This window comes from Lytechinus variegatus, chromosome 2 (assembly GCF_018143015.1).
Source record: "Lytechinus variegatus isolate NC3 chromosome 2, Lvar_3.0, whole genome shotgun sequence".
In the NCBI taxonomy this organism is placed as follows: Eukaryota; Metazoa; Echinodermata; class Echinoidea; order Temnopleuroida; family Toxopneustidae; genus Lytechinus; species Lytechinus variegatus.
Window position 1 is genome coordinate 37933921 of NC_054741.1, and position 104223 is coordinate 38038143.

The window sequence follows — 104223 nt, forward strand, 5'->3', positions numbered from 1 at the left end:
AAGCAAGCGCTTGGCGCTCGCATTAGATGACTATTGTCAGATATGTATGCTCTTCATAAAATCCTTAAAAAATAGTCTTAAAATGTTGTTGTTTAAGGTCAATACATAAATTACTAAAATCTCAGCTAATATGATTCGACTACTTCAATATTTTCTTTCAATTTCAATTTATTATTTTCATTTTCAACAGAAGAACACAGTAATGTGATCAAAATAGTTACAATGAAGCATGTACAGTGATGTTTATCTATAAGAAGAAGCCAACAAAACAGATTATATATATAAGCAAATGTCATAACCATTATAAAATACATGTGATGAACAAGTCGGTGACTCGGTGTGCTTCTCGTGCAAAATTCTGTACTATAATTTGGCGTGCATGCAGAACGCGCCAAAAATTTCGTATATTTTGTATATATATATATATATATATATATATATATATATATTTATTTATAATATGTTTTTATTGTCTTCTCTCGAATCAAATATCAAATATATATAAGCTTCATAAGCAAATTATACAACAACTGGGGTATTATCACAGAATTATACATCTGTATACAAACGATCATCGATCGAGCGCCCGGAAGGAAATATTAATACCTTGGTCACATTTGATCTACGGCGGCCGTACGGCGAGTCGAAAACAGTCGTTTTTACATTTTTTGTACCAACTACATATAGGTGGTTTGAATCGAAATTAATAAAACGGCTTTTTTCGACCCGCCGTAGAGCAAAATGTGACCAAGGTATTAATAATATAGGATTATGAAGAACATATAACTTGTCTCTAATACAGATGAAAATTCACAAGAATCTGAAATGATATGAGAGAAAAGCAAGATAAAAAATAAAACAGGTGGAGTGTGTCCATTTCACATCCCCTCGAGGCCTCAATCGATCTCCGTTTCAGCATGGATCCTACTCAACTAGTAGGATCCATGGTTTCAGGAAGGGGGAGAGCTAGACGGAGAGGCGGGGAGTGCATGGCCTTGCTTGTGTTCCTAGCTGTGTTAATTATCATCACGGTATGGTGCATGCTCAGTGCTGTGCAAATCCTTCACTCGAGTTAAGGGTCTGAATTTGCAGCTTATTAATGCCTTGTGTACTGAAAGCCCTCTCAGCAAGTTTTTTTATGTGCTAGTCTTTGCGTGGAGACACAATTGCTGATCAAATTTTCAATCAGGGTCTGTGCCTGCAGACTAAACCCATTGCCGAGGTCGAGGCCGGGGCCGAATAATAAACCGGCGCGGGCCGGCCGCGCCGGCTCCACGAACGGCCGGCCATTAAACCTTTGCTGATGCGAAAACACGAACTATACCAGTATGGATTGGTGGAATGAAGTCAAAATTTTCAATATTTTGTGGGTATGCTGTATCCTATCAATAAGACAATGTCAGTACGTGGATGCTTCATTCACTGGTGTTACTCAGAAGATTTTTGGAGGACCACTAGAAGGACTGATCGGAGTATTTGGAGATTTCAATATGGATAAGAAGACTGGGGCCCGTTTCTCAACACATGGACAAGTTAGTCATATCTTTATCCACCAACCACGGAGTTAGTTCCAATCTTACTAAACCTGTTTCTCGAAAGGCTTCCTAACTAGAATACCTTGATATCGATACTATCGGTAAAAAGAGCAGACGAGACGTAGCCTTAGTCACAAAATAGCATGATTTTCAAAAATATAAATTATGACAAAATTGCAAATATTATGATGAATTGGGAAATACATCTTTTCAAAATAATAGCACGGGTAAATTATGCATCATACATATTTAGGCCATGAAGACTGGAGCAATCAATTGCTGAGAAAATGAAATTATGAATAATTCATTTCATGACTAAGAAATCACATATGGACGTTGAGATGGGTACCCCCGGGATATTCAATTTTAATAGTTTACGAAAGTAAACCATAACGGTTTTCTTTGTAAAATTATGATAATTATACGGTATTTTATGATTCCAAACATCATCAAAATATAGTTTAACATAAACTTTTTAAATATTTGATACCGAAACATACGATTTGACGAATTCTATGCATAAATTAGAGATATAATTTATCCAAATGGTAATAGGGGTCTGAAAACGACGAATACGAGCGCAGTTATGGATGGCCTGACGTGGTAGAATCTTTATCGAATAAATTATTTTACTATTTCAAAATGAATGCATGGTTTTGTGGTGTTTTACCAACAGTTTTTATAGTTTCTTTGCATTACAATTATCATTGAATGCATTATCCCACTTGTTTTGTGATGTAATTTCAACCTCTATGATTGATTACGTAAGATTAAAATTTTTGAATTTCTAGGCACTTTTGCACGTCATAGACTACCCATGTGATGCCACTACGTCACAAAGAAAGAAGTTGTGACAGGTTCGGAGTTGTCATAAATATTTAGTGAGGTTGTTGTACCCGAACTTGGCAAAGAGGGCTTCGTGAAACGGTTAGCGGACAAGTAGCTCACTATCTCCGATTTAGTCAAGAAGTTAGACTTATGACGGTGTTGAGAAACGGGCCCCTGATGTTTTTGTCATCACGGATAATGGTACGGTACCGTAATGCTCAGTGAATCTAGCCCGAGAGATGCGGCGAGCTGCCGTCTGAATATTCGCTGCTCTACCTGGCCTCTGTAACGAGCTTTCTTTTTGCCAATCTTACTAATTAGTGTTTGGGATGCGTAAAACTTGTTATACTACATGTACTAGCAAATTTGCAATGATTAAAGTTAATGAAATCATTTGATTGGCTGGTAGGGAATTCGAACTTGTCAGTTGTCTTATTCTTAAGTTAATTTCAATGTTACACAAGTCCACTAGTTTCGCTTCCCATTTTCATTTGTATTATTAGATCTTGATCTCTAGTCCTACTCATAAATATTCATGAATTGAGCTGCGATTTCTGTGCATGCGCAATTGTATTTGCAATGTTTTGGAATCAGCAGTGATACGTATGAAAATCACCAATTTTGAGACTGATAGTTTAGAAATGTGGATTCCTATTCATGCTGTCAATTAGAGTTGCCCTCAATCCTGTGATGTTTGATCAGGGAAACAGTGATATTCTGAATGTGATTCTGTCCAATAAGATTTGGCTATCGACATTAGACATGGCCAAGGAAAAGTATGCATTCATAAAAATGAGGATATAATTTAGTATGCTTTCCTTGATCATAATGACTCTAAACACTGACCTGGTTATACTGGGATTCCTTTGTCCAAGAAATTTGATTAGCCAATTTATAGGCTACATGTATGTTCATGAATAGACGGTTGAAATTGTTGCTTCTGACTTACTACCATTCACTGAACATGACATATTATTGAAAAACATGGGGAAAGTGGAATATATAGCATTTGACTTATTTATTCATTCACACGTGGTGTCAGTACACTCAGTATCGATTTTAGGAGTTGCTCCTTTCTATTCTGGTGGTACAATGAGATAGTATGATTTTTGATAATCTCTTGGGTCCACTAAAATTGGAATTACACTTTGATCCAGTATTCAGGAATGAATGAATTGTCTTTTCTTATAATAATGAATGCCTTGATTCTTGGAAATGGTCCAAAGTTGCACAGACAACTTTGACACGACTCTATTTAATGTCATGATAATTTCATCATTGTATCATAAGTCATGTGAAATTATACAAGTTTGTCCTTGCAATTGACATTAATTTACTTTGCAATTACAATTTACTTTGTGATTACTTTCCTCCTCTTTCTTCTTCCAATTTCTCTTTAGAACCCCACCTTCTCTTTCTCCTCCTCCCTTCTCTCTTCCTCATTCTTCTTCTTTGAATTAGTTTTCTCATGCTTTTTCTCCTGTCCTTCCTCTTTACATTTCCTCTTTTCAGTATTTAATTTCCAGTTGTCCTCTGTGTTTATTTGCTTTTATTGACATCCTTTTCTATTTTGATAATTTTTCCTTCTCTTATTTTTTTTCTTTTTCCCTTAGGACATAAAATTGAGTTATATATGAAAGATGGTAATAGTTCTCATCTCCTACATATTCAACCATCTGCAACCATAGAAAGGTAGGTGGTTGAATTCTTAAAATTTAATTCATTCATTCAGAATGTACCATTCATTAAGATTCATTATGTACCTTATTCAAGGAAGAAATATTACATGGCAGACATGAACATATTGTGCGTTGTTTGACCCAGCGCTGTTTTTTTAGACAGCACAATCCAAATATCAATCGCAGATGTGGTTTACGGTACACCATGTGGAGTGTTATAGAAACAGTGAATAGAAGAAGAAAAGAAATGGATAGGCGAAAAAGTGGAAATTTGAGAGTAGAGTAATCTTTCTTGAATGTAGTCCTGAAAAGGACTGTAAACCAGAAGAGATTGATGGAGACCTGAAGACGGACAGGCAACCTGCCCAAAAACGTTGAGTCTCTCTACTGCTTCTACTCATCATCTCTACTCGCCGACTCTAGCCAGCATCTCATCCATCCTACTATTCAAGCTGTTTTCAACTCATCAATCTCTTCTGGTTTACAGTCCTTTTCAGGATTACATTCAAGAAAGATTACTCTCAAATTTCCACTTTCTTGCCTTTCCATTTCTTTTCTTCTATCCACTGTGTCTATAACACTCCACATGGTGTACCGTAAACTACATCTGCGATTGTTCATGCCACCATGCAAACCTTCAAACAAAATCCAAATATCATTGAAAAAATAAATACTTCAGAAGTTTAATATTCACCTGAATAGATTAAATGGAAGATTTCACATTTTCTAGTCATATTTAGATTTTAAAGTGAGCAAATGGTTCCTTTACAAGTCTACTGCCTAGTCTCTTCTCTTCTGAAGTGTGTTTCCTTTACTTGTTTAGATTTGTTGAAATGTTTGAGTATGGCATTTCTCAGTAACAATTGAAGCTGATATTTTCATATAAAGATTAGCTTATTTTGAGCCAAGATCTCTGGCGCAACTGCTGCAAATTAAACATACATGATTTTTCAGAAGATTGTATTGTTCTGTGAATGCTCATACTGTAAAAAAAAATTGTTATTTTGATTCAAAGAGAAAGTGGGGATAACATTTGGGCGATTATCTCTCGATTTCAACTAATCTTGGTACACAAGCAGAACATTTTGAAAATAAATTTTCGCTTGTATCAGCCTGCTTTAGATTAAAAGGTAAAGTGATCTTGAGCCATTCTTGAAATGATGCTCAATTGGTCATGATATAGAACTTATCTCTAATCCCTTAACATTTAGGTTAGATGATACAATCACTAGTATGGCTTCAGGAGACTTTGATGGAGATTTTCAGATAGATGTTCTTATTACTACCAAGCCAAACTCTGAACCACTCAATGTGAATGTATCTACCAAGGCATTTGTTTATTGGGGGAATATAACAGCTATGAAGTATGGTAAGTACCGTCATTTGTCAAGTTTCCCATTCCTTTAAATAAATATAATTGACACAAACAACTTGGTGTGCAGATATTTAAAGTCAAAGTTATTTCATTTTACTTTGTAGAAAATGAATTATTTTGAATAATTTTTTTTCAAGAAGTAAAAAATTTTCAATATCCCTTATTTTAGCAGTCTGTTGTCCCATTGTTCTCTGAATTTTGTGAATGTTTCCCGTAATTCATTAAAAAAAATTCTTTCGGTTATGATTGAGATTGCATATGACTGTACTGGAAATTGCACAACCTAACTGGTTTTTGTCTCGCCTGCATAGCAGAGCGAGACTATAGGCGCCGCTTTTCCGACGGCGGCGGCATCAACATCAAATCTTAACCTAAGGTCAAGTTTTTGAAATGACATCATAACTTAGAAAGTATATGGACCTTGTTCATGAAACTTGGGCATAAGGTTAATCAAGTATTAGTAAACATCCTGCCTGAGTTTCAGGTCACAAGACCAAGGTCAAAGGTAATTTAGGGTCAATGAACTTTGGCCAAGTTGGGGGGATTTTGGGAATTACCATCATAACTTTGAAAGTTTATGGATCTAGTTCATAAAACTTGGCCATAAGAGTAATCAGGTATCACTGAACATCCTGTACGAGTTTCAGGTCACATGACCATGGTCAAAGGTCATTTAAGGTCAATGAACTTTGGCCGTTTTGGGGGTATTTGTTGAATTACCATCCTAACTCTGAAAGGTTATGGATCTAGTTCATAAAACTTCGGATATAAGAGTAATCAAGTATCACTGAACATCCCCTGTGAGTTTCAGGTCACAAAACCAAGGTCAAAGGTCAGTTAAGGTCAATAAATTTTTGAATTGCCAACATAACTTTGACAGTTTTTGGATAGAGTGAATGAAATGTGGACATGGGTGTAGTTGACAAGTCTTAAGTCACCGTTCAAATGTCATTTATGGTCAATGAACGTGGTATTATGTCATTATATTAATGGTGTTTTTGTGAATGATTGTTTTATAGTAGTTTTCAAAGTTAGCACTGCTGCTATATTAAATTGCGTAATGCAGGCAAGACTGCCAGAGGTGTTCCACTTGTTACACATTTGTTCACTAGTGTAATAATTCAGATGCCATGTCTTTGTTATTATAAATCATTATTGTATTTGATGATAGAATTTCTATGATGTTCTTGTTAACTACAATATTTTTCAGGTCCTCCTACATTGATAACAGACCAGTTATCGGATCAGCCCTTAGTCATGGAGTGAGTATTGCAAATAAGTCACGTTTCATTTCATCAAGTAAACATAACTTTCTTGCCACGATTATTGGATTCTTTGATGAAAATCTGTCTTGTGAACTAGTTCGCAACCGAACTTGTGAAGGAGGAATGAAGTAAATAAACGGATTATCAAACAATACATTGTCATTATAATGTTGTTAGCTTGTTATGGGCTATTCCACGGTTACTCACGTTACATTTGGAGACACCTTGACTCATACTTGGAGCTGTAACTCCATTATTATTGATAGGAACTAAACATCTCCTTATCACAACAAAGTACACAGTCTGACTATCCATTGTATAAAAACAAAACTTAGGAAATTTTATTATGCTCCTGGCAAATCTTTGAAATGTGTCAGTTACTTACGTTACATGATTTGGACATGCATAAAATGAAAAGTCAACATAAGTGAAAAGTCTCCTCATACGAGGCTCTTATGAAGGTTGATTATATCCATTTCAAAGAAGTATAATAGGGGAACAAACTTGGTATATAATTAAAAAATAAAGAACACATGTTTTTTACTTGGGGTGCAGATAATATGGTTACTCACGTTACATTTTGTCCATGTATGGTTAACAACACACATGTCATTAAAAATTCAATAATGTGTGTAAAATTCATTGCTAGGAACATCAAAAAGAGATTTTGTAAAAAAAAATTTGAACAATTGGAGCTTTGTTAGGGAGTAGGAGGGAAAAGTATGATTTCGCTTACTAATAATGCATAAATTAGCATAATCGCTTAATACCAATTTACATGAAATAAATTACTGTATAGTATTGTAGATTATGTCCAAGACAACCTGCGCACAAATTTTCGGCGTGATCGTGCGGCCAATGGCCGAGATCTCAAGGGGGACCTGGGAGGCCCCCCCCCCCCGCGGGCCATATCAACTCCCAAAATACCCCCGCCTAGATAGGGTTACAGGTATAAAGGGCATTCAATGTGTTGTTCGAACATTCTTTAAAGTTTGGTTAATCGAAACCAAGTCTTACTAGTGCACTCTGGCATTGTAAATACTTCTACTAATATTCAATTTTTTTGTGTGATTGTATGACCACTGATATTTTGATGAACAAAGAGTCACATCAAAGAGATGTACCCTCATTTTGCTTTTAATTAATCAAAAATAACTTCACAACTTACCATGAGACTTAAAACTTGACATCCCACAGAAAATGTTACCTAACTGAATAATTTTTATTGGTTACTCACATTACATGATGGTTACTCACGTTACAGTTTTTGTTCATCATTTTTTTTTAAATTGTACTTTTTAATGATTTTGATAGTCATCACTGTGTCAAAGATTGTTTGAAGGAAGAGAATTTAAAATCCCACCAATTAACTGTGAAAAAATTGTCTCTCAGAAAACAAAGTCAGTTTTTTCGGTTACTCACGTTACATCACCTGAGCAGGTTGCAATATTCATTTTTGAATGAGTACTACAAATTTACTTGAAAAGCTGTTGTGTATTTTAAGTAATTTGACTCTTCTAAACTTCAGAAATATATAAAGTTGTATGTTGTTGCAATAACAAAATGGTAATAAGGCATATTTCATTTTTCACTATTTTTCTTGTATTTTGGTACAAAACGGAAGACACAACTTTTGACCATTTTTTTCCAAAGTATACATATGAAAATAAACTTTTTATTTCTTGTTCCTGAAATCATAATGTATGAAGGACTTAAAGTATTAAAAAATTCAAGAAAATATTGAATTTGAATTTTTAAGCTCATGTCCACCAACCTGTGGAATTGCCCTTATGACAGATAAAAAATGTTTTGATTGAAAGTTTCTTATGATCTGCCCAAGGTAAACCTGACATTGCAGTAAGTGTACAAAGTAATTTTACACAAAAAACATTTAATGTAACTGAGTCAGGTACCAAAATGTTGCATCATAGGAACAGAGAAAATGAGATAAATCTAATAGACAGGATAATATTTATGCTTAGGAAACATAATAAATCACCATGTAATACAATGCAATGTTTATTCTGAATTCCTAAAATTCTTTCTCTTGAATCTCTCTTGAGAATTGGTCATTTGAGAAGTGTCATTATCATGAATTTTCCTGTACAGTTGTAATGGAGACATGATTCCGGATGTCTTTGGAGCAGACATGACGGGGAAAAAGATGTTTTGGAAGACGATGTAAGTAGCTCGCTCTGCTCTTAATATTTAGTCTTTTCATTCCAAAGGGACCCAAATCCTTGTTTTTATTTTCTTGCAAACAAGGCTACTTGATATATAAGTAGGTGCTAAAAAGTTATGACTGTGTAAGTTTGAGGTCTGTCATGTTTGAGAAAGTGGGAAGTCACGTGATAAGATATGTAATGTTGTTTTCTACATTCAACACTCGAGCATGGGTTTGCTTTTGAGTACAACTGTATTGATATTGAATTTTTTCATGATTTCACTAGTTTGTAATCATTTCTTGCAATCTTATAATTCATGTGCTTAATAAGTGAATGATACTGGAACATACTTAAATGAAAACATGTCTTTTTGTTTATAGTAAGAACCATAATATTTCAACTTTATATTTGATCACTTTGGCGCCCACATGTAAACTGAAATACTGATTGGAAGGATTGCCTGTTTTGAGAACCATGTATATTTTCTCATACATGTAGTGATGTTCAGTTGCAATTTCATTGGATTGAATCTATACTCAATAGGGTGAATGAGACCAGGAAGTTTGTTGAGGAGCCCCTCTCTGGTCGTGAAGATCATCCCTTGATGGTTCCAAACTCCAATGCTTTCTTGGACTTGACCGGTAACTTTGCTGCTGACCTCTTCATGGTGACCAATGGGTCATCTGGAGTGACCTTTGAGGTCTGGTCCTACCTAGCTGATACAGAGGATGAAGAAAGTACATACACATGGCAGTTCAACAAAGAATACTCCCCTCCCACCAAACAGCCGATTGCACACCTCGGAGTGTCAACCTTTGCGGACATGAGTAAGTACCATCTGATGAAATTTAACAGGATGGAATGCATCTATATTTATTTTATAGAATCTGAATAACTTAGTGATTAGAAGCTATTTAAAGCAATTACCGTAGAGAAATCATGCTTAGTTCAAGAATAGGTACAGAGTGGTGTGAAGTGGATATGAAGAAGTAGTAAACATTTTTTTTTTCTGCCTTTTATCAGACTGTATATGATGATGGTTGGTAATCATACACATGTTCATAATGCTTGACTCAAATCTACACTCACTATCATTGAACTTGTATTACTATGACTTCAAAAGCCCCTTCCTACCTTTCACTCTTGGTGAAGTTGATTGTTTCTGTATCGGATAGATTACTAACAAAATCTATCATGTTATATTTTGAATGCTATAGGATACAGGAGTTTATGAGATATGTGGTGAAAATAAAACATATTTGTAATCTTGAATTATTTTTGTTTTCTCTCTGTTGCATGTAGATGCAGACTCCTTCTTGGATCACATTCTACCAGTATGCTTCAATGATATCTGTACCAAAGGAGCTATCTTTGTTAAATTCTTAGGACCTGTAAGTACATGTAGTGACATTAAAGCTCCAAAGTCGTTCTGGTGTATAGCTTTTTCAGTGTCTGTAGATTTTAATATTGATTATTGAAATTCTCATATATTCTTACCAAGGGCAAATTCAAAAGAGGTACCATGGTTTCTTTAGCATATTTATGTTGCCTTGATGATGAAACAATTCCAATGGCATTTTGTGATAATCTGTCTGTTAAAACAATTTCTTTGAAGTGGTTGAGTAGCCTATAAATTATATAAGTACTCTCTGTAGAGTTCTAGCACTCCAAAGGAAATAGGCTTTATCAAATATCATCTTGCATTTGGCTGGATGAACTCACTGTAAAAATACATTTCTATCAGGTAGAGGTCTACCTAACGAGGTGAAGAGGAGCTAAAGAGAGTAATGGCTTGGCTTGTTGGCACATTATTAATAGAACTGTTTAAAAATGTTTTGTCTCCATTTTGTGCTTCATATGAATAAAAGGACGTGTTCCCAAAGTTCATAAAATGAAGTAATAATGGAGAAAAGTAGAGGTCGGGCAGACAAAAAAGGATGACTATTTTATGGCATTGCCCACAAGACATTGTAATACCACTGATTTCGCATAAGGAGGAAGAATTGATTAAGTACATGTATTAGATTTCATGATTGGCTGTGATGCTATGGGTTTATGTGTGATACGAGAGATATCGATGCAACTTTTCTTTTTCTTTTTGATCAGATGGAGACAGAATGGACGACCATGTTCAATCTTAGCCAGGCGACATTTGACAAGAAATCCTGGGGTTTTGTCCCGCCATCAGAACACCTGACAGACTTCACTGTACTACCCCTGGTTGCAAGGACTGGTGATTACAACCTTGATACCCTCAATGATGTCCTTGTTCTAGTTCAGTCTGGAGATCCAGGGTAAGTATGGTTGAACTGCATTCTTCACAATATTTCACTGAAACATATCAGATCTTTTCAGGTCTAACTCTAGTCTTACCTTTTCTAACATCAGCTCTTGGCACTATGACACTCTTCCAAACTCTCTTTTATTCTTTCTCTTTTTCTTTGATGCCTCATAATTTAATATTTTGAGGGAGATGACACTACATCTGCCTGTTATTGCCTGTTAATGCCTGTAAATAGTACATATAGTAGTAGTCGAGAGTATATCATGTACTAACATGTCCAAACTTAACCCTCATAAGACTAGGGTTATTCCGGAGGCTTGATAGACTACTTGGAGGTGTTCACTTGCTACCTTCCAAACAACTATATTAGTATTTTCTGCTGGCCTTTCATTATCCATATTCATTTCAGTAAGAAGAGTTCAATAGAATTTCGCATTAGTATATATAATTCAATGAGGTAAATGAATTCAGTACATTGTTCTTGTCCACTTAGTTCTGTTGAGAGACGTATCATGCTGCTTCAGAACATGGGTGAAAGACTTGAGCCAGCTTGGGCTACTGACCCAGCTAATGATATTGTATCTCCAGTTCTTGCCACTTTCATTGATATACAACGTACAGTAAGTATTCTTGATGATCTGATTCCTCATATGGTTTTAGTTGAATATATAATCTTCTAATTAAAACAAAAATGAAAACCTTTTCCCTAAAAATATTTTTTCTACACATGCTTATCAATGAAAAAAAAAAACGACCATGTATTTTTCTCGTACAAGATAAGATTTTTCATGATCAAAATAATGCATTGCTTTCTCCGCAGATGTCACCAAAGATGGTTTTATCAGGAGAACTGTCAAGTAATGTGTTTTGTGTTCTTAATGGAAATACTGATCAATCTTCATGAATATTGTATCATATTTTTTCAGGGCCAACTTGATATTATAATTGTGAATAAAACCGCAGGAGAAAGCCAACATGATATATACCTGATGGATAATACACTAGCCATTGATGCATACTTTGTGCAAACAGAAGGTAAGGATACAACTCACCGCATTTAGGTATTTGAGGTATAAATCTGTGTTTCATTCTTGTGTAGTCAGTCCATGAACAGATCATATGCAGGAGTTGTGAATTTATGAAATTATGCAGGTTGAATTATGTGGGGATACATATGTATTATTATAGCTTAGGGGGAAAAAACAACATTTTATGACAGAATGCCATGCTTATTTGGCATTTTTTAAAAGATCATTGGAATGAAGATCTACTATACATACGAACACTTGGGTGGACATTTGTTGAATTTTGTTATTCCACAATTGGAATTTGAAGATTAAAAGGAAACATGAATAATGTAATCATATTTGTTATATCTATTTTTGTTTTCAGTTTTGAGTGGACTATGCAAGTCAGACTGTCCCATGTCAAGATCAAACATTGTGAGTGAACAAGACATTTTGACATTATTTTATATCAATATAAAATGCACATTTTGTATTTATATATAAACTTTACACTCTGATATAAGACTAGGTTCCTGTGAGAGGAAAAATCAAAGATATTGATGGAATAGCCTTTAACTTTTTAGAAGACAGAATGTGCTATATACAGATTCCACAGTTTTGATGATGCATTTAAAACTGGAATATTAAATGGTGCAATGCACTATTAGTTCCCTGTAAAATTTGAAAATGCACAAACTTCAGAAGTATTTTGATAGATATTTTTATAATGTGTTTCTCATGAAAGAATTTAAAAACAAATAAAAACTTGAAACTCTTAATGATCTACTATCTGAATGAGAAAGCTTCCATGTTGAACATCACAATATTCTATTCAGCTGCATGATGCTGCTTATATTTGGGTATTAAGTATGTGCTTGCTGTTAAACCTTGCTTAGTCTGTATATATTACCCCCCCCCCCCCCCCCATCAATAAAGGTCAAATATTTTTCATATTCCATGTTTTCTGCCACTTACCTAGCAATAACCTACAGGCAATATTCACAGAAGGGTAAAAGTAGTTTAATGTTGAACTATTATGACCCTTTTCTCTGGAACCTGATGATAACTATTATGGTTGTCTTTGTTTTTAGCCCATTTATTTGAGAAAGTAATGTGTGGAACATAAAAAATTATTTTTGTATATGGGAAGTGATGAATATTCTTCTCCATATATTCTATTCATTTAAGTTTCAATTTCATTTTTCTATACTTTTATTGCTGTATCATGCAGTCCTCAACGTCTATTCTTCAAAGATTAAGATATAGTGATATCATGTTTATTTTATGTAGCCATATGGAGTAGCCCAGCCAGGTCCCATGGTCAGATATGATACTACTAGCTCCATAGGACAACCTCAGATGACTGGGGGTAAGTATGCTTGCTCGTATGTTTATCTTAGAAGTCCTTCCAGGAGGATTTGATTAATTCAGAGGCACCTTGTCTATCCTAACTCAATTAATGATTAAGTTGTCTGTGATGACACCTGTCATGAGGCAGTGTCCCTGGCCATATGTAGAATTTGCATGCAACTAAGAAATCGAATGCAAGTCCCATCGCATGTTTTTTATTTGTTTAAAATCAAGGTTATTTAATATTTGGAGTTCACTCTTTCTGAACTTGCCCAAGATCTGTCTTTTCCCCCTCTTGTGCGTTTCATGAAAAAAAAATTGATATTACAAAGTTTGCTTTATCTAGCCCAACAGTTTCAGCTGTTATTTGATCTATACTTACTGTGAGGGTACTTGAAGAGCAGTCCTTTGCAGCAAACCATTTTTTTTTCTTCAGAATATTCTGTAACATAGGGGCATGGGTGTATCAGTAAACAGGATCTGGGAACACTTTTATACCTTCAGAGTAAATGTGCAAACTTAATCTGTCAAAAACCCAAATGGTGTCATGCTTCCCCTCTCCTCAATGAACTTCACTGGCCACCTGTATCTGAAAGAATACGTTATCGGATACTTGTTCAAACTCTGTCAACCAAACCTTCTTTCATTTCTTACTATTTCAGCAACAAAGGTCAACATACTTTTGTCACTTCCACATCTGCTCCATCCCATGTCATTTCTAAATCCAGAAAACGGCTTGCTTTAATTCTTTCCAATCTCTTGCTCCTGTCTTTGGAACAAACTCCCAACATCTCTCTGAAACATCTCTTCTCTTGACCTCTTCAAAAAACATTTTAAAATACAACTGTATAACTATTAACCTTAACTTGTGTCATGCCATGAACATCACTTTGTATCCTCTGGAAAAAAAGCACGATGTAAATCCAATGATTATTATCATAAAAAATGGATAACTCACAATGATTATTTCAATCTTTCCCTAATAACACTTTCATTTATCTTCAAAATTCCTTTCAGGTTCTCAGCTTTCCCAGTCAGCATACTTCTCCTTGCAGCTCCCATACGTCCTACTAGGTCTGGGTCAGAATCCTAACTTTGTAGATACTCTCATGGTTGGTGTTCCTGGACCGACAGATGGAGAAACTAAGGTTAGATTCCACCACCCTCCTTCTCCAATTTCAAAACATTTTTTCTTATGATACCTTCTCATTTTTTTATCAGATTTATTAAAAATCAAGTCCTTTGTATTAACTTTGAATTTTCATTGTAGCTTATTCAATTAGAATTATGCAAAATATAGCAGGTAGTGTATGATGCATTGATTTTACAAACTGTAATTTATCCTTGTTTATTTTTCATATAGCTCTGAGTTAAAGCTACAGTTTCATTAGTTTTGTTTTCTTCATTGGTGTTGCAAAATGAGTAGATATTCTTGTTTTAGAACAATGTGAAAAGTATGTAAAGGTCTGATCAGTCCAAATTCACGGAAAGAACGTTTCATTTGGCTCTGGAATACACAGGGCATTCATGAAGAGTATCATCATTGTATTTTAAGAAAATATGCTCTCATTACAATACAGTTATTCATGAATGTTTGTGAATGTGTTTCTGGTGAGCTGAGAAATGTTTTTCTTTTCTAATTCTCAGAACCCGAGGGTACACCAGTGGACTTCTGTTATACCCAACTCACAGCTGATTGTAATCCCTTATCCATTAGACAAACCTAATGAGTAAGTCAATGTTCAAGGATAAAACCCCAAGGGTATCCATTGCTACACAGACAATGTTAACAGGAATGCTTGTTTTCTAATGCTTTTATACAAATTGATGCTTTGATTATTTTAATGTTCACAACTCTACTCAGTTAAGTACGGTGGGTGGTATCACACACTGGTTTAACAACAGACTAAATAAGAATTTTAGCCCATACTTTGATGGAATGCTAGGTTAATCTATCTATCTTCAATATTCTTGACAAATATAATGTGCCAAATTAAACATTGAAAGTTATCATTTTATCTTACTCTACACATGATAACAAACCAGTTTTCAAAACAACTTTTCATCACAGGATTTATGCTTAATTAAACTCCATAGCTCAAACTTTTTGGTGATATCGTTTTGTTAATTTCTTGAGAGTGCCATGACAAATGTGGGTGCCAGTATTATTGCACTCGAAATCATGAAAGTTATGATAAATTATGGAATTATATACAATAATGCAGAAGAAGCATCCCAGATTACACATGAAACTGTTCTCCATTTCACGCCAGTAAAGTCCAGATGATCAGATTTATTTCTATTTTGCAATTTGTATTTCTTCCTGGATGAATCATAACATACAATTACTTATATATCAGTTTAATTGTCAGCTTTTTATCTGCTTATTGTGTTAAGACATACATATCATATTGAATGAACACTGACTGCCTTGTAGAAGTGGGGCAATTTTATTCCTTATCTTTGAATTATGTACAATATGTGGAAAATGTTAAAACAGACTATCATGTTTTTATGTAATTTTTCTTTGTCATAGTTGGATAACAAAGATTCTAATCATTCCTGGTCAGTCTGTCCTGTTGACTGGTGTCGTCCTCATCAGTACTTGTGTTGTCTTAGCATTAACAGCAGCATTTCTTCATCTCAAAGAAAGGGTATGTACCACTCTTACTTTTCATTGGATGTCTAAAGCCCGGCACACACTAAACAATCCGACGACGACACGGTTTTTTAACAAATCGCACTTTGTATTAAATTTGAATTTTCCAAGAACTAAAATCGTTTTGCTTTAAATTCAACATAATGCCAGAAATACTAAAATCAGATTTCTGCTTTACTACTAGCCTTGTAGGAGTAAAGTCAAAATTCAGCTTCAAGTTTCATCTGATGATGATGTCTTTACAATTTGGAATGGAATTTGCTTTTATTCCTACAGGGAGGCTCAAAATAGACTGGAATTTTGATTTTGCTATTCATCCCACTATTCGGAACTTTGATCGTTCAGATTTACGGATTGAAGTGTTTATATCAAATGCTGTTGTTATTTCTTTGAAAATCAGATCAGAGCGGATCTTGTGGTGTGCACTGGGCTTTAGAGTTTGTTGCAAGAAACCTGCAATAAGTCCAGGACCTGTTTTATAAAGAGTTACAACTATGGCAACTTGACCAACTTTTATAGAAACCTTGATTGTGATTGGCTCAGATTGTGATTGGCTGCAGAGCCCAGTTACCATGGAGGTTACCATAATGGCAAAATTACAACAGACGGCAAGTTTAGATTTAAAAAAAATCTATTTCAAGTTTTCCAACTGAGTTTGCTTCTTGAAACATCAAATATTGTTTTTGCTATAGATGAAAATTCAAGTCTCAATTGTGCAATTTTTTTATCTATACTTAAAATAATTGAAAATAAGTTTCTTGGAATACACCCTAAGGGAAGCAAATAGACAATATAGTGTTTTTTAAAAATGAAGGAAACCAGAGGAAAAATTAACACTGCAGAGTGAATATGAATGTCTTATAAGTTGCATTATTATTATTATTATTGTTAACTGGGGACAATGTACTTTTAGATATGAATAGAGATTGGAAATTTATGAACCTATCAGGAACAAGATTAGATATGTACACTAAATTTGCTCAGTGGATTCTTTTATAAATCATGATCCTGTTTCAAGACTAATCCTAACCTTATGTATTTATATATATATTATAAATCTATGTTCTTTTGATATTTTCTTCTGTTTGTTATCAAGTTTCTCTTGCGTTATGCTTACCTTGGTGGTGACACTTTTTCTTTTCTTAGGTGTTGATTTTTCCCCCTCCTCCCCACATTATTTTTCATTGGTATCTGTATACATTTGGGAGGGATAATTACCACAGTTGAGATTACATTTATATTCATGATTCTCACATCCATAAAGTACATTGATTCATTGTTTCATAAATATAACCTAAATTATTTTTTTCAATTCAATTGCAGAAAGACGATGAAAAGGAAAAGAGACAAGAAGCACATCGATTCCATTTTGATGCCATGTGATCTTAGATCGTTTCATAGCTTACACTTATTTATTATATTACAGTAAAAGTTATTATTTGATAACCACTTCTTATTCTAATGAACTCTAACCTGACAGTCTTAGATTAGAAAATGGAATTTATTGATTTGATTATAACAGAATTGAAATTAAGTTAACATGGTGCTTTACATCATAATTAAATCAGCTTTGTGGCCCAGTGGATAAGTCTCCGGACTTTAAAACAGAGAGTTGTGGGTTCAAATCCCAAGTATCCAGCAAGTATTTCATCCACATTGTGCTGCACTCAACCCAGGTGGGATGAATGGGTACCTGGCAGGAATATATTCCTTGAAATGCATGTGCGCTGTAATCTTAGTAATTACGGCTGCCGAGCTACAGCTGGGGTAATAATATCCAAGTCCTTTGGAAGCGCATAGAGACATTATTCATAATGTGATATGTGCTATACAAGAACTGTATATTATTATTATCATTATTATCTTGTATTTCATGCTGTTCATCTGAAATGAATGTAAAATGTAACTTAAGGCGACCACATACCTTTCGATTGGCCTGCGACCCGATTTCAGAATAAAATGTAGAATTTGATGCAAATATTGAAACATGGAATATCTTTCTGTGTCATGTTCGAAATCATAGTACAAATACCTATGTTCAAATCTGTGACTATGCTATCATCCTTAGCACAAAAGCAAAATTAATATCTAGTCGTAATGAGGTCATAGCAGTCGTACGATTGGCTACGATTTGAAACTGATTTGACCTTTACTCCAAAACCAAGGCTTGCAATCTTTCAATTAATCTTAACCTCAATCAAAATGATATGTTCCATTCACATTTTCAGAAAATCAGCAAAATGCAATTTGTTCCAAAATCGGATCGCGAACAGTTGTAAGGTGTGCGGTCGCCTTTACAGACCATGATTAGATGTGGTAAAACTTGGTTTCCTACAGACTTTGATTGACACAAGTTTTAGATTTTTTCAAAGACCAACAATGATTTTATCTTGCCATTGTTTTACATTTTAAATAATCCATCTTAGTATCCAAGGATCATTCAATTCTCTTAGATAAAATCATAAATTGGAGACCATATTTGACACATCCTTCATTTTGTATTCATTTGTTTGATACTAAAGTTATCATCATAGTTGTAAGCTGTCCTCTTTTAGTTCCATTTGATTATTCTATGCTATTAAAAGTTGTGATTGAATTGGAACAATTGCAGCCCATTTCTCTCATAATACTTCACTAACTTATTCTGTGTAGGAAATATAAGGTTTATGGATTATTATTCTTGAGGTTTATCTCCATTGGTCAAAATGCTCTGTATTCATACAGAACCTTTGAAAATCTGATCAGATAGTTACTCGAATTATAGGATATGAATTCATTGTTGCAAATAAATACTAGGAACATGCTCTTGTGCAATATGTAGTGCACTTTAAAAAGAAAAAAAAGTATTCTTACTGATAATTGTAGGTTTCTACTGAACTTCAAGGTAGAAATAGCTCTAGAAAAACATTAGGAAATAGATTTAGTTGAGAGAAACTGATGTCTTCCATATGTGCACAAGCTATTGTATTTAAGGAAATTCATGGAGCATGATTATGTTATTCTATTTTGATACAAGACACTTCTTTCTGTCAATGTCTACATTTACAGATGCACTTGGAAATTTCATATAGGTACTGGGTAATATATTCTAATACAACTGTCTTAGAAATGTTGGTACAGTGATACTGTATGTCTTTGATGGTTTGTGTATGTCTTGTGTATGTTTTTTTTTATATGATACATACCACATTTATATTACTTATAGATTATAAAGAAAGTGCAATGTTTAAATTTATGGAATGCATTCCTTTATTCATGTATGTTGTCAAATGAGTGTAAATGTTTACCTGGTATGCCTAATGTGATTTTATATATGCTATTAGAACTAAAGTTTTGTATGTATGTTAAACTGAATATCTAGTATTAAAGCATGGTTCGAATAATTTATTGTTTAGGTAATATGTTTTGTGTTCTGTATTGTGAACTAATTAACAATGGGAAGAGATACATTTACTTATTAATATATTGGTTCCCTAGTCTTGGGGCAAGTAAATAGTGTTATCATACAAGCATAATGCGAAATATGCAAAATAAACAACTACCCATTTTGAGTCAATGGGGGGGGGGGTTAGTCCATTGTCTATCATCTGTTGTAATGATACCCACATGAAAAAGTTGATTTCTCTGGTTAAAATGTCTTTCTGTGAATATCAAAGCGAATACATTTCTAAATGTTATGATTGAGTAAGTTTCAAGTATGTGATAATGGCCTTGGTGTTATAGTTTTTCCTGTAAAAAGGGGCTAGAGGGTGGGGTAATTGAAGTTCAAAGGATGTATGTTGAATTGTAAACATATTTGACACACTTCTTTGTACAATGAAGTAGGCATTTTGGCTCTGTCAATTATATGAAGTTTTGTTCCTAATATTTGTTCATACCACATGTTAAATAATGATCACATTGATGCATAAGAAATAAAACAAAATTAATGACCAGCTATTGTAAAGCAGCTGCATTTGTGACCGTCCAATCATTTCTTGATATATCTAGGTATAAGAAAGCCTGTGAGACCATCAAAATTAATTCATTACGGAACCTTGTTCACGTATATCCCTCGTCTTGGGATCGATGCAGTGAGAGTGTACTCGTGGAGTCAAAGTATTGTGTTTACGAGGAAAAACATTGCCTATGAAATAGTTCATTTTACTTGCTGATGTAAAGCATAGTCCAAGTGAGCTATACATTTTATGCCCCCGCATACGAAGTCAGGAGGGGGCATTAAGCATTGCCCCTGTCCGTCCCCCCCATTTGTTTCCACGCAATACCTCTAAAAATACTTAATGGATTTTAATATATAAAATACAGGCTCAGTTCGAATTTTGAGTCTGCAGGTCAAAGGTCACAGCTCATTAAATATGCGAGTTGGTTTCCGCATAACTTATGAAATATTCAACCAATTAAAAAAGATTTTGGTGTGTAGGTAGACGACACCATAATACAGTCCAAGTTCAAATTCAGATTCCGCAGGTCAAAGGTCACAGCTCATTAAATATGCGAGTTGGTTTCCGCATGATAACTCATTATCAAGACACTGCGCCTGGCAGCTCTAGCCATTAGGTGAGCCTTGCCTTGGCTGCCTTGCTGAGCTCAGCCAGCGGAAATTTGAAATGTTATAATAAATTTTTCATAGGTTGAAATGAACTTCCTTTTCTTCAACATTTATGAATTTTGATGTCACAAGGAATGATACAGGTGGAAGAGCTACATATGCAATGACTCATTCTCAGAACAAGCTAAAACTGTTCACTCTTGGGAACATCTATAGCACCGTTCTCCCTCAGGGTGTTGGCACTTTGGAGAAGGGTACTACTGATCTTCCTTCGATGTGAATAATTTTAAGCCAGATCCTCGAGAGTCATTCTATATTAATATATGACCTACATAGATACTAAAATGTAGAGATACAACCCATTCCTTTAAATGAAGGATAGTACACATATATACACAGATTAAAGAGGGACTGGTTAAACGATGGCAAAAGATCTCTTATTATTTCCATGGTTTAACATGTCCTTCCCATGACCATATATATTTACATGTAGTTTTTATCTGTAATCTTTGGTAAGAGTAGAAGCTGAACACCATACACCTGAAATTAATCATCTTGGAAGTTCATGCTGCAGGCTACACGTCTATGCCATGCTAATACATTGTATGCCAGTGATTGCGGCACCTCACCGTGCACACCTTTGTTAACATGTCAGACAGTACTTGTATAAAATTTCTCATGAAAAAATCATAGGTCTTGCAATTTCAGTTTTTCAGCTCTTGTCAGTACAAACAGTATGAAGACTTCTCATAAAATGTGTTAAACTCCACAGAAAGCATAAACTATGCATCTGTAAAAAGGCTTTCCAAATATCTTATTTTGTTTGTGTACTACATCTAAAGACCACCTGTTTGCAAATATGGGACAGATTCAGACATCTAATTCCTCTCCATCCATCCACAGAGAAAAAAAAAACACCAAACACAAAATCCGACTAAAAAAATGAATAAACCACTACTCCATCATGATATGCTGTTGTTATTCACAATAGGTTTTAATTTTGTACAATATTAGATATATCATTTACACATATAATAATAAATCATTGCTTTTCATCATTTTTGCCTTCAATATATGTAATGATGTCTAAATATTTTTTTTCAATACGGTACATAAATAGTCCTTATTTAGCATCTGTCTATGACAATTTAAGAAACCCCCAAACTGATGATTTTATATACTTCTGAATAAGATTCAATTACAAATTTATACCATAATCCCTTTCTAAAGGCTATAGATATTCCATATTTTAAAAAAAGTATTAAATTTGGGTACAAGTAATGAAAGCTTATAAAGTGTTGTAGTTTACTCCTTCATATACTACTCTTATTGCAGAGAATAATCATTCGATTAAGTATTATTTCATATAAGCAATTCCTTAGAGTTGTTCAAGAGCCAAACCTATGCCATACCTTCTTATGTATACATCGAATCTTCACAAGAAGTGTGATAAATGTTCTGATGAAATAAAACCATTCATAATTTGGTTTAATGTTAATACAATATAACTAAATATGCTGAATGCAGATTTTTATTCAAAGAATGACTGACATAAGTTTCTATAAGCACAAACAATACAGTTTTTAGCTAGTGTTAACACATTAGAATAAATTTTGCAAGTAAATAAAATCATCAGTTCAGTGCTTCAATAGTTGATATACATACAGCTTCAAATACAAGCGCATGAATGTAGAAAGAACATTTAATAATATATAAACTCATGATTGATTAGATATAATATATTTCTTTGCTTTGCAACATGCACAATATGTACTGAAATACTTGGTCACAAGCCCAGGTACTGAAGGATTGAAAGAAACAATTTTCATTCCTTAAAACAGAACATTACCAAAAATTAACAAACCAAATGAATCAAAATGCTCATAGATTTGGTTCAATTATGGATGTTATCAAAACCACAAAATTGACTAACATGTGAAAAATAATGAAGTCTGACAATTCACTTTATAAATGAAAATATGTTTACATCTCTACTTCCAGAATTATTTGCACATTTATTCATCCAATTTAATCTAATAAGATATAAGCTTTTCAAAGTGACATATTACAAAGACAGCCCAAAACATAAAAATTACCTTATTCTAAGTAATCTGTTAAATGTTTTTAAAAATACAGTATTCATTACCTCACATCGCATTAACAAAAAGGAAGTTCACCTGCCTTCCAAAAATTGCTTTTTAATTGTATGTTTATCGTTTTGCTGTATGGCATTATATCTGACAGTGATCATTATAATGTTAGTCCAATCAAGTCCTTTACAATAGATCGTATCAATATATATCTAACACAGACTGGAATCTTGATGCTAATAACTGTACTATGCCTGGTTATCCTAAATCTCATGAGATTCAATGGCTTGCATGCCAGACAGATGATCATCACATAAGAGTATAATTTCAACATAATTCTTCATATTCAGGACCATATTATTATTCAATCCGGTCAAGGAACTTTGCTAGTCAAGTATTCATTACAGATACCCAATGTGTCTTGATGTATTTGATTTGTTTATTAGCTAAAGCTCCCCAACTCACAAGCTTGAATGACCAATATGCCTTCCTTATTCAGTATGTGCATTAATAACTGACATTATAGAAAGGCATTTATTCATACTTAAAGTTGGGACAAGGATAGGTTTAACATTAAATTCTTCTTAAGGTAGGGCAAACCAAATGGCATACCGAGACCCGCATATCGGTGATTGGCAGTATCTATTCCCTTTTTAGTTCTAAAACCAGTAGTATTAGCTGAAGAGGATATATGAAAATAGTCCACAAAACTTCATTAACACAAAACAAAATATTTACGGACAATCCTTTGGTGTGTGCTTAAAACATGCACAATTTGCACATGTTTTGTCTTTAAGTGGTTGATTCAAATCCATCAAAATCTAAAAAGGTTAAATTAATTAGACAATTGAAAACAAAACCGGAGGTTATGAAGAAACTTCTATTATCAAACACGATTGAAATATGAAAACCTGTTATCAAACACTATTGAAATGTGAAAACAGCAAGCACCTGTTTAACAATAAAACAATTTACCAAAACGCATTTGATAACAAGATGCAAGTAAAAAATAATATCCACTGGCACCACTATTCAAATGTTGAGGCAAACCACAAGCCCATACATATCCATATATGTATGGAATAGGATGTATTGTCCAACCTTTAGAAGGGCTACTTGAATGCTGTGTATTTCAAAATCGCCATGAATCCTAACAAAAAGTGAAGTTTTATCTATTTAGAAATCTTGTATTTTTCATATTTCAATGATATATTAATTTTTGTAGCTTTTTGAGACTGATTACATTGCAGCATCATTCTTTTGTGAAATGCAATCTTTTGAGAAATGACATTAAATACTGCATCATACCATTACAGCCAAGAATTGCACATCAGCATTATATGGGAAAGATTATCATTGCTATGGCACCATTGAATAATCTGAGAAACATTTCAATGATGAACTTTCGCAGATGTGGTTTTACGGCACACCATGCGTCAAATCATGGATGGATGGAGATAAAAGTGGATAGAGGTAGAAGTAAAATGGAAAGGTGAGAAAGTGGAGGTTGGGAGGTAGAGAATACTTTTCAGAATGAGTGTAGTCCTTAAAAGGAATGTAAACCTGATTAGTAGGCAGGGTGAGAGGCTGAGTAGAAGGCTGGTTGGGTTGGAGAGCTGAGAGAGGCTTGAGGAGGTTGGCTTGAGTTGGCAAATGGAGCTGTAAACCTGTAAACCACTTCCATAATTGTTCATACCATCATGCCAACCTTCAAACATCGGGTGGGTGTTTCATAAAGCTGTTCGTAAGATAAGAGCGACTTTAAGAACGACAAATGATCCTTTCTCTTGGTTAATGGTATGCACCACTGACGATGGTTTAGCATGTAAGAAAGGATCACCAGTCGTTCATAAAGTCGCTCTTAACTTACAAACAGCTTTATGAAACACCCACCGGGTGTGAACTTTACATGCATACAGAGATTTGAAAGATTTGGCTTAGATATGTTACATTTTTTACATCATCAAAACTGACACAAGACCAAAAATTATTAACACTTCAAATAAATGAATATGTTTCTGTGTAATGTACCCCCAAGTCATCTAATCCATTTGAATAGACGTGAAATGTCATAGCCTAGTACAGCATAACATGCAAAATGATCAAAGTATAAGCGATACATAAGGACAGACAAGATGAGCATGAAGAAACATAAGGCTAATGTAGACTTAGTAGACAAACACAGACAGCAGTGTATTGAAAAGTAGATCAAATACCAATAAAATACTGACAAACAATGAAATCAAGATTATTACGTGTATCTGACTGTTTGGACTACATGATCGATTTCTGGCTCTACAGCCTGAACACATATATTCATACTGGGTAAAGAATAAATTATCAGCTCATAGTAACAGGTCCGATTTATAGTAAACAAAAAGCTCATTCAACTCTTGTCCAGAAATCTAAGATTATTAGAAAAATAAGATTATTGTAAACCACAAGTGTTTCACCAACCACATTTACATGTATGTTCTACCTAAAACTGGGTTATTGTTGCCTCAGACATCACCAGGTAACCAATGAAATCTGGGTAAAGAAGGCAGATGAGGGTTAACAGCTGGTCAAAGGACATTAAAGATGCCTGGCTGGCATCAAAACTTAATTGCTGGTCAGGTGAATCAACTACTATATCAAACCACAGTCATAGAGCCAACAAATCCCTATAGGCCAGATGTTCCTCCGATTGAACAGTGGAAGTAAGATGCAGTTTAGCCCAGCATAAAGGCAAAACAGTCAATCTAAAAAAAATAATAATAGCATGGATGCTTCCAAATCAATGAGTAAGCATGCTGAGATTTCCTGTTGCAGGATAAGACTTTCCGTCTTAGTTAGGTCTGAATGGTAATATCAGATACCTTGATATGTTAAGCTTGGTGTGTTGATGCAACAGTGAGTAAAGCATGCTCAGAACTTCTGTTACAAGATGAGTTCTGTTGCAAGATGAAACTCTTTGCTGTAACAAAATTTGAACTGTCAGCTGATTCGGTAATTGTTGGTTTAGCTAGGAAGCATGCTGAGTGTCTCTCGCAGGATGAGACTCGTTGTCTAAGACGAGTCTATGTGGATAGCATATACCTTGATAGGGTTTTGTTTTGTGTGTTGATGCACAGTAAGCTTGGTAAGAGCTTCTGTTACAAGGTGGGACTCTTTGTCTTAACAAAGTTTCAACAATAGCCAATACCCTGATGGGTCTGAGCTAGGTGTTGTTGATATAACAATGAGTAAGCATGCTGACAGTTCCTGTTGCAAGATGAATTCTGTTGCAAGGTGAGTCTCTTTGTCTTAGCCAAGTCCGGACCAACAGCCAGTAACTTGATGGGATTAGATAGGTGTTGTTGATGCAACAGTAAGTAAAGCATGCTGACAGATTCTGCTGCAAGAGGAGACTCATTGCCTTAACCAGGTCTGAAAGGATAGCTGATAGCTTGATGGGTCTAGCTAGATGTTGATGAAGTAACAGTGAGTAAGCATGGTGAGAGTTTCTGTTGCAGAATGAGACTCTTTGTCTTCGCCAGGTCTGAAGTAATGGCTGATACCCTGATACTGCTTAGATCATAAACCCCTGGTTGAGTGCAGCATGAGAGAAGACCCATCTGACATTCCTGCCTGGAGTCTAGGGTAAGATGACGACTAGCTTGACTCACCCAGCTGAAACCATTGCTAGTAGGAGGTGACGTGATACGAGATCCACTCTGCTCCGTTGTACTGTAATTACAGATACGAAGAAATAAAAAATAAAATTCCTTCCAGATTCCAGAAGCCTTCATCACTTATCAAATATCATGCAATAATATATGACCTCTTTAAAATCTGAAGAACATACATCTGAATGAACATATTGTAATAATGTATACATATTTTTACCACACATTGTAAAGAAAATTTAAAAAACAGTTTAATGTACATATTTTCTATTTAAGATCAATTTATTCAACTTATGGAGTGTTACAAGAAATTTGCAATTGATTGCAAGTCAATTGCAATCAATTGCAAATTTCTTGTAACACTCCATAAGTTGAATAAATTGATCTTAAATAGAAGTCAATTTAGGTCCCCAAATCAATCATAAACCTAGCATTTACTTGCAAATTTTCAATCCATTGATTGCCTGCTTCTTTATCAACAAGTTAAAATGATCTTCTTTAGTTAAAATTGATCTATCACTTGAAAATTTTCAACTGAAATTTGCAATCGATTGCGAATAGTTTTTAACAACACCCCATCAGACAGTAACTCATTCTCACCTCTCATTCTCTATGGCTGATGTGGTCTCTATCAATACATTTAATGATGAGTCAGTGCAGTTACATAGCAATAATTTTATTGACAGTGTACATATCCTGTAAAGACAAATCAGAAGAAACAGCACACAGGTCAAGTCAAATCAAATGTTTTGATGAAATTACAAACTTGACAAGAAATAATTGAAACTGGTTGCATTCATTCACTAATCTTTACAATTATTGGCAGGCATGATTATTGGTTATTGATTCATTCAGTAAACAACCATTTAACAGTCAAAATACTATACTTTTCTCATTTCACATGTTAAATCATTCATAAGTAATTATCTTATTGCTAATATAAAACTCAATGCATATGAATATTATAGGAAGGTAAAAATGCATTGGATATATTTTTTTCTTTTACAATTATTGTCAATAAGATTTAAAATAATTGGGAAAATGGATCAGAATAGAAACAGATGTGGCTTCTTCACTGGCAATGTTCGCTCTGCCCTCATGTGCATTTCATTTCAAATTCATTACCATAACGAATTACACGCTATTCCCATATCAATCAACCGATAGTGTTCAGTCCCATGTGCTGATAATTGAAGAAGTATTCTCACCTATTTTTGTTGAAGTCATTCTGTACAGCTTCTGTGTATTGTAAGCTGTATTTGAGCAATGATGACATGACCTCATGGCCTGGAAGGACTGGTTCTAGACTCACTGGTTCTTTGATAAACTTAACCTGCTTCTGCTCTATGGGAAGCTGTATTACATACACACAAAAGGGGTATTAAGTATTATATGGAGTTGCCCTAAATCAGAATTCATCATGCCCATCTAAACCAGTCAGTACTTTTCCTATTTCAAAGGCTGAAAAACATTTAATTCTTTTTTATATATTTATCTATTTCAATTAGATTAATCCTCCTCCTCCTTATTTGGGAAGTTTCCTTGACTGCTTTTCAATTTTTCTCCAAATTTGCAATAATATGAAATAAATGAAAGCAAGGAGGAAGATGCATTATTACCAAATGAAAACAACCAATGAGTACAGCAGTTTTCATCATTTAAGAATGTTCAAATAAATATAAAAAATAATTTTTTCAACATTTTTGAATAATAATTAACAAATGTTCATGATATAAAGAAGGACCTATCAAATCAAACAATCAAATGCATGATGGTATTCCATTGATGCAAAATGGTATTTATGTAACTCATCAACAGAACCTACGTCAAATACATTGTAGTATTTTACAGCCCCCTATAATGAGCCAAATGCCTAACTGATCTGTCAAATCCAAAGTGTTCATTGTTGGAAATAGTAATAATAGTCATACCTTTCTTACTGGATGTGATAGTGTATCTGTGCTGATCTGATCAATTGTAAGATGACTCTGACCATATAATACATGGTCATCACCATCTTCATCAACAACAAAGGCCTGAAATAAAACAAAAACAAAATACACTCATCAGGTGTTCTACAGTAAAGATATTGTAAGATCATGATGAAACAAAAAGATAAAATGCTAAAACATTTTGGGGCTGATCCATTATTTCAATATGTATCCATCATTACACATTTCATTCTATACTTGATGTGTTCTTTTGTTATTTGGGAAAAAGAGCAGTACATAAATAATAATAATAACAATAATAATAATAATTATAATAATAATGATCATGATAATAATAACAATAATAATGATAATAATAATAACAATTTATTACAATAGATATGAAAACAAGATTTCTTTTTTCATTTAGGTAGGTAAGTCTCAACAGATTAATAACAATAGTAATAGCAGGGCCTGCTGGGAGAACATTTTTGGAAACTGAAGTGGCTATCCTGGTTTAATATACCATTATTATTATCATCACTGTCATTAATTCCATAATTCTTACCTTCCATAAGACAAGTAATGCTGTATCAGCCAAACTACACTCCACTAACATATTGTCTACCGGTGCTGTCTGCCTGGTAGTCAACCAACTCTCTGTACTACTGCTTCCTATACTCCCTGGAGTGGTAGCCGGTGAGAAGGGACTATCACCTATCAAACCAGTCTCACTTTTCCTATCCTTCAGTTTGGAGCGGAGATAGAAATCTGCACATGGCATGGAGTTACTCGGTGCCTGGATAGTAATGACATAATAATAACAATGGATATATAAAGCACTTTTTGCCAGAGGACACAAAGCGCTGCTATTATTACCGTCTTTAGCTCGAGCTACCGTCACCGGCACTCAGTGCATGCAAGGAATTACACCTGCCAGATATCTATTCATCTCACCTGGGTCGAGTGCAGCACAGTGGGGAGAAATTTCTTGCTGAAGGAAAACATGCCATGGCTAGGATTCCAACCCACGACCCTCTGTTTCAAAGGCGACAGCCAGAACCACTAGACCATGAAGCACCCACATATGGTGGGGGGGGGGGAAGTTTTAACAATCATGTTGCGATGCATATGATAATGCTAGAGGTCATAATTTCTATAAGGCAAGGCTGAATGTATCGATAAACAGGGGAGCTATTCCAATATTTCAACATTTCCAACACACATCTAGATGTATTGTAAATGGCACAAATGCATTTGAAAAAAGGGATAGATTTTATCATATACGAAAAAGCCAGTTGGGGTAACATAAGCAAAAATCAGTTGAATAGATTTAAATAAAATGCCCAACCAAATGTTTGTGTACTGGTATGTAAGTATAAACAGGGGTGTGAGTGGTCACAAATAAAAAGATCTGAAAAAAGCTGAAGAGTATTGAAAAAGTCTGAAATAGACAGAGCTCCCATACTTTTGTACTGAGGAAAGCTAAAATAAGCTGAAATTAAGCTAAAATCGAAACAAAAAAATCTGAAATCAGCTAAAAATCTGAACTTTCACACCCCTGTATAAATGAAAATATGTGCCCCAATATTCTGGTAAAAAATGCTGAATTGCTGAGAAATAGACAAAATTAGCATGGCTGTCCAGCATGTGCAAAGCTATGTTGTTAATCTTAAGTATGATAAAAAATTTTTTAGATCTCATGAATTTACAGAGTCAGGTTTATGTGCATAAAAATAAACCAGATCTAGATAGGTGATGACATTGAGCTACGATTCTAAAGACTTTCTCATAAAACTGCAACTACAGATACTTGGCTTTAACTGATTTTTCATGACATTTAGTATAAACCATAATCAATACCAGTATGCAGCAATCTTACAAAACACCAACAGATACTTCAATAGACATTGCGATATATAAGATAAAAGAATTAGCATTAACAATTGAATACCATTTTGTTTTCTTACCTTATCTTTGCCAAAGAGCACACTTGAGAATGTAACAGCAGATCTATGTGGCTCTTCTATAAAACAGATATAAATAATGAAATATTGTGAGATTTCATTACCTTCAACATACGAATAGTGAATAGGTGGGAATCTGTTCGTAGCAATGCAGTGAACTTGAGATGCTTTAGCACAAAATTGTGAATACCAGGGATGTCTGCATTACTTATATAACACAAACTTAAACGAGTGCATAACCTTCTTCATAAGATAAGTTATCAATAACTCAACATATTTCCATGGATTACACAGAACAAGGAGACTAACTTTCTGCTATGGCATCAAAAAAGAAGCCTTTTTTTATACTATGCACACCTCAGTGCAGTGAGCGAGCTAAATCTACGATAGCTTTCTCTTTTTTCGTAGCCCCGTATTCTGAAGTCAGGTTTAACTTAGACCATGGTCTAACTCTGTGCTAAAGTTTATGGGAAGCCAAAAGTCAGGTTTAACTTAGACCATGGTCTAACTCTGTGCTAAAGTTTATGGGAAGCCAAAAGTCAGGTTTAACTTAGACCATGGTCTAACTCTGTGCTAAAGTTTATGGGAAGCCAAAAGTGTCAAAATTTTTATTAAGTTGTACATGTCTTTTTTTTCACTGTGCTCTTTCCTAATTCATCCATGGTGAAGACAATAATCTTTTCATACTTCCTAGACAATTAAGAATGATTTGAGAGCCAAATGAGCTAAAAAAAATATGATATCTCTAATGTTAGTGATTTATGTAACAATTGGCTATCTATACTTAAACCACAACTTTAAACCTGATTTTAAGTTAAACCAGACTTCAGAATACGGGCCATGGTGTCTAATTTTAAGATGCTAGCAGCGCAAAATCATGGCAGAGTGTTACATATACAACTTGCTGCCCATTTGCTATACGCTACAGCCTTAAACCCGTTTTCACAATACAAAAACTACAAACAACACAACCGTTTCCTTCATATCATGAGTGACAGAGCATACATGTATATACAGAATTGGCGCCCAAGAAATGTAATTGATATTAACTTTCCTGAATTATCCATACATGTTATCAACACAGGCAAGCTTAAAAACATTTCTCACAACATATACAAAAAAATGCATCTGATGATCTAGTAAAATAATGTTCTTTTAATTTGATGATTTAGTAAAATGTGAATAACAACATTACAACAACAATTAATTCTAATCCCTGGACATACCTAATTGTTTCGCCTTGAAGCACAGCTTTTGAGATTCGCCACTTCCAATCCTTAGATCTGAAACAATATAAACATTATTCTTCAAACAAAACTCTTTATAAAACGGGTTCAAGGATGTAGCCAATGGTGAGTGCGTATTTAAGTCACGTGTTCATGCTTTAATTATGCGCAACCTTCCAGTCGTGCATTTTTCGTGCAGCACTGTGCATTTTTTGTGCAACACCGTGCAATTTTTGTGCAGCATTAGTTCCAGTAGCGCGTAAAAACTGATACGCGTTCAGTAAAAGAGGCTGGCTAGGATTTTGATGCGCTTACTTAGGCGCACATAGTAGATATGCCTGTGATGTCATAATTGACAGTCTTGTGATCTCTTCGTCTGTGCGATCGTACACAAGTTGGAGGGATTTGAACAAGGTTTCCATGAAAAAATCATTTTGCCGACCCGTTTTATAAAACAATTAATGCACATTTTAAGATTCGTGATGTAAGTGACGATGCGAGCAACTCTCGGGCATTCACAATATTATGCAAAAGCACTCGGCGCAAGCGCCTCTTGCTTTCGCATAATTGTAAATACCCTCGAGTGTGCTGCATCGTCATAACACACTCATAAATGTGCATTAATTGTATAATATGACACATTATAACAAAAGAAAACATATTGTATATGTATGATATACTTCATATCTACTGCTTACAATGTAAGCTTCTCATTTAGACATCTCCTGAACACTGTCACACCGCCAGCTAATATGTAAATGTGACATTGCAATTCATTTATGTTTTGAATTGTACATAATGTTGTAAGAATCAAATGACTTACCTTAATTACATTGATCTAGAACTCCCACTTGATAAATAAGTAAATTCATCTCCAATGAATTGAACAAGAGGTTGATATGATCTCAAACAACCATAAGCATTCATGACAGATATCCAATGAAAGTTTCTCCCATCAAAAACTTGCATATTAAAGCGAAGTAAAAGATAAACCCTATCCCCTAATTCTCAGATTTCTTTTCCTTATTGTCTCATCATTCTTGAATCAAAACCTTATCATAACCCTAATCCCTAACCACAACACAAAGTAATCATAAATTCTTTTCGTACGATCATTGCAAAGCTTTGTATTGAGGGACCCTGGTGGGTGTTTCCTAAAGCTGGTAGAAAAGTTACAAAAGACTTTATGCCTGACTGTTACATGTTACCCTTCCTTGTGATAAATGATATATCCCAATGTAGCGTACCTAACACTTAAAGAGCATAAAACAATCGTTTGTAAAGTCCCTAATGAACAGCTTTAAGAAACATTATACGACACCTAGATAGATCCATGTGATTTGATTGGTTGTTTGATATCGTTCATTCATTCCATTTAGCAATGACGTCATCAACCGTGCAATTTTGGATCCATTCATCGTGCAATTTTGGATCCATACGATTTTGTCCATTGCACTCACGCACCGAGATCGAGACTGCATGCAGCTCATGCACCAGCAGTGCGCATGTTGTAATGACGTAACAATCAACAGACCGAACTCGCACTGCATGAACATGTTTTGCATCGAAATTCATGAATTTCATATGAAAAAAACCCACATTTTTCAGGTGTCATAAAACCAAATAATGAATTTATTTTTCATTCGTGCAATGGACAGAATACTTCATTCGGTGAAAGATGAAATAATGATCCATTCAACTTAGCTACGCCTCATTGAATGGATCATTTCATCTTTCACCTCATGAAGTATTCTGTCCATTGCACTTGTACACATTCATTACTTGTATACCATCCCTGTCACCTGCATGACATGTTATTCTCGATGTGAACTGACCTGCATCTGGCGTGACTAAAGGAGAAAGATACCATCTGTGGCTGACCCCTGTCACATGTTGTAAGCTGATCTCTGTAATGCTGGAATCATGCACCTGCACAAACAATAAAAGCATTCAAGTTTCATTACCAGAATCATGGGACTTTTGTAAAACAGAATTTGCATCATAGCAATCAGGAAACGGAATATTGACGGGAAAAATAAGGGGAGACAGTAGCATGGACCACACGGGTCGTGTGGTCCAGTGGTTAGAGCATTGGACCCATAATCGCAAGGTTGTGAGTTCGAATCCCAACTCTGCCATTGTCTCCACTTTGATAAAAAAAGGCTCGATAGTGATATCTGTCGTCTACAACGTCAGCCATTATGACTGATTAACCTAGACGTAAAATGTTTCATAGGTAATTGGTTATATACCAGCTTGGCGTTTACAAGGAAAATGCTGTCCTGCCGAGTTCCTACGGGAGTTACCAAAAACAGAAACAGAAACTAATTTATCACATACAAGGATGGATTCTTTTGGCTTGTGACAGCAAATGAAGGTGGAAAGTCTTGTTCACCTATGTCTGAAAGAGAAAAGGCGCTTAGCGAGGAAGTCCAGTTCCACAGCCATATACCCCAATACCAAACTTGAGCATTGATATCACTATTCTTGTATAGTTTTATGCACTGATTTGCACTAAACCTTTACATCTCTTCAACTTTTACTTTTTTTTCTTCAAATTTTCCTCTGCATATTTATATTTGAAATACTCTATACTGGTAATAGCCCAAATCACATTTTATATATATATTCTGTAAATATAAATACCAAATAATTTTCTTATATCTTACTTGGTTCATGTTTTCTATTGTGAGTGAGACGATGAGGTTGAGACTATTGGTATCCTCCTCTCTCCTACTATCAACAGACTGAGCTCTATCTGCTCTAGCTGATAGTGATACTGAGTTACTCGTCTGTATAGTGGTTGTGTGCTGTAATGTTCTATGCCTGGAGAGAACGAGACAAAATCAAAAGGAAGTATTTGGGATAAAATATCACCTCAAAGGTACTATTAAACACATCTTGGTGGTTATATAGAAAAACCATTTTTGTAAACCCTACATCCTGTTTCTTGGATCTTCTTTTTATGTAGGCATGCTGATCTATCACATGTCTGGCTTTTTACAAGGCATGAAGTTAGTTGAAAAGTCAACTGCAAAATGGTAAAATTTATCAAATTTATTATGTATTTAAACGACAAGTCCACCCCAACAAAAAGTTAATTTGAATAAAAAGAGAAAAATCCAACAAGCACAACACCGAAAATTTTATTAAAATGGGGTATAAAATAAGAAAAGTTATGACATTTTAAAATTTCGCTTAATTTCACAAAACAGTTATATGCACATCCTGGTCCCAATATAAAATGAGGAGACTGATGATGTCATCCACTCACTATTTCTTTTGTATTTTGTTATATGGAATATGAAATATCCAAAATATTTCTCCTTATTGTCAAGTGAAACAACGATTGAATTCTCCCTGAACATGTGGAAAAAATTGTTTAATACTATAAAGTTCAGTCAAGTTGGTCTCTATTGTCAAATTTCTGAAAAATGAAATATTGTATAATTCAAACAATTAAAAACAAAAGAAATAGTGAGTGAGGGACATCACTGACTGTCTCATTTGCATGTCACTGAGTTGTACATATCACTGTTTTGTGAAAAATAAGCAAAACTTTAAATTTTCATAACTTTCTTATTTTACATCCGCTTTTGATGACATTTTCAGCATTATGCTAATTTGACTTTTCTCTGTTTATTCAAATCAACATTTTTCTATGGTGGACTTGACCTTTAAACATAAGTTGTGTTTTTCATGTAAAGTAAAATTCACATCTATTCCGTTAGTCAACATCATCAACCCTAAAAGGACCGGGCTAACATGGAGGTATTGAAGACTGTGAAGTGTTTTGTGAAATGTTCACTCACCTAATCTTAGTATTTTCCTCAGTGGTTTCATAGTAGAACAACATCCTAACATCATGAAGACCACTTTCATCTGGACCCCTGATCCACAATGGCACTGATAACGAGGCATCCGGAACGAGCCTCCCCTCTGGCAAGACAATTTCAGTCACATTATTCACATTGCACTGGCCCGCTTCAATCTCATGAATCACACACTCCCCCGAATCTAACAATGGAACAGTCCGGCCTCCTGATTGGCTGAGGCTACTAGAGTTACTACTGCTGCTGGTCAGTGATTGGCTGGAAGAAGAGTTTGAAGGGAATCCATGGGAGTGTCCTCCGAATGAGAAGATTTCGGGTCTGTCCGAGATGGTATGTAGTTTGTGAAGTGGGCATGTTCCCTTGTTAGAGATCTCTACATTGATCTGACTGATCTCTCCACACATTAGGTTTGTTGGCATTGAAGAAAATGTAACCTTGAAATACAAACAGAAAGATGAAGTACTATCACTTGACACTGAATAACATCATTTCACTTTTCAAATACACACAACTTTAAATATATACAAAGCAAAAAGATCCGATTGTTTATCAACAAGCACCCATGCCTTTTAGCAGTCAGATGACATAACCACTACTACATTTTCAGAACTAATAAGCTGAGGAACAGTGATATAGAATGTCTCCATTCAAGCAAATATGTCAAAAAAATGTTCACACATGGCAATGTATAGACATGATTGTATTTGGGAACAATGGGAAAACATGTCAACCTGAAGCCCTTGTATTGAAATCATCACAAGGAAATGAGTTTATTGCCATCCCATAAAATCATCATTTCTTTAAACAAATGTACCAGAATGGCTTGTGAAACAGGTCCCTCATGCAGATATGGGAAGTGTTTCATGTAAAACACTGATTTTCACTGAAAAATAGCTTAGTCTATCAGATGCAAGGATTTAAATGGATTACAACAATGGTCACTGAAAATCACTGACTAATTTTTTTCATGAAATGCCCCCAAGATATAAACACCGTATTTATCAAATATAGAATCCTAAATCCTGAAACTTGTCTGAATTTTGCTCATGTACATCATAAGAACAATGTCTGCATTCTTTGCTATTTGAAATGTTGAATCTACCCATAACATCACTAAGTTAGGTAATTAACCAAATAAATGAGTAGAAGTCAGTGTGAATACCTCTAGCAGTGGCATGGGAGGAGCTATAACTGGATCTAGTCTCCTATCAGGTCCATACACCACACCACATCTCTCAGCTTTGGTCACATTCAACCTCGGTCCTTGGATGTCAAGATCCTGCATGCCTTGGACCTGTGCCACACTTGACCCTAACGAGACTGGTCTCTTGACCCCTGACCTGCCATCAATGACCTCTTGATTGGTTGACGGTTCTGTGATCTGATTGGTGGAAGGTTGGGCTGATAGGCTGTATGCTACACCTGTTATATGAAGCTCTCCTGTCTGGAGTGGTGTCAGGCCTAAGTAAAGCTGTAGTAATAGAAAATATCAAGCAGACGGACATGTAACTACAGTTCCAGGACATTTGCTCTGGCAACAATTGCTCCGATGAAAAATTGCATGTTAAGCCAAACATAAAACCTAACCTGCAAAACTAAATAAATGGTCCCAATATTTACATTATTGCAACCCAAAACTCTATTACAATCCTAACTCTAAGACTTGAGCAAATGCCACAGGAACATATTTTGAGTAACTGTAACTATATGTGTGTGTGTTTGTCTACAGATGGTCGACATTTGTATAGCGTATATGCCATAAGTTACAAAGTGCTCGGTCAGCATAGATTAAATATATACAAATTACCCAGCAGTGACAGTATTGGTCTACATCAAATGCACAGGTGATCAGTAGATAAATAGTATTACAAATTAAGATGAAATATAAGGATTTTATTCATAATGATTTGAAGATTTTTAAGAGTCAATAAGCTAATCTAAGTCTGAAATCATATAATTCCATCTTAATATATATTTGAATTGAAACAAAGCCTTGTTCAATGTCACATTATCTCAACTATCAGTGTTTTTATTTATTCATTTTTTTCCCTTCTACTTTCTTTGTGCTTTGTTTCACTTTGATCATTTGCATCCCTTCCTCTGATGAAGGCAAACTGTGCATCTTTACTGTCCGGTATTCAAACCAATAATATTTCAGTATAAGATCCATTCCATTTAAATCCAACTAGAGTTTTGATATTATGTAAAATTGCTGATTTTATTTTTTTTAAGACATCCTCTCAGACCAATAATTTAATTTACCTCTTTAACAAAATTTATATGATTATCAACATCTTAGTTCAAACTTGATATCACTTCAAGTCCTACTAAAATCATTGATATCAATGATAATAATAAAGTATAGAAATTCAGAAATAAATAAGACTCACCAGCTTGTAGTCATTTGCTGCTAAAACAACTTCTGGAATGCTTTCAACCTTTACTACATTTTCTACACTTCCAACCTAAAGAAAAATATGAGAAATTTATGTCAAATTCATTACTCAGAATGTCTCAACTTTCTTTCACATTCAAATATATCTCCTATGGCAGCACCTAAGGATGTTAAATGATACATGATATACGAATGATATATTATCATTATTAATAAAGTTCATTTATATCTGTCAAGTTTATCTGCTTGAACTATACACAAAGGTCTATAAGAGCATAAGGCATGTTTTAACAATATTACATGCATGACAGGTGGAGGATACATACTTGGCAAGTTTAGACCATACTTCAGCATGAACTATGGTGATTGCATAATGTTTATTTTACTAATCAATCAACTATTAAGGCAATTCCAAAAATTTGAAAGAGAAGAAACTTACTCCATCATCTCTTACGTCAGCTTCATTTGACAAAACTGACGATTGCTGCTCTGGATTCTCTTGATTACCGCCCTCGTAGTTCACAGGTAGAAATTTCCAGAGTAGGGTGATGTTGGTGAGGATGATAGGTACCTTGAGTGGGTTCTCTAAGACTAGTTCAATTGTCATCGGTTCTGAAGAAAGACCAGATAGGATGAAGCAGTGTGGAGGGGTTATAGGTAAGACATATCTCATTCAAGCCTTCTAGAGTCCCAGAATTTTACCAAAGCACAATATCTTAGAATGCATAAATACCATGATGTCGATTTACCATTCATATAGGCAGGTAAGGATCAAGAAATATTTTGCTCTTTATTTTAATGTGTAATCTGCTCTTAAGAAATGTTAACCTTTCTGTAATCTGCATTACTAGAATACGTAGGCTGCTTGTCAATGTCGTCCCACATTAGACCTCGCCTCTAAATGTAATGCTTATCTGTACAGTGGTACATTAAAGGGAATGCTCTTTTGTAGAAGAAAACAATACTTCATAATTGAAAGGGATTTTAGGGGTCAAATACAGCTGAGCTTGCTCTATCTATAACATATATTTTCTCATCGAGCATGTACTGTAAAAGGAAACGTTAGAGACAACCACCCAAGACCTCATTCTTGTATCCCTTTAGCAGTCGTTAGTTACTGTTATAAGCTCAGAAGATCCTGTCATTTCATTGGTTAAGAGCATGATTTGTAATCGATTTCGAAGTGTCATGAAACCGGACCCTGTACTGTGCTTTGTATAAACTGTATCCTTACCTCCTACTATACCCAGAGGGCTTGTTGAGTTGTCTGTACCGCTATGAAGCAACTGAGGGTGGTACTGAAACCAAGACGGAAGAGACTTCTGTTTATTCGCTACCGTGGCAACTGCCTCCTCCATATTGCACCAGTCCTCCATCTCAGCTCGGTCAAAGATACGACCAAAGGTCACCGATGTTGCTGCTAGTCTTGAATCTTATTGTACAACAAAATAAGATTTATATTCTTTAATATTGATTGAAGAAAAGCATATCAAATTGTTACATATAACAAAATTCAATAATCCCATAGGGCTGAATGAGTAAATCTAATGTTTTATAATTTCATACAGGATTGATGGAAAGGGGGGGGGGGTATTATGGTACAAAGTCTGAAATAAATTAAAGAAGAACATACTCAATTATTAGTCATTCATTTATTATATTTCAATAAAAGAGAGAGGGAAAGAAGGGATAATACAGAGGGGAAAGCCCAAAAGAGAGTGGGAAAGAAGGGGCTAACACAGAGGGGAAAGCCAACTAGAAAACAAATAGAAATTTAGGTTAAATGAACTGGCAATATATGAAACTGATTCTTCCATGTGTGCAATGAACACCTGAAACACACAAGGATAAAGCCTAACCTTTATCTATAGCAGTTCTGTGTCTTTTAACTTCTTTCCAATCCAACTTAGTAATTGTTACAACCTCTGGACCTTCAAATACAAAATTGTTAGCAACTTTGTGAATAATACTTGAAATATTGAAGGAATCGACACCTTTGAATGTTTCTTATTAAGATAAATAGCATGATAAAAATGCTGTTGGGTGTTTCATAAAGCTGTTCGAAATTTAAGAATGACTTTAAGAACAAATGGTAAACCTTTCTTACATGCTAAATAATCACCAATGAACATTTAATGGTGAATATAATTTACAAGAAAGAATCACCACTCGTTCACAAAGTCACTCTTAACTAACAAACAGCTTTAGGAAACGGCCCCCGGTTCATCATCAAATGGAATCTATGTGAGATGCACAAACACAATTAAAATTTAGAACACCTGAAGAAGAAGAGGATTCCCTTCCCACTTCAGAAATGGAAAACTGGGGCTAAGCTCACCTGTGTACTGAGGTCTTTTAGGAGAGGCAAGAAGAATCCTTGTGGCTGATTTCTTAATGAATGGAAGAGGAAGCTGAGGTAATGGCATCACACACTGACCATCCTGGGATTGCATTGTTAACAGTTGCTGTTATGGAAGAACATAACATTGATTACATAACCCTAAAATTATCAAAACTAACAAAACCCAAAAGTCTGATTCATACAAGAAATCAGTCAGGGGTCTAACACCTCTTCTGGTTTCCTTTCTCAAATATTCACTCACAATCAAACAGAATGAACTGGTTTTTTCAGCCGATTGCTAAAAAAGCAAGAGAGTAGAGACAAAATCAAATTTATATCCATTACTTTCTCCAATTAAAAAAAGATATGGATAGCTTTGGTCCATAACATCAATATATATTTTTGCAAATTATCAAGATAAATATGAAATTAAACTGAAATACTACCATGTAAAATCATTCAATGCCACAGAATTGATTTTAAATGTATTATTTCATTTGTCTCAATATCATATAATTGACAACAATATCCAAGATTACTGAAAAATATTACTAGCAATAATAATGCTAAAAGTATGATATAATGGGGCTTTCACCAACACAGATTTTGTACGGAAGGGTAATCTTCAAATGGGTACGCTCAATTATCAGCAGTCAGAGAAGATTGTGGAAAGTAGGAGTTCTATGCTAAGGTCCTGAGTGGGTTACTAGATGAGAAACAAACAGTTCGATTTGCTACAGAGGAACTAGGTGGGGGTGCATTTAATTCCAGTTACACAAATGGCATTTCTATAGGTGACATATACAAAGGAGAATATAAGAATAATCCAATCCAATCCAAATTTTATTGTTCAAAATAGACATAAAATGAAATACTCCGAAAATTTGCTTTGCCCAACTGATCGTGGACCCGCCAGCTGCTGTGCAGTGCCAGATGGACGAGGCTCTATCCCTTTAATCATTGAACACCAAACAGGGTAGCAGCAACTCCCATCTTTTAACGTCTTTAGGTCTGATGCGGCCGCGATTTGAACCCCCGACCTCCCGGTTGTGAGATGGACGCTCTACCAACTGAGCAAACACACCATCCTAATATTAAAGCATCTTACCTTGTAGATACACAGATATTCTTTGAGGAAAGCAACCTGTTGAACAGCAGGTTGTCTGCTATCCTTGGTTAATAGATGTTTGAATGCTGCAGTAGCATTCTCCAGCTGCTTAAGATTGAAGGATTGACGTCCAACAGTCAGGTTGATATGGTCCTGTTAATAAACAAATAGATTTTAGAAAATCAATTAATGCTTAGAGTGGAGAAGAAACATAACAAATCTGCTCCATTTTCTAGATAACAAACCCAGATAGATTTTCACAATTTGTTTTCAGAAATAGAATGGCTGCACAGATCCCATCAACCAGTCAAATATTCTTCCATCATGAGAGTCTTTAACTAATTTAATTCAAAGAGCATAAACTAGATATTGTACCACATTATTGTCAGTTAAAGACAATGTGGCTTTGATGTTTATCTTTTATTAACTTGCATAATCATCACAAGAAACATGATATACTTCAGTAACAATCGGGTGAAAGGTAGAAGTCTTTCATTGCCTAACCTCAACCCAAACTTTCTGCCATAATTCAATTACAAATCATAATAGCTAACCCTACTGACGCTACATTAGACTACAACACCTATGTCACTTTGGCTTTGGTATGGGTTTTTTCATGAATTTTGGAGTGGACAGAACATATCTAGGATTTAGTTTGTGGGGTTTTTTTAATCTTCTTTTCAAGAATTGTCATTATCATTTTAGATAACTGTATCTTTATTTAAACACATTTACACAGGGGTTTATTTCCAGAAAAAAATCGTATGTGATAGTAAACTCACCTCAGCTAATGCCCAACCCTTGCCTTTGTAGACTTGCAGAGCTTGGCAGTATGACCTCAGAGCATGCTTCCTCTGTAGACAAGATAACATTAAAGAATGTTTAAAAAAGGTTAATATAAACAATCATCTTCCATAACAAAATATATATATTTTTCACAAGGACTATGGGGTTTGAAAACATAGACAAGACAAAGTCTAGCAGCTAGCAGATGAAACGTCGCTCTCCCACAACGTTTGATCCATCGTGAGACAACCGATTACTATTCTTCTACTCAATCCATTGCCAAGATGAACCTCTTCCACATCAAAGACATAACACACAGCTAAAATAACAAAACCAATAAAATACAGTATAAAACCTTGTTCAGGTATTGTAACTGCATAGCTCACAAACAAAACTCAATGCCTTCTATCACGGTTGTCCAATCAGGTGTTTAAGATGAAAATAAACTTGTCAAGATTTGCGTAGGTTTGGTGGAAAAACTCTTGATGTCAAAATGAACACGTAAGATGTCATGCAACATGGCTTAAATTTTTCCAAGCAACTTTAGACAAATTTGGGACCGGAAGTGTGTAATGTAAATTGATTAGCACATTTGAGGTGATTTGCCTCATCATATCTGAATATGAAAAAATTGCTGAGTTTTGTCTCAGCATACCTGAACAACAATTGGATACTCACCTGGCCTGCTTTACTGTATCTGTGTCCAGCTAAGATCATGTGAAATGCATACTTGCGAACCATAGGACGAGATGAGTTGATGAAACAATGAGCAGCTTGCTCTAGGAATAGAGCACTTCTCAAATCAGAATCCTAATAAAATAAGGAAAGAAGTGAAAATATTTTGACGAGCAAACTTTCCATACTCTTAAAAAAAGTATCTGTGTTCTGGTAAAGCAGATACTGCAGTACATTTCTGTTTGATCAGGGTACATGTCTATACATGTATAAGAGTGATTTACATTTATCAAATTTCAATTTACCTTTCTTCGATTTAAGGTTGGATTCCTGTGGTTATTGGAATTTGTAATAAAGTGATGTGATGCAGGAATGCACAATTTTAAAGTAAGTTTTACATCTAATGTTATCAATTCAAATCTTATCAATGATTATCACAGACCAAAAAAATAGTTCTAAGCTTCTTTTAGGGCCATCTAAGGGCCTTGATCTTGGATGCCCCGTTGAGTGGACTCAATGCTCTGTTTCTCATGGATATTTTTTGTGCCACTTTTATTAACCCATGTGTGTAGTAATATAGAGCAGCCCTCACTAGAAAAGTGGCCTTGCCTTTAAAATATCGAATTCCAAGGCCCGGATTCCATTTCATAAAGACCAGTTTTGATAACAAATACACAATTTCTATAACAATGATTTCAGTAGCTTTTAACTGTAATTGCAAATTTGTTACTATAACAATTTATATGAAATGGGCCACTGTTATTCATTTAAATTGCTGAACTTACCTCTCCTGTGAGTCGGATGAATTCAAGAGCTGCCTCAGAAAACATTCGCCTTGCTTTCTGGATCTCGGTTCCCATTAACACAGCTCTCGTTGCTAATTGGGGTTGCCTAAAATAACAAAAGAAGACAAGCATAGGAAGAAAAGGTGAATCATTTATTTTCTGAACAAAACATGAAGATATGGCAAGGAATACAGAATGATGAAGTTCAAACGAAATGTTGATGGACGGAATGGCATTAGACTAAATGAAAATAGACGATGTGGTGAGTGGACGAGTTGGTAGTAGACAAATTGGCAATAACTTACTTGCATGATGTGAGATAAGTAGTGACTGCATTCTCCATGTAATGACTGGGATAAGACTTCTGTATGTGGCCCAACATGAAAGCAGATATAGCTGCAAACTCCTGTTAAATTCAAGAGACACACCAATCATATGAAAATTCCTTGTTTGTGTGATCTAGCATTTACATCAGTCAAAATGGTTATGGTTCTGCTGAGAATTGGTTGAAACCAATACTTGTGATGATGATGTAGTATTTTATATTTGTTTGACAAGTGGAAAAGTGGTTTCAAAAAGACAAATCTTCAAAGAATAACATGATCTTAGACAGTGCTATAGAAATATCTACACTAGAAATGTATATAAGAGCACTATTTTAATGTTCATTTTTGTCATTAATTTTCTCTGAAATGTCTTCAGGGTTTAATTAAGATGGAATGTTTGCTATATAAATCATGTGTAGTACTACTATCACTATTATTATTATTGATGTTATTAACATTATAATTCTAGTTTTTTTCATCATCATCATCATTACCACGATCATCATCAACATCATCATCAACAACATCCTTATCATCACCACCATTATCACCATCATCACCATCATCATCACCATCATCTTCATCACCATCATCATCATCATTTTCACCATCATCATCATCATCATCGTTGTTATCGTCACCATCATCATCATCATCATTGTTCATATCTTACCAATGATCCTGCATAATGCATCCAAGCTTGATCATTACCAAAATCCCCTTTAGCTGTATGGTAGGAGGTATAAGCCATCTCATACATCTGAACCATGAAAGCCAGGTCTGCTCGTCGTCTCATCTGAATCTCTGGTGATTCCCTTAGATACCTTAAACAGACAATAACAACATCTCATGAATACAAAGGGTGCTATAATCATATGTATCAAATGGGAAAAATGAAATGGAAATTGACATCTACTCAACCTCATCTATATATGTTTGTGTTTATTCATGTCAATCTCATTTCCAGGAAAATTTAACAATGTATAATGACATAACAAATTTCTTAATGACTTCATAGCTAATGATAATCAAAATACACTGAAATGAAAACATACAATGGTACTATGAATGTGTCTATAAAAACTAAAAAGACAACAGGTTCAGGGATCATTTTTGTTTCCACCCTGATTTATACAACTGGTTTCCTATAAATTGTCAATTCTTTAATACAAATATGAAAACATGTAATTGAGCAACTTGCAAGATCAATCAAAATAACTTGCAAAATTGCATTTAGAACAATTTCCTTATACTGCATTATGATAAATTACACTACCTCTTTCCATTCTCATATACATAATTACTTCAACTTTCCAGTGTGACTTGTGAATTTTATTTTGAGAAAAATCAATGAATACATTGCTTTGAGACTGAAATGACAAATATGCTTACTTTGGTGAGGAGTCTGTAACAGGTGCTGATAGGACCTTCTCATTTTGCTTGTTACCCATGAATAGCTTCTTGGTTACATTGAATAATGATCGTTGGATACCTTTCCTCGATGCAAGCTATGGAAAGAAACAGAGGAATTCAATAATTGATACAAATATGTAGCTCATTATTTAAATGTGATTCTGGAAGGTATTAAACGTATTGCACCAGAAATACTACATAAATGCTACTAAACAACACTAAAGTGTAATGAATAAATAATCCCATAAACACAATACATATACACATATTAAAATATTATCTGCAGGAGACTAATATCTGCAGGAGACTAAAAAAAACACACATAAAACCAACAAAGCAAAAAACAAAAATGTTACACAAATTACTACTACAGTTGGAATAAAACAATATAATATTGACAGGTTCTGCAAAGAAAACAAAGAATATCTTGCCTGCGACAGGCCCATATCTTCGAGTTGTTTGATGACAACAATATGGTTCTTTTCAGGACAACCTTTATATGTTTTGAGAAAGCTTACATCATTGTCATTACCTACAGCTGCATGCCTTGTATAATCAAGCATAATAACATACACATCGGATAACCTGTCAGTCTTGCTGTTTTCAGGCTATCAGACATTTATGACATACTGGCTAATCATTTCTGAAGTAAAATACTTTCCACGCTGTTCAACAGATCTTACCTGTTCTGTAAGTGTACGAATCATCCTTTCTATGTAGGGTAGCAGGCCCCTCACCACAAATTCATGGATGAATATCCTCAATCTATCGTGATCACTCAACGTTAGGTGAGCCCCATGGGTGGTAGAGGAGCCCCCTCCGGTGACCTTCACAGCATTGGCTACCTGACTTGCAGTCTTGGACGGGATAGAGTTACTCCCATTAGCGTTGCTGGTGATGATAGGATCTGTCCTGATGTCTGTGAGGGGGTCTGACTGGGTTGGTGTCAATGGGTCTGTCTGGGTGGTTGTCAGGGTGTCTGATGGGGCTTTGACATCTGCTAAAGGATGGGAGATTACCTCATTTGAAGGCGAGGTATCAACTTGGACCATGACAATGTCCTCTGGGGATGGGTCATTAGGACCATCTAAGAAAAAAAGGAAGGATAAAAACTTCATCACAGCTCCATGCGACATGGAGAAAACAAAGAAAACAGTTATTCTGATTATCTAATAAGATTTCATACACAAGTAATGATTTTTTCACAATTACTATTCATGCAATCTTTGTATCTGAACTTATAACATCTTTTAACTAGCAGTTAATTGAAGATGTACAAACTAACCTTCTGAACTATTTGGTGTGAGTACCATATTGACATTGTCATTAGCAGTACCCTCTGAGACCTGATCTGGAAACATGGCTGGATCACTGGCCGGTACCGCATCTACTTCAACAGGTTCCTGAGAGATAACAAAACAATTACTCAGTCAACTGTAACATAGCTTCCAAAATCACAAAATTCTCTTCGATGGTTGGATAGCCCACCTTCTCCAGCTCTGATTATATTAGCCACATTTATGAACATGTTGTTCATGAGGTTTTGTGATTGTTACCAGTCTTGAGTTAGAAATACAGGGTTCCATTTAGGAACAGTGGTCATTCATTGACAATTAACAAAGAATAATGCATCTCAGTCAGATGGAAATTTCATATGATTTCCCAATACAAAAAAAATGAAATATTTTCCCGTTGGAAAAAATAATTGCTAATACCATTCCCAAAAATAATTCATGGATACCTTTCTGGCTTCATTTGAATTTCACAAGATGAATATTCGAAAGCTTTCTGAGATGCCTTCATGCATTACAATCTTTCAACACATATCACTTTAAATGATAGGAATATTTTTTGAAATTGAAATGAAAATGGTTTATTCAGAAAACTTCATCGCAGCAAAAGGCTGAATTGCCAAATTCTGTACAAGGTAAAATACAAAATATACAATAACAGTTGCTATAACAAAATGACATGTAAAAGTAATAAAATAAATGTTCTATGTTGAAAATTAAGAAAGGAGAAGAGAACAATAATTTTATACATGGGATAACAATAATCTTAGGTAGTTGTAACCACAGTATGATTCTGTGGGGATAAAGTCAGTAATTTATAAGCTTGCATGAATAAAAAATATTTATATATATATATATATTGAAGTTAGACTAACTACTCATAGCATTAAAAAATGCTATAATTGTAGTATTCAATGTTAACTTCATGGAATGTTTGCCTTTGATTGGCTGTTAAGCCTTGTATGGCAATTACCATTGGATAGCAGAATTAGTGACTTTTATGCTAAGGGGCCCGGAACAGTTTTGACTAACCTGTTGGTTGACTTTATTTAGATACTGACTCCACGGATCAGGCATTGAGTTCTGTTCAGCAGTCACTGATGGATCTACAGTAGTCATTGCTCTAGAATTGATCCTTAGAAGATGGCATGCATGACTGCCGTAGGTAGACTTCATGCTCTGATAGATTGCATCAGCTCTAATCAAACAGGGAATATGAACAAAAATGAAATGAAGATATCTATTAAACCACTTCAACAGGATAAGGTTATTTTTTCAAGTGTAGAAATTACCTTTCAAGATTGAATTTTCAAATATGTTCTGACTTATGTACAATGCATGTGTGTAAATTGATATTCAATATACAGTGTACCACTTACATTAGCATAGCAAATCCATACTGCCTAAATTATAATCGAACTCGTAATTAATGAACCCCACCCCCCCCTTGGGAATTGTGCAGATGCACTGTGGATTCTTTTCTGGGAATTGGTTGAAATACCATAGTTTTTATTTACAGTATAAATCATAAAATATTCAGACTCTCTGTTTCTACTGCAGCAGTAATCTCTCCCCAAAAACAAACTTATCAAAACTAAACAACGCTAAACAAAGTGAAAAAAATATAAACAAGAATAAACAATAAACCCCACACCCTACACTCTTCGCGGTTCTAGTAACTCTACGTGAGACTCACTTCTCCTCTTCTCCTTCTGAGTTATCATGAAGCAGGACATAGTATTTGAATATATTAGGACAGAGCCACTTAGGATGTGGAGCTGATGATGTGTGTTGAAGATGATGCTGCTCTTGAGATAACTTGACAAACTGATCCATAGGATCTGCATGACCAGTTGATACTACAAGCATACCTGCGGTTTCTCCATTAAGGAAATTATCTACCAATGATTAAAAAGAACATGATATGATTGATTCATTCTTTTTTCTTACATAGAATAGATCAATCCCAAGAGATGCTGAAGAAAATGTGTTATTCATAGTTGACAACATGTAATGCACTCAAATGCACTTTTAATCCCTTTATCCTCAGTAGTGCTTGTTTTCCTTTGATCATTATACTTAGTTGGCCCAATCCCAAGAATATCCTCTCTAAAAAGCAACGTGTTAAAAGTAATAAACAAAAGGCAAAAGAGCATCTTGTTCAGGTGGTAACGGAGAAACCCCCTCAACAAGTCACATTCATGACTGAGAAAGGATACAAGCCACAAAATGTCTGATGAATTCATGGTCACAAGTTGCCATGTTCTGCAAAACACTTTCTCTATAAGCTTCATACCATGGAGTGGAGGCTATGGAAAAGAACAAAAACAATTCAAGAAAAGTATGAAACATATGGAGGAAAAGGATATACTCTAACCTTAGTTTGTATCAATTAATAAATCACATCTCTTACATAGCACACAAAGTTGTTTAAATCTACATGCATTCAAACACAACATAGGCCTATAAGTCATATTAAAAATATATATACAGATTGTATTAAATAATAAAGGAAACCTAACTTTCATGATTGTTGGTAAGAAAATTATAATTATCAATAATCATAATTGAGAGTATGACATATAAACCTTCCAAAGATATGTAAATTAAAATTTATGACCAAGCTTCATTGAATATCATTGTTCTATAAAAGGGATGCGAAATAACAGGTCTTTCACTTGCAGTTCCACTGTACATTGGAGGGGAACTGAATGAGTATAAGCCTTTGGAATGAAGAAGGGAATTATGCATTTGCTACGTCAAAACTACATGTACAAAAAAAGCTTTATAATTGAATTCACTCAATATGTTCTAGACTGAATGTTTTTAAACAAAAAACAGATGAAGAGACATGAAAAAATTATTAGATTTTTAATGTGACAATCCTTTTATTTTTTTATTGTTAATTGGGTCCACGGTCATTTTTTTTTTTTGGGGGGTATAATGTTATGCTTTATTGGTCCTTTCATTTCAAAATAAACAAACATTTACAATATATACAAAGGACATCCACATATAAAAACCATGTCTAACATTAAATTGAAATAAATAGAATTGAAAGTGAAACACATGGAACACAGCATTGGAGCCACTATACCAAGCATGCAAGTGAACCAAGTTCATTTTGGCACAGCATTTTTAAAACAATGTTCAGAGATGCATGGGTCTTGAAACATTATCAAAGTACCATTTGGTTGCTAGGAAGATGGACTTTAAAAAAAAAAGAAACAAGAAATGGTATGATTTTCTGTCTTCACTGATTTACCATCTCTCAAGAGAGAATATATCTTAAGCCTGGCTCACACTGTGCTATTCATTGCAATCCAAATTTCCAAGAAATTGTGATAACATTTGATATGGGAATTCCAACTAGTAAAATCTTACGGATCAGAGTTTAGAATAGTAATAGAACTACTGAAATCCAAATTCAGTCCAGTTTGAGCCTCCCTGAATGAATAAAAACAAATTCAATTCCAAATCGCAATGATGTCATCATCTGATGCGACTTGAAGCCGATTTGGACTTTACTCTGACCACAGGGTTTGCCACAAAGTAAATGATTTTAGTATTCTTAACATCATGCCAAACTGTAAATAAAATGATTTTATTTACTGGAACTTTTATATTTAATGCAAAATGTGATTTCTTGAAAAATAACGTTGCATCAAATCGCATAGCATGAGCTAGGGTTACTATACATGCAGTAGATAACTTAAAGGTAAATGCTAGTTTTGGTAACGATATCAAAATGAGTTCGTACAGAATCCAATGAAATGACCACCAAAGTGTCTGTTTGTATAAATAAAACGCATGTGCCAAAGAATTCTGGAAGAAATTGTGTACATGTAACTGCTGAGAAATCAGCAAATAAGCACAGGAATCGGGTAGGGCGTCGGGCCCGACGCCCTAAGCAATAATTATACATTGTCCCACGTGCGCTTATCTGTGTTGGGGATCTTCGGTGTGAACATTTTTCAGCGTAGATTTCAAGATTTCACAAAGTTCAGTTAATGTAACTGTACCAGATCTAGATCCTCGATGATATACTGACAATTAAGCCTTGTTTTACAGACTTTCTCATGAAATCAGTGTTTACTGCAACTACTGGAATTTCTCTTTAAGTCCAGAAAGATCATGAACCTTTATACTCGACTTAACATTGATATTGAATGAATAAACTCACCACTAATTTGCAGGTCATAGGAACCTACTGTCAAGACGTTTGCTCTCCCTTCGGTAGTGGGGACTTGTGAATTCTGCACAGCATCATGACAGAGTTTACGATGAATACCAGCTGATGGAGGCTGTGTGTTCATCTCATTGACAATCAATCTTAGGTTATGAATAGAGTGAGGTTGACCAGCTGGGTCTCTAATGTGAGCTGTGAAAGAGAAGCAGAAAAGGGAATTATGGTTTCATGATAATGCAGCTTTGCCCTATCTCTAGACATAAAATCCATTGTATGGATAAATAAAATCAATATTTTATTACTATTATGTACGAAATTGAATTCAAAACTGTATTTCTGTGGATTTACATTGGTCTTTATATAAAAGGGCTCCAGACTTGAGGCAAATGAAGGAAGAGGAACAAAATATGTTAAGAGACCCACGACTTACTTGTCTAGGTAAGGAATATTCTTTTTCTTAAATGGGCCACGTATATCATCAGCCTGCCCATCTCCAACTAAAGACAAGATGGGGTGCCCATGTCTGAGAATCTAGAACAAAAAAAAAAAATCACCCTTCCCAATGGCACATTCTGGCCAAATTTGTTACTATGCCCAAAAACCATTATAACTGCCAGACCAAGTGAATATTTATTGTTGCAATGCACTACTTTCAGCTAGGTCTGATTTGAACAGAATAAACACTACTGTTATCAATTTTACAACTGAAAAATTACTATTAGTATTGGGAATCAAGGGTGGGATTTGAAACCATGCCATTTCAACAGTGCAGCTTTAGAGATCTGACCCCAAAACCTTAAACCACAAGCAAATCATGGCAGGTTGGAGTTTTCAAAAGGTTTTATACCGAACCACACTATATAATTCAATACCTCAACATCTAGTCTATTTTAGGTGGATTCTTGCCAATTTGAGGATTGCTGGGAATATTCGCTAAATATTGCCCACATACTCCATAAAAAAGTAACCCCCTCCTCCACTTGGCAAGAGACAAGTGTGCATTTGCATCACTGTCCGAATGAAGCAGTATTCCACAACCAGCTCATTTATTTTTAAATGACATTTCATTGATTTTTAGAATTTTAGTTTTACCAACTTTTTAGATCTAGATCTGTATGAGACTAGATCAAGAGTCTATATCTTCATTATGGGAAAGCTGTTTGCATACTCACTTAGCCAAGGGCCTAACCTTTAAGGCCTAACTTCATGAACTTACAACTCTGTCATGTCACAAATCAAAACATTCTAACTTAAATCGGTTAATAACTTTTGCAATCATTGATGGATTTTCCTCAAACCTTCACAAATCTATATTTTTTATAATAATTTTTCTGTTATTTTCACAATAAACCTTTTGTCAGGGACAGGGTGACCTTCACAACGTTGATCATTGATTGACATTGTTAAATTATTGCTAATTTCATTTCACTTTTCATTTTGTTTGCCCCCTTTTCAATCCAACACATTGGCATTGCGGTTCTGATTAGCGATAAACCTTATTAATACCTTCTGAAGTTAGTCTGCAAAATGGCCTGACCATTTCCACAAAAGATAAATTGTTCTTTTGTGCAAGAACTTCTGCATCATGACTGCATGCAACTGCCACAGTTGGTCCAAAAGTGTTTTGAATAAACTCCCTGGCACTTTGCGAGCACTGCGCCATTCTCGTTCAATCCGGCGTCTGATCCCGAGTCGAGACAAGCACAAAACTCAAGACAAGTCAAACTCAAACACTGCACAGCTCAGCTTCTTTTTGTCCTCCTGGACCTTGTTTTGAAAGTCAGCATATAAATTATGATAATCACCACATGTTATCACATATCCGTCTGATATCATCAATCCTAGCAATCTCAAATCTCCCAGAGCTAGTATTTTCCTCTTTCCTTTTTTTTTTGCACAAGTTCAGGCTCAGCTGCGATCATCCGATGAAACAGGCAGTCGCCATTATTTTTGCACTAGCATACGCCACACTTCGCTACACCAACGGGTGAAGATAGGAAACACCACACAAAAGAATGTAAAATAGGGAACCAGCGAAAAAAAGTTAAAAACGATCGAGATGGCGCTAATGAGATTTGTTTCAAGTTTTGTTACAATCACTGAGATTTTAAATGCCACTGAGATTACCTAATTAAAATTAGACAGATATTCATTCCCATATTATAAGATGATCTGTTGATTCCCTAAATACATGTATGTTTATGACGATGTCTGGGGTCAAATTTTGAAGAAAACATGGACCAATGGGCCCGAGCCAATGGGAACCAATTATAGATCATACGAGATCATCGCTCCAAGGGGGGGGGGGGGGGGCGGGGCAGATTTGTCCACTTTTTTCGGCTGCTCAAAGATCCCAAACCCTGGTTGGGGTATCTCGATCAAACTTCCTAAAGACTTGAACTTGATAATAATGTTTTCTCTATTTCATCCTCCCTTATGCTTGTTTTCGGCCCCTGTCCGTTGCGGTGATAAGGGTTGCAATATACTAGGATTAGGAGTATTAATCCAGCTACAGGGTTGAAGTTTGTCATCATCCATAGTGTTTGTAATTTACAGCGAAGCCGGAGCAAATGTCATATAGGATTATGGAACCCCAATGCGATCCGATGCGACGCGATTTTTTTTTTAATAAATCGAATTTTGCATTAAAATGTGACATTTCCAAGAAGCAAAATTATTTCATTTGAAATTCGGCATAATGCTAGGAATAATCAAATCATAATTTTGCTTTGCGGCAAGCCCTGTGTTCGGAGTAAAGTCGAACTTCGGCTTCAAGTCGCAGGCGATGACGACGTCATTGCGATTTGGCATTGATTTTGCTTTATATCTACAGGGAAGCTCGATATCGAACCAGTGTTGCCAAGGTCTGAGCTGAAGAAAATCCCCAAATGGCACTCGAAAAATCCCCAAATTAGACCCTAAATCCCCAAAGTTTTAAAATCACAATATTTTTGAAAAAGTGAGGATATTCATCATGGTTATTGCCCAAAATATATGTGTTCATTTGTTTATACCATACATAGCAGATTCTTTTTTTACGGTTTTTTAGGTTTCGATGCAAAGTAGATTGGCAACCCCACCATTTACCGTCAACCAATGAATGTTCAATGTAATGAATTCATCGGTTGAATTGCAGATGATCTACATAAGAGAGTGATATATCTCTGTATTTTAGCATCATATTACTGAAAAAATAACGAATCTTGGTGCTTTTCATCAAAACCTTCAAAAATCCCCAAATTTATTTTAATCCCCAAATAATTTTTCCATCCCCAAAGGCTTCTCAAAATCCCCAAATTTTCAAAATTTGGGGATGGAGATCCCCAGATGGCAACACTGTATCGAACTTGACGGAATTCCGATTTACTGTGACAATTCTGAATTCTAATTGCAATAATTTTATTGGTTGGCATGTTCATATCAAGACTGTTATTACAATTTCTTTGAAATTCGGATCGCAACGAATCGCATAGTGTGCATATGCGCCGGGCTCAGGCATGGTCGGGCTTTATTCATCCTTAAATTGCAAATATTATTATTAAATCATTTCACGTTGTCCCCCCCCCCTCTCTCTCTCTCTCTCCCACTCTTGATTCCGCCTATTTATATCATATCATGTTCAAGGGCATATTTTCTTATTTTCTTTACCTTTTCTTTCCAATGTTCCTTCACTTCAGTCCTACTTTATTCCCCCATTATTTATGTAATTCCGGTTTCTTGCCACCTCACCCCTCTTTTTTTCCAGCAGCCCCCCCCCCAGTTTTTTTTTTCTCTCTCGATCTCTCCCTCTCTTTGATTAGATCTACTGTTTTCCCCTTTTTACCCGTCATAGTCTGCTCGAATAGGCATACTTTTAATTTTCTCCTCTAATTTCCCTTTAACTGGTGAATCAAATTGAAATCTTTGTAGAGTAAAGACAAATCATTGCAGTTTTACTAAATGGAAAATATACACAACAAAAAAAAGTAAGTCCCCCCTTAAACAAACATCAATAATTTCCGAACCAATGCGAGTTTTTAGTATATTTTTACATGAGCGTGTAGGTAATTTTATAAGCTACGCTCTGAGAAAATGTTGTGGACTTATTTTGCGTCATGCTTCAGTGAGCACCGTCAGAAGGCAAAAATGTCACTTTTCAAAAGTCACAAGCCAAATATCATGACTTTGATTCCATTTTACTGGAACTAATTCCACATTCTTATCATGAAAAATAGTCAGAAGGCTTGTAAAAGGTACTTTCTAAAGTACGATACAACTTTTTTGGCTAAATTTCACGGTTGAATAAACACAAGTCCAAATTTGCAATAATTGGATTTTTTTCAGTACGAATGAAAGAATATGATGACAGTTATTTTGGGGAAGAGTATCTTCAAAAATATTCATCGTTTCACGGTTCAATGAACATTTATTAAAAACAAAAAAATACGATTTTCAAATATCATAGGCAAGTATTTTTCATTTTGGTAACTGAAAATGATCTTTTCTCAACTTTTTCGTTATGTTCACGACCATTTAACATGCTTCAATGATTCAAAGGCGTTTAATTAAACATTCACGCTTGAATAAACATGTGGAATGTGATGCTCTTTTTTACGTTATTGGAAAAAATGCAATTCGTAACTATGGATATCTGTTAAAAACTTCCTTGCATAGTTCATTTGATTTGATTTTTATGAAAATCCCGATGTTTAATGCATCAGTGAGCACACAATATTCGAAAATTATGCAAATGAGAAGAAAGTTCAAAGCCTTGGCCCCACTCTGTGCCGTGTTGAATGGTTATTTTGGTGTGTGCGCCTTTTGGATAGTGTATAACTCTGAAGCCATGTGCGAGGTTTCATGAAATAACTGTTGGCAGAAGTAGCAAAAACCGTCCATGAAACAAACCCTCATTTCATATTTGTGAAAATTTTAACTTCTTCTCTCATAGACTTGTGTACATTATGGGTGAATTAATTAAAGTGAATATTGAGGGCAAATTCGGTTTCAAATGTTTTTTCTTTTATCATCCATCACTTCTATCACCACACACTTTCCGAACTTAACACATTTTCATGGTTGAGCGAGCACATTCGAAAACTTAGGAATGAATACTCTTTATACGGCATAAATGTATTTTTTTCGTAACAATTTCTCATGATCAGTTTAATTTATGGGCAAATTAGTGGTGGACCCAGAATTTTAAAATGGGGGAGGGGCCTATAATCGGGGGAGCCACCAACATTTTCAAATTTTAACATGATCTAACAAGTTGTAAAGGATACTACCATAACCCCCAATGATGATACGTCACAATACAGGGGCCGCGGAACTGTTTTTAAAGTGGAGGGGGGGGGCTGAGCCAAAAGTGGGAGGGTGGGGGCTGACCATGCAAAAAATCACAATCGTATGGTCATTTTTACATTTTTGTACATGCTTTTTGAAAAAAGTGGGGGCTGAACCCCCTCCCCCCGCTTCCGCGGCCCCTGCAATACAATGTGCTCACTCAACCATGAACATACGATATCAAAATTGTGTGTGGAGTGGCTAAATGATAGATAGTAAACCAGTATTACACCATAAAATTCACATAAAAAACAAATTTTGTCCAACATTGTATTTGCACAATCTGAAACACGACTCTTGTGACTTTCAAAAATGGTCATTTTTAATTCAATCTTTGATTAATCATGCATGACTCAACCGATCAATTTCATATTTCTCCAGGAGTTGCCTAATGAGTGTAGAAAATAACCTATACGAAATATCATATCTCAAAATAATTCCGTTCAAAAGTTTCAATAATTTGATTTAGGGGGGACTTACTTTTTTTGTTGTGTATAGTACACAAATTTTGAACTCGCACCAAATATGATTTAGTGCAGACAAAAAAGCGCGCTCATTAAGTGACTCAAAATATATTTGCTGGTACCCCCCCCCCATGCCGTGACCCACGTTACGCCACTAATTAACCATTTGATGATTTTAAAAAGATTCTCTTGAAAAGTGGGGGATGATTGTACATGCCCCGCCCCCCCCCCCCGCTCCGGAAAGTGTTGGGGCCGGCCGGGATATATATTTTCCCCACCCCCGGGATTTACGCGATTGCAGAATTACTGAAAAAATGTAAGTAATCCACCAAATTTCCCGGTTTGATGTCTTAAGTATAACGTTTCCTAACCATATTTTGATTTTCCCAATATATTAAGCATTTTTATCCAAGTGATCCATTGAGAAGCCAATGTAGGCCTATATACGAATAAAAATTAAAGATCGACAGAAAAGCTTAAAGGCCACCGCACATATGATATTTTATAACACATGACATAAAAGGACCCCGACGAAAAACAACTTTTGTTGATAGGGTGTTCCATCCCACCAGTGGTGAATAAATTAATTTTAATAAATCAATTATTTCAAATGGCTTATTTCGAAAGGGTGGGTGCTGTCGCGTTAGGGTGCGTCAACGCGAACGCGAAGATTCGTCCAAAGCCCCCCCCCCCCACCCGGTTTGGCCGAAAGGGTGCGTTGGGAGCGACACGTCGCGTTGCGTTCACTGGAACGCGCCCTTTCGTCCAAAGCCCCCCCGGTTTGGACGAAAGGGTTTGTTTAATAATAATGAATAAATAAATACAAATATTTATAAGAAAGCTGGACAAACAAAAAAGACGAGTGATATGTGAAATTTGCATATGAACATAAATCATCATATGGCACAAACATTCTTTTTAAGGTAAAAAAAACAATGACGGCATGCTGCATGAGGATTTTTCGGTGGAAATGTTTTATGGTGTAATATTGATACATGTAAAAATTATGACTGATTTCAAGGTTCTTTCAATTATAAAAAAGTAACTTACCTTCAATTTTATACTTTGCAGGTGTTTATTCATTACAAAGGAAAACATTCGTATACCTGGAGATATTTGGTGTCCCCCAAATTATAAAACTTACGGCAGATGTGATGTCCTGGAAGGGCAAGGCCAAAATGATGTCGGGTCAGCATTCACAACGTTTAACTCTTCAGACCTTTCCTTACTATATTTTACACTTGAGACCCTGCCTCAGTATATTTTGTGAGATGTATCGGTTGTGTATGTTTGCGTGTTGTGTGTATAATAATAATAATATGTGCGTGTTGTTTGTATAAAAATAATGCTTATAATAACAAAAATAATAACAATAATAATAATAATACTTATAATAATGATAATAATAATAATTTTCACCCAAAAGAGTGAATTTATGGAAATGAATTTGGAGTGAAAAATTGGCGCCAAGTGGCTTATTACAAGGGTGGGTATCTGATTTTATTATCTTTATTATTATTATTATTATTATCATTATTATTCTTAGTTGAACTTTTCTTTCTTTTCCTCAAATTGTCAATGCTTTAAATGATTGAAAATCCACTATTTTACGTGCAAATTGGCAATGTTTGACAAAATGCCTCATATTCAGCTTTCTTATAAATATTTGTATTTATTTATTCATTATTATTAAACACACCCTTTCGTCCGAACCGGGGGGGGGGGGGGGCTTTGGACGAAAGGGCGCGTTCCAGTGAACGCGACGCGACGTGGCGCTCCCAACGCACCCTTTCGGCCAAACCGGGGGGGGGGGGCTTTGGACGAATCTTCGCGTTCGCGTTGACGCACCCTAACGCGACAGCACCCACCCTTTCGACATAAGCAGGGTGGCAAGATAAACGGGGAAAACCCCATGGGCGTAAATCCCAGAGGGATAGATCTTGAAAAAGTACAAATAACTTTTCTCAGATTTACCCCTCCCTACATCCAAGTGCATGATGTTTGTCCCATTTAATCTACAACCCTTTTGAATATCACTTCATTTTTGTTATGTAAAATAAGAAAATCGCCAGGCATCGCTGTCATAAAAAAGTTATTGTAACCAAGGAGATATCACCTCTGATATCTCCTTGTTGTAACCAAATTCCAATGCGCGAAATTAACAAACTACCAAGAATTTCTCTTTGCACATAATTATACAAAACGCGCTGGTCATAAAACATGTAAAAGCTCTTGAGTAAATTATCCTGATTATATCGCGGATATATCTGAGGCTTAAAATGGATGCAAAGCGCCAAAAGTTTGTAATTTGTGCTAGTCTTAAAGGGATGGTCCGGGCTGAAAGTATTTCAAGCTTAATAAATAGAGTAGGATTCACTGAGGAAAATGCCGAAAATTTCATCAAAATCGGATAACAAATAACAAAGTTATTGACTTTTAAAGTATAGTAATATTTTGTGAAAACAGTCGTCATGAATATTCATTACGTGGGTTGATGATGTCACATCTCCACTTGTTCTTTTGTATTTTTATTACATGAAATTAGGTTTATTCAATTTTTTTCCTCCAAGAACTAGACCATTGGATTGACAACAGATTTAATGCATTAGATATTTATTGCTGCAACTTATTCATTATAAGGGAGACATATTATTCACACAAGTATGAAATAATGAACAAATAATGATTTTATGTAATGACATAAAGAAAATAGAAAGTGGAGATGTGGTCAACATCATCAGCCCACCTAATGAATGCTCATGACGACTGTTTTCACAAAATATTGCTTAAATTTAAACTTCAATAACTTTATTATTTGTTATCCAATTTTGATGAAATTTTCGGCGTTTTGCTCAGTGAATTCTACTCTATGTATTAAGATATAAATATTTTCAGCCCGGACCATCCCTTTAATTTGTCCGAATCTGCATTTTATCATCATGCATTAGGAAAAAAGATATTGCCAGTCGGGTTAGATTTAAGAGAGAAGTTGTATACATCATGCTCAATAAACAGATCACTTTGTACATGGTCCAGACAATTTTTGTCATTTTTTCTTTCGTATGAGTTTAGAATAGGCTTACTTGTAACACAAATTTAATTTAAAAAAATATATATAAGTGACTTATATATTTTTTTTTGAAAATTTAATTTGTACTAATAGTACAGTACACTGCAACAATGAAGGAATTACCAAGAACACGATGCATATCAACCACTCCCTAACTTGTGATTTTGGTGGGGGTAATGTTAAAAGATCCCCCATCCACAATTTTGTGTCAATCATCCCCCCCCCCCCGCCAACCAAGAATACCGATCGACACCCATGATGCATTCCTAATAACTAAATTGGATCTTTTCAGAATGGAATATCGACAAGCTTAAGAATAATAGGAAGATAGTCTATGATGATAAAATGTCCTTAGAATGTCCTGGTCCTTTGTTAAAAATAAAAGGCAAAAATATCAGCTCGCGCTTTATACCCTCGCATCATTCATTGAGTGTGATCACAATTTTCCTACACAGTACTTGAAATAGTGTTTAAATTGACCTTTTTCAAATCGTAGTATAAATTTTTTTCAGCTCGCTTGCATTATTTATTTTCATGATTAGTAAAATGTATTCAGAATGCCCAAATTATTACGTCTAAATCTAGAACATGCGAACGCACGATTATTGAGATAGCCTGTATGTTCTTTATCTAAAATAATTATGCTTACATTATCCAGTTTCAGATATCAATGATTGTTTGCTCGCGCTTTACGCTCGCGTTATTAATAATACCCATGCAATTAACCATATATTCATGATTTACAAAATATGAATAGAAATGTCTTGTTTTTAGGTCTAAAATCTCAACTTTCTCCGCTCACGCTTCGCGCTTGCATCAATTGCTTAGTTATACCTATCCAATTTATGATTACAAAAACTGCTTAGAATGTCAATTTTTTTTAGGTCGGAATGTGAAAAATTAAGTTTTAGCTCGAGCTTCTTTCTCCCGTTATTGAAATATATGTACCGTATTCGTTGGTAGCTGTCACAGTCCTTTACAGGTCACCTTTCGATCATGTTTATTAAAAATTTCTGCTCGCGTTTGGCATTCGCAGTCATTGGCGACGGAAGCCAAAAAATTTAGGAGGTGTCCACCTGAAATTTTGGGATGGACACATGTAAAAAAATTTTGACAAGCAAAAAAAAAAAGTATATACGCATCTTCTTCAGGATCACAAACATATTGCCTAGAATTTCAAATTTTCAGGACAAAATACATGAAAGAAAAAAATCACTCGCGCTTCGCGCTTAATTGCACTTTTTTTATATATAGGGCTTATAAGATTATTTCATATTTATGTTGTTTTATTTGAATAAAACTAAGAAGTGCCCGTTCGGGGAAAATATAGGTGAACTTTTTAAGGCCCCACTCCCATTGGCGAAATTCGGATCCACCCTTGTGACACATAGAGAAAAAAATGTTGTCCCCCCAGGACCCCCCAGTGCCCCCAGGAAAAAAAATCCTAGCTGCGCCACTGCTCTGGAGTAGAATTTAAATTCGTGATTGTGATTAGTGTTCGTGATTTTAGTTTGGTTTCACACGTGCTAAAAACTCGTCTATATATAGCCTTATAGCCTATATATATTTTCTGGCCCTTCACACGGTAAAAAAATTGTAACTTTGATGATTCCGGTGAAAAATAAGGCTATGACGAATATAGCACGTGTGAAACCAAACTCTAGAACATGATTAGAATTAACGAACGTTAATCACAGTCACGATTACAATCAGGGGCGTAGATAGCGGGGGGGGGGATGGGGGGATGCATCCCCCCCAGAATTTTAGGTTGGGGGATGGTGTGTACAATCATCCCCCCCCCCCGGGTTTCTGTGGGGGAAGAAGCAAAACTATACAGTAATAAAGCAATGAATGCTAGTTAAAATCAATCAATAATAATAGCAGTAATAATCATAACGTACAGCAATGACAAACATGATCAAAATTGGACTTTTATTCAGAGTCAATCATCTTATATGCATTTACAACTTGCAAGTTTTAAGTAATAACAACTGTCTTGCGTCGTCATATACATTTAAAGCCTGTGTATAGCTTTGGTAAAGGGTCAATAATGTGATTGATAATCGAATATCATCTAATATGACAGTCTTACTGAAGCGTAGAGACCGTTAGATATTTTTCCAACTGCACTTCTCTGAGAAAATTTCAAATATTCAAATCTTGGATATATAGCGCCCTCTCTCGGCGATGCTTGTTTTAAATTAAAAAAATGGGCATTCAAGCACTTATCTTATAAATTTAGTGATTAGATATCCAAAAGTTACAAAGAACATATCTTGAAAGTTTCAGCCCATTCCATGATTTGGAATAGGATTTAATTGAAAGACAAAAACACACAGATATCTTAATTTGATCGGGTGACCCGATCAAGTTAAATTTCCATGTAAAATCGCAAAATTTATCCTGTAAAACACATTTTCATTTCATATCCTCCACATCATAACTGTTATAGGGCATATCCATTCATATTAGCTAGCAATGAATTGGAATAGTGATAGGTGCATTTTGGTGGATTTACCAAAACTATACACAAGCTTTAAAGGGGAAGTTCACCCTGAAGAAAACTTTGTTGTAAAAATAGCAGAAAAAATAGTAAAAAATATTGGTGAAGGTTTGAGGAAAATCTTTTAAATAGTAAGAAAGTTATTAGAGTTCAAAATTTTGGATTTGTGACGTCATAAACGAGCAGCTGCCCCATGTGTTATGTAATATAAAATTATGAATTTCTAAATTTTGTATGGTTCCTGATGACTTAATTTTGTTTTCTTTTCATGATCGGGTGTGAAATGATTTGTCTATTGATATACAAAAGTTGCAGTGAAAACCATTTTCAATTTTCTGAGAAAATGACATTTCATTGATTTTTTACCATTCGCTATGTAGGAATGCTGCTCGCATATGACGTCACAAATCAAATAATTGAAATTCTAATAACTTTTTAGTTATTTGATGAATTTTTCTCAAACCTTCGGCAATTTTTTTATTATTTTTTCTGCTATTTTTACAATAAACTTTTTGTCAGGGTGAACTTCCCCTTTAAGGATCGTTATTCAGAGTTTCACCAAGTACATTTCCTTATAATTATGTATTTGCAAAGGAGATAAGTTCAAAATATTTCATTACAGATTTAAGAAAGTGTCGCTTAATCACTCCCTTTCAGAGCAATTGCTTTCATAACACATTAACACTGTTCAAACGAATTAATAAGAAATTACCTATACACATACACCATGTACACTGACCCTTTTCCCTGCTGGCCATGTCCTCAACCCCTACTTTGCAAAGGAAAGGTGAAAATTTTCAGTCTCTAAGGAGCGAATTAGTAAATGAATGATTTTGGAATGAAAGTGCAAATTTTGGATGGCCTCAGTGATATCCGAGGTTTTTTTCACTCAATATTCACTCTTTCATAGTCACTCCTTAAAGAGTGAACTATTTCACTAATTTTTTCAGAGTACTTTGCGCTTTTCAAAGAAGGTAGAATCATCCAATATATAGACATGCCTTAATTCACGAAGGCAGATTGAATCAATCCATGGATAAGATTAATTTATGGTCTAAGATCACAGAACAAGCCTAACTCGACCCTCAGCGTGTTCATTGTCGGACCTTTGACAAAAAACATACTCATCTCGCGCATTTACGCGATAAAAATTTGACTAATTTCTAGACAAGATTCAATTCAACCTTGTGAATTTCGGTCAATGTAATGACGTGAAATTGTCCAAGCATGTCGCAAGCAAAGCGTTTGAAAACGTCTTTATATATATATATATATATATATATATATATATATATATATATATATAAAGTATGACCCAGCTAGGGATCATCCCCCCAGGTCTAAGGACCTGTCTACGCCACTGATTACAATAGCAATCATCATTACAATGATGATTAAGATTCACGTATGAAAAGGCCCATTATTCTGGAATCATCATTCAAATTACTTTTTTCCCGTGTGAAACGAAGGGCGGTACTATAAATTTGCTTTTATTCTAATATTAGGATGATAACATATAGTCACGGATTTGAACATTCGTAGGCCTACTGCATGAATTCCCCGGCATATTCCATGTCTTAATTGATATTAGCATCAATTAAATTCTAATTATTCCAAGATCGACAGGATAATATAGGGTGTGCCGAGGGTGTGCGGCATGCGGTGTCCTTTTAGCGGGACCCCGGACATTCAAGGTTCTTCAAAATAATAGATTCTGTAACAGCGGTAACGTATAGTTACAAACCTAAAACGAATCAGGTACCACATCAGCAGAGGCGTCGATTATGGGGGGGGGGGGGGGCAGGGGGGGGGGCGATCGCCCCACCAATGAAAATATTGGGGGGCAAACATATCATTTTGCCCCCCCAATAATTCCGCATGTGCTAAAAGTAAAATAAGATTGTAATGTTACACAGAAATCAGCAAGCGAGATTGAGATACACAACTCGTTCTTCGTCTAAAATCGTGCTCAAAATGTCCACTTTTCAGATTGGAATATCAAAAAATTTCAGCTCGCGCTTCGCGCTCGCATCATTTTTGTAACAAAAACCCATACTTTCCATGATTAAATAGGTGAATATGGTCCCGTTTTCAGATCTAAACCTAAAAAGAACTCCCACTTCGATTTGCAATAATCTTTTGTTGGATATATATGTATCTTGTTCTTTATTAAAAACGTCCATTAAACTCAATTTTTTATTCCAGATCGAAATATCAAAATTTTCAGCTCGCGCTTCGCGCTCGCATTAATCTGCTGGTGAGATATATATGTATATATATATATGTCTGTGTGTGTGTATATATATACATATATATATATGTACACACATATATATAGGCATATGTGTGTGGGTGTGATCGAGCGCCTTTGGAAAATTGATTCATGATTTTGCCCCCCCCCCCCAATCTGAAAAATGGATCGACGCCCCTGCAAATCAGGTTTAGTTCAGGGCCATGAAGGATTATCTATCGGGGAGGGGGGGGGGGTACTGTGGCAATGCTCAGCACTGACGGAATAATCCTCCATGGACATCTAGGGCCCGGTTCAGAGCAAAGAAATCGATTGATGCATATACGGCTGGTCCCCGGGCTGATCACCTGTCAAACCGACTTTAACAAGGTAATGATATTTCATACCAGTGAAAACGTAATTAATGGTAACGTACAGGGGCGCGGATCCAGGATTTTCCAAATCGAAGGGCACATTCACCGAAGAAAAAGTTTGACAACCCCCAAAACAGTAGGTCTTCATTCTCTAAAGAGGGGGGGGGGGGGGGCAAAGCCGGCCCATGCCACATGCCCCCCCCCCCTTAGAGAATGAAGACCGCCCTGGATCCACCAGTGGTATCATAGGTTACATAATTATGTTTGGAGCCTTTCACTGAAATATTTGTTTGCTTCAATTAACATTTTTCCCCTTTTCATGCATGTAATCATATAACATAATCTCCTTGTGCTAAACTGTCTTGAATCAATAAATGTCTAAGGTCAGCCATTATTTACGGCAGAGGATAAAATTTATTTCTACAAATGATTATCGGCAAAGATTTGGATTACATAAAAAGATCAAAAATGCTATAGGCTATTATGAGCATTTGTGTAGTCTAGCGAGCTGTGTATGTCGGTGTACTTGTGTGTACTGGACTGGCGCGCGCGCGCTTGCCGCGCACTTCCGGTATTCCATAATAATACCGTGTTTATACCGAGTCGGAGACAACAAAGGCAAAGCAAGATTGTAAGTTCAAAATTCAGGTTATTTAAATGATTGTGATTATTTTATGAACGATTATAACCTTATTGAGTTCTATATTACATACGCTGAATGTATTTTACGGGCAAGATTTACATTGAGTGATAAGAATAGCCTGATTGATTAAGGTGAAGCCTGACTGTCCTCCCGGACTGGCCTGAGCTGGGCTCGAGCTTGAAGTTGAGGGTCAGCTCGGCGATCCGCTCCGCCTGAGTTCTGGCGATGACATACTTGGCAGCTTCGCAACGATGCAGGGGCCGGGGGATGGGGATGGCATCCGGATTAGTTTAAGTATTGTACCGTATACAATTTTTTTTGTGTGCAATACAAAAACAAAAAAGGTTTCAAAATTTTAAAGTGTCCAGAGTCCGGACATACACCAACCCCATCGATCCGGATTAGCCTGGGGCGTTTTGGGAGTGAAAGTTATATACGGTACTGTACGTATGGTCACTCCCCACTAACGCCTGGGAGCTCTACCTATATTTCCACACATACGGGTACAAGACCAGAAACTTTCGCCCCCGAGAATTCTACTTTCCCTCTAAAAGATCTAGCCCTAAAACATGTACATGGCCATGGTTCCAACTTCATTTCCAACATTTCTGCGATATTGATTTCATTTTTAAAGAAGAATTCATTAAAAAAACAAGAGATTTGTTTTGAAAAGATGGAAAGAGCTTACTTCCGTGTTTACGTTGCCATCTTGATTTCTTTGTCTTCCGCTTGGCGACAGCACGCAAATCCCGTGGGTTCGCCAATACCGTGTTATTGCCGAGATTTTTATATTCTGTATCGGGTGATTACTGGCTTTATATATTTAGTGCCATGATTAATTGTAAATTGATTTGTTCTGTAACTGGGAACAAGCATCTCCAGGTAGTGTTATTTTAAGTAGGACTTTAATTTTTGTAATAATTTTGGTATAGTGAGTGCCGGGACGTCACTCAATTAAGTAGGGGAGTATGTAACAGGTCAAAATGAACTGTTTATTGAAAATTCATATATTTTCATTTACTCTTAATAATTCGTCTGTAAGTAATAGATGCCTTTAGAGGAAGTGCACAAGAAGAAGTAAAAAAATAGAAATGTTAAACAATCTTCATGCTTTTTAGGAAGTATGATTCACACTCTTTCTGGGTAAGAGTGATGCTGAATGGTCTTTGGGTCAAAACATCACATTCCAGAGCTATGAGCTTGTATGATGTAGATCATTATGGTCAAGGCTTAGCATCTGTGAATGGAGAGTGATGACTGCATAAAAGGGAGAGAGGAGTTTGCTCCAATTCACTCCTGCACTGCACCCCATTCATAGGGCAGGCAGAGAGGCTTCTTCATTTTCGGGTCAGAATTATAGGTAAGATATTATTTTGTCAATTCTGTTAGTTTTGAACAATAGTGTATAAAGTTGGTTAACAATGTATTTTCTATTGTTCGGAATAAGAGGTTAGGTTATATTAAAGTGCTATCTATGCTAGCATAGCATACATGTCTTATTCTAAGGGGTTTTGTGAATTTAATAATTAATTAGTTGTGCATCTGTCTTTGTCACTTCAGATGATTTTTGTGATATTTTATATTAATTACTTGTAATTGTATACTTGATTGAAGTATGTTGTTATAAACATAAAATGTGTTCGATTCTAATCTAGTGAGACAATTTAGAAAAATGATCTTTAGAGTAAAGGTTTTGGTTAAATTGATTTTGGTTATTGAATTGTAAATTCAATGTTTCAGTTTTGTGTTTTCAGAGTAAAGGGTCACAACGATTGCTTACTATGTGTAATAATTGTTACTTTCCTTTTAAAGGTATTTGACATGACATTCGTGTAGCGGGTGAGGCTATCACGAGAGGAAATAATATGGTCCTCTAGGCCAGATTGCCAGGGTGAGTGGTTATCATTTATAAACCACTGTATTTCAATGCTAATTTGTTGGCATATTTTAATTGTTGGTTGGTAAATTTCACTTAATGGATGTATTTCATTTATTTGTTGGAAGAGTTATCCATAACGATGGAGGAACTGAATTTGTGATTAGATGAGTTGAATTCAGGCAATATTGAATAAGTTTTAATGAATGGATATAGACAACATGTTTATCATTTATTATTACGAGTCTACTTGACGTCATATTGATGAATGTTTTATCTTAGAGTCACAAGCAAATATGTGTATATTTCTATTTTGTGCGTTTTTCAAACATATATCATCATTCTAGTTAATTGTTTATTCTCATTAGTTTTTGCAGGTTTTTTTTTTTATTTCTTTATCTTTCGTCCTGTACTTGGAAATTGTGGAATTTTGTATATAACGACTCATCGATATTAAACGAACCGAAACACAAGGAATGGTGTCGTGTGTCATCTTTCTGCATCAGTTTCCGCGTGTTACAAGTGGCGTTGTCAGCAGGATCGATGTTCGTCGTTGGATACAACCAAGTTCAAACCCTGACAATCTGAGGAGCTCATCCGTTGACATCTTGATTTGTAAATATGAACGTAGCTTTAACACTGTTTAAGATGTATTTGTGTGTGTGCATAGTGTGAATGCTGTAGCCAAAATGTAGTTTGGTTTAAAATAATGTGGGGCTACAAGTGTATTTAATAGGGACTAATACTAGTGGGAAGGTATTTTAAGAGATACCCTGTAAGAGTTTTCAGACCAAATGGCTTTGGTCAAGGGAATACTGAGTACTGTTGAAGATTAGTTTTGTGTTGTCATGGTAATGCTAAGGTTTGGAACAGTCCATGCCCCCTTTCTTATGTAATTTTGGCTGGTTGGATGGGAACCACACATTGGGGTGTAGGAAGCCAGAGACACCAGTATTTTATATGTTGATAGGAGGGAGTACAGTATGTGCAGAGAAGCTCTGGGTTTGGCAAACATGATTAACTATGAATAGTTGAGGCGTTTCTTTGTCTGATACTTGAAGTTTGTTAACTTTTTAATTTTTGTTTTGGATCTTGATTAATATTCGGTTTAATTAAGCTATGGCGTGAATTAATGTTAATTAATTGCTTGATCCAGAATGTGTATTTGATAGTTTTAGGGGCTACTTTGGAAAAAGTAGGGGAGCCCACGTGTTGATGAAAGTGTTTTACTTTCATGTGTCTGTGTGTTATAATGGTTATCATATTGTAATATGCTGATCTTTCTGATTTGTAACTGGGATTTGGCTAGGAGTACTGCTAGGTTTAGTCAGGATAAAGTATCAATGTTAATTTCGAGAACCTCAATCTGAGACCGGGATTGCATTAGAGGGATACTGGAGTGACTATTGGGGCAGTAAGGTTTTTCTCTTTACCTTTGTTTATCTGTTAACCTTCGAGGCCGGAAAGGACGCAGTGGTAGTTGAGAGAATTAGTCATAAGTTATGAGATTTTTCAGTGTGTTATATTGGTATACCATTGTTCCATTTGAAATTTGCTAAGATTTGGGGAAACATCTAGTAATTGTTATTTGTTTATTGTCTTGTAATTCTTTAACAGTTTGAATCGGCTTAAAGTATAAGTAGGTATATTTTTGGAGGTTTAAGGATGACATTGTAGTGATTGATTTTACTGGCTATAATTTTATAATGGTCTGTTATTCGTTGAGATACATGGATTGTGAAGGTTTATGTTGATAACTAAACAATTGGTTGGTATAAACTCTGGAGCTGTTAGGATCAGTTAGGAAGCACTTGGAATGTTCAATGCTAGGAACCTCAACATGAGACTAGTATTACATAATATGGAGTGTACTTGAAAACTGAAACAGTTGAGTTTTTGCACTAGATATGTTTTCTGTGTTTATTCTCGTCACGAGACCAGGAAGTTCGTATTAGTGGTGCGGGTTCGCCAATACCGTGTTATTGCCGAGATTTTTATATTCTGTATCGGGTGATTACTGGCTTTATATATTTAGTGCCATGATTAATTGTAAATTGATTTGTTCTGTAACTGGGAACAAGCATCTCCAGGTAGTGTTATTTTAAGTAGGACTTTAATTTTTGTAATAATTTTGGTATAGTGAGTGCCGGGACGTCACTCAATTAAGTAGGGGAGTATGTAACAGGTCAAAATGAACTGTTTATTGAAAATTCATATATTTTCATTACTCTTAATAATTCGTCTGTAAGTAATAGATGCCTTTAGAGGAAGTGCACAAGAAGTAGTAAAAAAATAGAAATGTTAAACAATCTTCATGCTTTTTAGGAAGTATGATTCACACTCTTTCTGGGTAAGAGTGATGCTGAATGGTCTTTGGGTCAAAACATCACATTCCAGAGCTATGAGCTTGTATTATGGTCAAGGCTTATGGAGAGTGATGACTGCATAAAAGGGAGAGAGGAGTTTGCTCCAATTCACTCCTGCACTGCACCCCATTCATGGGGCAGGCAGAGAGGCTTCTTCATTTTCGGGTCAGAATTCTAGGTAAGATATTATTTTGTCAATTCTGTTAGTTTTGAACAATAGTTTATAAAGTTGGTTAACAATGTATTTTCTATTGTTCGGAATAAGAGGTTAGGTTATATTAAAGTGCTATCTATGCTAGCATAGCATACATGTATTTGTCTTATTCTAAGGGGTTTTGTGAATTGAATAATTAATTAGTTGTGCATCTGTCTTTGTCACTTCAGATGATTTTTGTGATATTTTATATTAATTACTTGTAATTGTATACTTGATTGTAGTATGTAGTAATAAACATAAAATGTGTTCGGTTCTAATCGTAAAGTAAAACGGTTTAGTAAAATGATCTTTAGAGTTGAAGATTTTGGTTATTGAATTGTAAATTCAATGTTTCAGTTTTGTGTTTTCAGAGTAAAGGGTCACAACGATTGCTTACTATGTGTAATAATTGTTACTTTCCTTTTAAAGGTATTTGACATGACATTCGTGTAGCGGGTGAGGCTATCACGAGAGGAAATAATATGGTCCTCTAGGCCAGATTGCCAGGGTGAGTGGTTATCATTTATAAACCACTGTATTTCAATGCTAATTTGTTGGCCTATTTTAATTGATGGTTGGTAAATTTATTTCATTTATGTATTTCATTTATTTGTTGGAAGAGTTATCCATAACGATGGAGGAACTGAATTTGTGATTAGATGAGTTGAATTCAGGCAATATTGAATAAGTTTTAATGAATGGATATAGACAACATGTTTATCATTTATTATTACGAGTCTACTTGACGTCATATTGATGAATGTTTTATCTTAGAGTCACAAGCAAATATGTGTATATTTCTATTTTGTGCGTTTTTCAAACATATATCATCATTCTAGTTAATTGTTTTATTCTCATTGGTTTTTGCAGGTTTTTTTTAATTTCTTTATCTTTTGTTCCTGTACTTGGAAATTGTGGAATTTTGTATATAACGACTCATCGATATTAAACGAACCGAAACACAAGGAATGGTGTCGTGTGTCATCTTTCTGCATCAGTTTCCGCGTGTTACATCAGTTTTACAGTCTCTTTGTAAAATATTATTATGCTTATGCAACACTTCCATTTCATTCAAGTACTACTATTACATGTATTTGAGCTTATTTTAAAAAGTGTTTCTTTCCCTGTCCAAAAAGTGAGCATAGCACTCAGATATTGTCGGCCTTATGCCAAAAGGGCCTTAACTGCTTTTGGCCATTCCAAGATAATGGCGTTTATAAAGGTTTTGGCCTCTCTAATAATCAAAAGTTTGTGGTAGTTTTTTTGCTTTTGAAGCCAATTTTGATAAACGTGTTAAGTTATTAAGTTTTACATGAAATGTGTTAAATTTATTATAAAATAGTCAGAACCCATAAAATCGGGTTAAGGCCCTTTTGGCATAAGGCCGACGAATTAAAAAATGTTTGTAAAATGTTGAACAGTGAGGAAAGGAACATGACAAAGCGATGGAGAAAGGGAGAATATAAAGGGGAAAGAAGGAGGAGAAAAAGAGTGGTGTTGAGAAATAGTTTTAGTTGGTTTGAAGAAAATAATACACCACTTTAGAAATAAAAGTATAAAAAACATCTAAAATCACATCCATGCAAATTTATAACACACAAGCCTACATGTATGTTGTGTTAAAAAAGAAAAAATTGTAAAAAAAAAAAGCATGGTGTTTTTAAAATGCGTTGTAAACTAAAGCATGTTTTATAAAAATTAAAACATGCTTCAATAGTTTACAACACGTTTTAAAACACCCGGGTTTTTTAAATAAAAAAAACATGATTTTAAACACTGCATAGACTTGTGTTTAAAACACACCATTTTAAACCTGCCAACCCTGATCTTGGGTCACATGACCATGGTCAAAGGTCATGTTGGGGCAATGGACATAGTATTTTATTATCATATTCATGTTTTCTTTTACATGGTTAATTATTCAATACATGTAGCTGTTTTCAAAGTCAGTATTGCTGCTATATTGAATCGCATACATGTAATGCAGGTGAAACTGCCAGAATGAATTCTTGTTTAAAAATGAAATCAGGCCTCGAAATAATCGACGGCCATGGCCGTCGACGCCCCCATTACTGGCCGTCATGCCCTTCTTCTTTTTGCTAAAAGTTACCCACTAAAAATGTGCCCTTTTTTATATGGCCTGGTGCCCTTTTTCTCATAAATGTGCCCTTTTTCTGATATATAATGTGCCCCTTTTGAAAGTCTGCACCTTTTTTCTGAGCGAGGAAAACTTCTCCGATCTCAAAAAGTATTCAATACCTTAGCTTTACCAGCGACGTCCAGTGCATGTATGCAGTCTAGTCCGAAGCCGCGCCGAACGATGAGCTAGCTATACACAGCTGGCCGGCCGGCCGCTAGCGCGCTTTACATATGCTATGTAAGCTGCAGCATAAGAATGGACGAGCGCGAGCTCCGTACATGTATGTGTACTACACAAATGTCGCGCGCGCTGTACTGTCCTGGCGAGCGCGCGCGATGCGTAAGTACAGTACTTTGAATGGGAGTGATTCATAAAGCTGTTCGTCAGTTACGAACAACTTACGAACGACCGGTGATACTTTCTTGGGTGCTAATCAGATTCACATGTAATTACATGTAGCTCAAGAAGGTATCACCAGTCGTGCGTAAAGTCGTTCGTAACTTACGAACAGCTTTATGAAACACCATACAGTGAGTGTTGTCAGACTATTAAAGTTCATTTTTTCTTAAGTAAATAATGTGGTTTGGTAATGAATCTGATGTATAACATCGACTATGGAAAGCCCCCCCCACGCCACGAAACTGTAACACCTACAAATAATTTATTACATGCCCCTTAAAAAGTGGCCTTGGTGCCCCTCTGTATGGCCTTGGTGCTGGCCTCAGTGAAAAAGTGCCCCTCAAAAAAGTGGCCTTGCCCCCCCAAAATCCTATTTCGAGGCCTGTGAAATCAATATCGTGTAAATGTTGTAAATGAAGTTGTATCCCATTTACAGGAAGAAATGTAGAAATCTTGGGGGCGAAAATGTAATTTTTTTTTGCGTTACACACTCATGAACAGGCTCCGTTGAGAGTAAGCATACATGTATATGTTAGTGAATGATTTTTACTCTCTATTACTTTCCATGGAGCCAGGGATTATGCATATATATCATGTGTGCACAGGACCGGCGAAATTCAAATTCTCGCCATGCCAAATTCTACTTTCCCTGTAAAATTGTTTAGCCCTGGCATAATCATGTATGCAATCAAATTAAACTTTTGTAAGTGTGATACAGTTATTGGATATCATGTTTCCAAGTCAAGACCAATGGTTATTTGAGGCAATTATTGACATTCCCTCATGTTTGTGCACTTCTACATGTATCTGCACATATATGGGTATTTTACGCCATGCGCGTTGACGTCATAAGTGAACATTTTTCTAGTAATCTGCACTGTAACAGCAAATCTTGATGTGTTATTTAATGATAAGCTATTTATTAGCTGAAAATAATCCATGGACCAACTTTTTAAATGCCTCTGAGCTTCAAAATACTTTACTCTGGTAAGCGATTTTCTACAAAATTAATGTAGATGTGTAACATGGGTCTTCATCAGACATTGAGGCCAGTCAACAGGGCATCCTCAATATACATGTACTAATCATGACCTTGGATTATTACATTCACAATCATTTCATTGTCTCAAATTCAACACACACTTTTCATAATGCAAGCAACATTTGACCGCTAGAGATGTTCCACTTGCTAGATCTTTTGTTTTTGTTCATCTTTCATGCTGTGATATTTTTTCTCTTTGTCCCTCCCCCCTCATGATCGTAACCCACCTATATGCTTTTCACATTGCATTTCCTTAACCCCATACTATCCTTAACCCCGGACTATCCTTAACCCCATACTATCTGCTCAACCGTGGTTAATGCCTTAACCCCGGACTGTCCCTCAGCTCATGAATATTGATGGTTTTACCAAACAGAGCGTGATAAACGTGCAATTCGACTTCAGTGATTGGCTAATGCTTAGCCCCACTTTCCTTAGCCCTGTTTCGTTTTCACACTGCATCTCTTAGCACCGCAATTGTGGTGCTAGCACCACAATAAGCCGGCTAACCCTGCTTTTTTGCAGGGCCAGATAGTACCGTACTATTTACCGTGCTAGCCCACTTTGCTAAAACGTACAATGTAGTGTGAAAACGAAGTGGGCTAAGCTTAACCCCGGGAAATTGGTGGGGCTAAGACCCCCCCCTTAGCCCCACCAATTTAGGGCAAAAAGTGCAGTGTGAAAAGCATAATACAGTACTGTCATGTATTCATCCCCCCCCCCCCCCATTCTCCCTATTTTCACCTTTGACACACTGCATGCCTCTGGTCTGTGTCATACTCAACTGCTCCTCTTCTCTTTGACTGACTTTATAACAGGAAACAAGTGACGAATCAAGGAGACTCTTGGATTTAGTTGGATTACGAGTATACCTCATTCAACAATTGGCAAGAGAGAGTGAAGCAAAGTTTTCTGTCTGGATTGGCATACAGATTTTATATTTACTAGGATTTACTAGTAACCTTCCATTATGGAATATTATTTTTACATGTGAGTATTGTAGTTTGCTCCTACTCAGTTTGAAAAAATGATGAAGTATTTGTGATTTTAGTCTATTAACAGTTTTCATCTCTTTGTGCGTGTGTATCCTGTATACTGTAGGCCTACATGTATGTATATCGTGAATGAAAATATGCATGATCTGTTGTCAGGTTGTGAACTTAACATTGTAAATGAAATTTCTTACAACCTGTGTCACATTTTTTCAATTCACATATACAATAATTTGAAACAAATTGAAACTGAATGAAAATTAGATAATGAACTGTTAGTTGACTTTCAAGTATGCAATATTAGCATCTTTTATTCAAGGATAAATACCATTTGTGGTAACGATCTCTAAATGAGTTACATGTAGAACAGAATCCAACAAAATAACGACCCAAATGTTTGTATGTAGATCCCTATTTGAATGAAAAATACGTGCCAATTGGAAAAAAATATGTAATTGCTGAGAGATGAGCAAAATATGCACGGAATTCCATAAAATGTCAGGTATTTTTCCGAGCAATATTAATAGTTAAAAGCACTGTCCCACATATGCCTTTTTGTGTTAGTTATCATCACAATTATTTGTTTTCAGCCAAGATTTCATGATTTCACAAAGATATTTGATTTCAATGTACCAGATCAGATCCATGATAATGTTAATTAATCTTTGATTTTAAAAGTTTTCTCACGATATGATTGTTTGCTTCTTTTACCTTTTAATGTATGATATTTGAATACCTCATTGCTGTACAGATGAACAGTCTATTACTCAGATACAGTACTCCTGATATGGATTTTATGTTAAATTCTATGATGTAATGTACATGTACTTGTCAAATTAAAAGTACATACATGTAATGTTTGTGTCTAGATGATAGATAATCATGTCTGGATAGTGGTGTCTGGATATGGTCAACAAGGATATGATTAAATTTCCTCTTCATGAAATACAACCTGTTCATGGGATATTTGAACCCCCTATTCTAAGTAGGACTTCTACTCTGTTATTGAAAAAAAAACTAACTTTACATGCATACATGTACATTGTACCTAGGAAGATACTCATGTGGACTTTATCACTCTCTGGTGTGTTCAATGTTGATTTTCAAATACAGCAACTCAGTGAGCAACTTGAAAATGCACTTACATGTAAAACACAGGACACAAACACGATCAGCGGTGCACTGTTAATGTAAAGAAATTGAAGCTGGTTATACGTTGATCGTCTTTGAATTTCCCAATCTCAAAAACTAGTATCTGAAAATTTAATCAAAATCATATCTCTTTATTTACATATCGACCAAGATGTGAATATTAACTCTTAAATTGGGAAACTCAGCAAAACTTTGAAATGCATTATGTCTGATTTACATGAGTTTTCAGTGTTGTGCTGGGGTGGACTCTTCTTTTAAAGATATCTTGTTTTTGTGATAACTGAAGAACTGTTCGAGAGTTCAATTTCAATCTTAGCCGAGTTCACTATTTAATGTATGCATACAATGTATGTGAGTGACAATGATTTGATAAAAGTTTTGTGTCACAACTCTCAAGGTCAAATGTCACAAAGGTCGATGAATAGTGATTTAGCAAAATGAGGTGTGAATCAATTACATATGTAGTAGAACCTCTGTAAAACCAACCCCCTGCTGAAAACATGAATTTGCCCCTTTTACAAGAAATTTTGTTTGTAGAATCATACATGTTTTGTTGTGCAAAGTATTTCTATTACCTTTATACTTCATTTTCCTTTCTCTTAACTGCTTAGAGGCAATTTTGCGGTATATAAAATTGTTATTATTATTATTGTTATGTAATAACCTGTACATGATTTGACATTTAAAGGTCAAGTCCACCTCAGAAAAATCTCGATTTGAATGAATAGAGAAAAATCAGACAAGCACAATGCTGAAAATTTCATCAAAATTGGATATAAAATAAGAAAATTATGACATTTCAAAGTTTCGCTTTTTTTCAACAAAATAGTTATATGAATGAGCCAGTTACATCCAAATGAAAGACTCGATGATGTCACTCACTCACTATTTCTTTTGTTTTTTTATTGTTTGAATTATACAATATTTCAATTTTTACGAATTTGACGAAATAAGACCTCCTTGCCTGAAGCACAAAATGTTGAAATAATTGAATTCCAGGTGTTCAGGGAGGAATGAAACTTCATTTCACATGACAATGACGAGAAAATACAAATATTTCATATTTCATATAATAAAATACAAAAGAAATAGTGAGTGAGTGATGTCATCAACTCTCTCATTTGGATGTAACTGGCTCGTTCATATAACCATTTTGTTGAAAATAAGCAAAACTTTAAAATGCCATAACTTTCTTATTTTAGATCCGATTTTGATGAAATTTTCAGTGTTATTCTTGTTGAATTTTTCTCTTTTTTTTAAATCAAGTTTTTGTTGGGGTGGACTTGTCCTTTAAGGTAAAAAATATTTGATATCTCTTCATAGATTGGTTGTAGTAGCCCTGTTCCTAAAGCTTGGGCTTTATTTCTGCTGGTATCACATGCGACGTCGTGCTGCTCTAGCCAGGGAGGTTCACATCGTAATGCCAGATGGGACGACAAGACGAGCAGTGGTAACAGGTCGCTCATCGCGAGGTAGAAATAGACAGGAAGATAGACAGGTGAGTCATTGATATTAATTTTTTTTTTTTAAGAATTGTGTTACAAAATTGTTGTTCCTTGCATGTACATGTAGATATGATGTTAGAAGTCTTAGTTGATTAAAAAAAAACAATATTTCTTGTCTTGTTTTAACTTATTCCCTTATGGAAGTGGTTTGGAAAATTGTAGAAAACTTGCTTATGGACTGTTTTGGCACTACAAGTTCTAATATAGTTTATAGTTTGTTCAGAATTTATAGAAAAATTATTCCCATTGAAATGACTTTGTTTGCTGAAGAGGAGGTGATCGCTGGGAAATTTCGCATCCCAAAGACACTTCTTATTGCTCGAAGAGAACATACATACATGTATAGGGCCATGATATCTGATAAGATATGGAGAGGGGTAATCTTTTTGCCTCCCATTGGGCACTCTGGAGTGAGATGTCAGACACCTTTTAGCCATAAAGTGAATGTTCAAGTTTAAAGCTATGTCTTGTTTGTAGTGCTCCTTCAGGAGTGAAAACAAAGAGATAAAATGAATAAAAAAAGGAAATATTTCACAATATGAATATTTAGAAAAATACATGTAGATAATAGGGATATTTTAGGCATTGCCCTGCCCCTGTTCCTCTGCCCCTACAGAAAGATAATGTTGTTAATTGCTTAATAAAATGGGGAAAAAAGAAGAGGGGCCTTTATCAGAAGTTATATCAAATGGGGTAAAAGAAGCATGCTGCATTAAGAGGAATTTCACTATGGAAAAAGGGGAAACAAACACATTCATGTCCATTCTATATACAGTCCTGCTACGTAATGCTCTGCCTGTATTATCAGATCAAACTGCAGAATAATTTGCTGATCATGGTGAATCACTTGGAATAATGTTGCTCCATCCTATTTACAAAATAGGATCAGCGAATTACAGAGTAATCTGTTTTATTATCAACTTTCCATGAACCAACTGCCAAATAAAGTCCAATTTTATCAGTTAGACACAATCTAATAATACATGACACAAATTCACCAGTCCTCTGTACCGAATGTTGGTACATGTACATGAGCATAAATCTATATCAATCTTTAGGAGGAAGGTTCATTGAATATTTCCTGTTGAAAGAGGCCCCCACCCTTACATGTACTTTAAACTAAATTGGAATAGAAATACTGTCACATGTTCCTGTTTGTAATGAGGGGAGGGGGCAGTAATTTATTCCAAATAAGATGAATTGATTAATTTTTTAACAGAATAGGCTTTCAGTTATATCTGAACTTTATGCACGATACATGCTAAGTTTAATTCCTTTTATGTTTAATGTCCTTTCTTTCAATTTAAAGCCAATTAGCGTTAAGATTAGGCGCATATGTCCAGCATCAGATCCTACAAAGCATTTCATGGGCCCAATCTTGATGCTTGTGCAAGGGCCCATACACGTACGTTTCTTTGTCATAGTTGATGCTGGATACGCAAGTGGAGATGGTTGAAAATAGTCAATAAAATCCAATATTATTTTCCCATTGCGTTTGGCTATTTGAAGTTATCATTAATGTAATTGATACATTTCCCTTTCACAAGATGCGATGAAAAGCTTTAACAGCAAAAGTCTCACGCTTATGTAATAGAGCCAGTATACCAAAGCCCCGGGAGGGGGGCCACTTACATTGACGAGTGGATACCATGCTCGATAAAAATACACATAAAAGAATGTCTTTTTCATGTTACGTATGTAACGTGATAAGGGTGTCAAAAATAATTAAAGGACAAGTCCACCCCAACAAAAAGATGATTTGATTAGAAAGAGAAAAATCAAACAAGAATAACACTGAAAATTTCATCAAAGTCTGATCTGAAATAAGAAAGTTATGACATTTTAAAGTTTAGTTTTGCTAAATTTCACCAAATAGTTATATGCACATCCAGGTCAGTATGCAAATGAGGGGACCAATGACATCACCCACTCACTATTTCTTTTGCATTTTATTGTATGAAATATTGGAATTTTCTCAATGTCATGTGAGCAAAGTTTCATTCCTCCCTTAACATGTGGGATTTGACTGTTTTAACATTTTGTGGTTCAAACAAGATGGTCATAATTGTCGTATCCGTAAAAAAAATGAAATATTGTTTAATTCAAACAATAAGAAACAAAAGAAATAGTGAGTGAGTGACATCATAAACTCTCTTATTTGCATATCACTGAGGTAAGCATAGAATTGTTTGGGGAAAAATAAGCGACACTTTAAAATGCCATAACTTTCTTATTTTTACGTCCAATTTTGATGAGGTTTTCGGCATTATGTTCGTTTGTTTTTTCTCTGTTTATTCTAATTAACATTTTTCTGGGGTGGACTTGATAATGAGAAAAGGGTAAATATTTCGCTAGGAAAGCTATATGTGTACGTGTTTAAGGTCAAAATTTGCAAGGGTAAAAAGAATAATATGTTATATGGGATGTAATTTTTGCAGTCATCACTATGTCTTTATAGTCCGATTTGCGCGAGGTGTGGGAGGTGGGGCCTAATGATGTCATGTCATGTAAAGGTAAAACTGATGTCCGTGACATAATATCACTGCACTTGTTTAGGGGTTCAATTCAGGGAATACTTGCTAAGGGCATCATTTTGTTTCCAATATTTGTTAAGGGTAAGGTGTCACATGCCAATACTTAAGGGGTGCTTTTTCAGAATATGGAAAATACTTGTTTAGGGTGCTTTTGGGACCCCTTGGTCTCACACGGTATTAGTTAGAAGCGACTTTAAGAACGACTGTTGTACCTTTCCATGCTTGATAATCACCAATGAACATTAATATGAATAACATTTACCACAAGAAACGATCACCATAAGAGTCACTTTCAGAGAACTTTCAAATAGCTTTATGAATTGGCCTCCCGGAATATACAGTACATTGGTACAGAGTAAAAACAAAGAAATATCCTGAATCAATGCAATGTTTTATTGAAGCTTTTTTAATGTTGCAGATTTATGCAGTAGGTTGGGATAAGTATGACAAAACTTCCAATAGTTTTCAATTTAAAAAGGATACATGTATGTGTACACAATAATACAGTAACATGATCTTAAACCAATATAATTTGCATTATTATGTATTTCTGAGAGAGAGAGGAAGGAGGGTACTCCTATCATATAGCCCAATTGCAAAAGGTTCATTGTGCATGAGAGCTCCTATGAGTTCCACTCCCCTGTCATAAAGGTTGTTTAAAATGTTATAGTGTTCATTTTTAGACAATTTGTCAAAGGAGATGTAAATACATACATGAACATGTACATATGTATGTGGAGCGTTGTGGCCCAGTGGATAAGTCTTCTGACTTTGAAACAGAGGGTCGTGTGTTCGAATCCCAGCCATGGCGTAAATTCCTTCAGCAAGAAATTTATCCACACTGTGCTGCACTCGACCCAGGAGAGGTGAATGGGTACCCGGCAGGATTAATTCCTTGAATGCATGAGCGCTGAGAGGCAGCTCGAGCTAAAGCCAGGGTAATAATAATAATATTAACAACAGCGCCTTGCAATAGAACATTTCTAGATAGATGGCGCTATATATAAAATGCCAATTATTATTATCCTCCTTTTTATTCCTCATAGTGTACAGTACACTGGGATTTCTCTTTTTGTGTATGTGACGTCATGAGCTAGAGGCTGGGGTGGCTGCCTTTCTGTGGATAACCCTCATCATTGACAATGTGTATGACTCAATGTTGAATTAAAATACTGTGTAAGACAGCCAGCCACCTGTCTACTATGAAGGCAGATATTCCGCAGATTACTCAACTAAAAGACAAGATCTTCCATTGTACACATACTTTATCCATATAGGACACCCATACATGTATATATCCACATTCTACATGTAGGCTCCCTACATGTTCATATTAAACAAGCAATATATATTCAATTTTCTGTTTATTGGTGAATATTTGATTTCCTTTGTTTAAAGTTTGTTATGAATTATAAAGATTGTAAACAAAGGCCTGAATGCTTCATATCCACCAAGACCATTCTATCTTGCCCGTGTCTTTATGAAATTGGACATAGGCTAGCTGTACTGCAATTTATTATATTACAAAATGTTTGGAGATGAACAACCAATCTTTTTCCAGATATATTGGTAGGATAAAGTCAATGACAAAGAGAAAATATTCTGCTGATGGAGCAAAGTCAAACTGATAATTGAAAAAAAAAACTTGCATATTGGCCACATCGTGCATGTTTGATGCACTATAATGGTACAGTGTAGATAGAGATGACATTGTGTTTATATTTGTTTGGTTATGAGGATTTTTGTTCAAATACTACACTGCCTAACCACACTCATGTAAAAACATGTGATTGGGTATAGTAAACCTTCGAGACCTGTCATAAGGAAGAGCAGTAGTCCCGGGGGGGGGGGGGGGGGCACTCAGTATATAATGCATAGTGGGTATGTGCCGCGGAGGGGACCCCCATTTTCACACTCAAATTTCCGTTCCAAGGCATAGAATTTTTGCCTTGTTGAGAAAAAGAACAAAAAAAGCCGCTCCAAGGCATAGCATTTTCTTCTTATCGAGAAAAAAGAAGAGAGAAATTCGCTCCAATGCTTCGCATATTTTTCGTTACGCCGCTCCGATCGCATTGAATGAGCTGCAATTTTGGTGAAAAGCGGCCGCAGAGCTCCCCCGGCGGAGGCCGCGCTAGCTGCATCATGCACGCATGACCGTTCCATAGGGATGCATACGCACTCACACGCTGGCGATCCGTTCCAAGGACCCCCGTTTTCACAAACATTTGTCGTTCCGAAGCCCGTTCCGAGGACCCCCCTTTTTACAATAAGCCCGCTCCAAGGCCCCCGTTTTTTGTCTCGCCCGCGGCACACCCCTACCACTTTTTTGGTCGAGTGCCCCCCCCCCCCCGGGCAGTAGTACATGTATGTACCCTTTTTATAGCTAACCCCCCCCCCACCTCCGTCTACCATGAAAAACATTAAGTTGGTCAGTGTTATGCTATGAAAATGGTGCTGAGCTTATGAATTTGTTATTGTAGGCATGAAGGATGTAGCTCATTGAGTTTTCATGTGCAATCACTATGTTTCTATTTTTGTCTCACTAGATAGGGCTCACTATATCTCCTCACCTAAATCACTTTTGGCAGTGATTCTGTCAACCCTTAATCCAACCCTGTCTTCAAAGGGGTAGTATACTAGTACTAAGGATCTCTACCATAATGGAAGCCTTTACTCTTCATTTTGACATGAGAAACAAGGATTATTGCCCTTTTGAAATATTGCATTGTTTGAGAATTGAAACCACAGAGAGCTCCAAATTTAAGGAAAGCCAAATAATAATTAATACATGTAGGCAATATTCTAGGAAACAAATCTGGAGAAAGGTACCATTTTGAATTCATATTTTTTTTTTATCTAAAGACAAAAAAAGTTTCAACAATTTCAAGTGTCCAGACACCGGACCCCCATCCTACTGGGTTCACAAATAAAACTGCATGTCTTTGAATGATGTTTGGAGTTCTTTACTGCTAGGGAGTTTTTCCTCTGTACCTGTCTGGCATGCTTCCATGACACGAGCTGGATCTGGTTGGATGTTGGGCCTTTTCACACATGAATCTTGAATCATACTAATATTAATTGCAATTCGGCTTAAAAGAATCAACGTACCTTTCACATGACAAATTTGTAACGAAATTTGAATGAAACTCGACTGGAATTCACCTCTGTAGTAGAATGAGTTCATGATTGTAGTTCGATTTGACAATACATTTGCTGAAAATTTGTCATAAGCCTTATTTTTCCCTGAAATCGTCATTCAAATTAAGATTCCTATCTCATGAAAGGGTGGGTTGTGTATTAAGTATATGTAGAGATTACAAGACTGTAGAATTCAATGCACTTGTGCACTCGCTGGTATCACTGCATAACAATAGCTGGAGCATATACTTGAGTGAAATTCAAATACAATGACCAAGGGGGTGTTCACACTAGGTGGTTTCAGACCGCCTCGAAGTTCGCCAGTTCCAGGTATTCTCTGATCGGGAAATTTACCCCGATCAGAAAATACCAGGTATTTTGGTAATGTGAAAGCAAACTACGCGTAATTTCCCCGAAAGAAAATACATGTACCCGCTATAAATAGTAGGTACATGTACTTGGCGAAATTACGAGAACTTTCGTGGGGATTTTTCCAAGGTCGCAGGTATTTTGGCAATGTGAAAGCAAATTACGGGAACTTTTAGCCCAGCGTGTCGTTGGGCGCGGCGGCGTGGGTGGCTGCTGGGTTTTGAATCTCGCGCCTTGCCTGCTTATCAGACCACACTGCGCATTCTCGTAACTTCGGGAACTTATCCCGAAGGATGTGTTTCGGGGCGGTGTGAATGCAGGAATAATTAACTGGTATTTTTTAGCCTTAAAAAGTTCTCGTAATTTAACGGGGATTCTTGTGATCGAGGCGGTTTGAAACCACCTACTGTGTGCTGGCCTTGCGTAATAACTTAATGTCGTTACAACCATGTGCAATTCCCCACCTCTAGTAAAGATACTTTCAGCTGAGATGTAGAAATTTGTGGGAAATGAGGAGTTGAATTCACATCATTGTACATGTATGTTTACCAGTCCTGTAAAGTGCATGTACATGTAGGTATGGAAGATTGTATTCTGAGTATTCCTGAATCCAAAGCAATATTTTAATTAATTTGGTTAATATGTCATTACTTGACTGTCCCCTGAGTGTCAATATGTGCATTTGTATTTTCTTTTATGGAATTTATAGTTGATCCAGCAACAAAAACCCCAAAACAACCAATAATATTAAAAAAACATGTCAGCTTTAATAGGATCCTTTAAAAAAAGTAACATAGGAATCTTTGATTTGAATTTTATTGGTAAAGGGCCTACATATTTTGAACGTAAATGTTTTTTAAATGCTCCCTCCTTGGAAATTTTCAAATCGTCACTTAAAACTCACCTTTTCTCATAACTTGTTCTCTTTTTCTTTTTTCTTTTTTAATGGATTGACTGTATATTATTATAATCTGCCAACCTATGCGCTTTGAAACACCAGTATAAAGCGCCCTACAAATATTATTATTATTTTAAATTAAAAAAGTAATGTTTAATGTACCGTACTGTACATACATGTACAAAATGAAATGGTGTTTTTTTTGCATGAGTTTCTGAATTTATTGTACATGTACCCCATGAGTCAAATAACTTAACAATACATGAGTCTAATCATGACTTAATTAAGTAATACCATGTGACAATTTTATGATAATGGAGTGATAACAGAGGATACAATTTCTATTAAAGCACAAAATATAGTATTGAAAATTTAAAAAAAATATGCAGAGGCCACCTATGATACATGTAAGCAAAAAAAAAACACAATTCTTTATCCCTACTTTTCTCATGAAGCATGATTATTTGAATACAAACATACATGTATGAAGGTGTTTCCTTGTATTTCACTTTGCACTTTCCTTGTGTGTCTGTGTGTGTGTATAAGACCCCGTTCTCATTAGGCTTTCTAAAACTAGATACTGGAAACCGGTTCAGGAAACTAGTTTGGAAGATCGCTTTGCAAGCGTTCCCTTTTTGATCACATGAAAGTGATTTTCAAAATCACTTCATGTAAAGCAATCTTGTTGCTATGGAAATGCTCTCAGTGGGATGACACGTTTTGCGTGAAATTCGAAACCACACTGTACATGAAGGCATTCTACACATGTGAGTAGCGCACTCAAAATGTACACTTCCCAAAAAACGGTTGTGTCCTCATTTTATGCTAAAACCAGTTTAATGAGGCAAAGCGATATTGAAAACTACTTTGCGAAGTGGTTTTATTTTTATATTATCGCTTCCAAGATCGCTTCGACCATTCTTATTACATGTTAACTAGTTTCCACTATTAAAACTAGTTTTGGGAAGGTAGTGAGAACGGTGTCTTGTGAATAGGGAGGATTAAGTAATGATCATGAGGCCAGAGTCAGCTGCAGCATTAAGATTATTCCAAGACAATTGAATTGTTGGTACACCCCAACAGCTTCCTATTTATGTAAACAATGTTAAGTTTTCTCTTGACAAAGGCACTGGTCTGTCAACAAATTGTTGTTTTATACCCCTTTCATAAACCCCATTAAAATGAATTAGGCGGCTAATAGCAGCATAATTTGGTCGTAAAATTGGAGGAGGACAAGAGTTATCTGCATTACTCTGATGCTGCTATTATCCGCATAATAGCAGCATCGGGACAAGATTTTGAGTTTATGAACGCATTTCCAAATAATGCGGATAATTGCCATGGTGCGGTCACAAGGTCACCCTTTTCCAACACAACCGCATCGGAGGGGGCGTGTCCAGTTGTCATGGCGATTATCCGCCTTTTTCAGGACGGGCGCTCGTAAAAATAAAGCGGCTTATTTTCGGAGTTTATGAACGCAATTTTTATTGAATTATCCGCATTACTCTTAGGCGGCTAATTGGAGGATAGGTTTATGAAAAGGGTATTAGACAACTACATTGTAGAATATTACAAGTTAAGTTGAGAAATGGCATCAAAAATTTGTTATTAAAAAAATAAAGCTGTCCTTAAGATAGTAAAAGGAATATGAATTGGGGAAGAAGTTTTAAGGATGACTTGAGATAATACTTCCTTTCCTCAGATTTAATTGTGATGATGTATCCTGTAAGTTAGTCTAAAATAGTTAATCAAATTTATCTGTCTTGGCATCCTTCCATGTGCTGAGTAGGAAGTTATTGTCATGGGATTCTTAATAGCTATCAAAGCTTGGCTCCAAAATAAGTTCTAAATATGGATAGAAAACTCAGGCCAAGGCAAGATTGCAGTTTTATGGTAATGTTCTGTAGAAGGGCAAATCCAAGAATAAATTTGGATTTTGCTGTGTATTATTTATACTAGTAGTATGATGGACACCTATGAAAAGAATGTTATGAAGTTTGATGACATTTGACCTTTGATTAAATCCCAGGGGAGGGGGGGGTACACGACCAAAAAGTAGTAGGGATGTGCCGTGGGCGAGACAAAAAAGGGGGCCTTGGAGTGGGTTTATTGTAAAAAGGAGGGTCCTCGGAACGGGCTTCGGAACTACAAATGTTTGTGAAAACGGGGGTCCTTAGAATGGGTCGCCTGTGTGTGAGTGCGTATGCATCCCTATGGAACGGGCAGACAGTGCATGCAGCAAGCCCAGCAGCACAGGTGTTGTCTGCGCTAGCACAGAGGCAATAGTCGGACAGCGCTTTCCGGCCGCTTTTCACCAAAATTGCAGCTCATTGTAACAGATCAATGCGACCGGAATGGCGTAACGGAAAATATGTGAAGCTTTGGAGCGGATTTTTTTCCTTTTTTTTCACGATAAGAAGAAAATGATATGCTTTGGAGCGGCTTTCTTTGTTCTTTTTCTCAATAAGGCAAAAACGCTATGCCTTGGAACAGAAATTTGAGTGTAAAAAGGGGTCCCCTCAGTGGCACATACCCACTATGCATTATATACTGAGTGCCCCTCCCCCCCAGATTCAATATTTTATCTATGAAAATGTACCACCTTGCGTATGGGACCACAATTATTTCTTCAAATTGTAGTTCAAGTAAAAAATTCTTTTAATTTGATGAAATTGTATTTAGCTGCGTAAAAAGCTACAATACTGAACTATATGTCAGTAAAGTTTTAATGAAAAAGAATTACATGTAAGCATATTTTGTTTATATAAATTTCATCACAAAAAGTACACCTTACGGATGAGACATTGCATACCTTTACGTATTGGACAGTACGTAAGTAGTCTCCAATGAACAGGTATGCTCATGAATGTAATTATGAATTTCTTCATAGCTTTTGCCTTTATATTCAATCTACAAATGAATTCATACTACATGAAGGTAAGAAATAAAATGGACTTTTAATGGAGTGGTAATTTCCCAAGTTACTATAAAATCGAAGCTATTTTTTTTAATTAAAGAAACAAGCTAATTTGGGTCTTTTTAATGATCAAACATTTAACTGTTTTATGCATTGCCAATTCACTTTGTATTCAAATGTCCCAGAGCATTTTTCAATTAGTTATAGAATAAAAGAAATGAATTTAATTTCAAAACCTAGTTTTATTAATTTTTGTTTGGAATTCAAAGTACAGTAAAAAAATTAGAACTTCAAACAATATGATACATGTATGTCAATGTTTGATATTAAAAGGAAAAAAAGAAAAATGTACTTAAATCTTTCAATATGTATGGGACACATGGGTCAAGGAAATCGCATAATTTGCAAATTAATGAGCTGTTCCTCTCTTACCAATTGCAAGTGTAATCATAGCTAAGAGGGTCCATGTTCATAAAGGAACCAGATTTGAAAAATAAATTCAACTGATATTAGGTGAATATTTTTAGATTTTCCCATATGTAAGCTGCTGTTTCAAATTATGCAAATGAGGGAAACCCATTTTAGCATAAATTTGCATAATTTACATATTTAGTTTTACTAAGTACAATGTAGATTCTTTAACCCTTTGGCTACAGTATCATACATGTAGCAATTGTTTTTACATAAAGTCAAGATTAATTTTTGACAATTGAGGGGACATTTGCTTGGACTTGCCCAAAAGATACTTCAAAAACAAAACAATATGCATACATAGCTTATAGTCAGCCTTTCCAGGTCAATGTTATCATCACTCACGAGTGAAATCGTTATCACTCACAGCTGGTTATGTAGTACCTTTATGATGCATAATGCTGTTTATGAGGAACACATATCCCTCTTGCTAGTTCATTGTACATGCTTCTCATTATTTCTTAATACTTTGACTTTAAAGGACAAGTCCACCCCCCAAAAAACTTGAATTTAATAAAAAGAGAAAAAATTCAACAAGCATAACACTGAAAATTTCATCAAAATCGGATGTAAAATAAGAAAGTTATATGAACGAGCCAGCTACATCCAACTGAGAGAGTCAATGATGTCATTCACTCACTATTTCTTTTGTTTTTTATTGTTTGAAATATTTTGATTTTCTCGTCATTGTCATGTGAAATGAAGTTTCATTCCTCCTTGAACACGTGGAATTCCAGTATTTTAAGATTTTGTGCTTCAGGCAAGGAGGTCCTAATCGTCAAATTCGTAAAAATTGAAAAAATTGTATAATTCAAACAATAAAAAACATAAGAAATAGTGAGTGACATCATCAACTCTCTCATTTGGATGTAACTGGTTCGTTCATATAACTATTTTGTTAAAAATAAGCGAAACTTTGAAATGTCATAACTTTTTTATTTTACATCCGATTTTGATGAAATCTTCAGCATTGTGCTTGTCTGATTTTTCTCTATTGATTCAAATCAACATTTTTCTGAGGTGGACTTGACCTTTAATAAAGCAATGATTTCTTGATTCTTACTTTTATCTTAAGTTCTTTTTCTTGCTTTGTAGTCATACATGTATGTGCATTGTCCTGTTTGATATATTTGGGACATTCTGGCAAACAACGGAATCTCAAAAATCTGTGTTGTATTTCAATATACTGGTACACCATTTGTGTGTGAAATTACACTTTTCTGATTACAGCAAACTTTTCAGTTTGTATTGAATTTTATTTTTCTAGAAATTTCAAGAAATAAATGATTGTTCAAATTATAATTAGTTGGTATTAATGTACATGTACGTGTATGTGACTTTTACTAGATTAATTCAAGTATAATTTTGTTTCTTTATAGTACATGTAATTGATGTGGGTGTACATGTAGTATGCAGTATAATGCATATTCATTGCTTATTTGTTTTCATTAATGCTTTATTATTGAAATAAAAGCAATATCCATGAATGGAATAAAGGTTTTTTTTCACTACATGTGCATATACATGTACAAATGTACATGTATACATGTGCATCACTGTATCCTCATAATAGAGTACCATGATGACAGTTGTTCATCATGATCTACCAAAATATGGTGTCAAAAACGCTGATATGTGAAAATTGATGTCACACTTCGGTACTCTATTAAGGTTTCAAGCAAACACAGTTTATTTTTCTAAAAAAAAATAGTGAAACATTTGACAGTGTACATAGTTCGTTACATTGTTTTTGCTCTTCAAATCAGTACATGATGGACCAGTACTGTATGTTGTGAAAATCAGACTTATTTTTTTAGTGTCTGCATTAATTCCTTTTTTATTTGTCACATTGGTAAATTGCCAGGAATCTTCCTATAGCAATTAAATCAAACAATTATTGCAGATCAAATGACGAGAGAGGTGGAGACAGAGAGAGAGAGAAGGGGGTATAATGAATATCACACTTGGCATGCAGGTACATGTACAAGTACTGGTACACTGCATACTAAATTTTCCTATAGTTTCAACAACCTTCTATGGAATGGATCGACTATCGAATCCCATATCAGTACATTGTAACCCCCCCCCTTCACTCCCATTTTAACCTTTTCAGTACGATCTTGACTCATATTTGATTATGCTTCTGTTGGTTTATTTTTGGTGCAGATCTTAGCCCATGCCGACACCCTACAACACAGTGAGAACCAAGGTTTTGAAGAGAGACCAGCGTACCCCCATGTTATGACTGGTAACAGTCCAGTAGGGGCATTCCCTGAACCACCCCCTTACTCTGGCATTATAGGGGGTATGGAACAAGGCAGTGAATGGAAGCTACCTAAATATGAGGATCTACCTCCACCGTATGTTAACTCATCCCCTACTGAAACGGGTACGTTCATAGAGTTCTCGTATTGCAAGCCATAGAAGAGAGAGGGGGAAAGTTTCACGAAATAGCTTGTCAATGATTTGCATGGATAAAGTTGCTCTCTAGCTAGTTTTGGCCAATCCGGTGAAAGGATTAGCTTTATATTCATCAGTTTTCAATGAAAATTAGTGATAAAATTATTCATGAATTTCTCCATAGTTGTATTAGGTCATTTTAATGTTGATTCTAATATTAAACGTGTTGATGATTCAAGAGCTACATACATGAAATTGGTAAAATATATTTATATTAGCACTAGCAGTTATTCACATCTTCGTTGCTGAAAATCATACAAAAGATATGTACAGACAGAAGAACTTACGGTCAAGATTGATCTATATTCCAGATCTAATCTTGTGAATTGGGTCTTTCTCGGCATGGATGTAATTTGCTGTGATTACCAATTGGTCAATGATGGAATACACATACATGTATACATGTACTTGTATGTTGAAATTTCATTGTTTCTTCATTTGGATGTTAATGCCCTTTTCCTTCTTGTGCTTTGTCTGCTTTGCAGGTTGTAGTGCCTCAGAAACCACAGTGCCTCTGCCATCATCACCATCATCACCACCACCACCATCAATATCAGCAGATACCACTCAGTCTAGTTATACTTCACCCGCACCACCCCTCTACACGGTATCAGCCACGCCCACTACAGGTGAACAGACAGTAAATACGTCCATACCATCACCGGAATATCGTAACTCATGAATAGAAGAATATATAATGTTATCTTTGAATTCAATTTCTCTTTCTTTATTCCGTCTTTGGCTTTTAATGATGTCTGTCCATGATCTGTCTCTTGATGAAGTTTGGATCAGGGATCCAAATTGAAGTGAGAACTTGTTTTTATTTTCAGTACATCCAAACTCTCAAAGATGCTCTACATGTAGGTGTTGTATGAGGGTTAAACCTGTACAAGTTGATAATTTCCTTTGCCTCTGGTAGGCAAATAAGCTACACGATGTCTGATTTGAAATGCCATCGCATATGTTTTGATATCCAATTGTGTGAAAATAATTGTGCATTCCACTGTTGAAAAATATTTTCTGAATAAAGAAAAAGGGGAATGATGGTATTTGCTCTATACAGAGCAAAGCCAAAGAATTTGCATTACCCAATATACATTGTACATATTACATACAACAGCCTGGATTATGATACACAGAACTCATCATCTTTATTAGCATTGATCCCTTTCTGGTCTTCTGCTCTTAAATGTAGCATCCCATACATATAATTGTGAGTATGAGAATTTTATTCTAACTTCCTTTACTTTGCAGTATAATAAAAAGAAGTCTTATCTAGCACAGCTAAATCCATTTTGTATGACAGCTGTGCTGTACAAATTTATGCTTTAATATAAATATTTGCACAGTTCAATTATTGGTGATGGTAAAGAGTACCGAAGTGTGACGTCATCAATTTTCACTTTTTGTATTTCAGCGCTTTTTACACTGTATACCATATTTTGGTAGAACGTGATGAAAAACCTCACTACCAAAATTTGGTGAGAATCGTTCATGGGGCCCCTAGGATATGATCTCATGAATACATAATTAGTCCCACTGAAGTCAATGTATTCATGAGGTCATATCTCAAGCCCCCATGGACTGATTCTCACCAAATTTTGGTACAAAAATGCAGTGGGGGTTTTTCATTATGCTCTACCAAAATATGGTATTAAAAATGCTGAAATGCAAAAAGAAGTTTTGTATGAGGTCATCACTTCGGTACTCTATTGCAAAGTACCCATTAGAGTGAGTAACGTTAGGCCTATCTATATATTAATATGAATTTCTTTCTTACGACTTTCATCAGCAGATACTGTTACGGTATACAGAATGATATGATAATAAATAATAATATAGGGTATATATATTGCGCACATATCCACCTTGTTAGGTGCTCAAGGCGCTCCTATATTACCCGGCTAAGCTAGGTGTTCATAGCGCACACAGCTTTTAAAGGAATTACTTCCTACCGGTACCCATTTACCTCACCTGGGTTGAGTGCAGCACATTGTGGATCAGTTTCTTGCTGAAGGAAATTACGCCATGGCTGGGATTCGAACCCACGACCCTCTGTTTCAAAGTCCAAAGACTAATCCACTGGGCCACAACGCTCCACATATACCCAATATATGCCCAGTCTCTGCCAACCCTTCAAGTTAAATGCATTTATAAATCAGCATATGAAAACAAAAGCTATTCTTGAGTTCCATAAATATTTTTATTTTAGGTATGTTGTCTCTGGCATATAAAAAACCTCACATCTCTTGACCACTGGAACTTGATTTCCAAATTTCTGGGGTGTTTTTTTTTTGTGCATTTGTGTAAAAAGTGTAATGTTGAATGTAGAGGTAAGATTTTTCTTGCATAATTTTTGTCAACTGAGCATGAAAAAAATCAGGATTTTAATTTTCTTGATCTTTGTATTATCAATTGTTAAGTACTTTTATCTTTCTTTCTTTGAATTGCAATTTTCCTCATTTTTTTTCTCAATTTGGTATTTCAGCTATTTTCCATTAGCTTTCAAGTGATAATTACACAACTGTCATGCAATGCAATTATTCTGTAAAATTCAGTATAGAGAAAAGAAAGAAGCAGCACAATTTTATGTTACAACTCGTACAAAACGCATGCATACATTTTGTTAATGTGTACATGTTCATGATGAAGCATTAAAGTTAAGTGCCATTTTGGTATGTTTGAATACAAACCATTTTTCTTCATCATAACAATAAGAGTTATATTCTTTTTATTGCAAAATAATTTTGGAACAGTGTTTAATGATATGTAGCAATATTGGATATTACATGTATACTTTATTTTGTGTGTTTTGGTAGAAATCAGTGTTAATTAAAAAAGGACAAATTGTCAGCATTATCAAATTCCCATATAATTATGATTAGTAGGTTTCTTCACTTCTACATGTGCATGTAGTTGTGTATGCACTACATCTCAAACTAGATTAATGGTATATACATGAATTAAAGAATTAGGTGTGTAAATATCAAGTTTATCATCTAAATATTCTCTTTCCATTCTTTAAATAGTGATTGCTTAAGTTGTACTAACAGTAACATTTTTGGAAATTGTGGCTTAGAATTATTGATATATTTTATTATTTTACGATATAAATTTCCCCTGGTCTCTTTGTCCTTTTTTTTCTATTCTGCACTTTAATATCAGCACTTGTTTGTTTGCTGTTAGATTTATATACCTTTCAAAATACAAGATATAATTTTTGCAATATCTTGTACATGTACATATCATGGTAAATAATGTGCCACTTGTGGTAATGAATTTTTATGTGTATAAATACTGTACATGATACATGTACGTATTAATTGAATCGTTAGACCCTTCATCTCATTTCCTGTTCACATACTGTATGGCAGTGTTTGATGAGCATTTTGGGGAAAAGTGCCAGTGTACATGTAAAGTTGAGGCCAGAAGTTTACATACACCCAAGAAATTCAAAGAAAAGTTGACACTTGCCAAACATGCAATTTACTGTATCTTATGAAATATTTGTGCTATCATGATGAATTTGTTATCAAACAAATGAGTATGCCATGCGCCTCCATCACATTGCTTTGTCATCAGAAGCTGAAACATGTGTCATTTTCTCCCCCAAAATCTTCATATGTTAGACAAATTAAAAATAAAAACTTGATAAAAATTTTCATATTTGTGCGTGTTACATGTACTTCTCAACACAAACATTTCAGAGTACACTTTATTGTTAAATGGTGACATATCATGATAGAAAATGTAATATAAACCATAGATTTGACATTTTATGAAACAATGTTTTAAAATGTAATAACAAATAATAGAATACATTCAAGCACTAATATTACTTATTATTCTTCAAAGAAAATTCCACCTGAAATATACTTTAATTCCAGCGACATCCCAATTACGTAAAAAAGCTGAATATGCTCTTTCATTTGATACCAAATAAGTCATGGTAGTATTTATATTTTTGAAGATTTTATATAGTAAATTTTACAATGTTTAGCAAGCGAACAAATTTCACTGAATTCCATGGGTGTTTGTTATGTTAGGCCTCAACTGTATATAATACTTGAATTCCATTCATATTGTGCATATGATACAGATATCATTGTGTGCCGAAGCTGCATAAGTAAAAACTAGTCTTTTAGTGTTTTGCAATATGCAGGTACATTTCCATCATAAATGACTGGTTTTAGTACCAACATACATGTAGTTCATGGAAAAAATTCTCAAAAATCTAAATTTAATCATTCTATAGCCATTAGCTAGCCTACCAGTACAATGTAATTATGAACTTCTACAAATGCATCCATCCTGGTGCTTGTGATTAGCATTACAACTGTAATGTGCATATAACAGTAATTTTAATCATTGCTACAGTATAAATGATGTATTAATGTTAATTATTACTCATCTCGTTGAACTATTCCTGTAATGAGAAGAGCAAAAAGGATGTATATTTTTTATATTTCTTGTTTAAGATAAGTAAGAGTTCGGAGTTAACACATTTATTGATACCCATTTCTATTTCACATTTATGTTTTAACATTTTTATATGCCTCATACACATGTAGGTCATTCATTTGTATGTCCACGTAGATTGTCTGATCATTGGCTCTAACTGTCCATTTATGGCTTAATGTTTTAATATTAGAAATGAAAAGTCACGTCATGATAGATTAGGGAGGGTGAGATTGGCACTTTTTGGTTGCCCCAGGCCACTGCTAATGTTGAGCCCTGCATTATGTGTGATGAGATAGTAACTCTGTATTTTGATATTTAGACCAAGAATTAAACACCAAATGTGCACAGTCTTCCCACATATTTTGTATTAACAATATACCTATGTATTGTGCAATCTATTTCCATCGTGTACATGTCGCCATTGTGGTTGTGATCACCACCACAACAATTCCAACCAGCATGCTATTAAGATAATTAGTTTGTCATTGAGCACCGATTGAAACAAAATGCGTAAGAACTACATGTACCTATTCCTTTGACAGATCTAAATTGGTTTTATATTTTTATATTTTTCAGCATCAAAGAGTTGTTATGAAGATTATGTACATTTAGTACTGAATGTGTGTTTTTTACACATTCATGTTGTTGTATCATCTGATACAGTTGTGCTTAGAAATTAGTGAACTACACCACAAAATGCGCTCTTTCGTGACGAGTGTTGAATGTACATGTTGACAGCAACACTACATTGTTCGGCAAGCCCAGAGAGGCAAACTTTATTGAATGTCTTATTATTTTATCACCTGAATTTACAATTAAATATCTTAAAGCTTGTGTATAGTTTTGGTAAATCCACCAAAATGCACCTATCACTATTCCAATTCATTGCTAGCTAATATGAATGAATGTGCCCTATAACAGTTATGATGTGGAGGATATGAAATGAAAATGTGTTTTACAGGGTAAATTTTGTGATTTTACATGGAAATTTAACTTGATCGGGTCACCCGATCAAATTAAAATATCTGTGTGTTTTTGTCTTTCAATCAAATCCTATTCCAAATCATGGAATGGGCTGAAACTTTCAATATATGTTTTTTGGCTGTAACTTTTGGATATCTTATCACTAACTAAATTTATAAGATAAGTGCTTGAATGCCCATTTTTTAAATTTAAAACAAGCATCGCTGAGAGAGGGCGCTATATATCCAAGATTTGAATATTTGAAATTTTCTCAGAGAAGTGCAGTTGGAAAAATATCTTACGGTCTCTATACGCTTCAGTAAGACTGTCATATTAGATGATATTCGATTATCAATCACATTATTGACCCTTTACCAAAGCTATACACAGGCTTTAAACATGTCAGCATTTTGAATATTATTTTCTGGTGGGGTTCACTATCTTTTGAGCACCACTGTAAAATCCTTTTTATTGGAGATATCATTTTTGGTTTCTTTTTCATGCTTCTCTGTTACATACTTGGCCATATGGCAACATCGCACATGTGCCACTCAATGTCACACAATTATTCATTTTGTGTTGTACAACGCCTACTTAGCTTGTGTACCTGAGCAAATTGGAGGCTGAATGTCAAACATTTGTACCATTGCACAAAAGACGTACCATCCAAAATGTACCGTTGCATGACTTTAGGAGGTGACGTCACAATACAATTTAATTCATTGCACTCAGTAAAAATTGAGGTTCAATACGCGTGTAAGCCTGCTGGCTAAATGCGCAATGCTGCCCAAGGTCATGTGCGCTTGTGGGATTTTGCTTTCGGTATGTTTGCTCCCTTTTCATAGATTACTACAGGGATAAACCTTTTTTTTTCTTCATATTTTCGCTAAATTCCGAGGCGTACAATGCAAATAGCGAATATTCTTATTCGTGCAATGGTGCGAGATTTCGCATTCGGTGAAAGAAAGATGCTCTATTCAACTCGGCTAACACCTCGTTGAATAGAGCATCTTTCTTTCACCTCATGCGAAATCTCGCACCATCGCACTCATGCCTATTCGCTATTTTCATAATGTCAAATGCAAGCACCTTTCACATACATTAATTTGCCATATTGACACAGAATAACTGTGCATGTAAATATATAAAGAATAAGACACATTCTATCATCATAACATGACAATGTAGGAGAGTTGCTTGCATTTGGGTGTCATAAACTTGTACTTTGATATATAACCTGTTTTATGTTATTCGGGCAGTTTTCTCCAATAAAACCACTGTCAGCATTTTTTAATTGTCCTTTTCATTTTAATTTAATTAACTAATTATTAATTAATTAATGCTTTAAGCATGTACATGTATTATGGAAACGAGCACAATTTTGTATATTTGTTGGCATATCATGTTGATATCTTATTTTATGTTATACACAATATTATGCATACAAAATTTATTCAGTTGTGATCAAAGCATTTTTTTAGACAAGTGGATTATGTTATTTTGTGCTTTCAACCTTATGGTATTTTCCACATTAAAGAACTCACTGATGATCAGTGCTGTGTATTATAGCACATAATAAAAAATGTCTAGTTTAAGATTTGTTTAGGTTGAAGGGCATGAAGCAGAAAAAAGAAGATGTAGAGGGACAGGGAAGAAAGAGAAAGAAATAGGAAAGAGGGTAGGGAGAGAGATAGAGAGAGAAGGGAAAGGGGGGGGGGGGTTGGAGAGATGGAGGAAGATTGGTGGTGACCAAGAGAGGGAAATAAATGGATGACAGGGAGATAAATAGAGAGGAAAAGATAGAAACTTATATCTATACACCTTTGTCACGGTAATGCTACCTGTGGGCCCTTGGAGGAGAGGGGAAAAAAGGGAGACAGAAAGAGAGGGAAAGTGAATCAGAAAACATATTTGTCAAAGGCAGATTCATTTGACCTTCACTGAACACAATCAGGATTCTTCACAGAAACAGAGCACTGCTTTTTAATTGCTTGTCTCAGAACAGAATACATCTTGAATATTTACAATGAGGTACTTCACAAGAAAGACCCTCATTAGAAAGTTAATAAATGCTGGCAAAATATGTGGTTATCGGTATTCATGATCATGACAACCACATCCTGTATTTGTACTATAGTAATATGGAAAGTTGCTCATCTGGAATAATGCCTTGCAATCGCAATCATATGAATTTTTTTCTTGTGGTTCTAATGCAGAGAAGTGCATAATGGCTGAAAAGCAATCAAGCATTTTGAATTCTGAAAGGATTAATGCAGTTGTACTTTGTTTTCCAGATACTGCTTGTCATTAGTCTGATGTGGGTGTTACTGTATGGTAGTTTGTATTAAACTGTTCAACGATACTAATTCAATTTTTTTCAATTCAATTCAATTCTTTTATTTCATTTCCATTCAAAACATAATACAAAGTAATATAAAACAATATAAATCAAATACAATTTTACAGAAGGGCATTCTTACTTCGTAAAAAAAAACACAGTATAATATAGAGCATAAATGGATATGGAAATGAGGGGGATCCACTAAAAAGCAAAGCTTGTAAAATTGTGGATCCCCCTTGGAAAAGAAGAAATTATAGTCGACTTACTATATGCGTACATGCATGTATTACAGGAAAGAAAAAGAGAAAAAGAAATCATATTGACGGAAACATAAAAACTGAACAAATGCAAAGCTTTTCACACAAAGAGGTCTTCGTTGTAAAGGATATGTTGCGCAAGACAGGAAAAAACAGAGAGAGGGGATGACAAGACGTAGAAGACAAGACAAAACAAGAGACAGGACAGTACAAGACAACTAGTTTTTAAAAAGGAGTAAAACTAAGAATGGGAAAGGGCTGACCATGAACCAGCTTGATCTGGTGAAATAACAAAGGCTGGACAATATAGATGAAAAAAGATAAAATAAAAGTGAAAAATGTAAGGATTATAATCAAGATAATGAAGTGTTAGTTCCGTTGAGAAGAATTATAGGAATTAAGCAGGATACGTTTGAGTTTACGTTTGAATGAATTCAAGGAGACACTGTCTTTAACATTTTTAGCGAGTGAGTTCCAGAATTTAGGACCGTTGAATAGGAATGTATTTTTGGCCAGTAAAGTTCTGTAAAGTGGGATGTGAAGTTCGTCAGAGTGTCTCGTGGGGTAGTTATGATAAAATTGATTTTTAGGGAACATGGCATCAAAAATATGGGGAAGTGCATTATTATTATAACTATACATGAAGTGCCCTAACTGTAGTAAATACAGGTCTTTGACTTTCAACAGTTTACTTTCTAGAAAAAGTGGGTCCGTATGAGAACGGAAACATGTACTATGAATAATACGAAGTGCTTTCTTTTGCAAAAGCAACAATTTATCTAATAAATATTGATGGGTATCACCCCAAATAAGAATCCCATAGTTCAAATAAGGCAAGATTAAGGATGAGTAGAGCATGATTAATGATGTGGAGGGAATGCAAAATTTTAGCCTATTAATAATACCAATATTTCGTGAAATTATTTTGGATATATTTTCAATATGATTTTTCCGAGAAAGTTTACTGTCAACTGTTATTCCAAGAAATTTGGTGTAAGGTACCATTTCTAATGGGGTATTATCAAATATAATGTTCATCGGTAACTTGTCTATGGAATTACTAAATAACATGTATTTTGTTTTGTTAAGGTTCAAAGATAATCGATTGGCTCTTATCCACTCAGTAACATTATTAAGTTCAGAATTAATAACATCAACTAAAGTTTGTGGATTCTGATGAGAAAAAAATAAGGTCGAATCATCTGCAAACAAGATAAGGGATAATATTTTGGATGATCTACAGAAATCATTTATATAAATTGTGAAAAGAAGTGGGCCCAATAAGCTACCCTGGGGGACTCCACAGTTAACATATTTCAAATTGGAGTTATGATCTTTAACAAACACGTATTGTTGTCTGTTAAGTAGGTAGCTCCTGAACCACTCCAAGGCCTTCCCTCGCACACCATAGTGAGATATTTTTTTAAGTAGGATTTCATGATTAATGGTATCGAAGGCCTTGGAGTAGTCCAGGAAAATACCCACAAGGTGACTAGATTTGTCTAGAGCATTGACTACTTTGTTGACAAAATTCATCAGGGCATGAGTGGTGTTGTGCTTGTCGCGAAACCCAAATTGAACATCAGATAAAATATTATGCATTGACAAAAATTTTTCTGTTCTGACGTATACTATTCTTTCAAGGATCTTAGAAAATGTGGACAAAAGAGAAATAGGTCGGTAATTACCGACATCCAACTTATCACCTTTTTTAAATAAAGGAATTACCTTGGCTATCTTCATTTGATTTGGTACTGTACCATTTTCTAAGGAAAGGTTGAATATATGCACCAGCGGGGAAACAATAGAATTTATTACGGATTTTAAAATAAAATTATTAATTTCATCAAAGCCAGGGCTTTTTTTATTTTTCAAACCAGATACTATATCAATAACTTCTTGATTATATGTTGGAGCAAAAAATATTGAATTTGGATTAGGCGGGCCGAGAAAGTCCGAAAAACTTTTCGTCGCGGGAGGAATATCTTTAGCTAGATTTACGCCAATGGAAGAGAAATGGTTATTAAAAATATTTGAAAGGTTGTCACCATCATCAACAATGACATTATTAAATCTAATTTTGGAAATACTTGATTTATTATTGGAGAGATTCATGGTCTGTTTTAGAACCTTCCATGTGTTTTGCATGTCGTGTTTATATAGAGCCAACTGCCTCGCAAAGTAATTTTTCTTTTCAATGCGTAATATTTTAGTAAGTGTATTCTTATAAGATGTGTATTTTATTTTTGATTGTTCTGTACCTTTCATTTTGAATTTATAAAATAAGTTATTTTTCTATTAATCGATCGTAAGATAGATGGCGATATCCATGGTGACTTAGAAATCGTTTTGTATGTATTACGCTTATCTTTTTTTAAGGGTATATGCAGGTCTAATTTCTCATTTATTATATTCATAAAAAGGTTAAAGGACGCATTAACATCTACAGAATTGTATACAACTGACCAGTCGACATTATCCAAAGAAGCACCTAGACTGGCTGTATTTTCGTGCGTAGGTCTACGTCTTCGTTGTTGGGAGTGTATCGGTCTAATTGGTCGTCTTAATGAAAAATGAGTAAGAATCGGGAAATGGTCCGTCATGTCAGAAAGTATTATAAAAGAATCGGGAGGAGGGAGAATGTTGCAGAAAATATTGTCAATAAGTGTAGCAGTTTCATTAACTACACGAGTTGGTTTAGAAATCAGAGGCAAGAAGGAGGCCAAAAAAAAAGTTTCAAGAAAATCTTGAGATATATTGTTGTGTTTCAATAAATCAATGTTAAAATCACCTATAAATATTACATCCTTATTAACGAGAGCTGGATTATTTGTTGTTTGGGAAAGGTAAGTTAGAAAGTCATTTGTATAGCAATGGATAGCAATAGCAATGGATCTGACTTTGGTTGACATGTAAGTGAAAAGTAACTAACCAAACAGAGAGAAAAAAACACAAAAACTCCACAGTGTGGTTCATATCATGTGTTATGTAATTCAAAATGTTGAATAGTTCCATACAAAATTAATAAAGTAAAACAAACACAATAAATACTAACTATATTCTTATACATTATTTTGCACATTATTTCATTGAAAATTAATGAGTGGAAGACAAACTCTATTGTGTTACAAAATAGGTGAGTAAAAGTTTATTTCACACTCACTCTACACTGCTCTCTTACAATGACAAAAGGGCACAAGTGACTGAATTCACTTAAAGAGAAAATGTAGATCTTTCATTTTACACAGACAGCAATAACATAATATCCCATGCTCTTGCAGAACAGCATGAGATTTAACCCCCAAAATAAAGCACGCTTGAAAAATATTAAACTCTGCCAACACTCACACTGTTGGATATGTTAGTTCCTTTCTTCTCATATTTGTAAGAACTAAAGGGAAAAATATTTCATATTGGTACATTATCTACTATGTCATCCAGCAGCATTTTTTCTTTTAACAAGAGCCAGTGCTGTAATTTTTAAGTTTAGTTCCTACACTGTATTCCTTATCAACAGTAGAATAAATCATCTTTAAGCCAAAATAAGTAAAATTTTGATTCTTATTACAAATATGCTGATTAATCTACACTGGGTATCGCATGATTAGTAAGGCCCAACAAACCAATAAACATTTGATTTACTTTTGGTGTTACCACAACACCAACACCAGCCAAGACATTGAAATGCTGCCACGTTTCCTAACCTCCAAAATTAAATGAACCCTAAACCTTATCTTTACATCACTCTGAACTAGAAACTTTGTTACAATCCCAACTCTAATCCTATGCCCTCTGAGATATTAAGACCAGAGTGCCGTTTCATAAAGCTGTTCGCAAGTTAAGAGCGACTAAAAGAACGACTGGTGGTCCTTTCTTGTAGAAAGTGCTGGGGAAATGGTATATTCGTTGACGATGGTTACGTGTGTGAAAAAAGGTTCCGTCGTTCTTAAATTTGCTAACTTATGAACAGCTTTATGAAATGGCCCCGAGCAAATGTCGCAGGAGCATGTGTAATGTCACAAACTTAACAGGCATTGATGAATTTGCAGCAAAGAATTCACTTAGGATGTTAGGATACTTGATCATAATTCATTACTTTCATTTCCAAAGTTATGGTATTGAATCATACTACATCATGTTAACATAGTTTACAGGGATGTAGTTGAGGCTAGCCTCACTGCCACCATTTTGCCAGCCTTGGCTTTGACCTTGGTCCCAGTCACGTGTAAAAAGTCTATGGTAGAGTGATTTCTCCACTTGCTCCATGACTTAGAAATACCAGTCTTGAAAACAACTCTGATAGTTAACCTCAAACGCTTAACCATAATAAAGTGAACATACTGATTTAATATTCAGCCTTATCAAACAAAGAATATAATTATTGCATGGCATTATAATATTTATTGGTTGATATTCTAATAATTATCTCCAGGTGAGACCACACCTCTAATTTCTTTGATATTAATGATAGAGATATTGAATCCAACAATTCATTGAAATTCAGTGTATCCTCATATTATCCTTATTTAACATCAAAATTACTTATTTGAATAATTTTTTAACTTCATGATTAAGATAATATGTCCTTGATGAATGAGGTGGAAAATGATACTCTGTAAAAGTGTAAGTTAGCCTCAGGTTAATAACTACACCTCTGCTATGAATGGGTAAAAATTTACGTAAATATGGTCATTCTTTCTGTATATAGAGCCATTAAAACATTGCACAACTTTTGACTATAAAAAATATAAATACACTTTCTCAAGGCACACAAAATTTCCATGAGATCAATGAGTTGGTGTCATAATAGGGAAAAAGTCATAATTTGAACATTTTCCTTTCTTGATAATTTTGTTAACATATTACACAACAGCTTCTTTGAACAGCTTGGTGGGATACCATGGAAACGGGGATAAAAAGCTATCCATTATTAGTATGAATATACATGTTAGCCGGCTGCTTACAGAAGCTAGCTTGTCCACGTACAAATTCTAAATGAAGTACAGAAATCAGTGGTCACCAGGGGGGTGTTTCACAAAGATTAAAGTATGACTTGAGAGTCGCTTTTAAATGATGGTGCCTACATGATATGCAATGCGCGACCCTATTGATCAATACCCAGTAGTGCACATCTACTTGGCATGATCTGACCAATGCGGTCATGCCTTTTATAATGCACAGAACTAGGCATTTAAGTGCAACTCTAAGTCACACTTAAATCTCTGAAATATCACCCAGGTTAACACACAGACCTGTGACAGTCTCTATGTGCGATGTAGGAATTGATGCAAAGACATTTACACCAGGTACTTGTTTGATGACATGATGGATACATGAGGAAAGGATATAATCAAATGTTTGAAATTTTTTACATCCGAGGTTCCTATGGATAAAAACACATCTGATCACTGCCGTTTCCCTATTCGATGTCATACAGTTACAGTTGTTCTCAAAAGTCAGTGAACCCCACCACAAAATGCATTCCTTCATGCTTAGTGTTGAATACAAACAACACTACACTGTTAGGCAAGCCCAGAGAAACTTAATTTAATGAAATACTTCAACACCTGATTTTACAACAAATTATCTAAAACATGACAGAACTTGAACACTTTGAATATGTTCATTTTCTAGTGGAGTTCGCTGACTTTCGAGCACCACTGTATATCAATACTCTAAAAAAATTTATAACATGAATTTTATCCCCCATCTATTAAGCCTATACTTTTGTTGATCCTGAAAAGCATGATAACCTTGTTACCCTCAAAACAGAACCATATTTCAGAAAATCCTGCATTATCAGTTTTAATTTAAAAAGAAAAAAAAAACAATAACAACAATAATGATACATCATAGCTAATTTACCGAGAGCACTTTTCCATTTCACAAGGCGCTTCAGACCGAATAAGAGCTAAAAGTATTAACAAATGAAAGCATCTCCCATCTCAAAATAACCTCACTCTCATACATTTATTTATACACTTCTCAACCACAAGGGCAGTACTGTGGCTATGTATAGTGAGTGAGTATTACCGACTGGCCTTGTATTACCGAACGCGCGCATCATATGCGTCAGAAAATAATCAAATACGCTCAAACCTTTGCAACTTCCTTCCAAAGGGAACTTAAATAGAAAAATTATCAAAAACACAATTTCGAAGTCTTTATATCCTCAAAACAATAAAATATGGTCAAAATAGCTCATCAGTGACTTTGTTGTTTTCCCAACTTTTCCCATAGAAAACACACGTTCGGTAATACGATACCTTTTCAAGTGACCAAAATATTTCACTTGGGAAGAGGGGTCCGATTGGAAGCTGATGTCGTAAAAATGAAAAACAATTTCGGCAAAATTTCTGCATGTTTATATTTTGTAGGTATTTGTGTATTTATGGTGAAAGTTTGGTGAATTTTATTGGAATAATGTGTTTGATATG

At 35.2% G+C, this 104223-nt stretch overlaps 3 protein-coding genes and 1 long non-coding RNA gene across 7 annotated transcripts; 2 read left to right on the top strand and 2 right to left on the bottom strand.

The window, feature by feature from the left end:
• The first annotated feature begins 1277 nt into the window (after positions 1 to 1277).
• LOC121408041 (T-cell immunomodulatory protein-like) lies at positions 1278 to 17764 on the top strand. The gene is made up of 17 exons (XM_041599350.1): positions 1278 to 1503; positions 2538 to 2564; positions 3977 to 4055; positions 5254 to 5411; positions 6628 to 6679; positions 8792 to 8863; positions 9391 to 9674; positions 10150 to 10238; positions 10954 to 11141; positions 11625 to 11751; positions 12058 to 12166; positions 12524 to 12573; positions 13429 to 13507; positions 14506 to 14636; positions 15136 to 15218; positions 16025 to 16142; positions 17471 to 17764. The coding sequence occupies exons 1-17, from the start codon at positions 1329 to 1331 to the stop codon at positions 17528 to 17530; spliced, it is 1881 nt and encodes a 626-aa protein (XP_041455284.1). The 5' UTR covers positions 1278 to 1328; the 3' UTR covers positions 17531 to 17764.
• A 15518-nt stretch (positions 17765 to 33282) lies between these two features.
• LOC121408042 (trafficking protein particle complex subunit 8-like) lies at positions 33283 to 52683 on the bottom strand. Its single transcript, XM_041599352.1, has 22 exons — positions 52207 to 52683; positions 50695 to 50892; positions 48731 to 48820; positions 48208 to 48382; positions 47544 to 47709; positions 46505 to 46622; positions 45903 to 46306; positions 45199 to 45314; positions 44480 to 44630; positions 43786 to 43886; positions 43481 to 43586; positions 42699 to 42830; positions 42017 to 42088; positions 41235 to 41387; positions 40124 to 40250; positions 39020 to 39217; positions 38225 to 38397; positions 37781 to 37855; positions 36553 to 36861; positions 35370 to 35824; positions 34227 to 34383; positions 33283 to 33486 (listed from the first exon to the last, which is right to left on the bottom strand). Exons 1-22 carry the CDS (start codon positions 52361 to 52363, stop codon positions 33298 to 33300), a joined length of 3822 nt encoding a protein of 1273 aa, XP_041455286.1. The 5' UTR covers positions 52364 to 52683; the 3' UTR covers positions 33283 to 33297.
• Positions 52684 to 65226: 12543 nt separating this feature from the next.
• On the top strand, positions 65227 to 91586 carry LOC121408043 (leucine-rich repeat extensin-like protein 2). 4 transcript variants are annotated; one of them, XM_041599354.1, is made up of 7 exons: positions 66369 to 66669; positions 67122 to 67200; positions 67563 to 70255; positions 74147 to 74318; positions 76796 to 76970; positions 89471 to 89693; positions 90250 to 91586. In XM_041599354.1, exons 4-7 carry the CDS (start codon positions 74299 to 74301, stop codon positions 90444 to 90446), a joined length of 615 nt encoding a protein of 204 aa, XP_041455288.1. In that variant the 5' UTR covers positions 66369 to 66669; positions 67122 to 67200; positions 67563 to 70255; positions 74147 to 74298; the 3' UTR covers positions 90447 to 91586. The 4 variants fall into 4 exon arrangements, with proteins under 4 accessions (XP_041455289.1, XP_041455290.1, XP_041455288.1 ...); XM_041599353.1 differs by lacking the exon at positions 66369 to 66669 and having other exon boundaries at positions 67000 to 67200; positions 67563 to 69729; positions 70177 to 70255; XM_041599356.1 differs by lacking the exons at positions 66369 to 66669; positions 67122 to 67200; positions 67563 to 70255 and adding exons at positions 65230 to 65301; positions 66844 to 66845.
• Positions 91587 to 94867: 3281 nt separating this feature from the next.
• On the bottom strand, positions 94868 to 95827 carry LOC121409455. The gene is made up of 2 exons (XR_005969152.1): positions 95588 to 95827; positions 94868 to 95055 (listed from the first exon to the last, which is right to left on the bottom strand). It is a non-coding gene; the product is annotated as an uncharacterized LOC121409455 (long non-coding RNA).
• Positions 95828 to 104223: the final 8396 nt, after the last annotated feature.

Excerpts from the sequence above, each read along its gene's own strand:
- LOC121408041 (XM_041599350.1), top strand. The coding sequence starts at position 1,329 with ATGGATTGGTGGAATGAAGTCAAAATTTTCAATATTTTGTGGGTATGC. Across the intron at positions 8,864-9,390 it reads AAGATGTTTTGGAAGACGAT|GGTGAATGAGACCAGGAAGT; the intron begins GTAAGTAGCTCG and ends TATACTCAATAG. Across the intron at positions 11,142-11,624 it reads GTTCAGTCTGGAGATCCAGG|TTCTGTTGAGAGACGTATCA; the intron begins GTAAGTATGGTT and ends TTGTCCACTTAG.
- LOC121408042 (XM_041599352.1), bottom strand. The coding sequence starts at position 52,363 with ATGGCGCAGTGCTCGCAAAGTGCCAGGGAGTTTATTCAAAACACTTTT. Across the intron at positions 50,893-52,206 it reads TTGCAGACTAACTTCAGAAG|CTCACATTAGAGACCCAGCT; the intron begins GTATTAATAAGG and ends TCTCTTTCACAG. Across the intron at positions 42,089-42,698 it reads GATACAGTAAAGCAGGCCAG|AGGAAGCATGCTCTGAGGTC; the intron begins GTGAGTATCCAA and ends TCTTGTCTACAG.
- LOC121408043 (XM_041599355.1), top strand. The coding sequence starts at position 74,299 with ATGGAATATTATTTTTACAT. Across the intron at positions 74,319-76,795 it reads ATGGAATATTATTTTTACAT|ATTGGTTGTAGTAGCCCTGT; the intron begins GTGAGTATTGTA and ends ATCTCTTCATAG. Across the intron at positions 89,694-90,249 it reads CTCATCCCCTACTGAAACGG|GTTGTAGTGCCTCAGAAACC; the intron begins GTACGTTCATAG and ends TCTGCTTTGCAG.